The following is a 144179-nucleotide window of genomic DNA, read 5'->3' as shown; positions in this document are numbered from 1 at the left end:
GACGAATATTGGTGTTGAAGCGCACAATGCAGCTCAGATGTGTTGGTGGACTGATGGCTGTTGATTGTAAGGTTGTCTGGGACACCTGCAGGGGCAGTGGCACATACCCTCCGATACACCAAGGTCCATTGAGGCACTTGTATCAACCATGTAGCCTTCCGAGACATGGAAAGGGGCAGCTCACAGGGACATACAGCAAGGGACATACTCGGGTGCAGTGCATTTAATTTCCATGTACATTTTGATACATGCACTGCCAACTTTGTTTCGGTCATGGTGGTACGCAACTTGCTCTGAAGTCATGGCTTGCTATATGGGTCTGCCTGCTTACCCAGGGAACATTGCATGTTGTGTGAATTCTATGACAAGACTGGAGGCGAGCATTATGCTTCACTTCTTTAATTCACTACTCTTCACAGCAGTTTCAACAAACTCAAACATATAACAAAACGCTGAAAAACAGTCTGAACAGACTTTTTCTTCCTTGAACTACAATCCCCATAGTCTCTGTAGTCCAACCTACTCCAGCTCAGCTATGACCATATCCTGTCCCTGAGCTCCTCCTCTTCTTTTACTGCTCTTCAAGCAGATAAGTGGCTTTCTGTTTACCTCTAACCTAATGTGGGTTTATTTACTTTAGCGCAGGATTTAGGTTATCTAGTGGGTTGCAAAAGGCCCAGGGCAAGTTTACGCGGAGTAGCAGTGTTTAGCACAGTAATTATAAAGGCTTTTCTTTTTATTGCGAGTATAACGGAACGGCGTTTCGGATCCGGAACTCCGCTTTCGTCGCGCCTTCGCGGAGCGATCCGCATAGCTGCTTCACAGCAGCTTCGGGAGCCCCGGCGTCCACCAGCCCCGTGCCGCATTACCAGCACTCGAGGGGTATCCCGCCGGGCTCCGGGGCTCCCCGAACCTCCCTTTCACGCTGCGGGGAGCGGGCAGCGAGCCCCCTCCCTTGTAAGGGAGGAGCCGAACGCCGAACGCGGCGAGCCCTCGCAGAGGGCCAAGAGGAGTTTCTCCCCCCCCACCCTTGGGGGGGCGGAGCTCGAGAAGCGCTGAGCCGCGTCGCTCCCATTACGCGACGCGGCTGCAGCACGAAGAGTTCGAACAGTCGGAGCGATTAGAGCTCCGGGAGCCTAACTTCCCCACGCGCGCGTGAAGCGCTCAGCAAGCGGGGGCCTGCATTACCTCAGAAGAGGCAGCAGGTTCGAGCCCTTACAAAATAAAAGTTACAAAAAAAAAAAAAAAAAAAAAAGAAAAGAAGTGCTCCATACAACCTCTTTGCAAGGCTAGCAAGCCACCACAGGCATATTATTCAAGAAGAGTCCGGTGCAGCCACATATATAAAAAAAAAAAAAAAAAAAAAAAGAAAAGAAAGAAGATCTGAGATATCTGGAGACTTGGAAGAGGTCTCAGAGGAGCATCTATCAGGAAGTGGGCAGCAGAAGACAGGTACCGAGGCACGCAGCACCCCTTATCATGTCTGAATATGAATGGAGTGAGGAAGAGCAGTCCCTAGATTTGGCTGCAAGCTTCAAGGAGGTGCTGGGGAATTCCCTGATAGATGCAGTGGCTCAAGGGGTGAGACCCTTGCAGGAAAGGCTAGAGACACTAGAAGCTATGCTTCACCAGCCTAAGGAAAGCACCAAGACGACTCGTAGCCTGCCCATGGAACCCTCTCGAGCAGGGTCTAAGGGGAGTACTCAGGCCCGCAAGAGGAAAGCCTCTGCAGACCCCCAGGGCCCATCGGATGGGGCAGAAGACAAGGCCCCGGAGGTCGCCGACGCCTTCGCGAAGCTTAAGAGAGCATATTTGCAGCGTCAGGCCGTGCCGGACCTCATGACCCCCTCTCCTGGGGAAGATAATAGGGGAGATGATGACCCAGGCTCGGAAGAGGAGCCAGAGGAGGAAGAATTTTCCCCTCAAGAGCCGGAGGAACCAGTCGAGGAGCAGTGGGCAACGCCCAGCGGGGGAAAGAAAGCCCGCAAAGAGAAGCACCTCGACGAGGAGCAAGATGACATGTTCGATCCGGACGCCATCAGGAATCCGAGATCTTCCGACTGGCAGCCTTCTCCGAGAGTGGCTCAGTACATGACAGCAAGGCTCAGGAAAGCCTTGGATAAGGAAGTCCGCCAGCGACTTCGTGCGGAATGTCCCAGGCCGGACCTACCGGGGAAGGTGGCAGAAGCCCCCGAATTGGATCCAAAGATGCTCACTTTTGTTTCAAAGACCAGTAAGGACCCCCGTAAAGGGATTGATAGATCATGGAAGAGTTGCCAGAAGAAGGTCCTGGACTTGGCCGGTCCGCTCGCTAAGATCATGGACTTGGCGGAAAGAGCGAAAGACACAGGCGAGGAGGTGGACCCGGAGGCCCTAGCTGGATGGGCGCAAAGGGCGGTCTGCCTCCTAGGTAACGCGAATTGCGCTATAGCCTCCGAGAGGAGAAGAGGATTACTTCTGAAGATAGACTCAAAGCTCAGCGACCTGGCATCCTACGAGGCCGGGGAGACAGCGCAAGGCCTCTTGTTTGGAGAGACTTTCGGGAAGGAGATGGGCCGATTCGTAGGCACATACACATCACTGGAGAAGGCGCAAGCGTCAATCCGTAAGATCTTCCCGCAGAGAGTTTTTGCCGGGACCGGTCGTTACAGGGGTCGCTCGACCGGTCGCCAACAAGGAGGCAGAAGACCCCCGAATCACAGGGCCCAATACTGGGAGAACAGGCAACAAGACACGTTCTTCCCGGCCAGAGGTCGTTATAACAGAGGACGACGTGGAAGAGGCTTCGGACGAGGCCAGGGGTTCACACCAGGTAAGAACGGTAACGTACCCTCCGGTGGGAGGGAGAACAAAGATGTTCTGGGGAAGCTGGTGCGCGCTTTCCAGCGATGCCTGGATTTTGCAAACCGTCAGAGGTCTGCAGCTAGAGTTCATCCAAGACCCAGTGCAGACAAGAGCCCCCCCACGCCAGCAGCTAGCGAGAGGGGAGCAGGCGGCCCTCGATACCGAGTTGGAGCTCCTAGTGAGGAAGAGAGCCATAGAGAGATGCCACGGGTCCCAAGCTTTCTCAGCAACATGTTTCTCGTTCACAGGAAGGAGAAAGTACGCCCGGTAATAAATCTGAAGGAGCTGAACGGATGGGTAGTTTACCATCATTTCAAGATGGAAGGAATCCATCAGCTCAGAGACTCCCTGAGGGAGGGAGACTGGCTAACCAGGCTAGACCTAAAGGATGCCTACCTTACAGTCCCAGTACAGGAGCAGTTCAGGGGATTTCTAGCTTTTCGCTGGAAGGGACAATTCGGGCAATTCAGGACTATGCCATTCGGGCTTGCGTCAGCGCCTTGGGCGTTCACGAAGTTGATGAAACCAGTAGCCGCAGCCATCAGAGAAAAAGGAATCCGGCTGATCATATACATAGACGATCTATTGCTGCTAGCGGAAGATCAGAAGGCACTGGAATATCAGACGCAGTGGGTCCTGGATCTCTTGCAGTCACTGGGGTTTCTAGTGAACACAGAGAAGTCAGATACGAAGCCGGCTCAGAGGTTGGATTTCCTCGGTTTCATCCTGGACACGAGGAAAGCCACTCTAGAACTCCCAGCAAGGAAGATCCGAGATATCAAGAGAGAGATCAGAGCATGCCTAGAGAAGAGAGTTATATCTCTGAGGATCCTAGCGAGGATTGTGGGACTCCTCGCAGCCTCAATACAAGCTATCTTTCCAGGTCCTTTACACTATCGAGCTTTACAAAGATTGAAAATCAGACACCTGCAACAGGGGCTGAGATATCATCAATCGATACCGCTAGATCAGGAATCGATCACGGAACTGGAATGGTGGTTACAGAATATGGACGCCTGGAATGGGCGTGCCATATTCGGAGACCGGCGGGACCTCGTGATAGAGTCAGACGCCAGCCGTATAGGATGGGGAGCGCGATGCGGAGAGTTGCAAACTGGTGGGAGATGGAGCGCAGAGGAGCTGAACCTGCACATAAACTGTTTAGAGCTCCTAGCAGGCTCCTTCGCGATAAAGACATTCACGAGAGACAAAGTGAAGTCTTGCGTCCTACTGAAGATGGACAACATATCGGCAGTGCGTTACATAAACAACTTAGGAGGGACGAAGTCCAGGATGCTAGCCGAACTAGCGAAAGATTTCTGGCACTATTGCCTGAGGACGGGGACATCAGTGACAGCGGAGTACTTACCCGGCACACTGAATGTGATAGCAGATTGGAACTCCCGGTACCTCACAGACTCCAGCGATTGGAAGTTAGATCCATCAGTGTTTCAGATGATAGCTCAGAAATGGGGCCCGTTGCACACGGATCTATTTGCGTCCCGTCTCAACGCCCAGTTATCCAGCTACTTCAGCTGGAGACTGGACCCAGACGCAAGAGGTACGGACGCATTCCTGCAAGACTGGACAGGCGGCACTCACTACGCTTTTCCCCCGTTCATGATGCTGAGCAGAGTGCTGGCGAAGTGTCGGAGGGTGAGAGCAGAGTTAGTGCTGATAGCACCGTTGTGGAAAGCCCAAGTGTGGTTCCCGACGCTGATAGAGCGGTTGATAGACCTGCCGAGGATCCTCCCGGAAGGGGATCAATTGCTCACGGACCCAGCTGGGCAGTGTCATCCTCTGAGAATGAAGAAGACACTCCCGCTCATCGCGTGCAGGATATCAGGAGACGATGGGAACTGCCAGGCATTTCGATGCAAGCAGCAGAACTTATTGCCGAATCCTGGGCTCCATCGACTCGGAGGAGCTACGACGCGGCTTGGGCCAGGTGGACGAGTTGGTGTAGAGGGAGAGGTTTTCATCCCATTTCTGCGCCTATAGTAGCCATACTGAATTTTCTAGCACACCTGCTGCAAGATGGGAAAGCTTTCCGCACTATTGGAGTGTACAGATCAGCGATTTCCGCTGGTCATATGCCAATTGAGGGTACTCCAGCGGGTGAACACCCAGCAGTGTGTAGGCTCATTCGAGGAGCTAAATTTAAGGTGCCACCGGTTCCCAGATATACAGTGTTATGGGACGTTACAAGGGTTTTGAAATTATTAGAGAGTTGGCCAGTGAATAGATTTTTGTCGCTCAAGCAGTTATCAGGCAAATTGGCTATGCTGTTATGTCTCATATCCTGCAAGAGGGTGTCGGACGTTAGGGCTTTGGAAATCAGTAGGAGGAGGTTCGGTCCTGAAGGAGTGACCTTCGTAGTAGTACAAAGGACGAAATCTGGCACATCCGCAGTGCACTATCCCTATTTCCCCAGTAATGTCAAATGGTGCGTAGCTAGTTGCATTAAGGAATACGAGGCCAGAACGGCAGAAAATAGAGCGAGTAGTACAAGTCAGTTGCTGATAGCGCGTAGGAAGCCCTTTCAGGGAGTAAAGACAGCTACCATAGCAAGATGGGTCAGAGAAGTAATGCTAGCAGCAGGGATCGATTTGCGGCAATTCGGTGCACATTCAGTGAGGGGGGCCATGGCGTCCAAAGCATATAAGACAGGGGTTCCCTTGCAAGATATTATGGCAGCAGCAGACTGGGCAAATGATCGCACATTTAGAGAGTTTTATTTTAAACCAACAGAAAGTATGGCGAGTACAGTATTGGGACAGCTTTGAACAAGCATAATGCTCGCCTCCAGTCTTGTCATAGAATAAAGATTACCCCTGCTAACTGCGCAGGGAGTATTAATTCTATTAAAGACTAGGAGGCGAGCATTAAATTCCCACCCGAGAAATGTATTGTATATATTATTGAATGTTGCATGTGATAATATTATGAGGATAATAGCAATACATGGACACCTCCCTGATTTTCTGCTTTCTATTATTTCTAGGAGAGGAGCAGAAGAATAACTGAAGTGAGAGACTAGTAGGAGTCGTTGTCGGAGTTGAAAGAGGGCGACTTTCGTTTGGAATGGTTCGAGTCATTGCCGGTTGCAGGGCTAAGTGTGGAGTTTTCTCTGGGACTTTCAGAGCGAGTAAAAGAGAGGAGGAGCTCAGGGACAGGATATGGTCATAGCTGAGCTGGAGTAGGTTGGACTACAGAGACTATGGGGATTGTAGTTCAAGGAAGAAAAAGTCTGTTCAGACTGTTTTTCAGCGTTTGTTATATGTTTGAGTTTGTTGAAACTGCTGTGAAGAGTAGTGAATTAAAGAAGTGAAGCATAATGCTCGCCTCCTAGTCTTTAATAGAATTAATACTCCCTGCGCAGTTAGCAGGGGTAATCTTTATTGTGACACATTGGTGTTCCATTTGCCACGCACCCACCGGCGGCTGACTTACTGCATTGACTGTGTATGACCCGTCACAGGGGTAATATTATATATGGGTACGAAGCATCTACACCAGATTGCCTGTTTGTAGAGTAGTTTGTTGCTATGGGGCATGTTTGGTGGTGTGTTTTTGTGTAATTGGCACGTACAGGTTGTTGACTGTGGCTCCATTTGCAGCATTGTAGGCTCCTGTAACCGGACCTGAGAGTGCGCAGGCAGGAGGCCAGCACTCAAAACCAGAGCTAAGTGTCTTGTTGTTTTTCTTTCAAACTGCTCTGCATAGGGTTGCTGGGGGGTGCACTAATGCATGGATGTATGTGTGATTCAATTTGGTATGTTTTTTTTCCCCCTAATCACCTGGAATCCTATGCTATTTTGAACCCTGTACCCTCTACCCGGTGTTCCTGCTTCCCGTACCTATCCAAGCAACGTTCCCTAACCCTCTTTCCACGCTGGGGTTGCGGATGCCTGTGTAAGCCCCGAACTTGAAGGCGCCAAAACCCTAGAGGGGGTGGTTGGTTCGTACCACTCCTAAGCCTGGACTACAGAAGGCCATGACAATGATGTCCAAGTTTGTTTGGATTGTGTATGTGTTCATGCAGGTAGTACATTTTCGTGCATTCCCTACTTTCATGTGTCATTCCTCCTCCCCTCTCCTGCCACTCATTCCAGTTATCCAGTGTGCCAACACCTGTCCCGACTGCATATCCCTGAACCTCCTTCCCCACCAGGGTCTCAGGGGCCTGTGTGAGTTTGACCTTGCAGGCACCTGGGACACGGTGGGGGTGGTTGTTTCGTGACACTCCCGCGCCTGTACACGGGACCTGTGACAATACACATCCGTTCATGGTGCATCATCCTATGTTATGTACCACACATGGTTCACATCCTGTTGTGACATTGTTTTACTGTGCTACCTTGGTTGTTGCATCATTGTGGTAGTACTTGGCCTTTGTGAGGTACTGCTACGTCAAGTCATCTACTGGAGGGTGTTCGGGTTCGTTTTTATGCCTTGGATTTTGTGATTTTGGAAATGAGTGTGGATTCTGAGGGTGCAGGCACCTTTTTACACACAAGGTGGGAGATGGTGACGAAGGGTAAAGGTGATCCTGTGGCCGGGTGGAATTGAGGGTTGAAGGCTCCATGACCCAGGTGCAGTTTTTCAGTGGGTCATGGTCATTTGTGAGGGAGGGGGGGGTTGTTGTTGATAGTTGCCTTGCCCTGCAGTGTGATGGGAACCCTGACATTGTAATGGTGGTATCCTATGTTCATGTTGTGTTCTGCTGATCAATGCCTGTTCATGTGTTGTGTTTACCTTTCAGGTGCGAGGGGATAGTTGTGGTTTGACATGCTGGGGTGTACACATGGTGAATGTTCACATGTGGTGTGTAGAGAACACTGATGGTCACTTGAGTGCACATGCATATGTTGAGTGCATGTCCTTGCAGACCCACACACTTGCACTCTGATGCGCTACATGTACTCCCACCCTTGCATATCCACGTGTACACTGTTTGCCTTCTGGTGGCCACTCTGTCCCTGCAGCACATGTTCTGTGACCAATTATGGATCCTGTACATGCCTAATTTGCTTTTTGATGTGGTCTGTCGCTTAGATGTGATGCTCAGGGTGTGCATCACACACAATGGCTGTTCACTGTGCTGTGCGCTGAGCAGTGTGTTGCAGGAGTAGGACACAGCACACAGAAGCTGCAGTGTTGATTTTGCAATGCACAATGTGCATGTAGACAGGCATTTATTGTTATGTTATGTCTACAACTCTTGTAATGCATTTGGAAATGACTTATTTTGGGTGGGAGGTTGTTGGTCTGTCATTTCATCTGATTCCTGGTCAGGCATCATTGTCTGATGCCACTGTACATTTTGGACATGGCAATGTGTACCTTATTGTTACTGTGTTGGTGTATGGGTATTGCTTGCCATGTCATGTTGTGGTTTAGGAGGGTTTGAGTGACATGACAGTGATGGCCATGGCCTGTTTTGCAGGTGTGTGTGATGCACACCTTGCATGTCAGGGTCATCCGCTTCTCAGAGCAAGTAGCTGAGGGTAGATCTCTCTCCGGCGGCAGGGCCCTCCCTCTGGAACAGCCTTCCTGCCTCACTTGAACTTGAGGGGAACCATCTCCAGTTCGGGAAGCACGTCAAGACCTTCCTCTTTGCTTCTGCTTTCTCTCTGCCTCTCCCTTGCGGAATTCTTCACTTGAACTGCACTGGATCTGCAACTGGGCCACTCTCACCGACCTCGGTCCCTGGCCCAGCCACTCTCCACTTGCACTGGCTCCCTGGCAACCCCTGCACTGCGGTACTGTCTCTCTATCCCTACAGCCCCCCCTTCCCAGCACTTGTCTGCACTTACCTTTGCAGTTGCCACTAGCTGACCTATGTATTTGTTTTTTGGTCTACTTCCCCTGTACTGCACTCTCCCCCTCTCCTTCCCCTTGCACTTTTCCCTCCCCCCTACCCCTGCACTTGCACAATCTTAATGACACCTGGCCTAGTTGTACCGTTGTCTGTCTTCCCTTGTTCCCCCCTCCCTGCCTCATCTCACCTTGAAATACTTGTGTATAGGCCATATCATGTCAAATGTCTTATGTGTGGCTTTTGGTCACACAGGATAGCTTGTGTTTAAGTAGCTAGGGATTCAGACGATGTGGCACTTCCATGGCAACTATCTCAGGGTGGTAGGGTTGTGACAGTTGACTGTCTCTTTGTCATCATCGATTGTCACCTGGTATGTGCCAGGCCTGTGTGCACTCCGCAGGGGTGGGAGTTTAGGTGAAAAATGTGGCCACAAGCTGGGTCCGGGCTTCCTCGCCACGTGCCCTGTCCCCTCCCATGGGCAGCGCCTGTGGTTGGGGATGTGGGGGCACCACCATGTCCACCGGGACGCCCTGCCGTGTTGCAACATTGTACAGGACACATGCTGCCACAATGATCCTGCACACTACTGGTGGTGCATAGAGTAGTTGCCCGCCAGAGCGGTCAAGGGAGCGGAACCATGACTTGAGCACTCCGAATGTGCGCTCCACTATGGCCCTGGTTGCAATATGGGTGGCATTGTATCTTACCTGGGGTGGTGTGGTGGGGTTCCGGATTGGCGTCATCATGTGGTTGCTCAGAGGGCAGGCACTGTCCCCTGGGGAGGTGATAATAGTTGAGATTATTAGGGTTTGGGTATTTGTCTGTGTGTGACTTGCATGCATGTGCAAGGGCATTTGTACTCACCTACGAGCCATGTGTCGCCATGCTGCCCAGCTTCCAGGGCCCGGCTCAGGGCAGACATTCTGTATATGAAACTGTCATGGGTGGAGCCAGGGTAGTTTGCATAGACAGAGGTGATGATTCCCTTTGCATCGCATACCACCTGCACATTGATGGAAGGCCAGTGCTTGCGGTTTCTGTAGATGTGCTCAGTGTCCCTAGGTGGACGTAGGGCAACATGGGTGCAATCTATGGCACTGAGAACTTTGGGGAGGTGTGCCACCCTGAAAAAATCCAGGACAACGGTCTGCCTTTCTGCGGGTGATCTGGGCATGTATATGTGCCTACGGACTGAGGGGCGCGCTGTCATGATTGCCAGTACCTGGTGTAGGCAGCGTGACTGCGTGGCCTGTGAAACCCCCCCAATAAGGCAGTAGTCTGCTGAAATGACCCAGTGGCCAAAAAATGCAGGACATTGAGCACCTTCTCCAAGGGGCTCAATGCTTAGGAGCAAAGGGTGGGGGATGTAAGGTCATCTTCCCACTCCCTGACCAGGTCTAGGATGATGTGGGGTGGAAACCTATACCTGCCATAGACCTGGTCGTCAGGCATCCCAAAAAGGCTTGTCTGTGGTGCAAAAATGCGTGCCCTGGCTATTCTCCTCCTCCTGCGGTGTCCCACGATCAGTGCTGCGACAAATGGGGCATTCATCGTAGCTGTATATACGTGTTTGTTGTTTGCGCGCACTTTTATACTGTGCGCGGGGACGCTTCCGCCTGCCTTCGTGTGGTGGACGCGTTGACGCCTGTGTGCGTCTTTTGCCATGCGCGGGTTTCCCCTATTCGGATCCATGAATATGGGTTTTTCGTGTGCGTGTGGGCGTTCCGTGTAGTTCCCTGCAGTACTTCCCCAGTTACGCCTTCTTTTTCACGCGTTGTTCCCCGTTCCGCATGTATGCCGTGTATGCCTGAGTGCGCCATGGCTGGATTGGGCGCACGGACAGCGGGAAACACGCGCAGCATCTTCCTTGAATCGCACGCGTGCGCGTGCGCTGCATTTCTTACGCTTGCGCTCCCTTGCGCCTGCTTGCGCATGGATTTTCGGCGCACGTTTGTTCCATGAATCGCCCCCTAAATCTGTCCGTACTGTTCACTAGCAAGTTGAAACTGTTCTAAGAACACACATGGTGTCCTGAAATGTTCGTAAAGAAAGAAAATGGGTGTGTCCTGAGGACACTATGTCTGTCCGTATTGTTCGCGGGCAAGTTGAAACTGTTCTAAGAACACAGGCTATATCCTGAAATGTTCGTAAATAAACGGAATGGGGGTGTCCTGAGGACACTATACCTGCCCTTACTGTTCATAGACAGGTTGAAACTGTTCTAAGAACACATCAAGTGTCCTGGGATGTTCGTAAATAAACAAAATGGGGGTGTCCAGAGTACACTATGCCTGTCCGTATTGTTTGCAAGCAAGTTGAAACTGTTCTAAGAACACAGGCTGTGTCCTGAAATGTTCGTAAATAAACAAAATGGGGATGTCCTGAGGACACTATACCTGTCCGTACTGCTCGTAGGCAGGTTGAAACTGTTCTAAGAACACATCAAGTGTCCTGGGATGTTCGTAAATAAGCAAAATGGAGGTGTCCTGAGGACGCTATGCCTGTCCGTATTGTTCGCAGCCAAGTTGAAACTGTTATAAGAACAAATGCCTGTCTGTAACTGTTAGTTTTACTTGTGACGCACTTTTAATCACTTCAGGACCCAAACAGTGTCCGTAGAACACCAACGCGCATGCGCAATACAGTTTCAATGCATTTGGTGTCCTGTGGACACCCGCTCCCTTCGCGAACATGTTTGCGAACCTATCATGTGACCGCACCCATGATGAGCGTATGTTCTGATTGCGAACACTGTTCGTGTCCCCGAACAATTCAAAACTACATTTTCAAGTCATCTACAATATTTTTCAATAAAAACTCTCCATAGAACAAGTCCGACATAGTAATCCTGAGTTTCTACATACTTTTTGTGACTTTTTAAACCCTTTTTTTACTGTTTGAACTGTCCGCGGACAGCGCGCATGTCCGCGAACCACGCACAAGCACCCCTATAAAAGACCACGCTCTAGAGCTCATTCTCAATGTGTTTCTGGCTATCCTACAGAACACAGCGAATTTTGCTGCCAATTTGCAGATTTTCATCTCCAAGCTGATGGCTTCCATGGCTCCACTCATGCCACCTGGTGCTGCAACTGCCTCAGCACCACCCCACCACCTCCACCAACACCACCTCCCCAAGGGCCTGGTGAGGAGAACAGGAGTGAGGATGCACAGGAGGATGAAGAGGATGACGAAAATGAGGTAGTGGAAGTCCCTACTACTAGAACTCGGTGTGAGTCTTGGGTGTGGCGGTTATTTACCATTCGGGGTAATGGTCCTAAGGGGCGTGCGAACAAAGTCACCTGCAACGAGTGCAAAATGCTACTCAGTCGCGGGAGGCATGGTTCATACAGCTTTGGGACAACTACCATGAAGCGACACCTAAAGTCATTCCACACTGGGGCCATTCGCAAGGTTGTACCTTGCGAGGAGCGTAGCAAGTTGACTTCCTCTACTTCATCCTCCGTTTCCGATCCTATCACCACAAGGAACACTCCTGTGGGACAGCGTATTCCTCAAGCTGCCTCACAGGCCATACGCAAAACTGATGACCCTTACCTTTCGAGGTCACAGTTATGTGTATGTACTGCGATGCAGTACTGTGCGTGGGAGTGAGACTTCGTAGTGCTTTTGAGGCTATCGACTCAGAGCACGAGAAGATCTGCTCACTACCCAAGTAAAACCCACTCTACATCTTCCTCTCTCAGCTCGCCCTTTCTTATCCCCGTGGTTGGTGTCCCCCCTTACCCTCCTTCCCCTCCTCTCCTAGAGTGTTGTGTATAAAAAACCAAATAGACATTTTAAAAAAAAGACTCTTTTCAGAGCCGCCTTTCAAAGTTAAAAAATAGAAGTGAAAATAAATGAAGCAGGGCCCTGTGTATTTTTTAGAAGTCCGCGGACAGTCCGCGGACATCTAAAATTTTGGGGTGCTGCCCTATCATAACCATTGTAGTTTTGTCTGGGAGGAAGTAGTGGCTCTGAAAAGAGCCTTTTGGTGGTGTTTGTTTGTGTTTGAAACATTTGAAATGCTCAACACCTACTACAAAATGGATGCTGTAATTCCAAAAAAGGTCGCAATGCATTTTGTAAATTTCTCAGAAAAATCTGATTGCCAGCATAAGTAAGAAGGACTCCATCTCTGCGGAAAATGTATGTACTACGAAACATAATATTTTCATTGTGAAAAGAGGACATGACAAAAACTCTTAGAAAGGCACAAACAGCCTTACTGACATTGCGCCTTGCTTTCTCCATTTGTGGACCAAATGAAGAAGAACGAAGCCACATTTGTCTCTGCACAATCTGTGAAAAAATTACTTGAGAATTTGGAAACATTTCCATGACCTTCCCAAGTCCTTCTTTCATTGCAAATTGCAAAGAAATTCCAGACCATGTCCTAAACTGTTCCCTCCACAATGAATTACAATTATGTCTGGATGTTGCTATGTCTCATGAGCACAGAGAGGTGGCATGTCCAACCACTTCATTCCACGTACTCCATGCCAGTGCACTTCCACATGTGGGAATCCAAGATCTACAGTACTCCACAGTTTTCTGCATGCACCTTCAACCAATGTATCCACGAGTCTCCCAAAATCCAAACATCAAACAATCTGTTTTCTGAAACACACAGCCATAGCTATCTGTTCTTCTCCCAGCAAAAAGAGTATCTGAGAAACTCTCTCCTGGCACAACACACCCACTAAACTTTCCTGACCAATCCCTTTCTCTGCTTATTCTCATTTGCATGGCTCCCCAACCCAAAATCCACAGATGCAACACCCGAAGTCCACGGATAACCACCATGTCCGCAGACATATCGTAACATGGACAGTCCTTCTAGCATTTCCATTTCACTTTCTGTGCCATTCCCTCATTGGATAAGAAGTCACATGAACATCCACCAATCACACCCAAGTCCTCTACATCTAAATGCATCATCATAGATCAGCACTTCAAATGTACTGTTAATCTCTCTGAGTACAAGTGTCATGTCATTGGAAAGCACCTTCTACCAGAAATACTGTACAAGTCTCCAAGATGTCTACTTGCAGCTGCATGCATATCCATATGCATGAACACAAACTACAGGTATGCATCTTTTCTGTATAATACATGTACAATTCTTATAGATTCATATCAACAGATTAACTGACTTTTAGCTTGTATAATGTATGAAATGAATTTACTGTCATTTTTTCCATCTCCTAAAATCAAATGTCACTTCCAAACCTATCTGCTATTTAATTTCTTTTTACACACACATTTTCAAAGCATGTTGAACTAACATATTTAAAGTACAATATGAAGAGTTAACATACTCAATCAAAATTGCATGCACACAGTATGTTCAAATATCAAACAACAATACTTGTACAAAAACATAAACATTTATTTACTTATATTTATATACTGCGCAAGCAGCCCATGGCATTGAGCTGCTGTTATTTACAAGAGCTTAGTTAGAGAAATAGTGATATTCAGTGGTACATTATGAATTCCACAAGGCATACAAATGATATTTTGATTGGTACGGTTAGTCATTACAATACAGTTTATGCATTAAAAACATATGATATGTATTCAACTGGTGCAACGCATCTTATGTGAATAAGATAGTTTTCATGATTTTGAGGAAGGCGCTGAGGGTCAATGTCAATTAAAAATTCAATGTCTAAATTATAAACAGTGCTATATATAAACAAAATTACTCATTTGTTTTCTTTACAATTGCAGTGAAGACCATTCTCCTGAAAAGAAGCAGCCGAATTTGAAGTACAGAGAACAACTAAGAAGAAACCTGCTCATTGCAGAAGAAAAGTAAGTTGAATACCACCATATTATTTGTACTATTATTCAAACACATTGTAAGGTTAATTCATAATATTTCTGTTCCTAAAAATAGTGATTGTGCACCATTCTATCTACTAATACCAGTTTCTTAAACAGAGATTTATAGGCAGAATGGTGCACAATTTCATATTTTTTGACACACAAATGACCCAACTCAGCCCCTAGAATTTTGATATTAAAGAACAAACAACTGTTTTAATTGTATACCATTAGATTTACTATTTCTACTACTCCACACCGCCAGCTTACTTTCTACTGTCATCTGAACCCCAGTTTAGTAGCACGCACATTCAAGAATACCCATCCCAACTAGTTGTAGTTGCCCAATGCACAATCACACACCATTATATACATCTTTATCATCTTACTCAGACACTTATGCACACAGCACACATACATTAAGAACACCCCAACCCATACCTTCTTTATTTTTTTCAACAGACCCTAAAGAATGCCTACCAAAAATCAAGTCCGTAGAAAGCAACGGAGAAGCAGAGCAAATGAAAATAGAAGTGTCCAAAACAAGCATCTATCTCTAGTCGAATTTGTAAAAAAAAAGTTAAAACAAAACAGCTAATACAGTTATTTAGCAAAACAAAGCAAGCTTCAACTACAGAAACTTTGCATCCTCTATCAAAATGTAAAACAAACCACAAAACAATTAACAAAAAAATCAGCTAACACTACAGATATAATTGCTCCTATAAATCCTGATATAGTGCAAAGTAAGCATACCAAAAAAAGTATTTTAGCAAAAATGTTCCGTCACAGAGACCTGCAAAATCTTATAAAAACAGGAGAGAAATCAGGCTCAACACTTAAAACCTATCGTAGGAAATTAATTTTTAGAAGCGTTGATAGACAGTGCAATCCTTATCAAAAGAAATGTATTTATTTTAGTGTTAAACAAAATGAAACCACTAACAAAACTAATGACTAAATTACAAAAAAGACTTCTCAATAAACGAAATGTCAACAGAAATAACTTCTTAAGTATCTGTGGAGGTGAATGGAGTCACACTACGAGCACAGAACCATACTTTAATGAAGAAGCATACAAACAAAAGCAAACAAATAAAATTGCCATACATAGCAGTGGACGAGGTTATGAAAAACTTAATAATACCATAATGGAACAAGAAATACTGCTTACAACAATATCCCCAGAAAACCTCTCCATTCAGAACGTCTAGTATACAAATGGCCATGCACGTCAGTGTGTAACATTCCTAAAAAATCTTTCAAGTCTTTACGCCAATTCCTCAATTAATATAATATGTGAAAGGCAAAGACAAAATCAAAATTAAACTACTGCAAAATATGGATACCTGTCCAGTGCGCAAGTACACATGACTACAAGGACATTCATTGGCCTGCATTTCAGGACCTACTTGCAAAACCACCTTCCATTATATCAAAATGATATCAACACATCATTCAACTATAAGAAATCTAGTCTATAAACTGTACTATGCAAAAAGTCCTTCTTTAGCCCTAGCCAATTTAGATAACATTCTTCTACATGGTACAGCAAAAGACCTACTTGAAGAAATCGACTATATCCAGAAAAAATATTTTGGAAGTGAAAGCTACTTACAGAATGAAATAGCTTTAAAGCAAATTAGCAACAATTCTATGCATGGCAACCTTCTACTACACACACTGAGCCGTCTTCCGTCCTGAGTGTGCCTGGTGAGTAGACCCCTGCCCAGCGACCCCATTTCCGCGCAGCCGAATCGAAAATTACCAAAAACCAGCCTAGTTGCAGCCCCGTTCCCCCCGCATCCATTTCACTCCCCGCTTCCTGATTCAAAGAAATCCCGCCTCCCTGAGCCCGCCCCGCGACCCGATTGGCCCTCCTGCCCCCTGTGCTCTACTGTAGTGCGGCGCTCTCATCTCTGAGCCGTCTTCTGTCCTGAGTGTGCCTGGTGAGTAGACCCCTGCCCAGCGACCCCATTTCCACGCAGCCGAATCGAAAATTACCAAAACCAGCCTAGTTGCAGCCCCATTCCCCCTGCATCAATTTCGCTCCCCGCTTCCTGATTCAAAGAAATCCCGCCTCCCTGAGCCTGCCCCGCGACCCGATTGGCCCTTCTGCCCCCTGTGCTCTACTGTAGTGCGGTGCTCTCATCTCTGAGCCGTCTTCCGTCCTGAGTGTGCCGGGTGAGTAGAGCCCTGCCCAGCGACCCCATTTCCACGCAGCCGAATCGAAAATTACCAAAATCAGCCAAGTTGCAGCCCCGTTCACCCCGCATCCATTTCACTCCCTGCTTCCTGATTCAAAGAAATCCCGCCTCCCTGAGCCGGCCCCCGACCCGATTGGCACTTCTGCCCCCTGTGGACTACTGTAGTGCGGCGCTCTCATCTCTGAGCCGTCTTCCGTCCTGAGTGTGCCTGGTGAGTAGACCCCTGCCCAGCGACCCCATTTCCACGCAGCCGAATCGAAAATTACCAAAACCAGCCTAGTTGCAGCCCCGTTCCCCCCGCATCCATTTCACTCCCCGCTTCCTGATTCAAAGAAATCCCGCCTCCCTGAGCCCGCCCCGCGACCCGATTGGCCCTCCTGCCCCCTGTGCTCTACTGTAGTGCGGCGCTCTCATCTCTGAGCCGTCTTCCGTCCTGAGTGTGCCTGGTGAGTAGACCCCTGCCCAGCGACCCCATTTCCGCACAGCCGAATCGAAAATTACCAAAAACCAGCCTAGTTGCAGCCCTGTTCCCCCCGCATCCATATCGCTCCCCGCTTCCTGATTCAAAGAAATCCTGCCTCCCTGAGCCCGCCCGCGACCCAATTGGCTGAGACGAAAGACTCCCCTCCATTACCAGAACTCCCAGGGCAGCCCTCTGCCCGGCAGCCCATCGGCTAAGGACCAGAGGCGAAGGACGGCTCCTACAAAGACCGCTCCAGGACGTATCTGCAGGTATCCGCAGGAGAAGCAAGAAGCCATCATCAAGTAAGTGTGGAAAGGGCGGAGCCAGAAGCCATTACTTCACGCCATACTACCCTACCACCCAACTAAGGAAGCCTCACCCCTGTAAACTCGTTATTCTGCGGCATTTACATTTAGATACTCTGTTTTATACATGTGGAAAGCTGAACCTAGTAGTGCGCCCAACAGCCTCTCTGAGAAAGCTGCATTTAGAAGTGTACCCAATAGCCACTCTGAGAAAGGTTGAATTTAGAAGTTGTACCCAATTGCATCTAGAAGTGTACCCAATTGCATCTAGAAGTTGTGACCAACAACCTCTCTGAGAAAGTTGCATTTAGAAGTGTACCCAATTGCATTTAGAAGCTGCATTTAGAAGTGTACCCAATTGCATCTAGAAGTGCACCCAATTGCATCTAGAAGTTGTGACCAATAACCTCTCTGAGAAAAGTTGAATTTAGAAGTGTACCCAATTGCATCTAGAAGTTGTGACCACTAGCCACTCTGAGAAAGTTGCATTTAGTAGTGTACCCAATTGCATCTAGAAGTTGTGACCAATAGCCTCTCTAAGAAAGCTGCATTTAGAAGTGTACCCGATTGCATTAGAAGTGTACCCAATTGCATTTAGAATTGTACCCAATTGCACCTAGACGTTGTGACCATTAACCTCTCTGAGAAAGTTGCATTTAGAAGTGTACCCAATTGCATCTAGAAGTTGTGACCAATAACCTCTCTGAGAAAGTTGCATTTAGAAGTGTACCCGATTGCATTAGAAGTGTACCCAATTGCATATAGAACTGTACCCAATTGCACCTAGAAGTTGTGACCATTAACCTCTCTGAGAAAGTTGCATTTAGAAGTGTACCCAATTGCATCTAGAAGTTGTGACCAATAACCTCTCTGAGAAAGTTGCATTTAGAAGTGTACCCAATTGCATTTAGAAGCTGCATTTAGAAGTGTACCCAATTTCATCTAGAAGTTGTGACCTTAGCCTCCCTGAGAAAAGTTGAATTTAGAATTGTACCCAATTGCACTCAGAAGTTGTGACCTTAGCCTCCCTGAGAAAAGTTGAATTTAGAATTGTATCCAATTGCACTCAGAAGTTGTGACCTTAGCCTCTCTGAGAAAGCTGCATTTAGAAGTGTACCCAATAGCCACTCTGAGAAAGGTTGAATTTAGAAGTTGTACCCAATTGCATCTAGAAGTGTACCCAATTGCATCTAGAAGTTGTGACCAACAACCTCTCTGAGAAAGTTGCATTTAGAAGTGTACCCAATTGCATTTAGAAGCTGCATTTAGAAGTGTACCCAATTGCATCTAGAAGTGCACCCAATTGCATCTAGAAGTTGTGACCAATAACCTCTCTGAGAAAAGTTGAATTTAGAAGTGTACCCAATTGCATCTAGAAGTTGTGACCACTAGCCACTCTGAGAAAGTTGCATTTAGTAGTGTACCCAATTGCATCTAGAAGTTGTGACCAATAGCCTCTCTAAGAAAGCTGCATTTAGAAGTGTACCCGATTGCATTAGAAGTGTACCCAATTGCATTTAGAATTGTACCCAATTGCACCTAGACGTTGTGACCATTAACCTCTCTGAGAAAGTTGCATTTAGAAGTGTACCCAATTGCATCTAGAAGTTGTGACCAATAACCTCTCTGAGAAAGTTGCATTTAGAAGTGTACCCGATTGCATTAGAAGTGTACCCAATTGCATATAGAACTGTACCCAATTGCACCTAGAAGTTGTGACCATTAACCTCTCTGAGAAAGTTGCATTTAGAAGTGTACCCAATTGCATCTAGAAGTTGTGACCAATAACCTCTCTGAGAAAGTTGCATTTAGAAGTGTACCCAATTGCATTTAGAAGCTGCATTTAGAAGTGTACCCAATTTCATCTAGAAGTTGTGACCTTAGCCTCCCTGAGAAAAGTTGAATTTAGAATTGTACCCAATTGCACTCAGAAGTTGTGACCTTAGCCTCCCTGAGAAAAGTTGAATTTAGAATTGTATCCAATTGCACTCAGAAGTTGTGACCTTAGCCTCTCTGAGAAAGCTGCATTTAGAAGTTTACCCAATTACATTTAGAAGTTTACCCAATTACATTTAGAAGTGTACCCATTTGCATTTAGAAGTGTACCCAATTGCATCTAGAAGCTGTGACCAATAGCCACTCTGAGAAAGTTGCATTTAGAAGTGTACCCAATTGCATCTAGAAGTTGTGACCAATAGCCACTTTGAGAAAGTTGCATTTAGAATCTAGAAGTTGTGACCAATAGCCACTCTGAGAAAGTTGCATTTAGAAGTGTACCCAATTGCATCTAAAAGTTGTGACCAATATCCTCTCTAAGAAAGTTGCATTTAGAAGTGTACCCAATTGCACTCAGAAGTTGTGACCTTAGCCTCTCTGAGAAAGCTGCATTTAGAAGTGTACCCAATTGCATTTGTAGTGTACCCAATTGCATCTAGAAGTTGTGACCAATAGCCACTCTGAGAAAGTTGCATTTAGAAGTGTACCCAATTGCATCTAAAAGTTGTGACCAATATCCTCTCTGAGAAAGTTACATTTAGAAGTGTACACAATTTCACTCAGAAGTTGTGACCTTAGCCTCTCTGAGAAAGCTGCATTTAGAAGTGTACCCAATTTGCATTTGTAGTGTACCCAATTACATCTAGAAGTTGTGACCAATAGCCACTCAGAGAAAAATTGAATTTAGAAGTTGTACCCAATTGCATTTAGAAGTTGTGACCAATAACCTCTCTGGGAAAGTTCCATTTAGAAGTTGTCCCCAATTGCATCTAGAATTGTACCCAATTGCACCTAGAAGTTGTGACCAGTAGCCTCTCTGAGAAAGTTGCATTTAGAAGTGTACTCAATTGCATGTATAGTGTACCCAATTGCATCTAGAAGTTGTGCCCAATAGCCACTCTGAGAAAAGTTGAATTTAGAAGTTGTACCCAATTGCATTTAGAAGTGTACCCAATTGCATCTAGAACTTGTGACCAATAACCTCTCTGGGAAAGTTGCATTTAAAAGCTACGAAAAGTTGAATTTAGAAATGTGCCCAATTGTATTTAGAAGTATACCCAACTGCACTCAGAAGCTGTAACCAGTAGCCTTACCTCATAACTACAATCAGAAAACCCTCCCAAATCAACCCAAAAGCTCCCAAAAGCTCGCACCAATCATGAGTGCACCCACGCTACCAGAGTCTGTAAGAAACGACCACCGTGGACCTCCTCCAATCCCCGATCTGCCTGCCCTCCCGCCCCACCCCTCCCAAATCACCCCACCCTCCGCCGCACTCGCTGCCACTCCCCTATCCAAACACCAAGCCAGGGGGGCACGATGGCGAGCCGCTCACCCTAAGACCGCCCGGCCCCCCCTTAGCCCCACCCCCGACCCGCCAGCATTGCCCATACCCGCTCCCCTCACTATCACACCTGGCACACCTCACCCAGCAACCACCCTCCCCCTGCCATGCCCTCATACCCCTACCACCTTCCCCCTTCGACCGCACCCTTTCCCCTCCCTAAAAACGGCGCGCCTAGCCCTAGCACGAACCAAAGCTGCTTCCCTCTCCCCCTCTAACCCCCCTACCCTCTCTCACACTCCAGTTACAGCAAAGAAACTAAAGAGGAACCGCTCCTGGTCTCCCTCAATCACTCAGCACTCCTCGCCTCCCCTGTCTCGACCCACCACCTCCCACCCGCAATCTCCTCCTTCCCCCGTGGCCTCTCCCTTCCTGAAACCCCTCTCCATTGATTTCTCATCAACTACAACTGAAACTCCCATCCGTCCACACCCCTCCCTCAAATCCCCGACCCAAACCTGATCATCCTATCACATCCAGCCACCCAACCCCGTCCGAAACGTGCCAAATTCTCTGCCCGCCCACTATTCCCCTCTAGCATCACGCTCCTTACCCCTCCCCCTCCACTCTCTCCACCTCCGCCCCATCCCGCCCCAGCTCCGAGACCTACCTTGCCTGCCGATCTGAACTGTATCCTATTTAACGCCCGATCTGTAGCAAAAAACAGACATTGCATCTTTGACCTCCTCGCATCTGTCAAACCTGACCTAGTCTTCATCACTGAAACCTGGTTCTCTAATGACTTCGGCCCAATCGCCTATGAAGCCTTTCCCCCTGACTACTCCCTCATCCCACTGAACCGTCCGTCCAGAGGAGGGGGGGTAGCATTCGTCTTCAAATCTCTCTTCCGCGCCTCAATCATTGACAACCAACCTACCATCCCATCCTGCAAATCTCTCCTCGTTAAACTATCCCTCTCCCCGTCGCTCTCACACAGCTTCCTAATAATCTACAGGCCCCCTGGCTACGATAGACAATTCGCAAACAACCTCTGCGATTCTTTCACAACCCTCCAACTAAACCATCCCAACCTCACCCTCCTTGGAGACTTCAACATATGGCTCGACATCCCGCCAACCCTTTGACACACTCCCTGGTTGACAGCTTAGATGCAATTAATCTCCAACCTCACATAAGCGGCCCGACTCACTACAAAGGACACACTCTCGATGCCATCTTTAGCTCCAAAACCCTAATTCATTTAAGCCCGCCCACCCGCATCATCTGGTCCGATCACTTCATTCTCTCATTCGCCATCCACTCACCCGACCCCCTTCCCCTACCCGCATCCGAACCCCCGAATTTACGTAAATGCTGGAAAAAACTAATGATCACCCCGGACCTAGCTGAGGCACTCCGACAATCCCCACCACCCACCTGCCGTCCCGACTACCAACTAACCCCTGAGGCCTTTGACTCATGGCTCAACGCATCCCTACTGTGACTCACACCCCCGTGCAAACCATCAACCTGCCGTGGCCCTTTCCCCAGATGGTTCACTCCCGAATTGAAGACCACTAAACGACATTACAAATACCTAGAACGCAAATGGCAGAACGAAAAAACCCACGAGAGCAGGATCACCTTGGACCGACACCTAGATCAGTACAAGGCTGAAATCCGGAAAGCAAAAAAAGCCCACTACAACACCCGAATCCTAAACTGCAAAAACCCAAGCAAAGAACTCCACAAAATCATCGACGAATTTACCAATCCGGCTTGCAATACAACCGTCCCGACCCCCTCACAATCACTGTGTGACTCACTCTCCCTCCACTTTTACAAGACGGCTAGCGAAAGGACAAAACTCTAAACTCCAAACTGGCTCTATTACAGCCACCAGGCAATCCTCCACCCGTACCGCCCAGGCCATCAGCTGCGACCTCTACGCAACCAACGTTCGAAGCCTTTAGTCCATTATCCCCAGAACAATTTCACAAACTTCTATCTGCCCGCAAACCATCTGGCTCACCACTGGACCCTTGCCCAGCCACAACCCTTAACAAAATCTTTGCTTCCACCTGCGCAGGAGAACACGCAAGATCTATCATAAATGCCTCCCTCTCCTCCGGTGTCTTTCCCGACGCATTCAAAATAGTGCACGTCAAACCTCTAATTAAAAAACCTTCCCTCGACCCTCTCGAACCCAAAAACTACCGCCCAATTTCAAACACCAGGTTCCTTGCCAAACTCATTGACCGAACCGCCTACTCTCAACTAAATGCCTTTGTCGAAGCCAACAATCTCCTAGACCCCGCCCAATCAGGTTTCAGAACTCGTCACGGAACCGAAACCACCCTAACATCGATCTGGGACGACCTTAAAATGACAGCAGACTCCGAGGGATGCGCCGCACTAATGCTGCTCGACCTCTCGGCCGCCTTTGACACGATCAATCACTCAATCCTCCTAGACCGCCTCCACTCCCTGGGAATTCGTGGAACCGCCCTTAAATGGATAACCTCATTCCTCAAAGACAGGCACCAAATAACGACACTCTCCAACTTTACCTCACAAGCCCGACCAGTCAACACGGGAGTCCCTCATGGAGCATGTCTATCCGCCCTCCTGTTCAATCTCTACCTGACCACCCTCCCACCAATAATTCGTTCACACAACATCCTATGCTACAATTACGCCGACGACACTGAACTAATTATAAAATTCCTTAACTCGAAACCCAACGCCCAACCTGACCTGGCATCCTGCCTCCTTAACATAGAACGCTGGATGACCCAAAGCCACCTCCTGTTAAACCCCTCCAAAACAGAAATCATGGTCTGCGGCAACCCTGATCTCCTTCCGCACCCACTACACTGGCCACCCACCATGGGCAACTCACTGACACCCTCCAACACAGTAAAAAATCTTGGTTGCGCCCTGGACTCCGACCTAACACTCTCGCACCAAGTCAACAATGTCTCGAAATCCTGCCACTACCACCTTAAAACCCTTAAACGCATCTTTCCATACCTCTCATTTCCCAACAGAGTCTCTGTGGTCCAATCAATCGTCATATGAAGAGTAGAGTAAGGAAACCCCCTATACCTCGGAATTCAGGCCTACCAACTGAATAAACTCCAAAGAGCACAAAACGCGGCGGCCAAAATGCTACTTGCGCTCGGGCCAAGAGACCACGTATCCCCAGCCCTTAAGACACTTCACTGGCTTCCGGTAGCCCGTAGGGTGGCTTTCAAAACCCTATGCCTCTCCCATCGAGCACTGCATAAAACTGGACCTCAATATCTCCAAGGCAAGCTAATACCTTATCATCCCACTCGCACCCTAAGATCAAGCTGAGCTGGCCTCCTAGTAATTCCAAAGACAAACTGAGTCAGGTTAGGCGGATCATCATTCTCAGCCCTGGCCCCAACCCTGTGGAACTCGCTCTCACCCCACATCCGCCTAACTGAGGACTTAACGGCCTTCCGTAAACTACTGAAAACCTGGCTCTTCCCCTAAAATCAACCGGTTCCAAATTAGCATCATCACAATTACACCGACCCAGCAAACTACCTAGAACAAGAAATTGACAGCTAAATAAACTCAAATGTAAACTAGAAAGTCAAACAAAAACCGAGTAATGTAGATCGAAACAGTGAAGTGGATAATAGGAATAAATCATTGGGAAAATAGGAGATCTGAACCGATGAAATGCACATAATGAATGAGGAGGGAACGCAGTGAATGACATAGATGAAATAACTAGATTGGACGAAGCGTATAGAACGGGTGAATACACTAAGTCGAAAGGTGCATAAGTGGAAGAAAAGACGACTAGAAAGATGAATTGTGTATAGAGATTGAACGAAATAGATGAACATACTAAAACCAATGATTGTGCAGAATGGTCAGTGTATGTAGAGCACAATGAGTACGTGTAGAGTTGACGGGTAAGCGGAAACAGAGAAGCGAACAGAATGCAAGAGGATGTAGAACCGTCGTCTAGACTAAACGGACGAACATACAGACTGGATGAACGCCTGGCCAGACGAACGCGTAAGTGCTAACGAGTATGTAATGAAGATGAGCGTGGGGAGCTGAAGAGCATGGAGAGCGAATAAGCTGATAAGTGTGGAGAGCGGATGAATGCGGAGAACGGATGAGTGCGGAGAGCGGATGAGTGTGGAGACCGGAAGAGTGTGGAGACCGGAAGAGTGTGGAGAGCGGAAGAGTGTGAAGACTGGAAGAGTGTGGAGAGCAGATGAGTATGGAGAACGGATGAGTGTGGAGTGAGGATGAACGGACGCACGTATACACTGGACGAACGTTTGGCTAGATGAACATGCAATAACGAACGAGCATGCAGAGAGGACGAGTGAGTGGAGCGGATGAGCGTGGAGAGCGGATTAGGGTGGAGAACGGATAAGCGGATGAGTCTGGAAAGCAGATGAGTCTGGAGAACTGATGAGTCTGTAGACCTGATGAGTCTAGAGAGCACATGAATGTGGAGATCGGATGAGTGTGCAGAGCGGATGAGTGTGGAGAGCGAACGAGCATGTAGAGAGGATGAGTGTGTGGAGCGGATGAGCGTGGAGTGCGGATGAGGGTGGAGAACGGATGATCGGATGAGTCTGGAGAGCGATTGAGTTGGAGAGCAGATGAGACTGGAGAGCAGATGAGTATGGAGATCGGATGAGTGTGCAGAGCGGACGAGTGTGGAAAGCAGATGAATTTGGTGAGCGGATGATGTGGAGGACTGATGAGTGTGTAGGCCAGACGAGTGTGAAGGACAAGTGTGGATGAGTGTGGAGGATGAATGCCATGGCTGATGAGTGTGGAAGGCGGATGATTGTGGAGAGCGGATGAGTATAGAGAGCGGATGAGTATGGTGAGCGAATGAGTGTCGATGAGTGTGGAGGAGGGATGAGGGTGGGGGTCGGATGAGTGTGGAGAGCAGCTGAGTGTAGAGAGCGGTTAAGTGCAGAGAGCGGTTGAATGCAGAGGAGCATGGAGAGTGGAAGAGCGTGGAGAGCAGAGGAGCGTGGGGGGGCAGCTGAGTGTGGAGAGTGGATGAGTGTGGAGAGAGGCTGAGAGTGGAGAGCGGCTGAGAGTGGAGAGCGGCTGAGAGTGAAGAGCGGCTGAGTGTGGAGAGCGGCTGAGTGTGGAGAGCGGCTAGAGTGTGAAGAGTGGCTAGAGTGTGGAGAGCGGCTAGAGTGTGGAGAGCAGCTAGAGTGGAGGGAATTTTTACTTCATATCACACCCCATGCTTACTCTCTCCTTACACCACCACTCAACTAGAACACAGAGATATTATGACACCATTCGGTATAACTGTTCTCATATCAACATCTGCCGCTCACTCCTCATCACTCTAAGTAAACATTGCTGGCTTCACACCCCCAGCTAGGCGTTCCCCTCAGGCCTAACGCTGCCACACTCGGTCTGGATAACTCCAGCCAGAGCGAACACATACTCCTGATCTCTCAACCACCACACCTACCGCTAAGAAGCATCTACCATATGAATTCCGCACCAGCTGCACACATACCTTGTGCGCACACGCACCTTTTTTTTTTTTTTTTTAAAGATCAATGAAGAATTTATTTTATAAAGCGGAACACGTTATGTAAAACTAAATAAGAGTCTTTGGAATACAAAAGGAACGTTAAGAAATCTTTTGAAAATCACGAAAAGCAACGTTGGTTAAGAAACATCTACGTGAGCATCCTAAAAACATGTATTTCGATCTGCAGATGTGATTACCACACCTCCCAAGCTCACATATATCTCTTTATGGCAATAACACTAAAAGAGAAGTCTCACCTAGCATGTGCACAAGTCTAGTTTACACCTTTTCTACTGTTATCCACTGAGAAGATAGTTATCTTTAGAATATGGGTTTCCTTCTATGTTCTGTGTCCCAGGACCTCCTATTGTTTCCAGTGATGCACATCAAGCAATTGGCAGTTCCCACCCTACTGCTGCTTGCTGCTCCTTCGGATCCCCACCCTGCTTCCTTAATCAAATCCATCTTCCCTGCTTTTGCTTCTGCCTCATCTACTCTTTTCAATCTTTCTTTGCTATCGGGCAACTACCCCATATCCTTTAAAGTTCGTCCATTTTTCCCCTGCATAAAAAACGTTCCCTGGATCCAACAGAATCTTAAAATATTCACCCAAGTCTGTTTTCCCTTCTTTAACCAAATTCCTGGAACGCCTTGCATATTCTCAACTTATCTCTTATTTTAATACTTCTAATGTTTTCTTTTCCCATCAATCAGGCTTCTGCTGTGAGTTTTCAATCGAAACTGCTCTTCTATTCATCTCAAATTCAATTCTCCATGCCTAACATCTTAAACTTTCATCTATCTTCATCCTGCTCAACTTCAGTGGCCCTTTCAAAGCTGTCGATTATCCCACTTTTCTCTGCATCCTTTTCTGTATGGGTCTCTCTGATAATGCTCTCCTATGGCTTTCTTCCTATCTTTCTAATCGTTCCTTTGTCTTCTCATGAAAGGGTTTCTCCTCACGACCTTTCCCTCTTCCCTATAGTGTCCCTCATGGAACGGCTTTAGGTGCTCTTTTATTTACATTCTACCCGCCATCTTTGGCCTCTTTAATCTCTGACCACGGTTTTCAGGTTCATCTCTACGCTGACTATTTTTTTTTTTTTAAAGTATTTTATTGGCATTTATATGAATACAACACAACCATCAAACTGTAACACAACAAACAAACTAAAACAAATTAACTAACTACCACAGTCTTCATAGGCGAATATATTGTTCGTAATTGTGGCGGCGGGGGAGGGGCTGGTGTGCGGCACACCCAAGTTCACGGGGGCTTGATCATCAGGTTGACCATTCCTGGGGTAAGTCACAAGCAAGTCTCTAGTGAGGGTGAAAGCTCAGGGGGGTTTGTGGTCGGAGGCAAACTGGATGTCACGCACCAGGGCCTTCCATGAGTCTAAGGTGTCGTTGGAGTCATCATCGTTTGAGCGGGTTCCATCCTGCCAGGCCCTAGTTTCAGCCTCCGTCCACTTTTCCAGGTCCCTAAGCCAACGTCCGTGCCTTGGGCCCCTTGGGGATTTCCATGCCATTGCAATGGATCGTTTTGCAAGGATGCAGGCTAGGTCCATCAGTTTGACCAGGTGTTTGTATTTGCTAGGCCTGGGGTGAGCTCCCAATAAGCATTCCTTCGGGTTCCACTCATATCTTGTAAGTCCCGCTGCGGTGCAGGTACGTTCCACCATGGACCAGAAATTTGCTGTTTTGGTACAAGTCCAAAACATATGGACCATGTCCGCTTTGTCATTTCCGCACCAGGGGCAGTTCGGTGGTGCATGTTTGTTGAAAGTTGCAACTCTGAGTGGGGTCATGTATGTCCGGTACAGTACATTCAATTGAACCTGTTTAAATCTAATGTTCCTCGACACCTCCTTGGGGTATAGTAATATTCGCTCCAATTCACTGTCGGTTAGCGCAATCCCTAGTTCGGATTCCCATTTCTGTCTCAGGGACGCGCTTTTCGGGTTGGATCTATCATTTAGTTTGGTGTACAAGCGGGAGACCGGTTTCCAACCATCTGCTAGATCGTACATCTCCTGAAGGAGGGGGTCCGGTTGGGGTTCTTCTGGCCAGTCAGGCCACTGTGCCTATGCTGTCCGTTTGAGGCGGTGGTACCACAGGAACTGGGTGTTCGAGATGCCTTCATTGGCCTGTAGCGATTCGAGCTCTCTGAACTTGCCGTCTTCAAACAGATCTCCCCATGTATAAATTCCAGCTCTCTCCCACCTCCTGGTTGTCGCCAAGTCCGCCTGAGTTTTGCACACATCCACCAGGATGGGAGTATTGGGATTATAGGGGTGTTGCAGCTGTCGAAGAAAGCCAATTCTGGCCCATACCTGCCTGCCCAGGTTGACAATCATGGGGACTCCAGAAGTTTGTTTCGTCGGGTTCCAAAGCATTTCTTTAGGAAACAGTTTGGGGGACGGATGTCGCAGGAGCCCTACTTCCGCTGAGAGGTCGTCGGAGAGCCATTTGGTTGTGTGGCTGAGCTGCGCGGATAGGTAATACCTTTGCAAATCGGGTAGTTGTATCCCACCTTCTTTGTATGGAAGCGTGAGTGTGGGTAGGGAGATCTTGTGTCTAGACGACCCCCATATAAAGTCCTTGATCAAAGAGTCAAATTTTTTGAAGAAAGGAGGTCTGATGTAGAAGCATACATTCGTGAAGTGGTATAAGAGACGGGGGAGAACTATCATCTTGACTATTGCCGCTCTACCCATAACTGCCAGTGGTAACTTCGACCAGAAGTTCATAGATTTACGGAGGGCTCTTACTGCTTTTTCAGTGTTGTGATCGTGCGTGAGCGCTGGGGTATGGCGCACCTCGATTCCCAGGTATTTGAACTGCTCTGGTTGCCATTGTATCCCGACATCTGGGAGGTCGGGCGCATCCAGACTCCTGAGTCTGGCCAGTGGAAACGCACACGACTTTACTTTGCTGAATGTTATTCCAGAGTATCGAGCATAGTTGTCGAGGATGTCCAATGCGACTTGTGCATTGAGCTGGGGATTGTTCAGATATAGGAGGATGTCGTCTGCATACATGGATATTATGGCGTAATCACTGCCCAGCCCAATGCCCGCGTCGAAGTGTTGTGTCCTGAAATAAGCAGCCACTGGCTCCAGGCCCAGTATGTATAGCATTGGGGATAGGGGGCATCCCTGCCGCGTGCCCCGCTGTATCGGCCAGGCTTCGGACAATATCCTGCCAGTCTTCACTCTCGCTGTCGGTGCGTTATACAGTACCTCGACCCACTTTACAAAGCTCTCGCCAAAGCCGAATTCTTTTAACACTTCGATCAGCCACTCCCAGTAGATTGAATCGAAGGCCTTTATGGCATCCAAGGAGAGCACCGCTAGGTCCTCGTCCCGATCATAGGTCTCTGCCATGATGTGTTGGAGCCTCCTCAGGTTCGCAGTGGTGTTGCGTCCTGGCACAAAGCCGTTCTGGTCCTCATGAATCAAGGTTCCAATCACCCTCGCCAGCCTCTTGGCCAGGATTGTCGTCAGGATCTTGCAGTCGTAATTTAGCATGGCAATCGGGCGGTATGATTCGCAGTTATTAGCGGGTTTGTTGGGTTTGAGTATAGGGATGATAATCGTCTCTTTCATGGTGTTGGGTAAGTTTCTGTTTTCGTATGCCTCCATGTACACCTTGTGGAGGGTCGGGGCAAGGGTTACTTCGTAGGCTTTGTAAAATTCAGGCGGGAGCCCATCGCTTCCTGGGGTTTTGCAGGTGGTCAGCCATTTAATCGCGTCTGTCACGTCCTCTATAGTAATTTCCGCATCCAGTGACTCTCTTTGGGGTTCCGTAAGCTCAATTTCGGCCAGTGTGGCCTTTATGTCGTCCACTGGTATTTTGGTGTTGTGGGCGTACAATCTGGAGTAGAAGGCCGCAAAAGCTGAGTTGATGTCTAGCTGCGTCCGGTGAGTTATCCCCCTCTCATCGATTATTTCGGTTGGGAGATGTCTCGGGAACTCGCACCTACATAGCCAGGCCAACATTCTACCAGGCTTATCCGCTTCTTTGTGAGCTCTGGCCGTGTAGGTCGCGTAGTCAAATTTGGACAGTCTGTTCCAGGCCAAAAGGCACTCCTCCCGGGTGCTCTTTAATTCTATTTCAGCGTCCGGGTTAGTATTGATTCCGGATTCCAGGTGGGTGATCTTGTTCTCCAGTTCCTCCAGTTCCAGTCTCAGGAGCTTACGGATACCACCAGCTCCTGATATTACTTCACCCCTTGTCACAACCTTCATGGCCTCCCATAGTGTGTTCCAGCTTGACACTGAGCCTGTGTTAATGTCCAGGTATTCCTCAAGTTTGGTGCCAAGTTCCTCCCTGAATGCGTGGTCTGTGAGTGCTGCGGGTGGCATTCTCCATAGGGGGATAGGCGGTCTGGGACCTCTTGGGGTCCATTGCATGATCAGAGGAGAGTGATCGGATATGGTTCTGCCTAGGTAGAGTGTGTCATCCACCTGTTGAGCCAGCTCACGATCTATGAAGAGGTAGTCTATCCTCGTGTGGACACTGTGCAGGGCAGAGTAAAAGGAGTAGCACCTCTCGGTGCGATGTTGTTCCCTCCAAATGTCCACCAGGTCGAGCTGTTCTATTGCAGTATTTAGCGCGTTAGATGCAGGGCTGTTCGAGAGACGGGGGGGTCTGATCTGTCCACAGCGTCGTTTCTGATGGAATTGAAGTCGCCACCCCATATGAAGGCGCCCTCTCTCCGAGGAATCATTTTGGCACAGAGCATTGAGAGGCGTGAGGGTATTCCATGTTGCGGAAAGTATGAGTTCACCAGGCAGATTGGCGTGGATTCAATGGTACCCCATAATATTAGATATCTGCCCTCTTTATCTGCTTCGTAGCCCAACAGGTGGAAGGGCACAGTCGGACTCACCCACGTGAACACTCCTCTGGCGAATTTGGAGTATGGGGCTCCTTTCCCCATACCTCCCCATCTATCAGATAATTTAGCCATGGTTTCTTCTGTGAGGTGGGTTTCCTGAAGCATCGCTATTGACACCTTTTTCCTACGCAAGTAGGAGTGGATCCGGTTCCTTCTCAGATACGTGCCCATGCCCCTCACGTTCCACGTGATCACCTTAAGTTGGAGTGCCATTGGGCCTGCGTCTTGGTTTCATCTTCCCTGCCGCCCCCGTGTCCTGGTGGTGCGGCTTTCCCTCTAGGTTCTGATGTTTTCTCTTCCGCCTCTCCCAAGGGCCCCCGGCCCCATATTACTTTTCCGCTGATATTCTGAAGACTGTGGTGTGAACAAAAACAATTAACAAAACTATAACTGGTGCGCCCAGCAACAACGGGGTCTTGCTGGTGCTCAGGCGCTCTCGCGCCGTCAGGACCCATCTGGGTGTCGGGCACGAGGGGGGTCGGTCAGGCAACGGGCCTGACCTGTGCTGTTCGTGGGAGGCGGGGCCCTGTGCCCGGCGTGGGCCGAGCGAGGGCCGTATCATCATTGCTAGCTGTTGGGTGATTTTACCTTCTCTTAAGTCATTCACGTTACATCCAAGTGGGGTTTATGAGTCGGGGTATCTTCGATGTCTCAGGCTCGAAGGGTTCAACAATTTTCAGTAGGTTGAGGGTCATTATCTGCAGCTAAATTGTTGTCTTCTAGCCACATGTTTGCGGCTGCCGGGGATTCCAAGAAAATCGCCCTGCCCTTGTGGATCACTTTCAGTCTGGAGGGGTATAGTAACATATACTTGAGGTTCAGTTGCCTGAGTCGGGCCTTAATCGGGACAAATGAGTTCCTTTCCCGCTGGACTTTCGGGGTGTAGTCGGGGTAGATCGTAATCTTCGAGCTCCCACATTCGATGGGGCCCTCCTCTCTGGAGTGCCGGAGGATGGTCTCTCTGTCCTGGAAGTTGAGGACTTTGGCAATTATAGGGCGAGGGTGTGAGCCTGGCGGGGGTCTCTTCTGTAACAATCTGTGCGCCCTTTCACTCGAAAATCCTTGCGTCAGTTTTCCGGCGCCCACCTCCTGCTGTATCAAGGATTCTATGTAGGCCGTCGGGTTCGGGCCTTCAATTCCCTCCGGTACCCCCAATATTCTGATGTTGGCGCGTCTGGCTCGGCCCTCGGCCTCCTCAGCCCTGGCCTCGAGTGTGAGCACCTTCCGTTCTAAGTCCAGCACCTTGGCCTTCAGCTCCACCGTGTCTCCCGCCATCTCCTTTATGGTTGATTCGGCGGAGGTTACTCTTTCTGTCAGATTGCGGGCATCCTGGCGCATGAGTTGTAGCTCGGATTTGAACTCTCCGATTCTGGAGTCTATAAATGCGCGCATTGATGCAATTGCCTCCAGCACTTGGGCTTGATTTTCGGGAGGGTCTGCCGGATTTTTTCGGGGAAGTTCGGGAGTGGAAGCGCATGGCTGCGGAGGAGCTTTAGCTTTAGCGGACACATACGTGTCCATGGTGGTTGCCTTCTTCTTGTTCCTGGCCGCCATGATGGGCGTCACTCGGTCGTGTGGAGGCAAATGACGGCGGGCGAGGTTGGGGAGCTTATGGTTCCGAAAGCAGGGTGATCCGATTCGGGCAGAGTTAGTGATCAAGTTCTCGGAGAAATATACAATGGCACATGTTCAAATAGTTTATGCCCTCGCCCAGCACTCTCCTCACCTCCGCCTTCCTCCGCCGACGATGGCAGGGGTCCCCCGCACCGGGGGTCGGGGCGGCCCCACTCGATGCCGTAGTCCAGGGCACGGGCCCGGTCAGGAGCCCCCAGTTGGCTCCCCGCTGCAGAGGCGGAGGTTCTTCTTCCCCTCGGCCGCAGTTTACAAGTCGGTTTCGCTGCGACATCAGCCTCGGAAGATGGCCGCCATCTTAGGTCCCGCGATGGGGGGGGCCTTTATCTGGAAGAATCCGTGGGTCCGGAGGTCCCGGTCCAGGGGAGGACCACAGCAGCGTATTCGGGGTCGGTTCCCCTTCCCTTGGAATTGGTTCTTTCCGTCTCAGGTGCAATTTTAGTCAGGCAAAAGGATCAGGATACGGCGCCTCGGCCGGAGCACGGCGACTCAGCTCCCACTCGCCATGAGCTCCAGGCCACGCCCCCGTGCGTACACGCACCTTTTGACTCACTCTACTCTATCTACTGACCTGAACTTCGGTTCCCAAGGGCGTTCAAACTACCAGCGCCTTCAGACCATACCAATGCTATATAAGGCGCTATATAAATGCAAAATAACATAACATAACATAACATAACATAACATACAAAAAAGAAATACTGAAATTTAAAAGTACATCTGCTGAAATACCAAACCATGTGTGTCTATGTTGCCGTAGAACTTTTTATAAAAGTAACACAAAAACTAGACCTAACATACAAAATAGAAGACAATGAAGATTTGAAATGGTTTGAATTAGCTCTCTACCTTATATCAGAAAACAAATACGAAATAACTGACCCCTTAATACTTTGCAGTTACGGCACTACAAAACTTGACAACAACCAAACTCATGCACATGCTATCACAAATAATTTGGAATTATTTACACTACAAAACCCCTACAACAACTCAATCTATATGAGAGCATCAGAATTCAAACAGTGCACCCATTTCAAGCAATAATACGCTTTCAACCAAAAACAGCACAATTACCTCCCTCTGAATTAGTGAAAGGTATTCAGGGAAAAGTAGTGTATTTACCATTAGATATAAAAGAAAATGTGCACACTCTAGGAGTGCAACGTCCAATGGAGCAATCTTTAATTATCTTAGTAAATGGTGTACCTACAAAAGACAAAAGAAAATTGGCAACAACTGGTAGATTTACATAAAGTTAGACAAGCCTTGCAATATCTAAAAGACAATAATGAAAACTACAAAGAAATTAATATTGAAGAAAACTTGAAGGATACCACTGAAATAATTCAAGAGACACAAGAAGCTGGTGAATTTGAGCTACTAGATCCTGCAACAATATCCAATACTTTAGACCATTATACAATTCACCCATTGCACTCTAATGACACCATAGAAGATGCACTAGAAACGTACCAAATGCATCAAAAAAAAGGATCACCAATCAGAATATGGGAAAAAAGTATAGAATCACGTGCTTTTCCTCTACTCTTTCCTACTGGCATATGAGGAAGGTACGATGATAGACCTATTCAAATAAAAGCATCAGAATACCGCTCATTTTGGATGTATTCTGAAGACCCCAGATTTAGACAAAATATGGAATACATATTCCACCTACTCTTTGAACGTGAATTAGCACTAGACTTTCAAAATATGTCAGCTACACAATTATCACAAAAAGTGCAACAAAAAGATGAGGTTTTACAATCAAACATTACAAATCTATTAGCAAATATGCGTGGTACTGAAGAGTACTGGTTTCAACGTCATGGAAATGTACGTTGTATGATAAGAAACCTTGGCCCACCCACTTGGTTTTTTACATTAAGTTGTGCAGAATATGCATGGGAAGATTTACATGATTTCCTACGCATATCAAACAAAAACAAAACAAACATTGATATACTAACAACTGGGGAACTTTGTTCTCTAGATCCTGTTAATGTTTCAAGATATTTTCACCATCACTTCATTGCTATGCTACACTTTATTTGTAATAAAACTGCTCCTCCCCTCGGAGAAGTGCAACACTTCATTTGGAGAAAAGAATACCAAGCCAGAGGAGCATCACATATCCACATGCTTTTATGGATTAAAGGTTATCCTAAATTTGGTCAAGACAGTGATGCCACTGTTTTACAGTTTATTGAAAAATATGTCACTTGTGAAATTCCAGAATCAACAAATAGTGATCTTCATGCACAAAGTTTACAATTTCAAAGACACAAATGTGGCAAATATTATCGTTGCAAATACAAAAACAAAGGGATATACTACACCACAAGCCGCTTTGGTTTCCCTAGACCGGTTAGAAAAACCGGTCAAGTGATCAACTGCATGTCTTCAGTTAGACATAGTGTTAAAGGTAAATCACCTAAAAATACATATTAAATGAAAAGAACAGAAGAAGAAAAATATATCAATGATTGCAATGCAATCATTTCCCACTTATGGAATGCAAACATAGATGTGCAGTACATTGCAGACAATTCCACTGCAGTTGTATGATATGTTACAGCATACTTAACAAAAACAGAAAAAACAGAGCTCCAAGACCTCTGGAATTACATGTCATCAGACAAAACACTGTCTCTGAAATTATACAGCTTGGGCATAAAAATGCTCTCCCATAGAGAATGTGGCTCCTATGAAGCATAGGATTGTTTAATTAGTACTGCTTTGTATGGACAATCTGAAAATATAGTATGGCTAAGTCTTGGTCCTGCTAAATCTAGAAAAAGAGTTCTAAAATCATACGAAGATATAGAAACAATAGCCAAACATGATCCCAACAGCCAAGACATTTTAAAAAACAATGCACTGGACACATACTACCCAAACAGAAGTAACACTTTGGAAACCATGTGCCTATACCACATAGCCCAAAACTTCACATACAAAAATAATATAAAACCCTATGAAAAAAAGGTAAATACAGAGTGACAATTTGTGAAGGCAGCTTAGTAAAACTCACCGAACGAAATTTAATTAATCATATCAAATTGTCATTAAAGACTCCTAAACATAAAGAACTATATTATATGTCCCTGCCTCAACTCTTTAAACCATGGGAAAAAGAAGAAGAAATACTAGATAACTATGACTCATATGAGATGCTTTCAAAGCAAATGAAAGCACTATAACTGATGTAAACTTTACACAGTACAAAAGAATGTTGCACAATGAACAGCAACACAAAGAAGAACTCCAGGCCCTACTAGATAAGGACACTACTGACAGTAGTCAACCGTCTGTAACAGGAAGCCAAGAACCACAGGGAGAGCCACTAATAACAAATGAGGCAGAATTAGCTATGACAGAAGTAGAAAACACCATGTGTCAGTATGAAGATAAAGAAGACTTAACTCTACTACAATCAAAACTAAACAATGAGCAACATAGCATTTTTTAAGAAGTAACAAAAGAAATTGCACATGATGTACAACATGAAAACAAATAATGCATCTGTCAAAATTACAAACCTATACTATTGTACGTCAGTGGTGAAGCTGGTTCTGGCATAACATTCTTAATCAAAATCATCAGTAAGTTCCTTCAACAATTGACAAACAACAAACTGTCAGTTATTGTCAATGCCCCCACAGGTTTAGCTGCCTACAACATAGGCGGTGTCACTTTACACCGATTACTACTCCTGCCAGTAGAACACCAAAACAAATTAGACTATTAGAAACTTTCTACAGAAGCTGCAATGGAACTACGCAGAGTATTAAAACAAATGAAAATGCTACTAATAGATGAAATGAGCATGGTCTCCAACCTAATGTTGGCTTTGATTCACCTCAGATTACAAGAAGTACTCAAAACAAACTACGAAGAGCTTGTTGCAGGAAAACACATTATTGTTTTTGGAGATCCTCTTCAGTTGACACCCGTGAAAGGTTAGACTATTTTTAAAACCCTAGGACACAAACTCTGCCATAAAACTGTTGGCAGCATAGGAAATGTCAACCTTTGGCAACATTTCCAATACAGAGAATTAACAGAAAACATGCGGCAATCTGCAGATCTCACTTATGCTGACATCTTAAAAAGCATTAGAGTTGGTAGACTATCTCAAGAAGCACAATCAATATTGAAAACCCGGCACATTCATGTACTTTATGGTGATAATGCACGTGCTACAGATGTTATGGAACAATTAGCTCACAAAAATGTCAATTGTATGGCCTTAATGCCAATTCTTGCAAGCAGTTTCAAATTCAATGAAACAATGTTAAAAAAAGAAATGCAACCAATATTGGATATTTGCGCCACAGACAAACTAGACGTACATGGTATGACACCACCCATATGTGAACAAGCCACAACAAGACTAAATAGTTTAGAAAATTCAATCTCCAACACAGCTGGATTGGAAAAAATATTAAAATTATCCTTAAATTGCAGAGTAATGCTTAAAGGTAACCTTGACATGGACCAAGGACTAGTTAATGGAGCACTGGGTACAGTTGTTGGCTTTCAAACATACCCACGTGACAACAACATTCAGTTTGTCAATATTCTCTTTGACAAACTTTCAGAGTAAAAAGGATAGGACGCTCAACAGCTCAATTCCTTCTCTTCAAAGACATGTATGTACGCATAAAACAATTTTTTCTTACTCTTGCATACGGAGTCACCATTCATAAATCACAAGGTCTTACCCTAGACAAAGCATTAATAGACATTGGTAACACAGTCTTTAAAGAAGGCATGAGCTACGTAGCACTATCACGCTTACGTACACTCGACGGTCTTTTTTTAATCAACTTTGATGCAAGTCAAGTAAACGCTGATATTCCTTGCATTTTAGAATATAATAGACTTCGTTCATTATACACCGCAACTAAAAACATATCCTGTTCCACAAAAAGTAAAACGTAAAATAAAACTAAATCAAACAGAAATACAACAGGATATCACTGCAAATCCTGCAAAGAGAGTAAAAGAAACAAATATTTCATCAAGTACCACAAGCAAAAAAGAACCAATTGGGGAAAGTAAACAAGGTACTTATTCAAAGAAGGAAGACAAACTCAAAGAAAATCACTCAGATACAGAATTACCTGGTCCATTTAAACTCTCAAATATAATTGGTGTAAGTTGCTACGCAAATGTAGCAATGAATATTCTATTTCAATTACCACCAATTGTTGACAAACATATACTTACATAGTACAGAGCAATTGTGTTTGCAAATGTTAGTACTTCAGAGAAATGCAACAAACAATCCTAATAACACATATAGGCCCTCATTACGAGGTATGCCGGTAAGGGAAAAATGATGCCCGTATGTAAATACCGGCATCAATTAACGTTCCGTAGCATTCTGACCCACAAACCCGGTATTAACGGCACCGTTATTTACTGTGCCGCAAATAGCGGCATAGGCGCGTACACGCGCCTCTTCAGGCAGGAAATACCGGCATGCCGGTAATAGGTGCCAATTACAACCCACGCAAACATGCAAATACCGGCATTGCGAACCCGGTAATAATGGGCTGCATGATGCCGGCAAAACAGGCATTGGGGACCACCCGCAAACAGCAACCAAGATACAAGGTAGCTGCCACAGGTGCACACAATCCCCACAGGTGGAGTCAAAGGAGGCTGTGCCAGTATGAACTGAGCACACCCACACACCACAACCCCCCCACAGGTGTAGGCAATGTAGAGTGGCCCAGTACAAAAGGAGCACACCTACACACCAAATCCCTTCCTACACCAAAATGCTACCACTGGCATTTGCAATCATGGCGCAGGAGGACATGCCTATACTGCTACAACTACAGCAACAACAACAACAACTACAGCAGCAAGAACAGGCAGCACAGAGGAGACGCAGGAGGAGAAGGAGGGTGAGACAGGGCCAGCAATAACCACCAGCGCAGCCACCAACGCCTCGTAGGCAGCCACCAATCCCTAGCACCAGACCCAGCCCATTCAACCTAACCCCTGAGCAGATCCACACCCTGTACCGGTTGGACCGTGACACCATCACCACCATAGTGGACATGATACAGAACAACATTGCCAGCCACATACAAATACGCACTTCCATCCCCCCACTACTAAAGGTGGTGTCTGTGCTGCACTTCCTGGCCACAGGCACCTACCAACACACAGTGGGTCAGCTGCATGACATTTCACAACCACTATTCTCACGCATGCTGAACCAAGTGCTGGATGCCTTCCTGAAGCACGCAAGCACCCACATATCCCTACCACGGACTGCCCAGGAGATAGCCGAAACCAAAGTAGGCTTCCATGCACTGGCAGGCATGCCCAATTGTGTTGGTGCCATCGACTGCACCCATGTGGAATTGGTAGTCCCCCATGCCATAGAGGCGGTGTACCGCAATCGCAAGCAATACCACTCCATCAATGTGCAAATGGTATGTGACTCCACCAAGATCATCACCCATTGCTGCGCCCGATTTCCTGGATCCACACATGATGCCATGGTACTGCGCAACTCCACGCTACCCCGTCACATGGAGCAACATGCCGGACCACGTGCCTGGCTGTCGGTGAGTTGCACAACAGGCCCATGGCCATGCTGTGGGGTACTAATGTGTGCGATGCAGAAGGGGGGGCTACTGCACCCGGGTGGGAAAGGGAGCGTATACTTCACCAGGGTGGGAAAGGGGGGGATGCTTCACCAGAGTGGGAAAGGGGGGGTTAATAGTACACCAGGGTGGCAATAGCCAGTGAGTGGAGAATTAATGCAGAGCTAAACACTCCTCACCTGACCCAGCCAAACGGTACATGACACTTCACTGGCCACATATCACAAATAATGCATATCGATGATAACAAGTAAGAGGCACAACCAGGCGACCCTGGTGATGGCAAGCAATGCATGAAATGGATGAACCGGATGGCAAGTGTGGCAATGTGGGCAGTGTGATCATGCATAGTAAATAATGAACAGCATGAATTGGAGTCAAAACATTGTTGCACTACCACAGCATATCTGCCTCAGCATGCATGATTACACCATGCATCATCTATTGAACGCCATCCAGACTACGACACCTAATGACAGTATAGATTGCACCTAGATACAATTTTTTCATGCTTACAGGGACATGTGCATGGCCACACCAAATAGCTGCCGCCATGACTGTGCTGCCTGAATGTGCCAGTTCAGAGTGACACACACCTATTTGAATCTGCTTGCAGGTGATGGAGGATATCCCTTGAGGCCGTGGCTACTCACCCATGTGCGTAACCCACAGAACATCCATGAGGAGGAGTACAATCGTGTGCACACCCGTACCCGTGTTGTGATTGAGCAGACCTTTGGCCTGTTGAAGGGGCGGTTCTGCTGCCTCAGCAGGTCTGGTGGGGCACTCCTATATAGGCCGGAGAAGGTGGCACAGATCACCATGGCCTGTGTCATGCTGCACAATATGTGCGTCTGAAGGAATGTAACACTGCCACCTCACATTCACAGGCATGGCCTGGGTGAGGATGAAGGGGATGGAGACAGAGGCGAAGGAGTCCCCCTGCCAGTACGTGCTGCACGGGATAGACATGCTGTACGCCAATGCAAAATATATACAATCCATAGAACGCATGGACAATGTGAGTAATGTGTCTACAACACACTGAATCAGGACATGCACACCTTGATGTTCCCAATTGGCCCACTGTACACCAAACAAAATGAATGCACATGTCTGAAAAGAATGAAGTCCAAACAAGGATATGCTTGCACACTACGGTGTATTTCAATCAAACATGATGTGGCGGACATAATACCCTCAAAACACCCCTGTGAACTCCCTCTCCCACCCCACAAACCCTCAAAACACCCCTGTGAACTCCCTCTCCCACCCCACAAACCCTCAAAACACCCCTGTGAACTCCCTCTCCCACCCCACAAACCCTCAAAACACCCTTGTGAACTCCCTCTCCCACCCCACAAACCCTCAAAACACCCCTGTGAACTCCCTCTCCCACCCCACAAACCCTCAAAACACCCCTGTGAACTCCCTCCCCCACCCCACAGATGCAAAGTGTCCCCATATGTGCAACGAACAGTGCTCCCTTCCCCAATGTGGTTCTCCACAATATCATTGTCCGTGCATTCACTTCTTCAGAAGTTTTGGTTCGGCGGGTGGCATGGCCGACCGTCGTGCACTCCTCCTCATCAGACGCACTGGACTGGATTGCGACGAGGTGGTAGGGGTAGTTGGTGCGGAATTATCTATTGTCAATCCACTGTCTGTGGCAAGGTGTGGCCGCTGCATCTGAGCGTTACCTGCAAGGAGGGCCTCTGTCAGTGACCCCATGCACTCCCTGAAGGCATGCGTATGTGCCTCCACTGCAGCAGTATTGGCTGCAATAGCCGTTACAAAGGCACTCAAGGCCTCTTTCCCTGCTTCTACCTGCTAGTGCATGATTTGGAGCATGGACTCCTGCCGGGCCTCTACCCTTGTCAGGCGGGACTCCAACGAGGTGTCGTCCGCAGGTGTGCTGGTTGCTGGCCGGGTGGAGGAATGCAGAGTGGTGGCTTGCAGAGTGGTGGCTGGCAGGGTGGTGGCTGGCAGGGTGGTGGCTGGCAGGGTGGAGGAAGGCAGAGTGGTGGCTTGCAGAGTGTTGGCTGGCAAGGTGGTGGCTGGCAAGGTGGCGGCTGGCAAGGTGGCGGCTGGCAGGGTGGTTGCTGGCAGGGTGGTGGCTGGCAGGGTGGTGGAAGGCGCCTGTGCGGAGCCCTTGTCCAGGGCACTGTCCTCAAACAGCGCATAGTCTGATTCCCCGAGGTCGGAGTCATGTAGACAGGGATCATTGAGGCACTCAGACTCCGCAAGAGGTTGGGGGCTGGCAATGTGGCTTGTGGTGGGTGTGCCAGACGTCAAATCTGCATCATCTTCCACCTCTGTGGACACAACGTCCCTGGTGGCTGGCGGCACGGCTCCCGCTGTTGTGCTTCTCTGTTGTTGTACAGTGGGTGCAGGTGTCCCCTGCAGGGTTGGTGCCTTGCGTAGCACACTGGCTTTGGCAGATGTCATTTCCTTGGCCTGGTGGGTTGTGGTGGCCCTGGTCCCCTTGCGTGCACTGGACATGCTTGCACCCCTGTCCAGTGGTCCACCTTCATCATCTGTGCCTGGGGGATAGAAGAGATGCAGGTCATCAGTGATGTTGTCAAATGGAAGCTATGATGAATTGCGGTGGGATATGTTCATGCATTCAGCCATCATTTCATTTCTGGGTTGTTGCTTTAGGTATGTGTGGAATCAATGCATGGCTGGTGGGGTAGCATTAGTTTGGTTTCTGTGTGGTGGGTGCATGGGCAGGGTTGGGTCATGTGGCACCTCTGTTGGGATTGGGGTCGTCACTCAGCGTCCATGTGGTGAAGGGAGTGACAATGATTATTCTATGGATATGTTGATGCATCACCTTGCCCACTCTAACTTCCCCATCAGTTGGGCCACATCATGTGTCGTAATACGTGGTTGTGATGGTACACTCACCTTCCTCTGTGGTGTTTGCTGCGCCGGCCTCCTGATCTCCGATCCCTCAATGGATTCAGGGTCGATGAAACCACTTGCCGTCTCCTCCCATGGCATCAATTTGACTGGGGAGTGTGGGCCACCGCCTGTCGCCATTGCAGCATTCCGGTTCTCCGACAGGATCCTCCGGACACGGAGGCGGAGGTCGTCCCAGCGCTTCCGGCAGTCACGCATACTCCTTGGGGCGCTCCCCACTGCTGACACCCTCTGAGCAACCTCAAGCCAGACCTCATTTTTGCGGGTTTGGGCCGCATGCTTTAGGTCTGTGCTGCGGATTATGTCAGCATGCTCTTCCAGGGTGTTGGCGAGCATGGTGATCTCAGCGTCCGAGAAACGCTGCTTCCTCTTCCTCTGTGTGGATTTCCTGCTGGCCTTGGACATGATGATGCTATTCTGACACACGACGACACGGGAGGAGTGGTGGTTGTGGAGGATTGCAATGGATTGTGTTTTTAAAGATGGCTGCCGGCCCATTTCCCGTTCCTGCGCGATGACGTAATTTCCGGGTCCGGTTTTGCGAACACGGTGATTCTGTGCCGGAGTTACCATGCCGGTTTTTAGTGACATGCATGCTCGCGCACTCGTGATCGGCCGCTGTTAGCGGGTTCTTGAGTGCACGGACACGCACTTCCCGCCATGCCGGTAATTGAGCCGGATTTTAGTGTTTATGGAATAAGACAACAATTGGACTACTGTGCTGGAATGGTGAAATTCACTATAAACTCACATGAAGATCCACAAGAATTTCTAATGTACTTACAAGTACTGGAAAACAAAAACATACCTATAAATGAAATCTTCCAGATTTCATACATTTGGAAACATAGAGGCACTCTCTGCAACAATGTGACACAAGAACAAATCCCCAATGAACGCTTCGTAAATATCAATACCTAATTGTGAATCCATTCCATTTCAGCAACTTGTACAAAATGCAAACCATGGTAGATTATGTTCTACCTGCAATTCGGATAATCGATCCACCTTACTATTACAAACTCATGGTACATACGTAATACTAATGCTTTTACGTTACAATGCAGATGGTACCAAAAACAACTGCAAGCTGACTTGATTCACACATGGTCAAGTATCACTTGGTAAGAAAACCTTCACAACAATAGGTATAATCTACACGCAGGAGCCACAACCAATTCAGGTCACTACACTGCATATAAATTGTGGATGGTTCGAATGTAATGATAGTACCATTACTCTAAAGCAGAGATTACCAGCAAATCTTACAAATGCTTATTTAATCTTCTTAAAACCAAAATGTATTAACTAAACTATACTTAAACCTTAACTAAACTTCTATTAAAAAACTATAAACTGTTCGAATATGCCAACAGGTATCTAACTGCCCCAAGATTCTACAACAACTAAACCGATAAATGAATACTACTAAATTATATCAAAAAATAGATAGTTAGAATACGCCAACTGGTATCTAACTGTCCCAAGATTTTACAATAACCAAACAGATAAATCAATACCTCTTCATTATAAAAAAAACAAAAAACAGTTAGAATATGCCAAAAGGTATCTAACTGCCCCAAGATTATATAACAATTAAACAGATAAATGAATACCACTAAATTATATCAAAGAATAGACAGTTAGAATACACCAACTGGTATCTAACTGCCCCAAAACTTTACAATATCCAAACAGATAAATCAATGCCACTTCATTATAACAAAAAATAGACAGTTACAATATGTCAACAGGCATCTAACTGCTCCAAGAATCTGCAACAAGCCAATACTTAGAGCATTAGCCAGAAACAACAAGTGAACACTGAAAACAAACAAACAAATAGACTGTAGCATAACAAAAAAGTTTTTTTTTTAATCCAACATGGATTTTTTTTTCTCTCACAGACCCAATGATTTTAGCAACAAACACAGAAACTGAGCAAATTGCACAGTACACTGGTTTGTAATCTACTAAATATGAGGGTTAAAAAAAAATGATTATTCAATGTTATAAGTCATTACAAAATACCAATACTAACATGATCTTTTCTTTTATCAAAGAAATGAACAAGAAATACATGTACTCCAGTTACTAAACCAAACAGTAAGTATATTATAATAAGTACAACCATCGCAGCAAATCACACCCATATTGACTTATAACTTTGGTGCTTATAAATTTGGTCTTGTCCATGCACCCAAGACTATAGGCCCTACCCACAACCACCACAGCATATCACACCCATAGTGGCTAACAACTTTGTTGCTTATAAATTTGTTCTTGGATCCCAAAGTTATAAGTCACTATGGGTGAAATATGCTGCATTGGTTGTGGTCAGGGCATAGAGTCTTGCATGCATGGCAATATGGCCAGGCACCCAAGACTCTATGCCCTGGCCACAACCACTGCAGCATATCACACCCATAGAGCCAAACATTTTAACTATGCCATATGGGCACTTTTAATGTCCACGGACATGATGAGTGTTCTTAGAACAGATTCAACTTGCCAGCCAACAATACGGACAGATGTCCTCAGGACACTCCCATTTAGTTTATTTAAAAACATTTCAGAACACTGCAAGTGTTCTTAGGACAGTTTCAGTTTGATTGCAAACAATACGGACAGATGTACCGTCCTCAGAACACTCCCATTTTGTTTATTGACTAACATCCCAGGACACTTCATGTGTTCTTAGAACAGTTTCAACTTATTGCGAACATCCCAGGACACTTCATGTGTTCTTAGAACAGTTTCAACTTGATTGCGAACAGTACAAACAGTCATACCGTATTCAGGACACCCCCATTTTGTTTATTGACGAACATCCACCGTCCTCAGGACACCCCCATTTTGTTTATTGACAAACATCCCAGGCCACATGATATATACTTAGAACAGTTTCAACTTGCCTGCGAACCAAACAAACAGACATACCGTCCTCAGGACACCCCATTTTATTTATTTATGAACATCCTAGGACACATCATCTGTTATTAGAACAATTTCAACTTGCCAGCGAACCGAACAGACATACCGTCCTCAGAACACTCCCATTTTGTTTATTGATGAACAGCCCAGGACACTTCATGTGTTCTAAGAACAGCCTCAACTTGCTTGCGAACAGTACGGACAGTCATACCGTCCTCAGGACACCCCCATTTTGTTTATTAACGAACATACCGGGACACTTCATGTGTTCTTAGAACAGTTTCAACTTGCTTGCGAACAGTATGGACAGACATACCATCCTCAAGACACACCCATTTAGTTTATTTTCAAACATATCAGTACACCGTGTGTGTTCTTAGAACAGTTCAACTTGCTTACGAACCATACGTACGCACGGACGTACTGTCCTCAGAACACCCCCATTTCATTTATTTAGAACATTTCAGGACATCCGTGTTGTCTGCGGACAAATTGAACACAACAAGGAGATCTACCACCTAAATAAATACAACATTTAACCCACCTCTTACTCTCCCACCCTCCCCAAACAGTCTTACACACCAACACACTCTACTAAATAGCATTTCTCCACCAAGTTTAACCGCGCTGTCTGCGGACGTCCGCAAATCCAAGATGGCGGGCTTTCCCGAAAATCTGACGCGTTTCACACTCTTCACCAGCCAATCAACGAACAAGTTGCATGTCCGCAGACAGGACGCAAGCCGATTGGCCAATCAGGACACCGTCCGCGGACCGAACAGGGAAGTGTGTCCGTGGGCCGAACATAGATATCACTAATTTTTTAGTATCCTACTTTTTGGTCATTTAAAAAAAAAAATACTGGACAGATTTTCACAAAATATGCAAAAGAACGTTTTCTCCCAAAATGGTTTTTATTTTCTAATTTTGATCACCCATTATTGTAGTAAAGACCTGATGACAGAAATGTGTTTTATAAAGTGAAGTATACTGAACCAATGTCCTCTGAACCGCAACTTTACACAAAGGTTGTCACTGTTTAAAACGTGTAGGAATCGTTGTAGAAATGCTATCCAGTTAATCCAGCACTGACAGCTTTGTACCTTCATGAACACCAGAAGACATGCATGCTGTGACTCAGACCCAACTCCGGCCATCCTACTCCAGAGCTCTGCCAGTGCAATAAAACCTTTGCGTGTTGCTTAATTCTGCTAACCAGCAAATCACAGTCTGATTTTGTTTCTGTTTCATTATCAAGCAGAGGCAGAATCTCTCGACACTTTCTCATGACTGGGCCTCATCACGACTTCGGCGGTAACCCTTAAATCCGGCGGTAGCGCTATTACCGCCGGATTTAAGGGTCCGCCATAGCAGGACTTCGGCGGATTTCTCCCCAGCTCTGAGCTGGGGGGAAATCCGCCGAAAATGTGCGCTATTACCGCCGGCGGGAAATCCGCCGGTGGTATTAGCGCGAAATTTCCCCATTGAGCCCAATGGGCAATGGGGCATTCCCGAATGGGCTCAATGGGGAATGGGGATTGACATTACCGCCGAACTCGTGATCCGGCGCTATTAGCGCCGGGGAGTTCGGCAGTAGGGCTAATACCGCCCGCGCTAATAGCATTACCGTTACCGCCCAAGTCATGATGAGGCCCACTCTGTTGGAGGTGGTGGGGATGGAAACCATCTCAACACCTCATTCTTTTAATTTCACCTTCCTGCTTTAATTTCACAATTTCAAAAAGGAGAAGCATGCCTGCGAATACAGGAGAAAGTGTGTGTTGTGTGTGTGTGTGTGTGAGAGAGAGAGAGAGAGAGATAGAGAGAGAGAGAGAGCGAGAGAGAGAGAGAGAGAGAGAGAGAGAGAGAGAGAGAGAGAGAGAGCTATTAAAATCCCAGCGCTTGAGAAGATGAAGAAGGTGGCCTGCGGGAAGTGTCAGTCTCTCTGGTTCCTGTAAAATATTTAATACCAGAGAACTGACGTTGGTGTTTCTGAAGACAGCACTGATGGCTAATAGGTTTTTATTAAAAATGATACAGATACAATATAGTGCGATGGGAGACCTGCACGATCATATCCACAATGCATAAGCCTTAAAACACCTTCACATACTCTAATGTCCTAATTACTTTTCTGACAACTTTGTTACAATATCATTTTAAATACCATCCCTTATGTATTCTATATATACCATATAAACTAAAGATATACATTGTTAGCGCCCGTCTTGCTTCACGGGTTATCACAGTATCAGTGTTGAAGAATGGGACCATGTGCACATTTTTAAATAAGTAACTTATTATTAAGACTGCCATTAACATAGATAACCCAAATGCACTTATTAACTGAAAAAGTAATATACTATGCGCGCCTACTTATCAGCAAAGTTCCATCACACGGGGTCACTGTTTTATTCATCTTTTCATAGTTGCCACTTGTATGTAGCTTGCATTGACATGAATTAGATGGGGTTATCCCCCAATTCGAAAAGTCATGTCCTGCCGCTCCAGTGTCCTCATTCATCATGTTAAAGGCAGGTGCTACATGCTCTGCAAGACCCTGAGACTTATATTTGTCACTGGGCCGCATTACGAGTGTGCGGTCTGGTAACAATGTTGCTGGTAAGCCTACCGGCACCATTCTTACTGGTCCGGCACACTACGACTCTGCTGGCGGGTGCCATCCCACCCGCAAGGGTCCAACCTGGGCATCGGAACGGCACCCGCCCGCAGACTTTCACGGCACCGGCACCGTTTTTAACGTTGCCGGTGCTTCCATGATCCCCGACTCAAATGGGATTGGGGATTAACATTTACTGGCGTCTGATTTACCGGAACACTGGGGTCGTAATCCCCCGGTGATTCCGGCAAGTCAGGCACCGGTCAATATTGCAAGTCTGGTGGCAACCCACCGGCAGCACCAGCAGGGTTACCGCCGGACTATTATTGAGGCCCAACCTGTGTTCTTGGTTTATTTGTACAACTCCTTTGTTAGTCTAGGACTGCGTCAAACAGTGCACTGGAAAAAGGATACTTGTGGTCATTAGCTTTGGGAGGGGCTGGAATGTGACTGCAAAGAATCCACACAGACCCACTTAGCTATCCAATCCGTGACTGTTTTGAAGAAATCATAACCCGAGTCCTTTTCCATGACATTTGTTTTACATTTTTTGTGCAATCACACATAATTCATGCCATGCATAGCCACAAGTTGCATGCCTGGATGAACGAATTGTAGAAGTACAAGTGTCTATTAAACTGGATCGCTGAAGTCTGTCTTTAAGTTCAGAAAGTACAACCAAGAAGGGACTTTTCAGATACATCACATGTTCCCCTGTATGATCTGAGATGATCAACTAAGTCCTGGATTGTATGCTGTGATTATTTTTAATTCTCATATTTATAGTCCTATGTTTAAAGAGTGAATCTGTTGCAGAGGACGACAAATGGGTGGAGCAAGCCCTTCACACTGACTATTGATGTGAAGGGTTGGCTCCACCCAACTGTGTCCTACATCTCAACCAACCATTTTGATGGCTTTCTTCAGATGTTTTTCATCACATGTGCTTGATACATTTGCTCTTACCTCATGATTTCTCAATTTGCAATCAAGCAACTAGTATGTGAATTCAACCCATTATGTGAAAGTAGCTATTTGGGATATGGTTTTTGCTGCACAGATCTGAGAAGACTTAAGTGTGGACATGGTGTTGATTTATGTATGTGCAACATCATCTAAACACATTGAGGTGTAGTCCATCACCACTCATGCAAACATTTGCTCAGGAAGTAGGCTGCCGGGTGCTTCTCTGAAGTCCACTCCTACCATTTTCCACAATTTTACGGTCCGCCTGACACATTTTCTTGGATGTATCTTTATTGATAACCTCTTGTTTCTGTCTGCACATATATTATGTTTGCCCATGTGTAGCTCAACCACTCTGTCCAATGCCAGACACCAGTAGCTTTTTCTCACCCTGTGTTTGTAGAGAGTCATTCTTGTGTGTCTTCTTCAGCCAATATAATGAGTATGGTCCTTATTGGCCAAGATCATGCAAATATTCCATTATGCATACGTTTCCTGACTGCAAAATCAGTTAAACAGTCTGCATGACTTTCCAGTCATTGGTGAAATGTTGAATTCAATGGTTTGCTAACATTCCAACTTTCATTAGTGAAGTCTGTGACTTTGCATGGAATTGTCTCTTAGTCCAGTTGCAGTAGCCCTGGCTCTTGAGAAATGACTCCTTGTGTGACTTCTGTAGCATCCATTAAGCACGCTACCACACATTTGCCTTCACTGCAATCACGACGACTGGATCCCCTACGTAAATGCAAAAGGGGACATCTGAGTGCCTGCCTTTACAACCTACTTACTACACACTCAAAGTCATAGGGACATGTGTGCTGTTTTGCAGCCTGTCACGCAAAGATACACCCTTCTTTGAACCCCTGGGTTGAGGATGCAAACCAGTGAAGATGGTTCGAGGAGGTGTTTTAAACTGCAATTAATCCAGGCATGTCACATTCTCTCAAATGATGTATCCAAATATTCAACTGATCGCTGTATAACATGTTCCTTAGCCTCAATGAAGTGTATGTGATGTACGTCACTCATGTTTATTCTGTGCAAGACACATACTAGAGACATGTCATGTTGCTTCTGTGTATGGGCATAGACATGCACAGCTTCCGGAAAAACACTACACTGTGAATGTTCCTTAACAGGTGCACCTACTCTGGAAGATGTGGAATGGTTTTCTGATTAATTGTAATACCACAACCAGGGTCACAAATGCAGTGAAATGCTTGGAGTCAGGAAGTGGGCGTATCTGGTGATAGGCATTTTGTAAGTCCAACTTAGAGTAGTATTTATCTTCCCTCAATTGTAAGATGAAGTCTATATTGTTGGGAAGGAGAAAGTGGTTCACTACTTAATTTGTGCTGTGACTGCAGAGACCCTAACACAGTTGTTCCCGTTCAGTCACTTCTACTGCCTCAATCACCTCACGCTCTTTAAAGTTCATGCGGAAGGTGTGTACCGCCACTTGGGCTGTGAATGGTAGAGGCCAAATTTTGAGCGGAAATGGACACGCACTGTCACCATGTTTGTCCATACGCAGTTAGAACCCTGAAGTTGGTTGCAAAACTGTGTCATATTTGTGTAATAAATCTGTACATGAAGGCACTTGTACATCCAACACCAAGTCATCCTCCATACCTGGCCACACCACTACCTCCTGTGCCATCTGATAATGTAATATTTTATATTCGTACAGTACTCGTAGTTAGTTTAGAGCACTCAAGGTGAATATTACCTCTGTAATTCCACCATTTTCTTTTATTACACTGGTCTTTGTGCCACTGTGTTCACACCCTCAGAAATTGGCTCAACACGTATTTACGTCTTTGTGTTACTGTTTAGGCAACCTTCCTGGAAATGCCTCTGCATCTATACATGTGTTACTGTCAGTTATTTCCGATAGAAATCGATGTCTCTGTTTTTCAAATAAATCCAAATCTCTGCACAGATCGAAAGGCATGTACAGAGATATGGCCTTGCCACTGAAAGATCAATAGGGTCATTCTGCCCTCATGTGTTTTTCCTGCTGTGATAGAAGAAGAAAATCTGTATCTCAGGCCCATTAGACCCATCACAAATAACAATAAATAAATGAAATCACATTACATACATCTTAATAATAGCCATACATATAAAATGTGTACAAAGCCATGGTAAAACAACCTAACATGGTAAATTCCAATTTAAAACTGCTTACACTGTAATACATGAACTCACAGTTCCATCACACGTGTCATGAAAATATAGATTATAAGTGCACAATGTAGATCTTGAAGTGATACAATCTTATTAAAAGTGGCAGATAACTCTCTTATCCCCGAACTTCTTAGCATCAGATGGATATTTTTGCTCCTTAGATTCGGATTAACAGAGCATAAACTACGTGGAATTCTGTGCAGCGTTTGACCAAGTCAATCGTGGTTGACTGTGGAGAAAGCTAAGAGAGATGAACTGTCCGCTGTGGATGTTGGAAATAACCAGCGCACTCCACAGTAATACCACAGTTTGTATCCACCTGGGAAACGAAGGTAGTTTGTCAGATTCTATGATGCTAAACAGGGGAGTCAAGGAAGGTTGTGTGCTGGTTCCCCTGTTGTTTATCTTATATATTTCTGACCTCCTGATACATCAGGAGAGTCATGCTAAACGTCCCTCTAAAATAGGATCTACACCAGTAACCGTAATGTGTTATGCATTCGACCTAGCCATGGTAGATCTGACTTTCACAGGTAGGAAGGCTACGATAAATGAGCTTACTAGGTATGCAGTAACCAACGATTTATCTGTGAACCTGGGCAAGACTAAACCTATGCTCTCCTCTACAAGGAAGGTGAACCGGCCCGTTATATCCACTATATTATGCAAAATTGAATATACAGACTACTATAAGTATCTGGGTCTTGAACACTACGAATGGGCAAGTTGTTCCAGGATTATTGAATTTAAGACAAGAAATGCTAAACAATTAACCACACTTAGACGTAGATTTGCACATCAGCATGCCTGTTACAAAATGTAGTCCATAAATACTCTATATAAACAGTGGTTCTGTCCCGCTGTCCTATTTGGATTAGAGGGGCTGGCAATCTGCGAGTTGAGCTGGTTTAACAAGCTCGAGGGTTACAACTGACGGTGCATTCTGGGATTACCCAGTTTAATCCTAATGGAATTTTTGCAACTGGAATTAGGGCTCACCTCCTTACGTGGCATTGCCTTGAAAAGGAGAGGAGTGTTGTTTATAAAATCCATCACGACCCATAAGCGCCCCCCTTTTAGCACTATTGGGAAATTGTTTTCATAGGGAACCACTTTGAAAGGAGACGAATTATTGGAAGATTAATAAAAACCTGTTTGAAACTATAAATTGGTCACCCTATTTCAACCGCTGTGAGTCCTTTGAAGTCTTAAGGGGGCCTTCTAAAGGAGATTTGAAAGGTGGGATTGGGGTTCACTCTGTAATCCCAACCAAGCCTGTTTCTAGGGGCGGGAAAAATGGACGACAGCCCAGGCATGGCCCAGGCATGGTTGGGGGGAAGGGCACAGCAGAGGCATCCCTTTAAATATTCCACCTGGTAGAGAGGGTTACATTTTCACATAATTAGCCAGCAGCAACACTACATGGAGTGAGGCAGGAGACAAATACCTGCCCTGCCCACTTTCATCTACCTCCCTTGATGCATCCAATGGCTTAACACCCAACTCAAGTTTTCTATAGATGGACCCTGTCATCTAAATAAGCATCTCTTTGTTAAACTATTTAACATTAGACACTGTGATCATTTCTGCGTAGCACTGGTATGCCAGAATGGAGGGTTGGGGCTTTATGGTGGACTGACAGGATTTTTTGCTGGCTTAATCAAAAGGGCAGAGACTGTCTATGGACATAGACAGTTGTCAGGCAGGGGTGGGAGAACAAAGTAAATGGCCAAAGGAATCCATTCTTTCTGAGGATTCTTCCAACTTGTAGGGATCTAACGCTTATATACAAGTTGGAGGACTCCTCAGAAAGAATGTACACAAGGCTGAGAGAATAACTGTGGAATATGATTTATTTGGAAGGAGACTTATTGTTTTGCAAAAATTAAGACCGGTTTTGAGAAGGGTATTGATGGGCGACACACGCGTCAACATAGACGGGCACACGTATGAAATTGAATACAGTCCCTGAGATCCTATTTAAAAAAGGAATATTGATTCAAATTGAGCCTTGGAAATTCTTTTGAGGTGCCTGGCGCAATTTAAGAGTACACTACCTCAGAAATTGTTTAAAACATAAGGTGTGGGTGTACCTTGCCTACTCTACAGGTGCGACAATCATATTTTGTCTTTGAAGACTGAGATATCTATGTCACAGGGGGATAGTTTATATATCCATCTGCTTTTTGTGGTAAATTTAAGATTCTATCAGTTTGCTAATTTCTTGCCACTGTGCGTCAGTGTGCAGTCAGCATATTCCTGAGTGGAGCCAACTATTACAAAGTCCTGCTATATATATCATGTTGCTGATCAATGTGCCAGTCTGCTGCTGATTGAATAGAATATAGTGCTTTTCATATCAAAAAGGGTGCTATTAAAACATGGGAGAGATCTGCACTATGTGCCAGCCTCTTGGAAGAGGGTGCTTACTCACACAACGGACAGGATTCAGTGCAAATATGCTAGAATCCTTAGTGATGTACCAGCCTGTAGGGAGCTGCCCAAATAGGTAATGTTGATCAATTGGGTTGTGGTCCTTATCAAATATGCCAAGGCTGTTCAGTGTGCTCAGTGGATGCTCATTTTGGCCAGAACTGCTTAATGCAACAGGACTGCTCGGTGTGGGAGAGGCTGCCCTTTATGGCAGGGTGGTGTTCTTCCTTCTGCGGCCACTCATTTCAAGGGAAACGTCATTGCACCATGAGTTCTTTGTCATGTCAGTGGGTTCCCAGTGTGCAGGGGTGAACATTGTGGCAGGTTCTCTATTGCTGTTACTTGTGGTCTACAAATGGCCTGTGGTTCTCGAAGACCTCCTTGTTCAATTTCATGTGCATGGTTGTTACTTGTGCACACATGAACATTGTTCCATGACTGTGAGTTTGTGCTGTGTTGGTGATATACAAGTGCAGGGCTTAGGGTTATTAAATGGGTTGGAGGTGTTAATGTGCAAGGCTTGTTCTCATGTATATTGATATTGTGAGTGCACCAGAGCTGGTGGTGTGCGTTTGCCATGCTGGTGCTTAGATGCAAGATTGTTTCTTAGGTTCATGGGTGGCCTTCATGCACAGGGCTTGATATGATCATGAAGCTTGTGAGCAAGAAAGTGACACGTGTCCAGAGCCAGTGAATACATGCAGGTCTTATGTTTTTGTGTAGAGCTGGTTCCTATGTGTAGGATCCAGGCTGCCATTCACTACGGATATGGTGGGCATGGCTGATTAAATAAACATACACTTCCATTGAGTTTAGGGAATCAAAGCTGTCCCACAGTCTCCCCCATGTCTTGGGTGTTTCTTCACTGCACCATGAGAGGAAGCGGCTACAAAAGGCCCTAGGAAACGCAGTGACGGTGATGATGTCATCTCATAACGCAGTGGCATCACCACTCAGTTTATTAACTGAATGTGGCGGGAATTCTATTTTCCCGCGTTTTCAGTAAGGACATCACCCACAGAAGAGAAGGTAAGATTCCCACCAATAAATAGGGAAATATAAATCCAGATAGGCTATGAGCCCCAGATATATCTAACTAAAAGTATTGCTTTGTGGAAGATTGCAGGTCTACTAAGTAAACAAGTAATCTCATTTGGAACCTGACTTGTGACTAGGCGATTGTGCCCAGAAGTAAGTGATATATATATATATATATATATATATATATATATATACGGTTGGAATGGGAATAGATGGAAGATGTAGGACTTATCACATCTGGCTCCTCTCTGTATGTGTTTCAGCCCTAGACATTGGGAGTCACGACTAGAAGTGTTTAACCTCCATGTTGCTACTTTGATGCAACACTATCCTTCAGAATGTTCCTCTCAGTATGAGGTAAGGCTACAGACTTTTTTTTATGTTAATTAAGACAGACATAAGAGGGTCTAAAACAAAAGTTATACACTACTGTGGTGTAAGTGGGTGATGTTTCTATCCCTCTAGGTGAGGCCTCACAGGACAAGCTGATATCCATCCTGACATAGGAAAGACAGCTACAGCAACACATAGGGTTGCAGTGTGATCAGAAGTGCATATACAGCTCAGGTAGATAAATGTACATTTAACCTGATACCCCTGGTGGAGGGGTGGATGTAGGTCTAATTGTAAGACAATTCAGTTAGAATCTAGAATCTATTGTGTCTCTTACCCATAGGGAACCTCAGGATTACACAAAAATGTAGGTTTAGATACACAAAGTCTACCCCTCATGAATGTCCAGCAAATTCAATCCGTACAGGACAGAAACGTATAAGTTGGGCTAAGAGAAACATAGCGTTACTTAGGAGACGAGGTGACTGACACTATGCAGAACCAGGTCATATTGACTTACAAATCAACGGGGGAAAGTACATAGATTGTGTATCATTTTTATATGAATTGATGTTTAAAGTGCTTATATGGACTTTCAACAATGACAATTTTGTGAAGTAAGATCTGTATTATGTTTGTGTAAAAATGTTGATCTTGTTTTGTATTGAAGTGGGAGAATGGAAGAACAGGCTCCCGTCCTTCACCTCTCGCGCTTGGCCTAGAGGGTCACGGCCCAGACACCCGCCGCGAGAAGAGTTTGTCCATTTACCAGACGACCAGGTACCCTGGTACAGGAACATACGGATGTGTCCACCTGCCTGCCCAGCAGCCCGCACTGGCCATGCCGACACCTGCGGCTCGGATCAGCTAGACTAAAAACCACACGTCGTTAGAGATGCCATGACGACCTAGACAACGGGAAGCACATCTGTACAAGTATACACACTTAACATTTCCACACCAATCTACACGAAGAACATACTCAGTGCTCTGACGTAGGCGACAGGCATATTCACGGACGTGCATCTTTATTATTTTTACATAGGCTTTCAGAATGCAGAAACGCAAGATGCATCATGAACTCATCTATAACGCTTGCTCACGCTTCCCTTGAAACCCGTTACCACCATGAGAGGTATAATGGAAACACGATACTGGTCATGGAAATGTATGCTACTATAATCTAAAGCACCTATGCACCAAACAGACTACTTAAGCACCAGGCCCGAGTAGGCCTCAAACAAGAGCTCCCGTGGACATTAACAAAGCAAGAGTCAGGTTGCTGATCCTGCAGAAAGAACCCGATGGAGCAACCAGCCAAGGTCGCAATGTTGCAAGCCCACATCCAAGAACAAATCATCAAAGGCACGATGTTGCAACCTCGCACTCCGCGTACCAACGTTAAAGTCATATCTACAAATTAAACCAGACAAACAGTGGAAAAGCAATATTAATTGTGCAGAATTCTGCCTCAAACACGGTCCCGCCTCACGTGACCAAGCCGAATCTGACGAGATGCCAAAACCCAGGAGAGAAAAGGCGTCTGGGTCCCTCACTACGAGACACAGGCCGAGACACTTGAAAGGCTCAATGGACACCTGCTACAGTGGGAGCGGTCAGCCTTCCACCTATGAATAAATCCTCACATTGTCTGCACGTACCCATATTGAAACATTGTTGCAAACACAGGTACACCGAGAGCTGGGAACAACGGTGGTCCCAGGCTGGGGAGCTCACGGATGCACCAATCAGAACATGGGGCTCTTATCTCAGACGTCAGTAACATTAGCCAATCCTCAGGAGCCTTCATGTAACAATTCTTATGTATCCAATTATAGGGACAACCCAGATATACCACCTGACTACACCTTGTCCACTAATATCATTCTCTATATGTGTACTATACTAACCCTACCACTCGAGCAACCAATTAAGAGTGGCGATAGGTTTTTTGTTAACTTTCTGAAGTGACGCAAGTAGCGCGTCATAATGCAGTAAAAAGGGCCTGCGAGCCCCACGATTATGTGTGTGTCAGGACGGACGCGTACGCTCCTTGACCCATCCCTGCCGTTTTGTATAAATAAACAGCAGAGTCGCCTTGCTCCTTGTGTGTGTCTCATACTCTATCTCATCTGGGATATACGGGAGGAGTTGGGGCCTCCCTGCCCGGAGGTCTGCGGACGGCCCGGCCGACCCCGGCAGAATTTCCCCCCGACAAGTTGGAGGCACTGCTGAGATCTGTTTAAGATCAACTTTTATTTTTAGTTTTTCCAGGCACTCCCGTTGCGAGGAGGCCCGGCGGCGCGGCCCCCTCTGCCGTTGCCCCCTTCTGAGGACTACAGGACCATCGCGGAGCCGCGAGAAGACCGGACAGCGCAATCCGGATATTGGCCCTCGGGAGCCGGTTGAGAAGTATCCCGCCCGCGGTCGGCGAGTGTCCAGACGTGGTCCAGACGAGGGGAGGTGGCGAGCCGCTTGGAGGGTGCACGCAGTCGAGCGGCCCTGCATCGAGAGAACTTGGTGAGCATGACACGCACAACAAGCAATGCGAAACTGTGAGGGAGGGGGAGGAAGTAAATAAGGGAGGGGGGAGGTATTGTAGAGATGTGCGGCGAAGGTTTAACTGAGTGTTGCTAATGGAATGAATGGTAGCAAAACGAGTGCGAGAACAGTCGGCTAACGTTACGCGAAAGAGGGGGGCGGGGAACGAAAACATCACGTGCAGCCGCTCGTAACAGTCAGCTAACGTTACGCGAAAGAGGGGGGCGGGGCACGAAAACATCACGTGCAGCCGCTCGTAAGACACTGATGGTCTAAATTGCGACTAAGTGTGAGGGTGGGTGTGTGTGGTTTCCTACGACTTGACATTTATTGATCAATGAGTAGATGAGGTTCCCTATTGTTCGAGCAAGAAACTCGATAGGTAGATGACGTTTCCCTGTGGGCGGTAGCTAGTTACATAGTTGCCCAAAACGGAAGATAATTGGCTGGTTAAGCCCTCCTGTTAAGGGGCGTATCACACGCGAGGCGACGCAGCGTGCGCAGTCCGGTTATATTATTGATGAGATTACCTTGTTCCAGGAGAGACAGGAAGACAGCTGTAGGGTTAGCGGGGTAGATTGCAAGTGTATTTTGAACTTAAAAAACATAACAAGAATATACCAGTAGCTCGAAGAAATCGGTGACGTCACCAGTAGGGATTTAATAGGATATCGCGAGCACAAGGAATTTTGGGTTTGAGAGTGGTGGGGAAGAGAAGCATGATAAAGGAGCTGGTACGGAGATAAACTATAAACCAATGGATCGAAAAAAGGGGAAAGGGGCGTGGCTGCGCACGGAGAACGCCGGCCACGGCAAGTGTAAACGGGGGAGGAGAACGGAGAAACAGGACGACTGTATAAGATCATCGTAAGGGGTACGCAGCCGCAGGGGGCTGCGTGCGCTTCGGCCGCAGGGGGCCGTAGGGGAAGGAATATAATATAACATCATATTTATTATTATTGCATAATTTGTCAAAAGGATTGTCGAAAGTCCCCACACTTGCGGGGCGAGGTAAGCAATACAAGGTTGTATATCGTAAACTGCTAGTAAGGGGAAGGGTAACAAGGGGAGTGAATTTATGTCATACGGGAGAGGGTCGGGAGGGTGGGGGAACACCCTCACTACCCCACTACAGCACATATGCACCACACTGCCACCACATAGGGAGAAGTTAATTAAGTACAGCATAGAGTGGACCCAGGGGACAGATAACAAAATGTTAACACCATGGCCGCCTATTGGTAGTTTCGATCCATATGCCCAACATTCACTACTGAACCATCTGCACAATACATGCAAGGGGAAGAAGTTGGCAAACCATGTGGAGGTGTTTAACTTATGGAGGATGTTCCAGGGGTCTCGACCAGGACCAAATGGAATGTTCACTATGGGGGAAACACCGGAAGAAAAGGAGATTAAGAAAGAAGGAACGGGTGGGGAAAAGGAGTGCGAAAGCACAAAGAATACGGGGAACGAAAGACAGGGAGGAGAAAAGATTGATAAATCAGACGACATAAAAAAGGAACCGAGCAATGGGATACCCATAACACCGGGAGTGAAAACAGAGGGAGGAGGGTTGTACCCTTTAAGAGAATTAGGAGAAATAGCAGGACAGTTAAGGGCGGCTGAAGGATACTCAAACCCGGCATACAGCCCTCCACCATATGTGGCTCATGGGAAGATACCAATGGGGGACAGGAGGATTAGAGAAGAGCAGACTGTAGAGATAGGAAACGATGAGTGGGTAGCTGCACAGATATTGTTGAAATTACGAGGCTCACTAACTGGAGAAGAAAGGGAGGCGGTAAGGAGAACAAACGAGGATAGTGCCAGAGAGAGTGAAATGAGGGGAGAGGAGCTACTACGGCAGAAGGAAGAGATTTTGGAGGAAAGATTAGCAGAACTAAGGGATGAGCAGAATGAACTGATCAAACAACTTGAGCGGGAGGAAAGAGAGAGAGTGAGGAAAAGGAAAGAAGGTAAGGACGAATTGGAAAAATTAAGGGAACGAAGTGAGGAACAAAAGAGAGAAGCTGAAAGGGTAAAAGGAGCAGCAGATAGGGTATCAAGAGTAGTGCTGAGAGAGAAGAAGAAGGAAGAAGAAGAAAAGGAAAAAGAAATGGAAATATGGAGGAGGAGGATAATATCAGAGGCAACTAAGAAATATGAAGAGGGGAAGGTAATAGAGAGTATAGTAGAAAGAGAAAGGGTGAAATGGGAAAGGAAGAAAGAGGATGAAAGGATATTGGAACAGATGAGCAACGAAGTAATGGAGGAGTTGAAAAGGAAAAGGGAGGAAAATAGTAGGGAAATGGAGGAGAGGAGTGAAGGAGGAAGAGAAGAGAGGGGTTGGGAGAGTGAAAGATGGGGAGATGTATATAAAAGTAGAGAGGTAGCAACAACATCAGCACAAAGGGGGACAGTTGGTAACAACGGAAAGGGAGAAAGAGACCTAATAGACTTAAAAACAGTAACAATAAAAGGAAAAAAGGCAGAGTGGGGGGTGCCATTTATGAATGATTTTTGCAGTGAGGAGGAAGGAGGAGTGGAGAAGGATGGAAGGAAGAGTGAAAGGGAAAGCTTAGATAAACTATACCTTACTAGAACAAACATAGATTCGCCCTGGATGAGTAGAAGATGGGAGGAGCTGGAGAGAAGTAAGGAGGAAGTGAAAAGAATAGGGGAAACACAAACCAATGAAACCACGCCACCCACATCACCATCGCACCCTCCCACGTCACGCCCTACATGTTCAACTACCGCGCGCTCTCTGCACAGAATAAAGCTCGCGCCCTTCATGAATGAACTTACACCTTATGCATGTCGGCTTAGGGACCTCCCTAGTCGCAGGCAAGACAGACAAATAAACATACCCATATTGAACACAGGAAATGATGAAAAAAGGGGAAAGGAAGAAGAGGGAGGTAGGAGCAGAGGTAGTAAGGAAGAATTTGAAGTAGTAAAAGAAATGGGGGAAGAGGAGGGGTGTGAAGACTCAACATTATGGAGCGTAAAGGGTGACACAAGACAGAATTTAATGCCACTGCTGGAGAGAGGAGGGGTTAGACCACAGTATGTACCTTGGAAACATACGGATAAGGAAAATATAAAATGTAGGCTCCCATCACTAAGTGGAGGTGCAGGTAAGTGGATATATGAAATGGAAAAACACACCGCAGGACAGAAACTAGCAGTAGGAGATGTGAAGGGCCTGTTAATATCAATATTAGGGGATAGAGCGGATGACATTTGGAAAAGAGCGGGATTCCATGGGGTAACAATAACGAACACATCGCATGATGGGGCACCATTTGCAAACTGCAGACATGCGCTATGGCAGGCACTGAGAGTGCAGTACCCAGACACATCAGACATAGGAGCCATTACTTCCCGTAAGATGGGTGAAAATGAGGATCCTGTTGATTATATCCAGGATGTTCAAGAGAAGTGGCGCATGGAAACTAGAGAACAATGGGACAAAACACCAGCCATATTTTATCATATACTAGTACAAGGGCTCCCAGAAGGAGTTCAAAAACAACTAAAGAAAGTAGTGGGGATGGAAGCAAAACCATGGCCAGAAATACAACTGACTATAGTACATCACTGCAGAACATGGCAAGGAAAAATGAAACAAAAGGAAGAGGATAGGAAAACAGAAGAGGCCAAATTAGTACAGAAAAAACTTACTAAATACACAATGGAAGGGGCACTAATAACTACGCCCACACCAATGGCCCAAAGCCCAACGCAAGTAGTGGCTGCACAAGATCCCGCACAAATAACGCCTCCACAAGGTGTAATACAGCAAGTGCCGCCTCTGCAATTACACGCACCAAACATGGGAGGAGGGTACCCAATGCAAGGAACTGGGTATTATAGTTATAACAGAGGGAGAGGAGGGTTTATGAGGGGGAGAGGATATGGATATAATACCCAACAACAGGCTGGGGGACTAAGAAATAACTACCCCACAGGGCAACCCGTATACCAGGACAACACAGGGAGCTTCCCATGGCAAAACAGGGAACCACCCATGTGTTGGAGCTGCGGAGTATTAGGACACATGTCACGTACATGTAGGGTCAGGTCAGGAACACCAGCATGGAATGAACAAGCACAACCCAGGACATTACAAGAACAGCAGGGCATACAACAACAGCAGACGTCACAAAAAGGGAGTGACCCACAACAACAAACAACACAACAGCCACAAACCTATTCACTGCCACAACAACAAATAACACAGTACCTGCCACCGCCACAACAACAAGTAGCGTTAATACAACCACCACCCCAAAATGAACGAACACAATTGGGTGGGGTGACGGTGTTGGGACACAACCCTTACACAGGGAATGGCCAATCATTGTACCCCCAATAGGCCAGCCCACAGACGGCCTTGGTGTGTCCCATCCTGTCAGTAACACCTAATAGTGCGGAGGAACCACGCATAGAGGTAACGATAGGTGACAAAAAATTATCATTTCTTGTTGACACCGGGGCAACCCGGTCTTGCATAAGGGAAGGTAAATTTAAGATGTCAGGCGAAGCCATGAACACCCAAGGATTTTCTGGGGCTAAAGGGTTGGTTCCATTTACTGATAATGTTCCCTTATCTATTGGAGATTATGATCTGTCAGTTCCACTCTTGTATTATAGTGCCTCACCAGTAAATATACTGGGGAGGGACATAATGAACAGGTTGAACATGACGATCTCCTTTACAGAGGATGGCATAATTTGCTCTACTCCAGGGATTAACATGCTCGCAGCACGACAGATTTTGCAAGCATACTGTGGACAGACAGCGATTAGGGCGGAGCCAGTAGATGGCGAGATATTCCAATATGGCACTGACATGGCATTTGCATGGATGCCAGGGATAGAAGGGAAAATATGGAGGAGACCAGCAGCCTATCTATTCCGACCAGAAACACCAGTTAATGAACTAGAAGGGAAGGTGTTTGTAGTGGACATTGAGAGCATTATTGCAACAGCTGATTATGTTGCTGTGCACGCCCAAGATAAAGAAGGGAGAGCATGGAGGGCGGTGATAGCACTAGCAGAAGGATGTAGGCTGACCCAGGTGTCAGATGAAGAGCTGTTCTCAGAAGAAAAGGAAGAAAATGAAATGGTGTTCATGATGAGTGTAGAAATATGGCTAAGAGTGGCTCACAAACAAGTAGCACAGAAAATTGCAATGGCACTTGAGGCACCCGCAGGCACCCCAGTCCCATTATTTAAGGAGGATATGTCAAAGGTGCCCAAATCATTATGGACTATTAGCCCTTATGACGTGGGATGCATAAAAAGCATAGGGGGTGTAAGGATAAAATTGAAAAAAGGTGCCATACTACCAAGAGTTAAACAGTACCCATTGTCAAAAGAGGCAGATGAGGGCATATATGAAACCATAACGGCCCTTATAAACAATGGCATATTGGTCCCCTCAGAATCACCATGTAACACAGCTGTGTACCCGGTGCGCAAGGCTAAAGGGGGGTCTTGGCGCTTCATACAGGACCTCAGACCCTTGAACAACATAGTAGAAGCAGAGTATCCAGTAACAGCAAACCCGGCCACAATATTGTGTGGCATTCCAGCAGAAGCATCACGATTTACAGTGATTGACCTTAAAAATGCTTTTTTCTCAATACCATTACACCCAGACTCACAAGATTTGACAAGCTTCACTTACCGAAATACAAAGTGGAAACATACCAGATTACCACAGGGGTATTGTGAATCACCCTCAATTTTCAATAGAGTAATACAGATGGATTTGGGTAACGTTGAGGTGGAAAGCACAGTGTTACAGTATGTGGATGACATAATAATTTGCAGTACAAACGAAAGTAAATGTAGAGAGGACTCCTTAAAAATGTTGACGATACTGGCAGAAAAGGGGTACAAGGTAGACATGGAAAAGATACAATACTGTCAGGAACAGGTACTTTACATTGGTCAACTGATATCCCAACATGGAAGAAGGATTGCACCACAAAGAGCACAGGCCATCTCAAGCACTCCCGTGCCACAGACTGTGAGAGAACTGCAGCAATTTCTGGGGCTGTGCAACTACTGTAGAGCATGGGTATTTGATTACAGCTCATACATAGGACCCCTGCTTGAGGGTTTGAAGGAAGCAAATAAAGGGGAGAAAAAGTTGGGATGGACTATGGAAATGAGGGAGGCATTTGACGAATTAAAAGACGCGATATCAACTGCTCCAGTACTTGCATCCCCAGACTATGAGCGGCGCTTCTTTATATTTTCACATTGCGACTCAGCAGTGATGAAAGCAGTATTGGCCCAAAAAACTAGCATGGGCTATAAACCAGTAGCATTTTACAGCGGTCACTTAGACCCTATAATGTTAGGCCACTTCTCTTGTGAACAAGGTCTTGCTGCAGCTGCTTTTGCAGTAGAAAAAGCATCAGCAATAACTATGGGGTGTCCAACTACACTATTTGTGGAACATGCACTATTTGCGATATTGAATAAACCTAAGTCCACATTAACGACACAGAGGGCATCAGGTTATGAGATTATTTTGTCTAAAGCTGAACTGGCAATTGTTAGATGTAGCACGGTTAACCCTGCAAGGTTCCTAGCAGAAGTAATTGAAGAGGGAGATTACGCCCACGACTGCACCCAAGTAACTGAAATATACTCATGTACTAGGAAAGTTGAAGAAAACGCACTAGAGGGAGGTGAGCTTTTGTTTATTGATGGGTCATCAACTATTGATCAAGGAGATGGGATACGAAGGACTGGGGCAGCAGTAGTAAAAATGATGGAGGCGCCGGTGTGTGTGGCTATGAAGTGTGTACAATTACCACAGCACTACTCTGCTCAAGCGGCGGAACTCGTTGCACTAATATTGGCATTAAAGGAAAGTTTTAATAAAAGAGTAACTATATATTCCGACAGTGCATATGTTACATCCACTGTCCACTTAGGGCTATCAAAATGGAGAAGGAGAGGGTTTAGGAGAGCTGATGGCACTCCAGTACAACATGCCCTCTTGTTGGCTGAACTAATTGAAGTAATAAACGACCCCCAAGAACTAGCCCTAGTAAAATGCACCGCACACACCAATGGAGAAGACTACGTTTCAAAAGGAAATGCAGCAGCAGACGCACATGCGAAATATGCTGCATATTTTGGTGAGATATGGAACCCCACAGACTCACAGAGAGGGAGAGGGAGGGGAATAGCGAGGGAGATGTTAATAAGAGAAGGGTACACCCATCTCCCAGCCACACAGATTATGGAGCTACAAGCGGCTGCACCAATGGCCGAAAAAGAAGTATGGGTGAAAAGAGGATGCACAATGTCACCAACCGACGCACTATGGCGCCAGGGTGGCACTGGGAAAGTTGTAATACCGTTGGCACTGTTAAATACCGCCTTGAGCCAATTACATCACCCTGCCCATACAGGCAAGGAAATAATTGCAGCACGAATTAGAGAAGATTGGTTTTGTCCCGAGTTAACCTCCCATGTGTCAAATTTTATCAGCAATTGCCTCACATGTCAACAGTTTACGGCCGGTCATACTCTAAAAGTGATAAGAGGTACAATACCCCGGCCAGAAGGACCTTTTCGGCACCTTCACATTGACTATGTTGATATGATCAACATCTGTCAAGGCAATAGGTATATGATTGTAGTAGTATGTCCATTTTCTAGGTGGATTGAAGCAGGGCCCTGTTCACACCCTGATGCGTTTAGAGCAGCCAAATTCATAGTAAGGGAGGTCTTCCCCAGGTGGGGAGTGTGCGAGGTGTTAAGATCAGACAACGGCCCCCATTTCGCAAATGAAATGTTCCAGCATATTACATCCCTGCTGAACATTAAACACAAATTTGCATGTGCATACCACCCACAGGCTAATGGTGTATGTGAACGCCTGAATGGCCTATTGAAGGAGGCAATTGCTAAAATACAACAAACAACAAAGAAAAGTTGGTTGTATTGCCTTCCGTTAGCATTGTTTGAACTTAGAAACAGGCCAGGGTCCGACCACCACCTCACCCCTCACGAAGTGGTTACTGGACGTCAAATGCGCCTTCCCCTAACACCAACGTCAAGGGCATTCACCGATAACGAAAGTTCAGCGAATGTGTTAGGAGATGAAATGTATCAATATGTGTCTTCTTTGATTACTCGTGTCGTGTTTGTGTCTCAACAGCTCGAGCGCACACGGGGCGGGTCTACCAGCAATCAAGAAAAAGACGAAAGTACGGAATTGGGAAAGGAGAACTCGTGCAAACTTGCCAAAGGTGACCACGTACTACTTCGCAATTTCAATAGAAAGTGGAACGAGAAGAGGTTCACTGGCCCCCATCTGGTAGAGGACGTATCAACAAGAGCAGTAAAACTAAAGGATAAGCGCGCCTGGAACCACCTACATGACGTAAAGATCTACAAACTGCAGACCCGCCCCAGCGCCAACGACAGGTCCATTGGAAGAACAGCAACAACATCGCCGACAGCGGAAGAAAGTTCCACCACAGACAACGACCCAATTGTTCCCTCGGAGACAATAACTGACGAAGAAGGGGGTGACCCCCATACTGCCCACCCCATGATCACTCGCTCAAAGAGTAAAAATACTTCCGCCATCTGAGCGCAAACCCCCCCCATTGACTGCTAAGTACAGTTGTAACTAAAATTGAAGGACATTGCTTGCACCAATACACATGTAAACACGTGAATGATCTCTTTTTCTCTCGCACATACAGGAACTGCGTAATATTGTATTGTTAAGAAAAGCTAATTAACAAGTTCAGTGTGCAGGTGTAGATGGTGCTGCCAGACGATAACTACCCAGAAGAATTGTCACACCAATTTGTATACGAAATAAAGAGGCCAACATACTTAAAAAGGAGAAGGGTACGTGTATACTACACAGCCTTCCTCCTGGCCATAGAATATTACATGCCCCACCTCCGCCCATACTTGCCGGTCCTAAGAGACCCATCACTTAGAGTAGCGTGGGAGCAGCTCTTCGCCTGGGCACTGAATGACTACTTGATAGGGAGAGCTTAAAGGAAACAAAACTAACATTTAATAACGAACACTTTTGAGAATTTTTAGGCGGGCAACTGTAACGTCGCAAGAATAAGCTGCCAGGACCGCAGCAAGGTAAGAGCAAAATGCCGGTGAAATTAGCATATGTAATAAAAATAATAGGGATTTTTATGATCACCGGGTTCTTGGCTGCCTCTGTCTGGCAGTACAGCTATGTTATTGATTTTATTGCTGCACCCAAACTTAATATACCCCCGTCCCCTGCTGCAACAGGTGTTACGTCAGGTGGTAATCGTAATTTTGCACCCAAGCAAAATAGAGTTAAACGCAGCACATACTCAGACAATAAAGGTATTGATAATTATGTACAAGATTCAGCACACGTCACAAACAACATATGGTACCAACACATGACCCGCATTGGTAAGCAGACAACTGAGGATAGCTGTTACGTTTGCTCATTAATACCATACGCCATGAGCGCTTCACGAACATTTGTTGCCACAGAAATAGATGAAAAAACAGCACAGTGCATAATATATTTGGCCCTGTTCCAAACGAAAGGAAGATTTCAAGGAACAGTAGTGCACATGACATGGAAAACACGAGACTCATACCCATATGAAAACAACTTCCTCAAGACCTATCTGAGTTATCACAAGACCAGTTTACATGCTGAAGCATTCAGGTACATGACAAGTGGCCCTGCAAAAGGAGAAACAAAGAAGGTAACACTGCAGTATCTACCATGTGATTGGTACGCAACTGAAGTTCCGGGTAAACAAGGATGCTGGGAGAGGCCGCTACTGACGATAACAGGAAAGGTGTTCCTGGGCAACAGCTGGGAGATAGGAGTGATTGGCAGCAACATGGTAACAAAAGAAACTATCTCAACTATCGAGACACACAATCATCGATGTTGGACGACGTGGATCAAGTATGTACCAATGCTCACGTGGGTAGAAGAAGATGAAGACCCGATAACTATACTACCATTGACTGCGCCTAAAGTATGCTACCAGCATAAAGGAGAGGTGGACGTAGGATATAACACCAATTGTGCAAGCGTGATGGAGTTGCCTGAGGGGGGAGCGGGAACAGCAGTAATAATGGACCATTATTGGGCCTGTGGGGAAAAGGCATATCATACACTGCCTCCCCTGTGGAATGGTGTGTGCACAATGGTACACGTCAATGTACCATCACTAGTGGTACCTAAGAAGCATGTCGATGTGGCGAAATTTCCTAAAATGGATGAAGGGGATAAGAGAAGAAAGAGATCTGCACCACTTCAGAAGGAGCAAGGAAACAGGACCAACAGCAATGATACTGTCCTAAACAGGAGAAAAAGACAAGGAGAGCCATTGACAGGAAATTACCTGTGGGGAAGGTCGGAAACGGAACTAACATCAATACCGCCAGAACACAGACTATTCAGCAGAGCAGCAATGTTCTTCTCCTCAATAATACATCCGGGACTGCAGGCATACGCAAACGCAAAATGGCTCCAAATAACAAGGTGGGAACTAATGATGACCATCAATTCAACAGTAAATGGGTTCAACGCAATTAAAGAGGAGCTGCGAGCTGTAAGGATGGTAGCACTCCAGAACAGATATGTATTGGACCTTCTCACAGCAATGGAAGGAGGAGTTTGTGCAAAAATAGGACAATCTTGCTGCACGTTCATACCTGCCAACGATGCTGACAATGGTACACTGACAGAAGCAGTTTCACAATTGGCCCAGATGCACTCCAAAATGATGGACGAAAGTAACGGTGTAAACAAGGATAAGAGCTGGTTTTCACTATTATGGTCATGGATGCCATCTTGGCTGTCAGATGGACTGAAAATAATAGTGGGATGTGCTATTTTGGCTGGAGCTACCCTGATCATAATTAGATTTTGGAAGGCCCGGAAAGCACGCACGACTGACGAGTTGCTGGAAATGGTGGGAATGCACCCCTTAATGCCAGCAGATGACGGCCAGCATACAGGTGTGATAATACAAGGAAGGGAGAAGTTGCGCACCCAAATCATCACCAATCATCTAGACCCACCATCAGTGAAGATTGAGAACCCAAGGAACCCCAGGAGCTACATAGGAAGATGGGTATACTGTACTCCTGGAGGAACATGTGAATACATGTATTGGTCATTTGAAGATCATGTAAACCATTATGGACATCTCTGAGGGATAACTAAGATATGGAGGGTAAGAGGAGATAACGAGAAGGATATGTTTGTGGTCGACAGGTCGACCAGAGGGGGGACTGAAGTGGGAGAATGGAAGAACAGGCTCCCGTCCTTCACCTCTCGCGCTTGGCCTAGAGGGTCACGGCCCAGACACCCGCCGCGAGAAGAGTTTGTCCATTTACCAGACGACCAGGTACCCTGGTACAGGAACATACGGATGTGTCCACCTGCCTGCCCAGCAGCCCGCACTGGCCATGCCGACACCTGCGGCTCGGATCAGCTAGACTAAAAACCACACGTCGTTAGAGATGCCATGACGACCTAGACAACGGGAAGCACATCTGTACAAGTATACACACTTAACATTTCCACACCAATCTACACGAAGAACATACTCAATGCTCTGACGTAGGCGACAGGCATATTCACGGACGTGCATCTTTATTATTTTTACATAGGCTTTCAGAATGCAGAAACGCAAGATGCATCATGAACTCATCTATAACGCTTGCTCACGCTTCCCTTGAAACCCGTTACCACCATGAGAGGTATAATGGAAACACGATACTGGTCATGGAAATGTATGCTACTATAATCTAAAGCACCTATGCACCAAACAGACTACTTAAGCACCAGGCCCGAGTAGGCCTCAAACAAGAGCTCCCGTGGACATTAACAAAGCAAGAGTCAGGTTGCTGATCCTGCAGAAAGAACCCGATGGAGCAACCAGCCAAGGTCGCAATGTTGCAAGCCCACATCCAAGAACAAATCATCAAAGGCACGATGTTGCAACCTCGCACTCCGCGTACCAACGTTAAAGTCATATCTACAAATTAAACCAGACACACAGTGGAAAAGCAATATTAATTGTGCAGAATTCTGCCTCAAACACGGTCCCGCCTCACGTGACCAAGCCGAATCTGACGAGATGCCAAAACCCAGGAGAGAAAAGGCGTCTGGGTCCCTCACTACGAGACACAGGCCGAGACACTTGAAAGGCTCAATGGACACCTGCTACAGTGGGAGCGGTCAGCCTTCCACCTATGACTAAATCCTCACATTGTCTGCACGTACCCATATTGAAACATTGTTGCAAACACAGGTACACCGAGAGCTGGGAACAACGGTGGTCCCAGGCTGGGGAGCTCACGGATGCACCAATCAGAACATGGGGCTCTTATCTCAGACGTCAGTAACATTAGCCAATCCTCAGGAGCCTTCATGTAACAATTCTTATGTATCCAATTATAGGGACAACCCAGATATACCACCTGACTACACCTTGTCCACTAATATCATTCTCTATATGTGTACTATACTAACCCTACCACTCGAGCAACCAATTAAGAGTGGCGATAGGTTTTTTGTTAACTTTCTGAAGTGACGCAAGTAGCGCGTCATAATGCAGTAAAAAGGGCCTGTGAGCCCCACGATTATGTGTGTGTCAGGACGGACGCGTACGCTCCTTGACCCATCCCTGCCGTTTTGTATAAATAAACAGCAGAGTCGCCTTGCTCCTTGTGTGTGTCTCATACTCTATCTCATCTGGGATATACGGGAGGAGTTGGGGCCTCCCTGCCCGGAGGTCTGCGGACGGCCCGGCCGACCCCGGCAGAATTTCCCCCCGACAGTATAATAATGTTTGGTTTTGTACTTTGTAAGAAATTAGCTCCCATTTGGAAGAGTAGTTATTTGTTCCAAACTCTTCTAAGAGGGACGTGAGGCCACTAGTAGTGACAATTGCCCTAGGACCGTTTTTGCGTTATTCAAAATATATATATTCCCACATAGCAGGAAGGTCCATCACACCATAGTGGGTTCAGCCATTGTGAAAATAGGGGCATGACTAATGCTCATGTTTAGATCTGGTACACATATCCAGTGATATTGCTTATGTGCATGGCTTGTACACCCCATGTGCACTTATCTGTGTGCTCTTATCCTTGATCCGCCACAGAGAATTGAGCTACAGTGCTTCTGGTTTACCACCAAATGGAGGGTAAATGAGGATGAACGAGCAGCCCCCCAGGCAACACAAAATAACGATCCTAAGTCCCTCTACGGAGTCCCGGGTGAATAGGCAGTGTCTTTCATCTGCAGGACAGATGCAATTGTTTCCACTTCTGGGGGGGTGGGGAGCATGCCTTGAAGCCATGGCCACATGTCTTAGGGCCTCATTACACGTAGTGCGGTAAGGGTTTACCGGTGCCGATAAGGGCACCGGTACCGGTAAACCTTTACCGCCTTACTACGAGGTCCCTTTGCGGGTTGGTACTTTAACGCCTGCTTTTTAGCAGGCGTTAAAAACCAACCTGCAAAGGGACCAGGGTGCTAATTACGGTACCGCAATTTGCGGCACCGTAATTAGCGCCTTCCCCATTCCCATAGAGCCCTATGGGGAAAAATGGGAATGGGGAAGGGCAATGGGGGAAGGGCAATGGGGGAAGGGGGAATTACCGCCCCGCCGACCTTGGAATAGGGCAGTAATTTCCCTTTCCTCCAAGGGGGTGCCGGTATTTTACCGGCATGGACCAAGGTGCTAATAGCACCTTGGTCCACAGCCTACCGTGTAATGAGGCCCTTAGGCTGCTTTTGAGCTTGAAGATGGAATAGAAGACAAGATAAATGGCTCTTATAGCCACCTCAGCTCCCTCCAGAAAGAGATTGAAGCACAGTGATGGTGTGCTCAAGTCCCAACATAGTACATATACCACACATCACTCAATCTGTATTGCTACTGATTAATGCATCAATAAATATAACTGAGCAAAAAAAACACAGTTCCCTTAACCCTGACCGAGTCTTGCTCAAATTGGAAAACACGTATGCACCATTCTACTTGATCACCGAGTTCATTGCATGTGAAAAGAGCAAATAGGAACTGACAGATTGTCTGCCTCAAGAACAGATATCCCGCTACCACATTATTTATAAACTTGAACTGGGCATCTAGTACTGCCAGGATGTCAGAGAAAACCCTATGCTCGACCTACAACTATTCACAGTACAGGAATTACGTACCTCATATCCATACACTAAATGCTCTATACTGTGGAGACTAACTGACTCAATGGAATAGAACAAAATGACTGGGGGCAAAAAGTCTGAAGCCCAAAAGTCTGACACCTATTTGTTTGTATATATGTGGAGGGGTAAAGTTAATAAAAATGTATAGGGGTAAGGTGGGGAGCTGTGGGGGGTCTATATATATGCAAACAAATAGGGGGAAAAAACGGAATTTTGGGACTCAGACTTTTACATTCGGTAATTTCACGCAGATCCGTTGGTATACAATGTGAAGAGAAAGACAGTGTATGTTTTAGATGTGTGCCCTCATTCTGCACGCTCCTTGTCCGCTGATTTGTTAGAATTATTTGTATGCCAATTCATTGCATGTCGCTTTTCATATTTGTGGGTCTTGTCAATATTTTTTCAAGAATTGCCATGCGCTTTAGTTCATCTTTTCATGTGTTCATTGTGAATGGCAGGCTTTCTTAGGTGATATTTAGGATGCCATTTTCTGTAATTCGCCATTCCCCTCACTGTGAACTGACCGTTACACTATTTTCAATTGACAGTAAAGGTGTGCGTTGAACAAAACTCACTGTGACCTATTTTTGACCTATTATATAACATTTTTTTCACTTGTGTAAAAACACTGAATTGTTCGCAGGTGGAGCGGAAAGGTATTGCCCTGGAACGTTGCCAATATATAACGTATTTATAGTTTAATTAAAAAAACACACGTATTGCAGTCTAATAACAGTTACTTATATTGTGAATTTAACATGTTCAGAAAGACAATGTCACATGCTATTATTCTCTCTGAAAGGCTTGTGACAGGGTAGTGTCTTGCCAACTTTGTGCCCAGATCGAAACACTAGAATGTGCCCTCCCCCCACTGGCACTCATCAATCCAGAACTACAACTCTATGTCGTGCGTCAAAACCCCTCCTCAATATCAATAAATCATTGCTATACCATTGAAGCTGGCTTCATTACATTGCAATTCAACAACTTTACAGAACAAATCTACTGTGAAAACACAGCTGTTGCTGCCCAAGTAAATTGTTCTTCTGTCACCTGCTCGCAGGGAAGGCTTTGCCTGAATGCTGTTTCAAACTGTCCATACTGGCACACTGCGGTGGAACCAGCCTATCGTGCCTGAGGTCCCACTGACCCCAGGCCAAGTGTTGCAGGAATTATATCTGTACCACCTCACTTGTATTTCTCAAGGGGCAATATTAGGCTAACCATTTAAATAATGTTCTGATGCAAGGTTATAATTCCAAGAGGAATAGTCTGGTACACTCATGTTGTACTCTTTCAAAGCACCTCTATGAGAGTGGAAAAGGGGACAAACAGCACCAATGAGTGTCCCTGTTTGCTTTGCATTAAATCACAAGAGCGCTTCAGGAATATAACAGTGATCAGAGATCTCTAAATTTGATAAACAAGTCTGTGATAAAAGGGTTGTATGTGTGAATCTCTAAATACGTAAAATACACATGGCTTAGTATTCACATCACTGTTCACAATGCACACCCTAACATTACAATGTTTGTAACCATGAACCATACATACTCATTCTGACAGTTTACCTTTTAAAATGGCTGTAACATCAGCCACTCAAATGCAGTACAAGGGCATTTTGCTTCTTGTTTCTGTAGAATTTTAGATGAGCGGGGCTGGGTCTCAGTTTACGCATGCCCATTCACCAATACAGAAACATCCTAGTACTGGCGTGCAGATAGTGAAAATCATGGGGCCTCATTACGACTTTGGAGGTAGAAATGGCGCTATTAGCGCCATGACTGCCTCCAAAAACGTTTCCGGGTCCGGGTTCCCTGAATGAGGAATTACCGAGCCATTCCGAGTGTGGAAGGCCCGGTATTTCCTCCTTCAGGGAACCCCGGCCCGGTCCTTCCCCATTCCCATTTGAGCCCAATGGGGCTCAATGGGAATGGGGAGGGAGCTAACAACGGGCCCGTCAATTACAAAAACCAGACATCCACAGCGGGTCCCGCGAGGGGACCTCGTAATAGTGCAGAGTGGATTTAACAGCGCTGGAACCATTAACCAGTGCCGTTAAACCCATTCCGCACTACTCGTAATAAGGCCCATGGTGTAGCAGTGTAGAAAGGGTGTTCGGCCTAGTGGATGTAAAACTTGAGTCAACTTCCTTGATTGCTTTTTGTGTTTAAGTCTGGGCACAATATGGCATACTTGCCAGATCCACATACACAAAATATTCTTGTGTGCTATTGTATGGACATGGGACACATCATAGAAAAACAGGCATATGTGCTGTTAGATAGAGGAGTACCACATAGACACCATCAATCAACAGGGGGTGACTTGAGCAGCACACAAATCATTGCTGCATACATAGAACAGCATTGATTTGCCATGGACTATTGTCTTCATGGTGACATACAATGAACCCTGCTTTCCTAATCAAGGTGCCATGTCACATTGAGGTGCCATCTGGTGTGCACTAGGCAGTGGTTGGCTTGTTAAGAAAATGAAGAGCTTTGATGCTGAGCAGATGCATTTAGTCTATGTCCCAAAGAAGTCACTAGAATATCTTAAAAGTAATAAACACAAATAAAAAACGTGTTGATGTGTCAAATAAAAAGACATGAAAATGGAGAATATAGTTTAAAACTTTCTAAGAGTGACATGTTAATTCTCTTAGCAGAATGCGTAAGCTTGGTCAGCTATCGGATGCTTTGTGCTGGCCTTCAGAATAAAAATGCCCCATGTTCAGTTCTTAACAATGAAATTGTACAAAAACAATGGCTCGTTAAATGAGCCATCAGTTACAAATTACCCCCACTTTAAAGGCTCTGTCAACACAAAGGGCAAGGGGCACATGGTGTGTGTCACTAAAGCATCTCAGAGGTTGGGTTCGCAGTATGCATTCCTTTACTTGTAACAAAGAAATGCTTAACTTCATCTCCAGCGGCTCAGAGGCAGCAATCTGGGTCGGCCCCTTCCTGCATCCCTTACTGAGCTATTTAGCTGTGCTCCCCTGATAGTTGCCTGCTTCGCCCGCCCCAGGAAATGAGTCTCGCTGGTGGAGTTGGGGCAAACTGAGTCAGATGTCAGGCCGGTGACTGAAACATTTGTCAGGCTTGACTATTCTCGGTTACAAGCCAGCATCATCTCACAAAGGTTGCCGGGCATAGAGCAGAGTCTGTCACAAAGCAAACTGTAGTGATTAGATACACACAAATAGCCGTATATATATTAACAAGTTGTTTATTTCATTACACGCTAAGTGAAGGTGAACAGGCCCCACCGACTGCGGGCAGCAACTGACAAATGCAGGTTTGAACCTCGCATTCTACGTGCTAGTCACCACATTCCATTCATCCTTCTGTCACGAGGAAAGCTCACGCGGAGCCTCGTGATGAAAGGATAATGGATAATACACATCTCCCCTCCTTAGTCTCTTGTTGTTTATGTGACACAGACTGGTGTGTATACTTCTTCCGTGTCTTCTGCATCCTTAGACAAAATCCTTCATGTGATCTGGTTTGCGGATTATTCTCCCTGTTCTTGTCATACGCGAGGAATCTGGTTTAGGTTTTGGCAAGGAAATTTTCGACATCACATTCTTTTTTAACATTGGTTTCCCACACTCACCACTTCTCTCTATATTTCCATTACTGCTCCTACTCAGTTGCTCTTTGCATTCCTACACGACTTCATCACAAAGACTCTCTCCATATTCCAGACTCTACCATCTTGTACTCTCACCGCATGTCTAAAGACTTCAATCACACCCACTGGTTTGGACCATTTGCAGGGTCCATCTCTTAGTGCAGGGGGCAGTTTAATTCTCACTAGACTTCCCACTCTAGGAACCTCCTTCCCTTTCTCATTGCTTATTTGACTGTCGTGAGCTGCTTTATTCTTTAGTTGAATGTCCCTGATACTCTCCACTGCCTCTCCAAAATCCTTTCTCATAACAGTTTCTCTCTCCAACCAGGATGGGGTCAATTTGGTGTTTGCTCTGCGTCCTCTACTCAATTCAAAAGGTAATAAACCTGTTGTACTGTGTGGAGTAAAACGGTGAGCAATTATTTTCCTTTTTACTACTTCCTCCCAGCTAAGCCCATTGGCCCAAGCCCAGCGAATGGCATCTTTGAGTACCTTGTTGAATTTCTCAACTACTCCATTTGTTTGAGGGTGGTATATTGTGCTAGTTTTGTGTACAATGAAATTACCAGTACAGAACCTTTCCATTTCCTTTGACTTGAATTGAACACGATTGTCCGTTAGTATACTTCTTGAAAAACCCTCTCTGGCACATATTTCTGAAAAAAAATCTACCACTACCTTAGCATTCATATGATGTTTAATTAAGACTTCTACCCACCTGGTCAGAAGGTCAATAACCACTAAGCAAAATTGCTGCTTACCATCACAATAAATGGGCCCCAAGATATCGATACCAATCTCATCCCATACTTTTCTTGGAATGTTCCTTATTGCCATCGGGTACCTCACACTCACACATGCTCTGTCACTCTGATTACAAAGGATACATTCTCTGATGGTTCTTTCTATTTGCAGGTCACATCCCAGCCAGAAAAAATCATCACGTATTCTTTGTTTAGTCTTCACTATTCCTTGATGGCCTTCGTGACCCAAATTGATGATTCTTTGTCGTAGGCTCTCAGGTGGAATTATACGATCTCCTCTCATGATCCTGTCATTAAATATATTGAGTTCATCTGCAACTCTCCAGTATTCCACAAGACCAGATTCTTCAAATTTAACCTTCCTTAAACTTCCGTTGTTTTGTATAATTTGTTTCAATTGACTCATATTATTATCTTGTTTCTCTGCTTCTTCCCACTCATTGTTTGATATAGAGAGTGCTTCTATGCTCAAAACAACTTCCGGATCATTTTCACTTTCATAATCTGTTTCAGAATTCTTTGTGAGCCGCGACAGACAGTCCACAGCACGATTTTTCACTCCTGGTACATATCGTACCGTACAGTTGTATTCCTGCAAAAGTACAACCCATCTTTTGATCCTGTTAGATACATTGTCCAAACCTTTATTCATAATGACATGTATCAACGGCTTGTGGTCAGTACGAATCTCCACTTCCACTCCCCAAAGTAAATTTCTGAAATTTTCTTTCCCGTCGCCCATTTGATGGCCAATATTTCCTTTTCAATTGCAGCGTATGATCTTTCTGCACCTTTTAACAATCTTGATGCAAATGCAATGAGAATCTCTTTCCCATCAATTTCTTGGGTGACAACAGCCCCTAACCCCAAGTTGCTTGCGTCTGTTGTCATTATGGTCTTTTTCCCACTCTTGAAGTTCTTTAATGATGGTGCTCTGTTTAATTCTGATTTAATATTTTCAAATTCCTTTTCGCATTCCCTGTTCCACTCGAACGACTTCTTCTTCAAAAGTTCACGGAGGGGAACAGTATGTATAGCGAAATCTCTTATAAATTTAGATTAGTACTCTGCCATTCCAATGAACGTATGCACTCCTTCCTTTGTCTCCGGTCTCGGCATGTTCATTATGGCATCAGCTAGTTGCTTCTTTGGCCTTATGCCGCCAGCAGAAATCGTGTGTCCTAGATATTCAATCTCACTGCGATTGATGTTACATTTGTCTCTACTGAGAGTCATACCTGCTTCATATAAGCTTTTGTAGACATGTTGCAATCTTTCATTATGTTGTTTTTGATCAACAGCATGTACTAGTATATCATCCTGCAAACAGATGATCCCTTCCTCACCTTCAAACAACCTGTGCATGATTCTTTGAAATACTGAAGCAGCTGATACCAGCCCAAACGGTAGCCTTCTATATTGATATAATCCATCTGGCGTAATTAATGCTGTTAATTTCCTAGATTCTTTGTGGAGCTTAACTTGATGGTACGCTGATGTTAGATCCAGGGTAGAAAAATACTTTGAGGGTCCAATAGTGGACACAATCTCTTGTATATTAGGGAGTGGATGTCTGTCCGAGATCACACTCTTATTTAATTCTCTCATGTCTACACATATTCTCAGTTTCCCAGACTTTTTTCTCAGTACAACTAATGGCAAAACCCATTCACTGGCATCTATTCTTTCAATGATCTTCTGATCTTCTAACGATTTGATCTCTTTTCTCACTTCTTCTCTCATCGAGAGTGGGATGTTGCGCAACTTCTGCGCTACGGGAACGTGCCCTGGTCTCATTTTGATCTCATGAACAAACCCACGCAGACATCCAATTTCCTTCCTGAAAATGTTTCCCATCATGTCAACATCTCTGGTGGTTTCTTTAATTTCTTGAATTCTCCCAGCATTACTTTCAATAGAATACACAGACTCTTCCGATGCAGCATCCAACTTCACTTTGAGTTTGCTTTGGTGGGTCCAGCTTAATAACGGCGTTCTACCCTTTTTTTGTTATGTATATTTTCCCATTGGCTTTCCTCTCCTTGAATTTGAGTGCTCCCCAAAACCATCCAATGACATCTATTTTGACCTCGCCATACGCTCTGGGTTTTATGTCTGGCTCATGCAGATATTTGTGTTTCTTCCTATCCCAGAAAGTCTGTGGTATCAAAGTATACTTAGCTCCCGAATCAATCATCATATGCATGTCAGTTCCATCTACACACACTACTGCTTTGGGACTTTCCATTTCTTGTTCATTTTCCTCGTCAATTACAACAAACACGCATTCTTCTCCATCTTCATCACTATACTCATCATTTCCTATCCAATTAGTGGAAGCGTTCTGCATTCTTCAGCAACGGGCATAATGTCCCTTGCCTTTGCATTTCCCACATATGATTTTCAGAGCAGGACATTCCGGGTTATCTGCTCAATGATCCACGCTATCACATCTAAAACATCTCCCTGTACTCTTCTTTCTGGCGTCATCTCCTCTCCTGCGTGGACTTTTCTTCCTTCCCTCACTGTTGTTAGCTCTGAAATTAAGTTTCTTCCTTTTATCATCATTCCAAGATAATCTCCCACCTCTTTCCGACTTGTACTTCCTACTGGGATTTCATATTACTTGAGCTATGGATTCATTATCCTTGCTTGCAGTAATTGTTACATTCTTGTCTTTGGAAATTTCATGTTTGATATCAATTCTTTGACACATTTTTCAGTGTGCTCCACTTCCTTGGCCACACGTAAGACAGTGTCAAGGTTGGGGTCATCTTCAGCCCATAACCTTTCTCTTATTTTACTACTCCTACACTCCAACATGAACTGATCTCTTAATCTCTCGTCTAATTGAGCATTGAAATTACATGTTCTGGCGAGTTTCCTCAAATTGGTGATGTATTGTTCAACACTCTCGCCCTCGCCTTGAATTCTCTTTCCAAACTTATACCGTTCCAAAATAGTGCTCAATTTTTTTTCGTAATGTTTGCTCATCTTCTTCACTGATCGCTCATATTCATTTAGATCATCACCTTCGTCAGGCAGTAGATCTGGTAGGTCTTCGAATTTTTCCTGCTCAGCTGGGCCTAAACAATGCATTAAAAGGGACTTCCTCTTCGCCACACTGCAATTCTGACCACACACAACGCCAGCGCAATGTTCAAACAATTTAATCCATCGTTTCCATGGAATAGCTGGCTCGCCAACATCAGATAGAAAGAACATGGGTGGCGGTACACCGTTGAAAGACATGACAATTGAAATAGGGTAGATGTCACACAGCTGGAAAGTAGTGATTAAAAATTGCAATTGCAGATCTTTTGCTGCCCCTTTAAATTTAAATTGCACAGGATAAAAATTCCAATACAATACGATATGCTCAGTCAAATATGTGACTCGCTGCAGTACACATGAACTGTTTGTTTAATATTTTGTATACTTTCACTTCCCATGCACCTGCACTCATATATTGAGATTACGGTAGGAAACTTGGAAATTGGCAGTTGTAATCCTACCTTTTTCCATTTACATGTAGTGGATATGTGTCCCAAACATTAATATATGTTCAGTTAAGCAGATGACTGCTTCAGTACAAATGAGCTGTAGACTTGATATCTTGTATGCATACACTTCCCATTCTTTTGCACTATATGCTGAGAAATACTGCTGAAGATTTTGTTTAAACAAAAATGTTGCTTGTACATTGATTAAATGTTTGCTAGCGTTGCCGGAGATCGAGCTGACTGCAGGAGGAGCGGAGCGGCCACAGCTTTTGGAACAGCTGCACGGCCTGCTCACACTTACAGAATTTCAGCCGATCAGACGAACGGAGCGGTCACAGCTTTTGTCACAGCTGCACGGCCTGCTACGCGTTCGTAGCTCTGACGGTCACAGAGGCAGGTAAACCCGATTGTTCGGAACGAAATGGGCAGTGGGGCCTGGAGATCCTCGTCGCTACTTGTAGTGATTAGATACACACAAATAGCCGTATATATATTAACAAGTTGTTTATTTCATTGCACGCTTAGTGAAGGTGAAGAGGCCCCACCGACTGCGGGCAGCAACTGACAAATGCAGGTTTGAACCTCGCATTCTACGTGCTAGTCACCACATTCCATTCATCCTTCTGTCACGAGGAAAGCTCACGCGGAGCCTCGTGATGAAAGGATAATGGATACTACACAAACATACCTGAAAGCTTAATATGGTTGTGACTGATTGAGACACTCCTTAGAGACCTAAAATTGTTAGTGGTTCATCTTCAGAACTTCTGAACTAAAGTCAACAATTATTTGAAATACATTTCTAGCAAGTTGTACTTATTTAATTTGCCTGTATCTGAATTTCTAATGCCACTGAAAGTTGTTACTTTCAAAAACATGAAATAAAAACCACTTTGCATGTTTGCATTCTGAAGCCTTTATCGCATACTCTCAGTGTCCAAGAGGTGCATAGGAAAGTTCAGATCCATATGTTACTTGCAAAAAGGTAATTGCACGGGAAAATCGATAAAAAACAAACCACAGAGAGATAGCTGGTAGAAACTGCCTGGAGGGCAAGCCGCCTAGAGCCATATGTCAGAGTAAGTTCCATGCCAGTAAACCACATTTCTGTGCTGTGTAAGTTGGGAGGAGTTTGGAAATTCTGCATATATTCAGGAATATAATGTTAGAGCAACGCCGTAGCTGGAGACTAATCGGCATACGGTTTTGAAGTAGGCAAACAATTGCACTGTTCAGGTGTTCTTTCCCCATGCCTGCCATAAATATCTCTGAAGCAATAAATACTGAACATATTAAAGACCTAGAATTCTAATTCATCTTTATTTCGCAGCGAGAACACTCCATAAAAGTACTCATATTAAACACAGAATTTAAAACGATAAGAATCTTCCTATGCAGTGTAAAAGCTTATTAGCGCTGATATATAACTGACACTATACAATAAAGTACAGGTTTCACACAAAATCAACCTATTAGCATAAATAAATTGTTGGAATAAAAAAACAGCAATTACGATCAAGTAAAAGAGAGAGCGTCACAGTTCACGGAGTCTCATAGCATTAACTAAATAGAATTTCAGAGCAAGGTATACTGATGGTTCCTTGCACAGTATGAGAAACAATAGTGCTGGTCGAAAGCCTGGTATGCCCATGCCCTTTAAAATTGGCAAAATGGTGTTTGCCCGAATAGTCCTTTAAAGAGGCCAGAAAAACATGACATGTGCCGCAATCTCCATAGCCGTGTCATTGCACATGCACCCGCATGAGTTGTTGGCCAGTTTACTCCATTTGCTTGTTACATGTTTTAGTGAGGGCATACTGAGTATAAATGTCTTAATCACCGAACGTCCATAACTTTCTTTGACCAATAATAAGTAGGGTTTACAAGATCTATTATACATCAAAATTGCATGACATTGAACTCTTGGATTCACAAGCTACTGTTCTTCTCTCTGGGTGCTGTGGAATACAAAACATCTCTTTTGAGTGAGTTTGAATTCAATAACCTTGGGTTTTCGTACCAGCCCACCAGTCTCAGGATAGCTAGTTGTTTTTTAACATACCCAAGCCATCGGTTCCTATCTGCCACATCGCTCTTCCATGCATCCTACAACATGCTCTTTATTAGGGGAACCTGCAGGTTAGACAATACGGAAACCGATGGAAAGGGTGGTGTTAGACTCAGGTAATCTTTAAGGTGCATAACACCCAGTTCAAAATCTACAGAGAGAAATGGGGCCACCCTGGGATCCCAAGTGCTCTCTTTTAAAATTTGTTTTCGCACACTCACAGTGGGTTAAGATTTGAGTAGCCCCAGAAACCAGCCCCATGTACCACGTTATCCACAGATTTGGAGTGGATGTTCTTTTGATATGGATCCCTTATCCTTGAGATTTGGGCAAATTGATTCCAAGGTAACGTTCTCTACCCATTCCTTCTTTTCATTTTTACATCACATTCCCTCAGTCTTCGCTTTCCTCCTGCCCAACATCTTCAGTTTAGATTTGGCAGTATTCCAGTTAACTCACTTATGTCCATAAACTCCACAAGTGTGTTCACTAGACCAGTTGTGTCTTTGGGGTGTGTGGCAGCAGTGCTGTGTCATCTGCGTATAGAAATAGTGGCAGCGGGCGACCGGCAAACCTTAGCACGTGCCCTACTCCAGTCTCGTCTTAAATCATTGATGTAAAGATTCAAAAGAAGTGGAACTAAAACACAGCCTTGCCTCATTCCTGTCTCTGAGGGGAATGGAGCTTACAGCTCACCATTAGGGCCATATCTCACTTTAATCCCCAGGTCTGAGTGCCAACTCTTCAATACATTTAATAAAACCATTTATGTTCATAAATAATATCCATTGCTGTTCCCTATTCCCACAGTCAAAGGCTAATGATAGGTCCATGAAAACCAAATAGATTGGATTTTCATGTCCTCTTTTTGCCATGCTAGTAAGCAAAAGTAAGCTTAAGGCCTGCTCGCACATATTATCCCTTCCCTCAAACCATTTTGGGTGTCCATTATTGGGTAGTATGTCTTCGCCCAGTCCAATACCCGGTTGTAAATTAGCCTTCCAAATAATATGGCTGCTGCATCTAACAGAGATATTGGCCTGTAGCAGGAAGGGTCCCCTCTATTTGCCTTCTTAAAAATATGGACTAATGTTGCCTGCTTTCATGAATTGGGGACAACACTGCTCCTACCAATTGCATTATAAAGTACTGTGAGTAACGGTACCCAATACCCTGGTTCCATTTTATAGATATTGATGAGGGCCTGGGATTTTACCATTTGTGCCTTCAGGACTGCTTCACTAGCTGCCACATAGGAGAAGGTTATGTTTGGGTTGGTATTATATACTGGAATGGTAATTATTCCAAATGGAATCTCCCTCAGGTCTTTCATGTGGCTAGTTGCTCCCTATAGTGTGGAGAAATATTCTAGCCATGCGGTCTACAATATATTGCAGTGGGATGCAGATGTTTCTAAGGGATCTTTTGTATTCTCAGCAATGATGACGCAATATCTGCAGTGATTCCCCTCTATTGTTGCCTTGTTTATTGTATCCCATAATTTCTCTTTGTGTTTCTTATTCCCTGCATTTGGGCATACGTGTAGGCCTGTCCTTTGGCTGTTATTCTGAGCATGACACGGGTCTCCTTTTTCAGCTCTACTAGTAGTTCCCATTTGGGTATTCTGCATGATTTATTATACCAACGTGGTGCCCTCTGTTTCTTATTAAATTCTTAGATCTCCCTTGACAGAAAAGGTCTCAAACTGATCATCAGATATGAGAAAGAATGGGCCATCATTAAGGGATCAATTGGAAACCATGAAGTCTTCTGTGTAGCACATTCAGAAGATTTAAACAACGACCAGTTATGGCCAAAATGTGACACTGACCATTTTAACGCTTTCAATTGTCAGATGTGGAGTTTAGGTGCATTGAATCTGAAATTATCTTTGTACTTTCCAACAAATTAACATCATAGGACAGTTCAGTGGGATTGTGATTGCTTTCATGTCTCTCCACCACCCTCATAGATATTACCCTTTCTCGTCTTTGAGTCGCACCATAAAGTAATCAATAGCACTGCTTTTCTGCATAACCCCCTTATAGGTTACCCTCCCAGATACATCCAGGGCCGCCTTCTTATTCAGAGCTCTCCTCCCTTTCTCATACATGTGAGCGAGAAACCTTGCTCCTCGCCATCTCTTCTGGAATCAGACAGGGACGTATGCGGGATAGTGAACCTTCTATCCTCTTCCTCGTTAAAGGGGTCCGGATCAATATTTATGTTTAAGTCACCACCAGTGAAAAACCCCACCACATCCCTATCTTCCAAAATGGGTATTATACATTAATTTCAGACAGTCAAGTGATGTATCATCCTTTGAGCCCTTTGAGTGGTTATAGAAATTAATCCACTATAATCAGTACTCGAGAAGATACAAATGTAGTTTCTACAGCCAAAATTGAGCCAGTGTCTGCCAGTGTCATGATCGAAAGATATTTTTATGTTTCTGGAGACTCAGCTAACTAAACACCCCTTATTCCTCCCTCTTACAGATATCGTTGTGCTTGAGCAAATACAAATACAACTGCGAGTTCTATCAGAATTTCTGCTCATGTTTTTTGGAGGAGTACAATGTCGAGGGCGGTCACAAAAGGACAAGAGCTGAACATCCATCATTTTTGCTGCTAGACCAGCGATGTTCCAGCTTCCGAATCGGCAATGCTAATGAGCTGTCCTCCTTGCAGTTAGGGAATTAATTATTGGTGTTAGAGTCAATTAACCGAGACCAAATCACAAAATGTATCAAAATAATTCTTATGCAGGGATTCTATATGATGTTCATCTCAAGGATATTCTGTTTCGGCCGAGTCCATAGTCCTGTGATCACTCACGAGGTCTAGGGACCCAAATAGCCTCTCTCCGGGCTATGGACATCTCTATGGCCAACCCTAAAGCCACACCAATTCATGTAATCAGCATGTGCGATTTGGACCATTATTTGCTTCACCCTCACGTAATCTTGAACACCATCAACTGATTTGCCCATATTTTACTGATGACGTATTCCTTAATCGACTGTATAAGTACCCCAGAGGCTCTGCCTGGATTTTGTTCCTTTGTACTTGGGTAACATTCACGTCCTTTAGAATTTGTTCCGCAAATGTCCGAGAACTATATGTGCTTACTACGCATTCACCCTCTCTAGCCTTGTGTCTTCTTCAAACCCAAACCACTCTCGTTGCCATCAGAATATGATGATTTGGCTCCCATCTTGCTGCTCCTGTCATGATGTTAATATAATGGGTTGTCTTATAAATCAGGGAAGTAGTTTCCACAGTCCAGCCTTCCTTGAGGGGGGAATCCCTCTGTGTGCTACTACTAAGGGAGTGGCCTGTGGTGGAAGCTATAGCTTAGTGCCTTTCCATTTTAGCCCCCCTTTTGGGTTACGTGCTGTCAAATGTCGCAGGTGCTGTTGTTTTTACTCGTCTATTCATCAGGGTTAGGTATGTCCTAACGTCACTTGTCACAGGCTGCTTTTGCTCCACTATTGCCGGGGCTAGGTATGTCCCAGACCCGCAATGGTCCCTTTCACTGCCCTTCTCAGCTCTAACAGAGCAGGATACAATTTATTGGGTGCCTGCTATGGGCTGTAGGGTAGGACTGCCAAATTGGTTGTTAGGTCTTTTTCGAGATATTGAAGGTTGAGTAGTCCTTGTTGGAAAGGATTGTGTTGGCTTTGTCCTTCCTGGTTTGACAATTTGACCCTCTAGTTTCAGACATTTGTCCGTCAAACTGCATACTTCAGACTGCTGGGTTTGTACGTCCTCATTCACGTTATCTAATGCCAGTTTTATGACATTGATCACTGCTTTCCTCATGGAAAACTGATTGGCACATAGCCCCCGACTTTCCAGGCAATCAAATTTGCAGGAAAGTGTCGCTATCTGATGCAGATTCTCCTGGGATGGTGTAAGCAGGGAAGGAGCAATATGTTCGGCATTACCAAAGTCTCCACAATGCCTCTCGTCGCTCCCAGAGGCCAGTTCCTCGCCCCCTCGGATGCCCCGTTTTGAACCATCTCTGGCCGGCACATCCAGCTCCCAAGGGTCTATAGGTGCTTTCCTTGTGTCAATAAAGACTTGGAAGCAAATATGATGTGGAGACTAGATAGCATCGATGGTGTTGCAGCAGATCTGGAGATGATCAGACTAGATGGTTCTCTTTATCTGCGTGTCACTTACATATATGGTTAGCCTTCCCTTAATTTATATTCCTAAAGAAAAAGCTAAATAAGTAGAGTGGATGATGGCGTTTCACGTAAGGAACTAGCACATTGTGAAGAAAGTGATGGTTTGACTGCAGGTCGCAGACTCCAAGCTCGGTGAGATTACAATGGGTGGGTAACACAGCGAGATGAGAGCTATGTGACCATATCAAGTCATCGCATCACATTGTAGGAACAAGTTTTATTGTTCTTCCACTTAATGATAGAGTGTGCCAAGGAACCACCCAAGTGGCCACAGTGTGCAGTATAAGAACCTTTAACATAACATAATAACTGTAATGCCATTTAGTGAATATTAAGCAGTGTTGAACTGCTTGGGTTAGAAACTGTGGCCTTGCACCTACTACACACGTCTCTATGGTGCACTTCCTAGACTCAGAAATCTTAGCAGCTTGTAATGCTTAATGTTGCTGTCAACTTTTCTTATATATTGAGCAGCAAATATAGTTAGCCATTCATACATTAAGAGCAAAAACCACTTTGGAGCGTAGGTAGGACGTAATGTGTTATAGGATGGACAGGCATGCGCGGACTCGATGGAAATGTCTATGATTCATTTCTGAATATATGCAGTGGATGTGATGAATGCATACTATATCCATAGTGTTAAAAGAAAATAGAGAGTAGTAGATTAAGCTGAGTGGATGGAAGGGTTTCAGGCAAGGAATTGGGTGAACTATATTGGCTCCCATAAGGGTGCTTACAATGCTGAATCACATGTGCACCTGTATGCGTTTTGTTAAATGGTGTCTTGGCCCATCGATCCCACTGAGTCCCATGTACAAAATAATTCTCCTTTATTTCATTTACAGGATAGGTAAGATCAAGTTACAGGTTACAGGCCTCAAGTACATAGGGACACATCCACCGACCACCCTCTCTCTAAGCCGGCCTCTCACCAACTGTCATCAGAGAAAAAGGAGCAGAGAACGCGAACACAAAATCTACTTCCAGGCCCTCATGACATCACAGCCACACTGAGCAAAGCCCATAGGAATACGGTCAAATGCATGGCTCCTCCACTGCTAGTCCATTGAAGACCGACTTACCTGCAACCAAATCTGAGCTTAACTAATTACAAGAACATTATGCAGCATGTACATATCTATATAAAAAAAAAAGAGTTCATGTGAGTAGGAATGGCATTTGATGTCCTCCTTTCAAAAAACTTAACCCATGCGCTGATCATAAGCTCATTGATTGATGGGGCAGAGATCAGAGCTGCACATGTTGCCAACCCACTCCTTCTATCCCGGATGAACTTATTGTCACCGAAGGCAAGGGACCGACAAATGATATCAGAAGGGAAAAGCAGTACGTGCCAATGTGAGCTGCATTAACTTCTAATCAGCGTCAGTGGTAAACACATGAAACTAATTAGCAGCCCTGTGGTTTTGCATAACAAATCGTGAGGGGATAACGCTTCATGTTTACCTTGAATTAACTGATGAAGATGAAATATGCAGTTCGACATATTAAAATACCACATTGTGAAAAAGAAAGCACTTATCAGTTCCGAAACATAAACAACCACTGGCAAAACTAACAGTATTGGCTTTGGTGTAGACGCCCCAGAGGCATTTGCCAGGCAACCTCCATCATGTCACTGCCTGTGCATGAGAATGCAACAGCTGGAACATGGAGTGATTATCTGGGCACATGATAACTGTGCCAGACAAATGTCCCACTAGTACTTATACTATGCTGGTAAGATAGCTCAGTGGTTAGAGCGCTTGCTGCTGCATTCTGTATGTGATCTGCAGGTCACAGGTTAAAAACCAAACAAGGTCAACTGTCCTAGGTCGATACATCATTACCACGTTAAGTTGGGAGTGATTTTGGCGAAAGCGTGTGTAAATAACACAGCATTATCATTATAGGCAAGGCAGCTTGTTTTGTCAATGTTTGTTTTTAACATGACTTGACTGCAAGTAATGGCTCGGGATCACGAGGCTGAAGGCTCACTTGGTTAAGTCATTTTTAATACACCAGTAGAGTATTTACAGTTAAGCAATTAACTCTCAGCCAACAGCTTAACAAAGTTTGATGAACCTGGTTGATAGGTCAAAATTGGGCATGCTGTTGCAGGTAGTGGGTGTGAATGACCAATGAGATGAGCCTAGTCATGGTCAATCAATGGGTGGGAAAATAAATAAACAATACCCACATAGCTGTGTTCCCCTCCTCGCGTGTCATCTCGCTCATAGTTGTACTTCTGTGTAATACCTTTGGCTTATATATGGTGTTTAAGCAGCACCTAATAGCCATAACTGTCAAGGGCGAGCTGGGAACATACGTCTAGTGACTGTATTAAGTCACTTGACCTGTGGATAGTGATTTTTCAATCCCAAAATGTATTTCTTTATGTAACTTCCTCGATTTGTCTTCCATTAAAGAAGCTCTTTTCAGAAATGGATTTATGTTCAAATAAAGCTCTCCCAAGGAAGGGAAATAAAGAAAGACATTTGTCGAAAGGGGCTTACATATTTTCAACCACGTTAACGAAAGGCAGGGAAATGTAGAAATACCATTCTGAAATGTGTATCTTCATTTCGTTAGCACTAAAATGATTTGAACCTCTTGAAGATGAATTTAGCTCCTACAGAGCTACAATCTGTTTTCGTTGTCTTTAAGGGCTTTGTGTTGCCGCTAGTCATAGTATCTCCTCTAAGTATAATGGAACACTGGAAGTCAGTTAAAACATGTACAACGTCTTACAACCCCGTGGTGGGAGTCCATACCATCCGAGATGCTGCTATAATGTTGTAATTGCTGATTGATGTGCATTCTTAAATGTTGGTTGTGTGCACAAAACATGATTTCTATTTTTCTCAGTGCCCAACCAATATTGAAAAGTATTATTTTTCAGCACTTGTAACATTATTTTTAAGAATCTATTTGGAGATGGGTCTCACCAGTAGGCTGCAGCATCGTCTGTGTTGTTCCCCATTTGCCTTTATCCCGCCCCTGCTCAGGACTCTCCCCTCTCCCACCCACCCCTGTGATTGGTTGAGGCTTCCAGGAAGCCCATTCACACTGTGTGCGGTGCACAACAAGCTCCATTTGCATTGGAGCCCTTGTGGAAGGTAGCAGCACCCTCTAGCTGTGCCAGAATGGGTAGGACCTAATCTGAGGCCAAAATCCACTCAACCTCACCAGTAGGCCCCAGCCTCCTCCATGTTGTTCTCCATTCGCTGTTCATCCATCACCCTGCTTCCAACCCTCCCATCTCCTGCCTACCATTCTGTGATTGGTTGAGTTCTTCCTGGAAGCACACTCACACTGTGTGTGGTGCATGGCAAGGTCCTTTTTGCATCAGAAGCCTTGTGGAAGGACGCAGCATTCTCCAGCTGTGCTGGCAAGGGTAAGTCCCCATCTGAGGTCACACACCCACTCGGATTCATCAGTAGGCCCCAGCCCTCTCTGCATGGTTCCCCATTCACCTTTCATCCCTCTGCCTGCTCTCTACCCTCCCTTCTCCCACCCACCCCTTTGTGATTGTTTGAGACCTTACAGGAAGCCCTCTTGACCCAAATCCCCAGGACAGCCTTGCCCGGGCAGCGGCTAAGGGCCACTGCAAAGGGCACATTACCAGGGCCCCTCCCCTATCTGTTTGCCTGTTTAATCTGAGTACACTATGAAGCTGTCTACTGCAACAGTCAAGTAATGTGGTAAGAATTACGAACCCAGCCACCACTGTGTTCTGGAAATCCTGTCCCTACCTTATTACTACCATTTGATATTTGCCCTTGTATTGAACCCTGCTGCATAGGGGCTGCATAGGGGTATTGTATTGAATTTAGGTGCATTATGAGCATAATGATAATGATGTGTTATTTATATAGCGCCTTTATCCAAAGCGCTTTACAGAGCACATATATACATACAATATCACCCAAACGAAATTGGTACTCGTTTATCGACCTCGGAAGGATGAAAGGCTGAGTTGGCCTTGCTGGGATTCAAACCTGCGACCTGCAGATCACGCTCAGATAGCAGCAGCGAGCACTCATCCTGCTGAGCTATCTTACCACTTACAGTGTAGCCACTGAATTGAATTTAGGCACATTTAAGTATAGTCACTGTATTGAATGTAGGTGCATTTCTCAGTACAGCCAGTGTGCCAAATATGGGTGCATTTTGAGTGTAGTCACTGTACTGAATTTAGGTGCATTCCGATTATAGCTGCTGTATTGAATTTAGATGCATTTTTTAGTACAGCCACTGTACTGGATTTAGACACATTTTGAGTATAGCCACTGTATTGAATTTAGGTGCATTTTGAGAATAGCTGTCATGGTCATGAAGTCAGGGGCACAGGCATGCAGGGGTCGCATACACAGGAAACCTGGGTGGACACGGTCCTGGCGCCTTTGGCGCCGGGCTCATGAACAAAAGTACACAAGAACATCCATTTAACACCAAAAAGCTTTTATTATGGACATAGAACTTCAGATGCATTAACCTTGAACATTCCATCCATTAAGCATCCCCAAGTGCATTCTTGGGTGTGGCTGCTAATGGATTGCCTTTGCAAATGCTCACTCTCTAGGAGTGGCAGGGTGTGGCTGGTAAGCCAGCCCTAATGGGCGGCCCACAATCTCAGCTATATAAGCTGCCCTGATCCTCAAGACAGATGCTTCTCGTTATTCTGCACTTGCAAGCAGCGTAACGCTCACCGTCGCCTGAGGTCAGACTTACCTTTGAAGATCCTGCTTCCTGGACATTCTTCTTCCTGCCAGCATACTTACCAACTGGTGGAAGCTGTCCTTACCTGTACAAACAAGTGCAGGTAAGAACACTTCAGCTAACCAAGTATTAATCTTTACACTTCCGGAACACTGAAAACTTCATCTTGCCACCGCAGCACGACACGCTCCATCGTCGACAGCAGAGCCTGCAAGGGAAAATATAAGACAAGGTTAGACATCGAAAAAACAGTCAGTTCAAGGTTGCGCTTTGCCATACTTCACGCTTTTCCTTAAATCATCACTTACCTGCTGTCGAACATTGCGGTAGCATCCATCTTCCATCCGGCTGCGTTTTGCGTCTCACAGCTGCATTGAGGCAGCATTTCCATCTATGGGAAGAAAACAGAAGAGAGACATTATTGCAGGCATGAATAGGAGCAACATATAAAGACATTAAAACAGAACTAACAGCATCAGAAGAGCTCAAGAAAGACTTACCAATCATAAGGAGAAGCATAGTCACAGCTGGACTGGACTAATCCTTATCAGAGATCAATGAAGGAACATAATCCCATTTGATGCGCCCCTGCCAGAAGGAGCAGGACAGATAGATTATCTTCCATAATTAACAGGTGCGCTTTATGGGCTGGCGTATGCTCACAGAAACCGTACTTTGGGGTGAAGGGTTCGAGAGGTACAACAATCACAGATTGGCGCACTCACACACTCTTATCTCCACGCTGGAGCAGTATCACCACGTACCACCGCTCACAGCTTTTCTACTGCAATAAACCCCAGCTTTTGGGAATACAACCTCGTGTCTGGCGTATCAGTTCGTGTGTGGTGATTGTACCTTGTTTCCATACGCGAGGGTCCCCTAGGGGCCCCTTCAAGATGGCGCCCGAATAGGGACCCTCCCCCACTTGTTCCATCATGTATGTTGTAAAATAAGGAAGGCGGAGAGAACAGCGAGGATGGGACGATCGAGCCGGGATCAAGAGGTGTTCGGGGCACCCCTGTGAAAGTGATGAGAGACTTCTTTGCAGATCTGCACACAACTGATCCCTGATTGACGTGCCCAGCCAGAGAACAAGGAGGCAAGGGTCCCGAAACGAGGCAGAGTGAGCCAAGATCCGCAGACACGATGATTATTGGTTGCGTCAGTATACGGACAAATCACGTCTTGAAATACGATTTGATTGATCAGGTGAGTCATGCCCCGATTCAAAGTAACCCTGATATTGGTTGAGAGTTGATTTTGCAAAATCAAACACCCAGTGTAAGGTTGATTAGCCGAGGGTAAGGTTAAAACATGCCTGGGGTATTGTCCACCTTAGCAGGATTTTTCCGCTGCGGTAGACAATCTTTGGAAACTGGCCAGGTCGCGCCACCTGAGGGGTCACCGGCATATGAGATGTATGTGAAGTATGGTGTAGGGGCGATAATGTTTTGTGAGAGTTGGCATAGGCAAACCAGAAAAGAGGAAGATCTGCAGTGGCCGAATCACTGGAGTTTTGAGATTGTGAGGATTATTTGGAGAAGGTGTTGATGAAAAAGAGAACACGTCCTGTGGCATTTGATACCCTTAGGGACTGGAGAAGGGAAGCTATGCTTCGTTGGAAAAGTAGAGAGAAGAGCGCGCGCAGGCATATGTCGAAAGCAGAAAGAGTGAAAGAAAAGCAGGAGGCAGCGTGGGTTCATAGTTTGAGAAGATCGAATAAACGTGGTCAGTTGAGTATAGATAAAATATACCCACAACAAGAGTTGCATTCATCTGATGAATTGATAAACATAATATTAACTGATTCAAAGCGAGGCCCAAGGAGAGAGACTAAAAAGACAACGCCAGTAACTATTGCTCAGCCCCCTCCAGTTGCTCAGCCCCTCCCTATTGATCAAACCCGAGTGTAGCCACAGATCCTACAATCAGCGCCTCCCATTAGCCAGCCAGCGCTGCAACAGTCACTTCCCGTTCCCAATGTCCCATCTGCAACTCCCTCCCAAGAGATTGTTTCTGTCCCATCCGCCCCTCCAATAATTGAACTTGAACTCATGGAAAGGAGAGAGGGGACCGGGCAAAGTGAATGCGCTAGAGTGACCCGTAGTGCGATCAGCAAGGAGAGAAAATGAGAGTTGCAAGAACAGGCAGAGATGTATATAAATGGGAATGATGAAACGTCAACGCTAGCTTCGATGTATGATTTCAGGAGGAGCAATGAAAGACAGGTATTGTTGGAATGCATGGGGGAATATTTAACGGGGAGATGGAAACAGATAATTGAGAGGCTACTGGCACAACAATTGTTGTATCTGAATGCATTAGCACGTTGTAGAGAGAAAGATGAAGAAATAAGGGAGCATGTAGACAGACTTTTTGATTTTAAGAATGAACTTGATGATGAATTTGCTGAAATGTTTGCCACACCGGGAAAGAGGAATAAAGATATTAGGAAAGATAGGATGGAAGCGGCGATACCATATGTACAGCGGGGGTGTCTGCCGTCGCCAAGACAAGCGGGTGATAAACTAAAAGTATGTATACGAGAGGCGTTAAGATGGATTTCAGATCCTAGTATTCCCACAATGGAAATACATGAGATATTTGATGAGTACCCCATGCCCATGAAAAGAAAAGCACTGCAGACAATGGTTGAGTTTTGATAGATAAAGATATAGATGAGAAGAAAGCCAGCCCCCCCTGAAATGATGGCGGTATACAAGAGAGCACTAGAACGTGGAACAGGAGAAACAGCCTTATCACTTGATTTAGGAATAGTATTGCATATGAGAGAAGGGGGAGGAACAGTGAGTGTGGTATTTCCCATGAGAGAAGTCCCACCTACTTTTGTGCCTAAGGTGGAGATTCCTGCAGCAGGCGGCCAACCAGCGTGAGTAACGGAAGCACATTATACAGCACAATATGTGCATGTACCCTTCTATAGACAGGAAGTGAATAATATAAAACAGACGGTTCCTGCTACAAGAAAGAATCTGGCGGGATTCTATAAGGAAATAGAGTCCTATTTGAAATTGTCCATGTTCACTATGGATGTTATAGATCTAATATTCCCAGTAGTTCTTCCAGAAGACATATGGAAGCAAATAAGAAAAGTGGATGACGAGGCGGCCTACGGCGCCACTTGGGCGAATTTAGAAGCGGAGGATAAGAATAGAGGGGCGGTAGGAAAACCAGCGACAAATATGGCGGCGTTACCAGCACGGATAATACAAAAATTGAAAGAAATTGTTCCAGAAATAGAATTTTATGGGACAAATTGACTGCATGCATTCAGGGCAAGGATGAGGTAGCTACAGATTATTTTAATATATTTGAGGAAGTATTTACAGATTTCAGTGGACAGGGTGTAAGCACAGAAGCAGGTAAAAGACTATTTGTCAATAAGTATGTGAGAGGGTTAATACCTCCAATCCAAAACCTAATAATGACATCAGAAAGTGTAATGGAAGCAAAAAAGTTGAGCGAAGTATTGCATATGGCCCAATATTATGAGAAAAGAGTGAACACAGAGAAAGAGAAAGAGGTGAGGGATAGGGCGAATTTGAAAACAAGGGTGCTACTTCAGCAAGTGGCGGGACACAATAGAGGGAGAAGAAACGCACAAGGCAGAAGTAATTTGAACATGCATGGAGGGCCTCTGGGAATAAATCAGTTTGCGTACTGCAGAGAGGAAGGTCACTGACGAGCGCAATGTCCACATTTACAAAATAGAAATGGGTATGGCCAGAGAAGACAGCATAGGGGGCACCCAGGAACAACTGGGCAGAATAGAAGCCACATGCAGCAGCACCAAAATAGTCAAGGAAATGGTACCCAGAATCAGAGCCAAGCTCAAAATCAGACTGCTTATAGCAAGAATCAGAGCCATCTATACACGCAAAGTGGAAATAGAGGAAGGGGCGGGAGCATTTTTGATACCCAATCAAGTACCTACCATAGTAATAGTAGTGATTACACATCAGATGATGTGTTATTTCCTCAATAGGACAGCCCAAGACAGGGGTCGGAACCAGTGTCTATTCCCGTGAATCAAAAAAGACCCTACGTAGAAATGAAAGTCGGGAATAGAGAGTATAGCTTTCCCTTAGATAAAGGAGTGCAAAAGTGCTCAATAGACCATCACTTGGTTCCGGAAATACCTCTGTCAGGGCAAAGAAATATTTCAGTAGGGTTTGCAGGTACCCCAGTGATCAATCCAGTGTCCCAACCAGTAGCAGTGACATTAGGTCCATTCACTGAATATTGTCCATTTCTCTTAAGAGAAAATTGTGGGGAAAACCTTTTGGGGTTAAATCTATTGAAAAAACTGAGTGCAGTTATCGATTGCACTCCTGATGGAGTGTTCTTGACAATTTCGCCAAAGAATGTACCAGTATCTGAATTTCTGTCCAAACCTTTGCCAGGAGAATTGAGTGAAGTGCCAACTTGTATATGGGCGATGAATGACAATTATTTGGGATGTTTGAAAATAGAACCAGTAAAGATTGTTTTAAAAGAAGGAGTAACGTTACCACGTATTCCACAGTACAAAATTTCAGCAGAAGGAGAGAAAGAATTGAAAAGTATTGTTTCTGATTTGGGGGGTGATTGAAGAGATTACAGGCAATACATGTAACAGCCCCATTCTCCCAGTATATAAGAAAGGGGGTAATGAGGTACCATATTGTTTCATAATTGATCTGCGCGCATTAAACAAAGTAGTAGATCCTCAATTCCCATTGGTTCCAGACGTCAACCCAATTTTGACAATGATTCCTGCCTCGGCAGAGTACTTTAGTGTTATTGACTTGAAAAACGCCTTCTTCAGTATTCCAGTACACAAGGAAAGTAGATATCTCTTTGCCTTCACATTAGGAGGACGATCATTTACATTCACACGCATTCTACAGGGCTACACAGAGAGTCCGAGTATATACAGCACAGCATTGAAAGAACAGCTAGATATGCTACAATTACCGGCAGGTTGTGTATTGTTACAGTATATAGATGACCTACTAATCGCTGCTGATACAGAAAAGATTTGTAAAAAAGGACTGTTTTAATATTGACACATTTAGCAGCGCATGGCCACAAAGCGAGCTTAAAGAAATTCCAATATTGTCGAAAGGAGGTGGCTTATTTGGGCTACCTATTTTCGAGAGAAGGGAGAAGGCCTACCCCGGAAAGGATAGAGAGTATTTCTGGTATGCCTATTCCAAAGACACAGAAAGGAGTCAGAGTTATAATAGGGATGGCTTCATATTGCCGACAGTGGATTATGAAGTTTGCATTGATTGTGAAGCCAATGGTGGCATTGACGAAAAAGGATGCTGTGATGCCCTTGCAGTGGAATGAAGAATGTCAGAGAGCATTTGATCTGCTAAACACTGCATTGTGTTCTGCTTCAGTTTTGGGCACACCAAATTATGAGAACATTTTCAAATTGTTTGTACATGAAAGTGAGGGCTGCGCGTTGACTGTTTTGACACAGGAACAAGGTGAAAGAAATAGGCCATGTGGCTATTTTTCTTTCACGCTGGACCCTGTAGCGCTCACTACCACGTTGTTTGTGAGCTGTTGCAGCGGCTGCTGCGTCACTGAAACAAACCGAAGGAATGGTGTTGGGGCACACCTTAATTTTGATGGTGCCACATGCCATAGACGTTCTATTAAATAGAATGCAGACGCAACACTTCACCTCTGCTAGATTGACTAGATACAAAATTGTCCTCTTTGCGCCACACATCCAAATTATGAGGTGTAGCGCTTTGAATCCTGCAGAATTAATGCCACTGCCCATGGAAGAACTAGATGAGAATGAATCACCTCCCCATGATTGTTTAATGGTTACTGAGGAAGAAATGAAAGGAAGAATTGATTTGACAGATACCCCACAAAAAGAGCGAGATGAAGAACTGTTTTGTGACGGCTCCTGTTTTAATTTACCTGATGGCACATCAACTGCTGCCTATGCTATCACTACGTTGAAGAGTATTGTAGAGAGTAAAATAATCCCCTACAACTCTGCACACGCCGCAGAGATAATAGCTTTAACCAGAGCCTGTGAGATATCTGAACATTTGAGTGTGAACATATATACTGTCAACCAATATGCCTTTGGCGTGGTTCATAACTTCGGTCGACTCTGGGCTGAGAGGGGTTTCTTAACATCACATGGATCCAGAATTCAACATGGCCCTTTGATTGCACTATTACTATCTGCACTTACGTGTCCCAAGCGCCTAGCAATAGTGAAATGCGAGGCGCATAAAAAAGTAACATGTAAAGTGGGAGAGGGAAACGCATTTGAAGACAGGATTGCGAAGCAAACTGCCACTGATATGAATACCAAAATGTTGACAGTACAGTGTGAGGAAGTGCCCTACATGATAGAAGATGGAATTGCTACTGTCAAAGAGATGCAGCCAGAGGCCACTGCTGATGAAATACGAGAGTGGGCTGAGGGCTCTGCTGAATTAGATGTAGAAGGTTGCTGGATAGACAAGAAAAGTAAAAATTGGATGCTGCCCAACTCATATGTGACTGCAATGGTCACGATGGCCCACAGCCCTACTCACATTTGTGCTAAAAAGATAGTTCAGCATCTAGCCACAGTATGGGAGAACACACACATAAAGAAAAATGCTGAGAGGCTGGTACAAAATTGTATCACTTGCCTACAACACAATGTGGGGAAGGGAACGGTGACACCAACAGGCAGTTTTGGCCCTCCCTCTATGCCATTTGAGGTCATCCATTTTGATTTCATAGAGATGGAGAGGTGCCAAAACTTGAAGTACGTTTTAGTAGTTATATGTGCATTCAGTAAGTGGGTGGAAGCATATCCATTAAAAGACTGCACCGCGATGATCACTGCAAAAGTAATTTTTCCCGGTTTGGTCTGCCCCGTGTCATATGGTCAGATAATGGCCCGCATTATGTGGGCGCAGTGATACTACAGATTTGCGCAGGTCTCCAGATTGACAAGATATTGCATTGTTCTAGGCACCCTATGAGTGCCGCTCTTATTGAATGCCACAACGGCATTTTAAAGGCCAAAATAAGCAAAATGTGTGCAGGGAACAAGTTGAGCTGGGTAGACGCATTACCACTAGCGTTACTGTGCATGCACACATCTGTGCAGGCAAGAACTGGGCTCTCCCCATACGAGACAGTGATGGGGACGCCGACAAATGTTTGGTGTGCACCACAGCCAAGACGACTAAGGGAGATTGAATATCCTGTGCTCAGCATTTACTGTAATCTGTTAATTCAAAAATTGTGTTTGATTCATCAGCAGGTGCAGGAGGCTCTACCCATCAGATACACTGGTCCGAGGCATTCACTGGAACCAGGAGAATGGGTGCTGGTCAAGAATTCTGAGAGAAAAACATCACTTGCACCTAGATGGCGTGGACCCTACCAGATACTTTTAGCAACACAAACTGCCATCCGCGTGGACGGAAGGAAAGCATGGATACATACAACGCACGCTAAAAAGGTCCAATCACCGTCCGAAAAGCCGCCTGATTGAGACGACCAGAAAGAGACACCGGTCCCAGAAACGAAAGAAACTGTTGCCATCTCTTTGCCACAAAATCTGTCTGATCCTGAAACAAAGTCTGTAACGAAGCCTAGAAAGATTGCTATAAAAAAGAAAGGGCAAAGAGTGCCCCAACGTTGTCCAGCAGAACCTACATCATTGCTGGCTGACACAAAACTTATACCACTTAGGCGCCCACCATCTTTCATTGCGCCGTAGCCTGAAACGAAATCTGCATCATCAATTTGGCGCCCACCGTCATCTGTCATTGCGCCGCAAGCTGACTCGGAGATCGAGTCTGGAAGTGCGTCCGCACTATTCATTGATCACACGATACCAGGAACAAGGCGGCATAATTTACGGAACCGGAAAAAGGTGTGATCAAATCTTCCTTTCTTTTGATCTTTGTTGCCTATGTTTCCTATTGCGGATGAAGTAGGAACCGGAGGCCTAGAGGAGAGCGGCGTGAGGGTTCTGCAAATCGGCAGTCCAAGATCGAGGCTCCTCGGTTCTAAAAAAATCCATGTGCAGATAACCCCTTACGGACAAGAGGGGCTCACATGGTACGAAGGCAATTGATAACTGCTTTGGAGTTCTTTGAGCAATGTGCAGATGCACAGAGATTGTGCCCAACATATAGCAATCCAGGCTGCTAAGAACTGGCAGAACAGACTGTTGACATTTACCGAACTTATTGACATTCGAACGAGTGCAGCGATAAGAGATATTCACGACGAACATTGTTGGAGAAGAAGAAGAGCCAGAGAAAAAGACCGGAACCAGCTTTTGCCCCCTCCTGCACCACTGCTGATAGTGAGTTAACTATAGAGACTGGAAAGTTACACAAAAAATTGACGAAAATAACAATAGTCATGTGCGTAATGAACAAATTAGCCCCAATAATGACAGTACTGGTATTATGGTACTTAGAAGAAATACACCCCTTAGAAGTACTCTTGCCTGTTGGAAACATCTCCACTACTGAAAGCCTGGTTCATGTAATTACTTACACTCTGTCCCCAATAGAAGAAAGACACAGGGAAGGTTATGGGAATAACACATTACTGCTAATAATGAATATGACTCACTCAATATTGAGAAAGAATAATTGCTGGGTATGTGCCCACTTGCCACAGCATGGTGGTAAGGGAATTGGTTGGTATGTGCAGCCGTTGCCATTGAGTTCTGCATGTTATGCATCCTTGAGTGCATTATACTATGAGAAATGGAACAAAAGTGAAACTGGTCAATTAGATAGAACAAATATGAATGAATTTGAAGAAATTATAATGAAACCTGTAGGTTGTTCTATATTTCACAAAGAACGACTGGTCACACCAGTAGTAATGCCACAAGACAGATTATTTGTGCCCTATAAATCATCCGTAATCACATTTCATATTAACCCAGAAGGTAATAAAGATACAGTGCCCCCCTCCTATACAGTAAATTACAGTCCCCCTTTGCCCGAGAAAAAAGGTACCTATTCGGTGGGGATATTCACTAGATGCATGAATATAGCATTCCTTGATAAAGAGGTAGATCCAGTTTATGTAGGTGATCCCGCTTATTTTATATGTGGAGAATCAGCGTATCCCTGGTTACCTAGAAACTGGGGAGGTACTTGTTACTTGGGATTTTTGTTCCCGGGGGTATTCATTTCAAGAACAGCAGATATGAGGAAGGAGGTTTGATCGCAGAGAACATAGCAAAATCATTCATACCATTTTAGGGCCAAGCAATAAACTCCTATAATATAAGACAACTGTCCAGAATATTAGAGAAAACAATAAATGGAACAACAGATATAGTATACAATATCACATTACAGGAAAAAGGAATTAGATTAATGACACTCCAAAATAGAATGGCTCTTGATGTAATCCTGGTTGATCGTGGGGGGAGTTTGTAAAATCGTGGAATCAACGTGTTGCGTATTTGTAAGCGACTCCTCCCCTACGATTTTCAAAGTGATAAGAATGTTACACGTTTTAAGCTCTGACCTTCACCCTCCTGAAGGGAGTTGGGAATTGAACATAAGCTCCTGGTTCTGGGAGGTATTACGCTCATGGCAATGGAGAAATTATTTGCGATCCAAGTAGCAGTGCTGGAATATTCATGACATGTTGTTGTTGCATACACTGCTTACCCATAGTGTGTACTGAAATAAGCGAGGCGTGTGTACAGATGGTAGAAAAAAAGAGCACTACTAAATCAGGTACTCACGGTAATGATGAATTGAAGACAGTAAAATAATTCATGTCAATCAATATTGATGACAATGAGGAGGAAACCAGTAGTATGCAAGATTCAGAATCAGATACTTGGTCGGAAGAGGATGCAATGTAAGGATGAGGCGTTTTGCATATGGCCAAAAGGAGGGTTTGTCAGTCCAGAAAAAGTAGACAGCCCTCAATGATGGAGGCAATGTACTTTGTTGGACGAAGTGTTTAGTATTAGAAATACATAGCTATAAGCTTGACTAAAGTGCAGCCATTTTGAAGTGATTGAAATCACCATTTTGTTCACTAACGTTTCCCTCTTGCCTTCTGTTAAAACTGCTTTGCTGAAAATTGCTCCACTAGTACATTATTGTTCATGCATAGAGCAAGGCCGCAAGAGACTTGTTGAAACATGATGCAGCAACCCAGACAGAAATGCCCGGTCTCCTCCCTCACAAGTCCTTGGAAGTAAGCAGCGAGGCGTTTAATCAGTACACAGGTGCCAGCTAGTCTCGCTAATGGCTTGAATTATGCTCTTCTTTTCAGCCCCCCTTTCCTGAGCCCTGTAGAGCCCTGGAGAGCGAGTTGACCCCCAGTACACGAATAGAAACTAGGAGATAGCGAGGCCTGGAATGTGTCTCTCACCTGCAAGCAGCTTGCTTGCAGAGAACAGGAGCCGTGTGTTCTTATAACAAAGAATCATGTCTGCAGGCTCATGAAATTGCAAACTGTTGCTAAATAAATGTCTGAAGGTGTCATACTCGTCACAATTGTCAATCATCGTACCCAATTCAAAGGAAATACATTATGGGCGGTATTGAATGTGTCACCACTGATTGTAAGATACTTGCTTTGTATATATGTAACTGTTGTATGATTCTCACTCTCTTGCATCCCCCGGGGTCTGGAAACACATGTCGCAGGGTGTGGGACCCAGTTGGCCAACTGTGACTATTTGCTTTGCAATAAACCCTAGCTTTTGGGAATACAACCTCGTGCCTGGCGTATCAGTTCGTGTGTGGTGATTGTGCTTTGTTTCCATACGCGAGGGTCACCTAGGGGCCCCTTCAGCTTCAAGGGAGACATTCCACTTTAACCAGGAACCACAGAGAGCTCCATTAACCAGACAGACCCTTTGATCCACAACAGACAGGAAGATGGTTGGGACTAGTATTACATATGTCCACCCATTTACCTTTTTTCTTGCAAAGCACTCTAGTTATGACCTCACGCATACAGGATATTCTTGGTGGGGACCCAGGATAGGTTCATTAAGGTAGGCTTAGCCTACACCAATGACTTTGGCACATTTGGCTTTAAAAGAGGGCAGAGCCCCGATTTTGGGAGGCTTCACCAGAAGCAGAAGAAATAACGCATCATTGCACCCTGGCTGAAGGTCCAGTCTGTCTTACATCTTCCGCCAGTCAAGGAAAGCCAGGACATCCAAGAGGGAATCAAGATCCCTCCCCTAAACATCCAGGAAACAGAGGGAGATACCGAATCCAGAGGACCCACCTGCAGCTCCAGGACCAGTACCCACCCAAAACACAGTGTGCCCTGCTAGGCTTTGCAGAAAGCTTCCGCAGTGGGAAGTGCCAGAGACTCTCTGAACCAAACCAAGAACAAGGCAGCTGCCTGCACCACTCTCCTTAGCTTTGGGCCATCCTTCTTAAAGGATGGCACAAGCCCAGTGAAGAAGCTAGGTGGAGTGCATCAACAAGCATCTATCGACAAGTGCCTTAAAGGAAATTCACGATCCAGTCAAGCCCCGAGCTGCACCTGACCACACAGCTAAATGATGTTATGCCGCAGTGGCTGAAGCTGTCCGTGATGCATGGAACAGTGCTTCGGAACTGCCGACCAATGCTGAGACAACGATTTGTGACCCTGAGCTGCCGTACAGGCCACCCTGCTGCCATCCATCCAGCCTCACTTGCTGGACTGCCTGCTGTCTGATACCCGCAGCTGTCTCCCATCTTGAACTCTGTGTTACGTTCACCTGGTTCCCACAGGAGCGTCGATCGGACCCGGACAGCTGCAGTCTCCACCAACGTGATGCATAGTGAAGAGATGACAGTCTGGACTGGCCCGCCTAATCTTGTCTGCTGGACTCGTAGAAGTATTCTCCTGCAAGTGGAGAAAGGGATTTAGCCACCAGTGGACTTTAGTGATGACCCCCCCAACTGTTCTCGTTCTCCCCACTAATCACCTCCGATATCCCCTCTTGGTAACCTCACCTTATGTTTTTAAATGATGAGCTCTCCATCCTGCATGGCATGCAGGGGCGCGTAGATACAAGTTACTTCACTGAAGGTACTGGAGGAGGTCCGGAGGAATATTGACTCCAGTATCTATAAAGTTCAAAGAGTTCAATATGTCCGATGTTCACTCTTGTTCCATTCCCTCGTTAGGTTGCAGCTGGGTCCAAAAGAATATTGCCTGGAGGCAGCTGATGGCGTTCAGGTAAGAGTCTGTATTACCAAACACTGTCTGGTAAAAGTTGCATGAGTTTAACTTGCTGTTTTCTCTCCCTTTATAGGTGCGGCATAGAAAGAAGCAGCGAATTAAAGGATAATACCTCCGGTGGTAAAGCAGGTAAGCCTATGGTGGCAAAGAGATTGTCTTTGTTGGTTTTCTCGGCTCACCTTGTTATTCCTTTTATTTTCCCCCCAGATGTGGGTTTTGACGAAGGAAATGATGGCGGCAAGGCCGAGTTGAAAGATGCGGTGGACTGTTGAGTATAACGCGGAGCTGCTGCTGGCGAAGCGACGCGTGCTGAAATAATGTCTTTTCAAGGCTCGGAGATGTGGTGGGTCCGGAATCAGGTAAGGAATCAAATAATGTCCATGATCTAACCTCTTCTCCTTTCTTTTCCTTTTGTCTAGGAGCTCCGGATTTGAGGCAGGCGTGGTAGAAGACTGGATGCTGACTTGCAGACACAGTGAGCGTTACGCTGCTGGATGCAGAATAACACGAAGCATGAGCTGCTGTTCGGGCGTGGTTTAAATAACCTGCAAAGTAGTCCCAGGTAAGAAGTTCCCAAAAACCTAAGGCGCCAGGACTGAATCCAAACAGCCCCCAGCCGGGGCTGTTGGGGTTTTAATGAGTATCTGGATGCCTGCTCCCGGGGCTGATGGACTCGATCCGGATGCCCAGGGGTAGGCATCAGGACACTCTGTTGCAGAAGCTGCAAAGCTCCCCGAAGCTAACTCAACCCTGTCGTGCACCAAAAACTTTTGCAGCACAAGATACATTGAGGTTCTGTCCCCCTGGTCCTACTCTGAAGGTCCCTAGTGACATGTTATGGCCCATTGCTCCCTTTTTGTTGAAACCAAGTATGCTTGAACTATTGTGAGTAATTACTATACCAACTACCGGCCTGTCAGTATTCCCAGTGCATCTCTTTTTCTTCTTTGAAACTGTCTTTCCTCTGCATTCCTTGAAAGGGCGGGTTGTATTTTATAGTGTGCTAGAACAGTCTTTTGTGATGATAATAAAGCAGAGATAAACCTGCCGTTGCATCCATGTTATCAAAATTGGACAAGGAGGTCCAATAATTTGCCTTTGATTCTAATCTGTTCACATCCCTTCTGGTGTGGGGCTGATTGATGGTTTAGAAACCGATATCCATCCCTGTACCACTAGTGCCCCGAAACTTGATTCGTCACACACTCTATCAAAGCACCCTCAGAAAATCGACATGCACAGGCACCAGTTTCTCCTGGTTCTGCAGGCATCAACAGAAGAGCACAACCTCTGTCCTATCCCTCTTCCTTTCACTAACCTACCCCACCAACTTTCTTACAGATCCGCGTGATTTTCTAGAGACCATGCAAATGGTAGCGGCATACTTTATAAATCAACATAACGTAACATGGTAGACCTACGAGGGCTATAGGCATATTTTTAAGTGTCCTTATGGCCCTCTTGGAGCTTCCCAATTTTGACTGTGCTTGGACTATTATGTCAGCACCAACAAGGCTATACCTTACATATGGTAACTTACCAGGCATACAATGGCATTATTGGGGCAATTGAATCTGCAGTTTACATATTATTACATCCTTGGAGTCTACATTGTGCATATGCTGACTGTATCAAGACATATGGCTGCATTATTGAAGAGTTTGAGACTGCACTTAACATATCATACCAGGCCCTGTAAATGTGGTGTTAACACATAGGAATGTACTGGGAAAATTGTTGGGGTATTTGAGGCAGAATTTCATATATGATTTCACTGCACTTCACAGATATTGACAGCCATTGGCTTAGCCAATGCGTGTTTTACTAGTCTGAGAGTGCTAAATAAATATCACGCAGTTTGCATACCATGTACAGACAGGCACTTTTCCTCAAAGTATTAAGAGTTTAAAGATGTGCCCTTTTTCAACATCACAGTGCACCTGATGACTGAAATGTGGCCAAAACTGGGATTCAGAGATTAACTCATGTCATGCCATCAAGGGAACAGAGTGCCCCAGGCCTGGTCTTCCCTTTTACACATTGCTTTAAACCTGTGGGAGGAGTTGCTTAATGACGTGCCACCTCTGGGCTCTTCTGGGGACTAAAAAGGAATATGTTATGTTATGTTATTTTGCATTTATATAGCGCCTTATGTATCATTGGTATGATCTCAAAGCGCTGGTAGGTTGAACGCCCTCTGGAACTTAGTTTGAGTCAGTTGAGAGAGAGAGATAGAGAGTTGTAAGGTGCGTGGGTGCACCGGATATGTGTGCATCTGGAGAGGCATTTGCATGATAGCTGCTTCTTAGCAGTAGGTGAGGTGTTTGGGAGGTCAGGAATATGTGTTCATTCTGGAGGGTTAACACCCAGACCGATTTTGGCTGCGTTAGGCCTGAGGAGAAGCCTAGGCTAGCAGAGTGGTCAGCTAGCTGTGTTTAATTAAGATGTTGAGGAGTAAAAGGCAAGTGTTAGTATGAGAACAGCTATACCGAATGTGTCATAGTATCTCTGTGTTCTAGTTGAGTTGTGAAAACAGAATCAAAATATCGAGGCTGAGTACCCCAAAAGGAAATACACCGAACACGGGTTACAAAGGAACATACAAAGTACTTTATTTTATACTGAATCCAGTTACAAAAACAGAGCAAAATCATATAGCAATCGGCCCTCAGCACAACACAACAAACTCCAGCGTGGTTCAGTGTGTTCAGTGAGAGACCTTGTACATTAGAATGCATTCGCTTTTTATACACTTGGTGGGCGTGATGTCCAGCCCCACTTCGGGTTAATATTCCTTTTAATACATCACCGATCTAGGGTTTGTGCCAAGTCTCAAACAATCGCATATAACTGGTTTACCTTTAATACATGTATCAACAAACCTATGCAATAACTGTGTATTCTAAGATTGTCCATGCAGGCCTTCTTAAACATTAATACAATGTAGTTTAAACAGATGTTCTTCGTTTAGTATTTGAATACATTGTTTCAACATATGCTCGTGGATTAGTTTCTTTGCACGAGTAATCCTTCTACACATAGGTCTACAAAGGACAAGGTCTCAGTTCACGACCTCAACAAGTGGCCTGCAGTCAAGTTACACATTAGCTACGTACAGAGGTCAAGACGACTATGTTGTATTCTGGAATGACATCGTCCACCATTTTAACTCACAGGGTGACTTTTACACAACGAATCCTAAAATGGCGGTTTGACCTAAAATAGCGGATTACATTGATTTAAGGTCAGGACCTGCAACACGGATTTCTTTCGCAAGCGACTTTCGAGCAGCTTGACGCAGGCCAATATTAATATATTTATTACAATAGGAGGCACAATATACTTTCTCTTTCGACAGAGTGGTGGTGTGTAGGAGAGAGTAAGCGTGGTAGTGTGATAGGGAGGTTTTCATTGAGGTCATTCCATCCCTTCCGTCCCTTTCATCCACTCCATCTATTCTGTTTGTCCCCTGTAGTCCATCTGCTCCATGTACTCCATTTGTTCTACCTACTCTGTCAGTTCTATCCACTCCATCCACTCCATCCACTCTATCTGAAACATCATTCGACCCGATCTATTCCATCCAATCCATCCAATCCATTGAATCTGTTCAAATCCGATCCAATCCATTCCAGTCAGTTCCAACTGTTCCAATCCGTTCCAATCCGTTTTAGTCCACTGCATCCATTTTATCTGAAACATTACTCGATCTGATCCATTCGATCCAATCCATCCATTCCATCCCATCCATCCCATCCACCTCATCCATTCCATCCATTCCATCTACCCGATCCACTCCATCCACTCCATCCACTCCATCCACTCCATCCAATCCATCCAGTCCATCCAGTCATCCATTCCATCCATCCCATCCACTCCATCCATTCCATCTGTTCGATCCACTGCATCCGTTCCTTCCACTCCATCCATTCCTTCCATTCCATCCATTCCTTCCACTCCATCTGTTCCTTCCACTTCATCCGTTCCTTCGATTCCATCCGTACCATCCATTCCATCTGCTCCATCCTCTCCATCCGCTCCATCTGCTCCATCTGCTCCGTCTGCTCCATATCCTCCATCCGCTCCATCTGCTCCATCCGCTCCATCCTTTCCATCCGGTCCATCCTTTTCGTCCCTCCATCCTTTCTATCCACTCCATCCTTTCATCCGCTCCATAGTTTCCATCCACTCTATCCTTTCCATCCACTCCATCCTTTTTATCTTTTCTATCCTATCCGTCCGTTGGTTCGTCTCCATCCACTCCATCTGTTTTATCCACTTCATCCATTCCATCCACTTTGTCCTTTCCATCCACTCTGTGCTTTCCATCCACTCTGTCCTTTCTATCCACTGCATCCACTCCATCCACTCCATCGGTTCCATCCGCTCTATCCTCTCCATCTACTCTATCTGTTTCATCGGCTCCATCCACTCCATCCATTCCATCCACTCCATCCACTCCATCCATTTCATCCACTCCAACCGCTCCATCCACTCCATGCGTTTCATCCATTCCATCTGTTTCATCCACTCCATCTGTTCCATCCAATCCATTCGTTCCAACCACTCCATCCATTCCATCCACTCCATCTGTCCCATCCATTACATCTGTTCCATCCACTTAATCTGTTACATCCACTCCATTTGTCCCCTCCACTCTATTTGTTGCATCGCTTTGTTTCATCCGCTCTATTTATTTCATCTGTTCTATCCGTTCCATACATTCCGTCTGTTCTATCCATTTTACCTGATCTATCTAATCCATCTACCACATCTGTTCCATCCACTCCAGTCCGCTCCATTGGTTCCATCCGCTCCATCTGTTTCAACCACTTCATCAGTTTTATCCAGTTCTTCTGCTTCATTCAGTACTTCCACTTCATTCAGTTCTTTCGTTCCATCCACTTCATTCGTTCCATCATTTCATCAGTTCCATCGATTTCATTCATTTTGTTTCATCCTTTCCATCTGCATCTTCCGTTCCATCCACTTCATCAATTCGATCGACTTCATCCGTTCAGCACCATCCATTCCATTCGCTTCATCCATTCCATCCACTTTATCCTTTTCATTCATTTCATCCACTTCATCCATTTCATCCACTTTGTCCATTCTGTCTACCTCATCCGTTTCGTTCCTTTAATCAATTTTATTTATTAAAGTCCGTTTAATCTACTTCATCAGTTCCATCCACTGTGTCCGTTCCGTCCACTTCATCTGTTTCATTCACTTCATCCGTTTTATTTACTTCTTCCATTTCATCTATTTCATCAGTTCCATCCACTTCATCCGTACCGTCCACTTCATCCGTTCCGTCCACTTCATCCGTTCTGTCCACTTCATCTGTTTCATTCACTTCATCCATTTTATTTACTTCTTCCATTTCATCTACTTCATAAGTTCCATCTACTTCATCAGTTTCACCCACTTCATCGGTTCCATCCACTTCATCCTTTCCACCTACTTCATTGGTTTCATCTACTCCATCCGTTTCATCCACTCTATCCATTCCATGCGCTCAATCTGTTCCATCCCTCGATCCGTTCGATCCGTTTCAGTCATTTCACCCATTCCAGCCACTTCATCCCTTCCATCCTGCTTCGTTGCTTCGATCCACTTCATCCATTACACCTACTGCATCCAAATCATCCGATTCATCACTGTCATCCACTACATCCACTTCGTCCACTCTATCCTTTCCATCCACTTCATTTGTTCCATCCACTTCATCTCTATTCATTCCATCCACTCTGTCTCCCTCCATTTCATCCACTCCATCTGTTCCATCCACTCCATCCACTCCATCCGTTCGATCAACTCTGTCCGTTCCATCCACTCCACCAGTTCCATCCATTCCATCTGTTCCATCCATTCCGTCCGTTCCATCCGTTCTATCCGTTCCATCCACCTCATCTGATCTATCCACTCCATTTGTTCCATAACTTTGTTTCGTCTGCTCTATTTATTTCATCCGTTCTATCCGTTCCATCCATTCCAACTGTTCTATCCATTTCACCTATTCCAACTACACTATCTACTACATCTGTTCATCCATTCCAGTCGGCTCCATTCGTTCTTTCAGCTCCATCCATTTCATCCAGTTCTTCCATTTCATTCACTACATCTGCTCCATTCACTTCGTCTGTTTCATCCAATTCATCCGTTCCATCCACTTCATCAGTTCCATCGATTTCATCTGTTTCACTTCATCCATTCCATCCACATCATCTTTTCCATCCACTTCATCCGTTCCATTCACTTCATCCGTTCCATCCAACTTCATCCTCTTCGTCCGTTTCATCCACTTTGTCGACTTGATCAATTTCTTCCTTTTCATTCACTGCATCCGCTTCATTCACTTCATCCGTTCCATCCACTTCGTCAGTTCTATCCACTTCATCAGTTCCATCCAATTCACCCATTTCGCTTCATCCTTTCTGTCCACATCATCCATTCTGTCCACTTCATCCGTTCCGTCCACCTCATCAGTTCCGTCCACTTCATCGGTTCCTTCCACTTCATCCGTTCTGTCCACTTCATCTGTTCTGTCTACTCCATCGTTTTCATTTCATTTCATATGTTTTATTCACTTCATATGTTTTATTCACCTCATCGATTCCATCCACTTCATCAGTTCCATCTACTTCATCAGTTCCATCCAAATTCATCAGTTCCATCCACTTCATCCGTTCCATCTACTCCATTCGTTTCATCTACTCCATCCATTTCACCCACTCTATCCGTTCTGTCAAATCTATCCGTTCCATTCACTCTATCCGTTCCATCCCCTCCATCCGTTCCCTCCACTTCAACCGTTCCAGCCATTTCACCCATTCCAGCCACTTCATCCCTTCTATCCCGCTTCGTCTCTTCCATCACATTTCACCTGTCAAACATATTGCATCGGATTCATCCGCTTCAACCGTCTTGTTCTCTGCATCCATTTCATCTGTTTCATCCACTGCATCTGTTTCAACCATTGCGCCAGTTTTATTTGTTTCATCCTTTTCGTTTCTTTCATCCATTTTATTCCATTCTGATTAGTTTATCCGTTTTATTTTACACTGGCAATTTGGTTTTCTATTTTTCATGATCGGGTCTCGATGCTTTTTTGATTTGGCAACCTTGGGTTACTGTTTATAGTTGCTGTTATACTGTTTGTGTTTAAGAGTCCAATTTTTAGGGGAAGAGCCACGTTTTCAGTAATTTGCAGAAAGATATGAGGTCTTTGGTGAGTCAGATGTGGGGTTGAAGCAAGTTCCATAGAGCGGGGGCCAGGGCTGAGAATGATGATCCACCTAACCTGACTGAGTTAGTTTTTGGTATCACTAGGAGTCGGGCAGAGCTTGATCTTAGAGTGCGTGTTGGATGGTAGGGTTTTAGTTTGTCCTGAAGATATTGAGGTCCGGTTTTATGCATTGCTCGGTGAGAGATGCAGAAGGTATTGAAGGTTAACCTTCGGGCAACTGGAAGCCAGTGCAGAGTTTTGAGAGCTAGGGAGGTGTGATCTCTTGGGCCAAGTGCTACTAGCAGTTTGGCTGCGGCATTTTGTGCTCTTTGTAGTTTAGTCATGTGGTATGCATGGACTCCGAGGTAGAGGGGGTTAGCATAGTCCAGTCTTGACATTACAATTGATTGGACCTCAGAGATTCTGTTGGGAAAGGAGAGGTATGGGTCAATGCGCCTAAGAATTTTGAGGTGGTAGTGGCAGGGCTTAGAAACATTGCTGACTTGGTGCAAGAGGGTTAGGTCAGAGTTGAGAGTGCATCCAAGGTTTTTTTACTGAGGTTGAGGTTGTCGGGGAACTGCCCATGGCAGAGGGCCAGGGTAAGGGGTGTGGAAAAAGTTTGTTGTTGCCACGTACCATGATTTCAGTTTTGGAGGGGTTTAATAGGAGGTGGTTTGTGGTCATCCAGTGATCGATGACAAGGAGGCAGGCAGCGAGGTCGGGGTTGCAGTTGGGTTTTGAGTTAAGGAGTTTTGGGATTAGTTGAGTGTCGTCGGCGTAGTTGTAGCACAGGATATTGTGCGAGTGGATTATTCGTGGGAGGCTGCACATATAGAGGTTGAAGAGGAGGGCTGATAGGCACGCTCCTTGTGGAACTCCGGTATTGACTGGTCGAGTGGTAGAAGCATAGGAGGAGAGTAGTGTTATTTGGTTCCTATTGTGGAGGAAGGATGCTATCCATTTGAGAGCATTTCCATGGATTCCTAGGGAGTGCAGGCGGTCGAGGGGGTTTGAGTGGTTGATTGTGTCAAAGGCGGCCGATAGGTCGAGAAGGATTAGTGCAGCGCATCCCGCAGAATCTGCAGTGTTTTTAAAGTCATTCCAGATTGAGGTTAGGGTGGTTTCGGTTCTGTGTTGGGGTCTAAAACCTGATTAGGCGGGGTCTAGGAGATTGTTGGCTTCGACAAAGGCATTTAGTTGGGAGTAGGCGGTTCAGTCAATGAGTTTAGTAAGGAATCTGGAGTTGGAGATGGGGCAGTAGTTTTTGTGGTCGAGAGGGTCGAGGGAAGGTTTTTTAGAAGAGGCTTGATATGAGCGGTTTTGAACGTGTTGAGAACAATTCCTGAGGAGAGGGAGTCATTTATGATGGTTCTTGCATGTTCTCCTGAGCAGGTAGAGATTAATATTTATTTGAGGGGTGTGACTGGCAGGAGTCCAGCGGGGAGATGGATGGTTTGCGGGTGGAGAGAAGTTTTACAAATTGGTTGGTTGATAGTGGAGTGAAAGAGTCGAAGATTGGGTGGGTGGCGATTGCAGGCGGTGGATTGGGGGTAGCGTGGTTGGATTGTGTGGTGCGAGGAGGAGGGCCAGTTTGTTGATTAGAGAATTTGTTCTTTTGAGAGCACTGGTGTAGAAGTGGAGAGAGAGTGAGTCACAGAGTGAGTGTGAGGAGGTCTATTGGGTGGTGGTACAAGGTGGTTTGGTGAATTTGGAGATGATTTTGTGGAGTTCTTTTGCTGGGATTTTCACAGTTCATGATTCAGGAGTTGTAGTGGGCTTTTTTTGCTTTCCGGATTTCGGCTTTGTTGTGGCGACTGTGCCGGGCCAAGGTGGATCTGCTCAGGGGGGTTTTGTCTTTCTGCCATTTGCGTTTGAGGGATTTATATAGTTGTTTTGAGGTCTTCAGTTCTGGTGTAAACCATCTAGGGAAAGGGCCATTGCGAGCTGATGGTTTGCCAGAGCGGGTGAGTGGGATTAATGAGGTATTGAGCCATGAGTCAAAGGTGTGTTTATTGGGTGGGCAGGCAGGGGGAGGAGACTGAAGGAGCACGTTGGCTAGGTCGGTAAGGATCTTTAGTTTCATCCAGCATTTCCGTAGATTTGGGGGTTCTGGTTCAGGTACAGGGAGGGGTGTGGGTGAGTGAATGGTGAAAGAGACAATGATGTGATCAGACCAGATGATAGGGGTGGAGGGGGGGGAGTTTAGATGTATCTGGTCGTGGGAGCTGAAGATGGCATCAAGGGTCTGTCCTTTATAGTGAGTTGGCCCATTTATGTGGGTATGGAGGTTAATCGCGTCTAGGCAATCGACCAGAGAGTGAGTCATAGGGTAGGTGGGGATGTCAAGCCAGATATTGAAATCTCCTAGAAGGGTGAGTGTGGGATGGTTTAGTTGGATGGTGGCTATCGAGTCGCAGAGGTTGTTCAAGAATTGTCTGTCATAGCCTGGAGGTCTGTAGATGATTAGGAAGCTGTGGGAGAAGGAAGGGGGGACAGATAGTTTTACAAGAAGCGATTTGCAGGAAAGAATTGTTGGCTGGTTGTCGATGATTGAGGCAGAGAAGTGTGACTTGAAAGAGATTGCTTCTCCTTCTCCTCTAAAGGTGTCAGTTTAGTGCGATTAGGGAGTAGTTTGGTGGAAAGGCTTTGTTGGCGATAGCGGCAAAGTCGTCAGAGAACCAGGTTTCCATGATAAAGACTAGGTCTGGTTTGTCTGAGGTGAGGAGGTCAAAGATGCTGTGTCTGTTTTTTGCTACAGATCGGGCATTAAAAAGGATGCATCTTACTTTGGTACTGGAGGATGATATCAGAGGTGCAGAGATGGAAGATGGGAAGGCGGGGCCAGTGAATCGGAGCAATGGTGGGGGGGTAGGCGGAGGGGGGTGAGGGCAGAGAGTGGAAACTGGGGAGAGAGTGAGCGGTGGTGGTCGGTGGTCGATGGGAAGAGTAAGCAGGTGGTGGAGGTGGTGGGTGCGGGGGGAGGGGTCAGACGGGTGTGTGGGGTTGGATGGGTTTTGGTCAGGGGGCTTGAAGGTGAGGTCTAGGGGGTTAGGAGTTTCAGTTGTGATTGGTGAGAATTCAAGGTAGAGGGGTTTCAGGCAAGGTGAGGCAGGGGGGGAGGGTGTTGATGATCGAGATTGGGAAATTGAGGTGGTGGGTCGAGATAGGAGTGGTGAGGAGTACTGAGAGATTGAGGGAGACCAGGTATGTTTTCTCTTCAGGGTTTTTGTTGCAGTGGGTGTGTGAGAGAGGGTGGGGGGGGTCGGAGGGTGAGAGGGATGCGGCTACTGTACTGTTAGCCGAGACGTGCAGCTTTTATGGAGGGGAACGAGTGGGGTCGGGTGAGGATGTTGGTGGGAGTTGATGAGATGAAAGGCAAGTGGGCGGTTGCAGGGCTGGGTGTGTTTGGGAGGCTCGGCGGGCCTTTAGTTGGGTGGGCCGGGGGTGCGGGTATGATGATAAATGGCTGGTGGGTGGAGGGGAAGGGTGTGCTTGGGTGGCTGGGTGGGCCATTAGTTGGGGCGCTGAGGGTGCTGGTATGATGATAGTGGGCAGGTGGGTGGAGGGGATGGGAAGGGCAGGGGTCTTAGGGTGGTTGGTTCACCATCAGGCTCCTCTGGCTTGGTGTTTGGATAGGGGATAGGTTGGGGGCAAGGTGGAGGGTGGGCTGGATTGGGTGATGTAACACGCACGCAAAGGCGTAACATTGCACACCGCCGCGTGCTGCATAAATAAACGGGGCGTTCCCGGCCGCGGTAGAGCGACCGGGAAGCCCGAACTGACAAGACGTGTGTGTGTGTGTCTGTGCAGTGCGGGGGCTTATGGGACCGCATGGGGGCCCCGACAGACCCCCAACAGTGGCGACGAGTGGATGCGGATGCCCGGGCCCAGTGTTGATAAATGTCATAATTTTTCTACATGGAAACGGAACGGACAACATTTCGTTTCATGCCGTGGCTGTGGATCACACACGCGGCTGGCGGCCATTTTGTCAACAGGTACGTGGAATTTCTCCAAGCTCCGGTTTGGATGGGGAAGGTGATCCAGGTCTAATTTTTGGACACACTGCTTGCAGGCAGTCTAACCTGCATATACATGCCCAATTTTTTATTTTTACTTCACATTTGGGCCTCCTACATCGAGTGAGAGCAAGGAGAAGGGCTAAAATGGCAGGGCCTGCCTAGCCCAGATTTTTTTTTTTCTCTTTTCTTCTCTTCTTCAGCCAATTTTTGGAACTTTTACACCACTGGTGTTGCTGCAGTGGAGGGGCACTGTGCTTCTTCGTCCTCTTCATCATCAGGCAGCTGTGGCCTCTTCTTCGTCCTCTTCACCATCAGGGCGGAGTACTGCAGTGGCGAATCCTCAAGTGGGCAGTCATCTTCTTTCTAATTCTTCAAAGCCGAAGGCAAGATTCCACCATCCCCTCCCCAGGCTGGACTGTTGCTGCGCCTGTGGAAGGGGTATCCAGGTGTGTGGTGGTGGTGGGTGACTGAGTTGCAGCCCACAGGTCCTAGTGTGGGGATGCCTCTGCACTCAGGCCCATGAGTGGCGCTGGTGGGCAAGACGGTGGGCACCCTGCAGCCGCACCACTTCCCCACGGCGGCAGCCAAGCCGGAGGTCAACAACAAGCTCCTCGGGCTCCAGTGATTCCAGTTCTACAGCCAGTGGCCGCTCCACAGCTACCCCCTCAACCCCAAGTAGGCGGTCAAGCTCCTGTGCCTCAGGGGCCACCGGTCGTGCAGCCAGTTGCCCAGCCAGGACCTCCTATCATGGCCCAAGCGCGAGCCCATGCAGCCCTGCAGCCCATCCCAGAATTTGACGCATCGGGCCCGCCCTCCAGCATGGGGCCTAGGTGGAGGAGGTGGGTTGGTCGTCTCGACATGTACTTCCGGGCCGCCCAGGTGACAGACGCCGACAGCAGGGTGGCGATGATGCTGTACTCTGCTGGGCCGTCGGTCCAGGACATTTTTGAGTCACTTCCTGCGGGGGATGGCAGCTATGACACAGCCAAGGTGGCATTCCTGGCCCACTTCCTGCCCCTTGCCAGCGAGGACTATGAGAGGTTTGTCATGCTGTCGGCCAAGCTAAACGACGATGAAACATTGGACACTTTTTATGGATGCCTGTGTCACCTCTCACAGGGCTGTGCGTGGGGAGACGCAGAGGACATGATTCGCACAATGCTAATTCAGGCGTGCTCCTCAGGCAAACTCAGGAAGCAGGTCCTGAGAGAGCCGGGTATCACTCTGCCCCGCATCCTGGAACTGGGCCGCTGCCATGAGGTGGCGGAAGCTCGAGCAACCAAGATGAGGCGGGGTCCCACTCAGTAAAGTCTGAGGAGGTGTGTGCCATGTGGCGTGGTGGTAGAGGAGTGAGAAGACCTGGGGTGGGACCCCGGGACAGAGCAGGGAGAGCGGGGGAATCATGCCAGAAGTGTGGATACAACCTCCCACACCCGACGGAGTGTCCGGCAGCTGGAAAGACATGTGGTAGGTGTGGCCTGCCTGACCATTTTTCGAGAGCATGCAGGGCTGCCCTGACCGTGTTGGTACTGAGAGGACAGGCTCGAGTTTGGGTCCCGCACCAGAACTGCCCACCGAATGTGGCCCAGGTGGACCAGGGCGGGGAGGATGCCCAGGAGGAGGAGGCAGAGGAGGATGAAGAGAACATTTTCTTTGTCTCCAGTGTGCAGGTCCTAAAAGGAAAGAACAGAAGGCAGCCGAGGTGCGTGGTTGAGATCAATCATTCGCCGGTCCCGGTGCTGGTGGACACGGGAGCCTCGGTCAATGTGATGGCCAGGAGGCACTATGATACCCTTGAGTCCCCCCGAAGCTGCTCACACCGAGGGCCCGCATATTTGCATTTGGAGGACTGGCACCAATACCACTGGACGGTGCCTTCGTAGCGAAGGTGGAGCATGAGGGCTCGCAGATCAAAGCCTGGTTCTACGCGACGCCCATGAGCAACAACACTCTGCTAAGCTGTGCTGCTGCTGAGGCCCTCGGAATTGTAGCTATGCATACTCTGTGTATCTCGAAGACATCAATGACTTGCTCGATAAATATGCCGCCCTCTTCAATGGCATTGGAAGGATGACTGGTGACCCGGTGCGGTTACACATCGATGAGTCTGTGCAGCCCGTTGCCCTGAAACACTGCAGGGTACCGTTCCATCTCAGGGAGCAGGTAGATAAGGAGCTGGACAACCTGGTGAATTTGGACATTATTGAAAAGGTGGAGGGCCCCACTCCCTGGGTGGCTAGGAAGCCCAAGCAACCTGACTCTGTCCGCATCTGTGTAGATATGAGTCTCCCCAACAAGGCCATTAAGAGGGAGCGGCATCTCACCTCCACCATCGATGACATTATTGCGGAAGTGCAAGGGGCTCTGTTCTTTTCCAAATTAGATCTCTGAGCAGGATATCACCAGGTCGTTCTCCATCCGGAGTCTCGGTATATCACCACTTTCACCACTCACTGGGGGGTCTACCAATACAAGAGACTCAGCTTCGGAGTATCATCGGATGCAGAGGTTTTTCAGAACATTATTTGGGGTGCCCTCGCAGATCTGGAGGGTGTCTTAAACATCAGCGATGATATTCTGGTGTTCGCAAAGACCGAGGTGGACCATCTGAGAAAGCTGGGGAATACCTTTGAGAGACTGCAATCGCTAGGTTGCACCCTCCACAGGGACAAATGTGAGTTCCTGCGCCCTTCCATCGAATTCTTCGGATTTGTTTTTAAAGAAGGGGGTGTGTCACCAGACCCGAGGAAAGTCCAGGACATTAAGAAGGCACAGCCTCCAGAGTCGGCGTCTGACATTAGGAGTTTCCTTGGCATGGTGACATACTGTGGGTATTTCATCCAGAACCTTGCCTCAAGTTCGGAACCACTCAGGGCTCTGACGAAAAAGGAGTCAGTCTGGCACTGGGGCCCGCTTGAGAAGGCAGCCTTTGAAGACATCAAAAGCGCCCTGGCAGCGGAGGACACCATGGCGTTCTTCGATCCGGTGCTAACATCGGAGATCGTTGTGGCCGCCAGTCCATTTGGTTTAGGGGCCGTCTTAACACAGGTGGACCGGGACGGGAGCATCCGGCCAGTGGCCTATGCCAGCAAAGCGCTCTCTGAAACTGAACAAAGATACTCGCAGATTGAGCGTGAGGCTCTGGCGGTCCTCTGGGGCTGCAGACACTTTCGGCTCTACGTCTTGGGGCATCTAGTGACGGTGGTGAGGGACCACAAGCCCCTGCTGCCTATTCTGGCAGGGTCATCCTCCAAGCCACCGGCCAGAATCGAGAGGTGGATGCTCACCCTTTTCGAATATGGAATGACACTGGTGTATCTGCCAGGGGCCAACAATGCAGGGGACTATCTCTCCCGGGAGTGCGTGGGGGAGAGGAGTATGACACCTGCGAGGAGGAGGCCGACGATCACGTCCGAATGGTGGTGGAGGCGGCCACGCCAAATGCCATGCCTCTCTTAGAGCTGGAGGCGGCAGCTGCCGAGGATGAGTTCTTCAATATCCTCCAGCACTCCATGCGGCATGGCTCCTGGAAGTCTGTCCTAGAATCCCTGGCGGGGCAGACCCAGGAGGCCAGGACCAGACTCGAGCAGCTGTGGAAGGTTAAGGAAGAACTCTCATTCTCAGCATCTGGCCTGCTGCTGCGAGGTGACCGGATCGTGGTCCCCCAGTCCAAGGTAAAGGACGTGATTGGTCTAGCTAACCATGGACACCAGGGCGCCACCAAGACTAAGGCCAGGCTGCGTCTGAAGGTTTGGTTTCCTGAACTGGAGCGGAGGGTCGATGACTTTGTGGCGGCCTGCATATGGTGCCAGGCAGCGTCTCCATTACAGCGAGAGCCCGCCATTGAAGTGATGCCCCGGGGCACGCGGCCGTGGGAGGTTGTCCATGCGGACTTTGGGTCGACATCTGTGGGCACCCATTTTCTGGTAATCGTCGACGAATATTTACGATATCCGGAGGTGGAGTTTGTCGAATCGGTGGCCTTTGAGCATGTGGTCTTGGCTGTGGAGAAGATGTTCGCAGCTCATGGTTTTCCCCACACCTTGTGCTCAGATAACGGATCGCCGTTCCAGAGTGAGCGGTTTGCGGAACTCATGGAGAGCTGCAGGGTCCAGCACCGAAAGATATCCCCCTTGTGGCCAAGGGCAAACAGAGATGCTGAGAGACTGATGCGGACACTCAACAAGACTTTCAGGATCGCACAGGGACAAGGACAGCCACTCCAGCGAGCCCTGTATCAGTTTCTTAGGGTGTACCGCAACACCCCTCATGCATCTACGGGGGTCGCTCCGGCAGAGGCCCTGTTCAAGCGATGCCCCCGGGGCCTACTACCCGAGGTTGGGGAGAAGGAACCCGGGGTGATTGACAGTCAACAGGTTGAGGCAGACCAGCGGGTAAGGATTGAGCAGGAAAACCTGCGAAGAGGGCTCCGGCCCCAGCGGCTGGAACCGGGGGACGAAGTCCTCATCATAATCGAGACCCCCACAGAAAACTATCGCTCCCCTACGAGCCGGAGCCATTGGATGTGGTGGCCGTAAAGGGATCCATGGTAACGGCATCCGACGGAAGGTCTGCTGTCACCCGGAATGTCAGCTTCTTCAAGAAACTGGGTGATTCAAGTACTGAACCGCCGCTGGAACCGGACTTGGTGGAGATACCGGAGGATGGAGGAGGTCCCTCCAGGACACCTTCGTCCCCTGCCTGGGAGACGCTTGCTGAAAGACTTCACGTGCCGGAGGTGAGCGAGAGATACCCCCAGAGGGCTGGGCGAGGGAAACCCACTTACCTCAGCGATTATGTTTTGGGACAGTTGGTTAATCAACCTAAGTAAGGGGATCCGGGTGGTTGACAATAAAGGGGTTTGGGCAAGTTGTGTTGTTAAGTAAAACAGTTTATGTGTTTGTGTGGCTTGCAGTGTGTGTTAAAAGTGTTTCTGTGTTCTCCCGAAAAAGGAGGAGAGTGGCGCTGCCCCGTGATGAAACGTGCACGTGGCGGCGTGACTTTGCACGCCGCTGCATGCTGCATAAATAAACGGGGCGTTCCGGGCTGCGTTAGAGCGAACGGGAAGCCCGAACTGAAAAGACGTGTGTGTGTGTGTCTGTGCAGTGCGGGGGCTTACGGGACCGCATGGCGGCCCCGAGCGACCTCCAACACCATCCAAGTATACCATTAACAAACACATGAATCAAAACTGGGTCTACCCTTGCCTTCTATCTCCTGCTTGTGGTCATCTAAATACCCTCTCTGCATGGCCATCCAAGCATACCCTTTATTGTCTCTCCTTCTGGAGGTGCCCATATGATTGTATCATATTATTGTACTGCATTGTTGGTCAGCATTCTGTTGCATCGCAGCTACGCTTACACTATATAAATAAAACCCGTCCATCCATACATACACATTTTTACATTATTCCTGTGGATTGGTTTTAAGCAAACCCAGACTACCACTTCTAAGATTTGCAGTGAAATTCCTTCACTGTGGAATTGTGAATCGAGCATCCAGCAGTTACCTGGAAACATTATACATTTGCAATTCTGTACCTTTCTCGGCACAGAGCATCATATGATGTGCGTTGCTTGAATCTGCAGTGAAAGAGCCCAATCTGAATCCGTTTTGAAAATGATGGCGTGTTTCATAATGCTGAATAGCCACGCCACACAGACCCCTCTCACAGGGGATGCTCATAATGTCATTTTTTATGAATGTGGTTTATTTCCCCACTGCACCTTTCTCGTGACTCTTTTGTAACCTATCCTGTTCGCACCCCAATGACTCCTCTTTCTGAAATGTAATTTTGCGCATCAGGGCGAAAGTGTGGTGGACTAACTAACCTTTTTGCAGCCCACTGATATTAAGGAGGCAATGTGCTGCGATACTGTGTTATTGGACCACATTTCAAGGATATTGTGCAAGTTTTGCTGGCGTGAGCTTTTCGGCTCGCGTGGGTCCCACTGCTTCGGGGGACAGCAGATGCCTTCAAAAGGAATGGCTAATATAACACTAAGCTGTCTCCCTTTCCCCGTAATGATCGAAACCACAGTCAACAAATAAACACATCTTTCTAATATATTAGAAATTCCTTTTGAAAGCATCTGGCATCCACTGCCGAACTGCCAATGAACTTCCATCCCAATATATTTCATTAGGACTGTTTTTGCGGTCCTGCTCTCCCTGGAGATTTGTGTCTAGCTTAGATTTTTTTAATCCAAACTCCTGTTCCAGAGCAGACGTGACCGGAGTAGTTTCCCTTGATTATCATGGCCTACTTCGCAGAGAGGCGTTATGTGTGTGCTCGTGCATGCTGGAGGGTGGTGCATGCGCGCGCACACACTCAAACACACACACACTGTAACTAGACCAAAATATATTCTTCATTTGGCTACTTTTAAAGTTTTGCTCTGCGAAAGCGGAATACTTTCAAATATTAAACCTGATCGAATTGCAGTCGTTCTAATAATTGCACGCAACATTGACACAACGTTTCAGGAAAAGTGAGGTTACGATATTTTAAAATGTATTCTCCGTGTTCATCCATTTCTTCTTTTCTCTGAATAGGTTTCCACCAGGGCCATTCAATAGTTTTATTTGTGCCAATGATAATCCATGAAATCATTGCAGATATACAGATGAACACTGACACCCTCTTTCTGATGTTAGCGGACATGGACAAAATAAGTGGAAAATATATTTGCATGAGAACTGTCTACATTCACTCAAGCTAAGTGTGATGAAATGGTGACTATCCTGAAGGAGTATGGGGGTGAGTAGTGGCTAAACCACTTGCTCAGCCCTACAGTACTGCTAAACCAGCAGCGATCCCAATTATGAAGGTAAAAGAGGTGCAGCCAGCAAGGTACACCTACTTCCCCTTATGTGGTAGCGCATGCCGAGGAAAGCCTATTTTTTTCAGGAGTGTGTGCTAACAGTAGCAACCCAATAGGCTTTAGTACAATTGTTCCAATGTTAAAGAATGTCCAATCATATAAAAATATAGGACCTACAATGAAACAAACTAGCAAAACACACTAAAAAACCACACGTGTAAAAGAAACACAGAAATTCAGCACTCTGGGTTGATAATCAGGAGTGTTCATGCGAGAGACTTGGCAACAATATCAATAGCTCAAGGATATGTTCTTGTAAAAAAGGTAGACAAGGAGGGCTTTAACTTACTATGATTCCAAAATGGGCAGGTCCTCTTCAAACACCTTTTGTCTTTGTCTTTGGGGATCAACAATGTTGTATTAGGTTTTGTCCTGCCAAACAGGGAGTCTGGGGACTTCCAGCACAGGGCTGGTGTTGTGTCAGAGAGTCGCAGCGACAGGTTCCACAATGTTGTGGTGTTCAGCAAAATTGTTGATTTGTGGGTCGAAGTTGCCGCAGACAGCAGGTGATGTGCTTAAAAACTCGGCAGCAATGAGTGCAGAGAAGAGGAGACTTGCCTTTGGTGGCGAGCAAGCTTGGGTGACTCAAGGCAGAAGTGTGGCACTGCAGCAGCATGATTTTGGAGCTTGTAATACCTGGCGACCAGGCAGTGATGTTAAGGTGGGGAAACTAGAAGACGCAGTGGGTCTTAGATGCAGAGACAACAAAGGTCAAGGCAGTTGTGCATCGAGGTTAAGGATGAATCCAGAGGTACTCATGCAGCAGCTTGGATGGGGTTGAAGGTGTCGAAGGTGTCCAACCTGCGTCAAGATGGTTTAAAGATGCAGGGAGATCCTGGAATGAATTCCTTGGTTATCCGGTTCCTCAGTGTCCCAATTCAGTGGCTTCAGAGTAATGTAAATCCTTCTAGTCTGCACTCCCACTTCAGGGAGCTTGGCTGGCCCTTACAGGGGATCCCTGACATCCAGTGATCAGGGTCCTGTCTACAGTGTAGCGAAGAGTGAGGTTTTGGCGCAACAGCAGTCACACCCACTGCTCTCTCAGGGTAGGTTAGCGGGCAAAGGTTGCCTCTGCCTTGGATGCTGCCAGTATTCACCTCCATGGCAGAGTACTTCGAACTAGCTATTCCAAGGATGAATCCAATTAAATGCAAAATGCCACAGGGCACCTATCAATGCAAGCATGTGGTAAGGGGTCCAATCCCCATTGTACAAAGTATCATTTACCTTATAATATCACACCCAAAGCACATTGCCTGAAGGCAATGGAAGAGATGGGTAAAGTAAGAGAGGCTTAACAGAAACCAAGATGGTGGGACCAATCTCTCAGCCAACCTCTCCCTTCTAGAAACTCTAACTACATCCTCTTCCCACATTGATGACTTTAAAAGGACTCCAGTGGTCAGGATACTGTTGTGAGAAGGGCATTTTTATATCAGTGCTGTTTTTGGGGCACTGATTCCCAAGAGATCTCCTTCCTGAGGAGTGTTATTGTGCGCTGATGGAAGGTGTAACCCTTCATGTAGCAGAACAAAAGAGTCAGCACCAGGTCATTGTTCCACATAGCTGCAGTGTAGACATTCAAGTCAGATAGCAATGCACATCAGTGCTGTCATAGCTGACACTAATGTGATATTGAATTGCTGTTGTTTTATAATGTGTGATTCTATCATCCATCACACTTATATTTACCAATTTACATCCCTCCAGACTAACTATATTGCACACATATTATCATTTAGATCAGAGGTACAGATAGTTAAAAAAAAAAAAACACCTATGCCTGCAGGAACATTGTGTTTCAACTGCATTCAGGTATGCATTTGTGAGATTTGGAACAAGTCTGTTTGACTATAGAGCTGGTATGGAGAGTGCCAGGAGTCTCTCTCACCAAAGGCATATGGATGCATTATAATTGTGCCAGACCTCCCTTTCAGAAACATAATTTGCCTCATTATTTTATGTTATTATATATCAAAACATTCTGCCTATCATGCACTTACCAGATGGCATTCTATCACAGTAAGTTCAGAATAAAAGCTAATGCAGGGAGACTGTATGATCACACTTAGACCACCTAAAACCAAGTGCAAATTATTGGTTGTGTATTATACAAGGCAGTAAGGTATGCCAACTTTTAGTATACCACACCAGGGAAAACAGCATGATCATAAATCTGTATTTCTGTCTGAAGCCTTATTGTAGGTGGACAAGGAGAAAAAAGCAGGACATTGTCAGATTAAGTATAGGAAGTAAACACCACAACTTATCAAGTCTAGGCTGAACCACATTTACCTTTTTGATCGCCATGTGCTTATGTCCTATATGCTTGAGATAACAACCTTCCAGAACATCTTTTTTTTAAATGTGTTTTTATTAGTATTTATGGGAGAACATACACAAACACCCCTGTTCCCCCATTCCGCTCTCACCTTCCACGCCCCCGCCTCCCCAGGACAGCTGCCACCCTTCTTGCTTAGTCTTTAGATCAATTCTTGGTATTCCGGGTCTCATCTTTAAAATAAGTCTAACAATCGTTATCCTTGTGGACACCAGTTCACACAAATATCTTTCTTAAGGAAGTCCAAAACCATGTGCCAATCTTCCTTAAAGTTTTTCTGTTCTCCTTCAACAAAATAGGTTGCCCATTCCAAAGAGACGTAATGCCAAATCTTGGCCAGCCATTCCTGTTCTGTGTGCATCAGTGATTGCTTCCATCTCTGAGCTACCAGACCTAATGCTGACGCACTCAATTTCATAAATGCATTTCTCTGAGACTTTAATACTAAACCCTCCAAAACATCACCAACCCAACATCGTCTCCCCAAAACTCTTTGCATATTCTAGACCCAAAACCTTTCGTTCAATGCCACCTTAACACATTTCCAGAATGGTTTTATCATGGGACAGTCCCATTTTATCTGCCTCCATGTCCCACTTTCCTTGCAACCCCTGTAACATTTCCCGGACATTTTAGGTTAGTATTTCCATAGCTTCTCGGGCATCAGATGCCATTGTACCATAACTGTAACCCACATTTCTCGAATTTGAAATGCTCTCATAAGAGTACGTTTCCTCTGCCATACTTTTTGCCATTGCTTGTCCCTTATAGGGTTAATTAAGACGTTTCCCATTGTTTCATATACCCCCAGTGCTGCTGTATAGTCAAAGAATCTGTAAGTAATTTATAGAGTGCTCTGACCAAATGGAGGTCCCCGAGTTTGTACGTAAATATTTTTTGCAGCTTGTTTATTTCCCCTTGCCAATAGGCAATGTCTCAATTGTGAATATGTAAACTTTTCCATTTCAGGCAAGTCAGATGTCTGTTTACATTGCTGGAATGTTTTAATCTCTTGGCCCTCCACCATATCACCTATCTTATGCGACCCCACATCTTCCCAGCATCTAAAAAACACCTTGCTCTAATCTAGCTGCGAGCTGCCAGTTACGAAATAAGGGAGTAAATGGAGAGGGGCACGTTGTTATACCCACCCACTGTACTACCTCGTCCCATATGTCACCCAACAATGCCTTAATTTTTCTCTTGTACATGTTAAGGGGTCAGTCAACCTTAGGACACCAGGGGACTTCTCCTAAGGGGTTAGCAACCATTGCTTGATTCATCTGTACCCATATTTTCCCTTTATTTCCCCCAAACTTGTCATGTATTATCCGCACTTGAGCCGCTTGATACATTTTGACATCCGGGCCCCCATTATTCCTCTCGCAATGGGTGCCTTTCGCGGGACCCGGAGCGGGTACGTCCCCATTCCCATTTGAGCCCCCATAGGGCTCAACGGGAATGGGGAGGATGGTAGCAGCGGTACCATTGATAACGGTACCGTTGCTACCATCCTGTTCTGCTCGTGGGTGCCGCTCTGCACGCCTGGTCTGGTCTGAATGTGGTGGTAGAGTGATAACAGTGCTGGCATCACTGCCAGCGCCGTTATCACTGTACCGCCACTATCGTAATGAGGCCCATAGTCTCTAGCATGGTTCTTGTTCTAATTCTTCTGGTATATCTGAAGTATATAACGTAGAGTAATAGTCCATAAATCTTTACATTGTATCTTCAGTTACGGTGCTATAAGTATCAAAACCTGTTTTAATATGGAGGATGGCCCTTGTTTCCTTCTTCTTTTGCAATTGCTGTGCCAGAAATGTATCTGCCTTAGTTGCCTTTATATAATAGTGCTGCTTCAGAAATAATGAAGATTTCTCAATCTGGTTAGTTTGTAACAGATCCAATTGTCCCCTAATGTGTCAATATTCCCTCAGTAAGGTCACACCCCTATTTGATTCCATTCTGCTAATTACCCCCTTTAATTTTAATTTTAAGTCCCTTTGCATTAACTTAAGTTGTCTTTCTCGTTTAACCTTTATTGCAATTAGTTTGCCCCTCATCATTGCCTTAAAGTCATCACACGCCGCCTGTTCCTGTATTCCTGGTATTTTATTGGTTGCGAAAAACTCCCCAATTTTACCCCGCATCTCAGTGGTAATGACTGGGTTACCCAAAAAAAGATTTCGGATTTTCCAACACCAAAGGCCTGACCGGGGAAAATCCAATTGGATTTCTATTGATAATAAAGTGTGATCTGATAAATTAATTGGCCCCAACAAAGTGATTGATACCCATATATAATCTATCCGGGAAAAGGACCTGTGAATGTGGGAATAAAATGCATATCCTTTAGCCTCCTTCTGAATTTCTTTCCAAGAGTCAGCTATTCCTAGTCGGGTCATACTTGCACAGAGTTTTTTGCGATAGGCCCCTATGAGAGACATCTGCTGTTGTACTCCTATCCACCTTCGGTTTCCATGCTAAATTAAAATCTCCTGTTATTATAAATTGGCCTATTGCACATTTTTCTAATTTACTCAACACCGCCTGGAGGATTCCATCCTGTTCCACATTAGGGGTGTATCGTGTGGCTATCGTAAGTCTTAAAATCTCCAACTGAATACGAGTGAAAATATATGTACCCTCCTTGTCAACTTCTTTCACAACCATCTGGAGTCCCTTCATTTCCCTGAACGCTTGGAGAACCCCTCCCATCGTCCCTTTAATCCTTAATTTGTGCTTTCTTGGCTATATGAGTCTCCTGAAAAGCAACCATGTTAGGTTAACCTACCTTAACCATTACTTTACTTATTGAAACCGGTAAATTATACACCTAACATTCAATGACAACAGGTGAAGCACGCTTTTACCGCTCATATACATTTTGACACATAATGTTCCCACCTGGTTAATGTAAATGTTATTGTTAAAGGAAATTTGTACTGCGCACTATCACTACCGGAGTGGTCCCCTGACGCTTGTAGCAGTCCCCATCAACTAACCCCTGCTTTACCCCTGCCCCCTCCCCAACCCCTTCCATGCAACAAACCATGGGGGTTGAATCGGGTTACTCGCCGGGTAATAACTTGTGTGGATCAACTAGGTCCCATAAAACCCCTATCCTCCCCATTCCAAGTGCCAGAATCATCTCACACCAACCATGGCACCCATAGAACAATAATCTACCCCACAGGGGTATTTGCTCATCTTCGTCCAACCTGCCTCCTATAAATTCCTCCTCTCTGAAAGCCCAAGGAACCATGTATTTATTAATCTTTGCACAAAGATCATTCTGTTCATAGTCCCTCACGTCCATTTGAAGGCTTCTTTCTCGAATGTGGCCCTCAAACTCTTCTACATTCCCCGTATGTCTTTGATATCTCTTTCAGCAGGCCTTGTCGCTCACTCCCCTCCTCTTCCAATTTTAAAACCCTAAGACCTTCCTCACAGGTAGTGACAGAGTTTTGCTGTCGCTCCCACGCAAACAATAATACAAAAGGAAATGTCCATCTATATTTTACTTGAGCCTGCAATAGGACTCTGACCACTGGACCTATCAATCTCCTTTTTACCAGCGTAGCCTGCGCTAGTTAATGATGCAGCTGAATTTCCACACCATTCACTTTAACGGGGCTAGCCTTTCTAGTGTTACGCTCACCATGTCTCTGCGGAGGCGTTGGGGCATGGTTGGAGCCCTCAATGGAGTCGACTCCCTCAGACCACTTCTCTCCCCCAACAGCTGCCTCTTCATGGGCCTGGAAGGCTGGACCTGTTCCGGTGAGAGGGTGAGAGACAATGAGGCTAGCATGGTGGAGTCGTGGTCCCTTCCGCCCTTTCATGCCAGAATGTGGTGCGCAGAAGTTTACCCATGCAGGCTCATCTGATAGTATGTAAGGGCAAGCTCTCCGTCCTGCTTTCCTTCAGCAGGGGCACTGCGGATGGACCTAGTTACGTCACTGGTCCTGATTGCAGAGATCCAGACCGGCTGCGACCATTCCATCTTGAAGGTAAGTGTTCTTATGACTTTCGTATTGTCCGTGTGCTTGTAATGACACTTATTGGTCGTAAGGGTATGTTCTTTCTCCCCCTGTAGCAATGAAGATGACCCAGGAGCGCGTGATGGCACAAGGAAGCAGCTCCGGGAGTTTCCACCACTGGTAGGTAAGCTGGTGATTTCTGATACTGCACCAAGTTTGTAAATTATGCTGCTTTAACGGGTTAAAGTCCGTGCTATTGCTCACCTTGTGTCTTTTACTCTCTTTGCAGGTGCGGCAGGTTGGCGATGGCTGGAGGCCGGTATCTGGCTCCTGATGATGGTTGTAGACGTAGATTCACATGGAGGCAGCACCCGAAGAAGGTCCTAAGTCGATGGAATGCAGAACAGGTAAGGTTGTTGGGTTGTACCTGTCGAGGACTCCGGTAAGGTGAGTATGACTGTGGCCGAGTCAGGAGCTGATGGCGAGACTTCCAGTGATGAAGCGATCACAGGTAAGGCTTGCACTGTGACTGCTGAGTGAAGACAGATGGCAGTGCTTCCGTGCTTCCATGCTTCCAACGGTGGTGTGATCTCCGGTAAGGCGTGTGCATTGATTGTAGAGAGGAAGCGAGTGACAAGCCCCCCAGCGATGATGCTTTCCAGGGAAGATGGTCGAAGTGGCTGGAAGTGCGCACGTTGGGTCAGGTAGGTGGCGAAGGGTTCCGGAGACTGGGAGCGCACATGCTGGCTGGATCAGGTAGGATTCTTCTGGTTGACGGTGAGCGTTACGTTGCTGATGGCAAACTAAGCAAACTAACGCGAAGCACCAATGTTTTGGTGGGGCCGGCTTATATAGCCTGGCCCCAGCTACTCCCTGTAAGCTCTGCCTTGTGGCCCCACCTAGCTCCTCCTTCCGCATGTGCCTTCTCAGTGATAGTCGGGCCCCGCCCGGCCTTGCTGCACGTGCCCCTGATATTCTGTGTGTTGAGCACACTTTGAAATGAGCTTGGTTCTATATGCACCAAGACTGGGTCCATTGGGACCTTGTATGTGTTGGAGGATTAGGCTCTTGCCTAGTGACCATGATATCTAGCCGCCTGCAGTAGCGCCTCTTTTTTAATTTCCGTTGAATAGCTGTAACAACATTCCGAGGTCTGGCACCTGATTCCCCTCTTCTTGGACCTATTTGGTGAATTTGATTGAGGGTCACCTCTTCCCCCACCTCTAGCTTGAGCAGGTCAGAAAAAACGTGTTGTATTGTGTCCTTTAGATCGCAATTAGCTATGCTCTCGGGAAGATCTTTAATTTGTAGGTGTGGTGGACTTTTAGCTCTGCCTATTTTCCAAAATTAGACCTACCTCTAAAATTAGTAAGTGTGGCTTTTGTCCATAAAGTAAGATTATTGTACAATAGCCAGAATGGGGGCTTAGATTACATCTAAGAGCCAAACTAACCCTAGTCTCTCTGAACACACAAATAACACATATTATATATAGTTTACAACAGTTAATACACTCACTCAGATAGTGTTACAAAGTCATCTCCCCAAAAATGATTGGTTGCCCTGTACAGAGAAATCTAAAACCCTACACAGTTCATATCCTTATAACACAATCCCCTAAAAACCTATAATTACAAGGTTTACATTTTCAACACACCCCTCTCGAAAGACCTCTCCATATTTGGTGTCCGCCTTGCCTCTTAGTTACACAACAACACCATTCCTATCAATGACGCACACAGACCTACCCCAAAAATAGTGAGACAGAAAGACACGTAGATTCCATTTTGACCTATTCATGTTTGCTAATTGCATTGCCCAGACCAGTCCGGTGTCCGATTTTTATGATTTCTACATGGCTGACCTTTTCCTATTCACATGAGTTCCACCCACTCTCTGACAACAAAATCGTTCTCCTAAAATGTATTACTACTGGTCTCTGCAAGTGCCCCAGGAGAGCCACCTGGATCAAACAACCCCATTAATTCACAAGATGCCTATCTCTTACAACAATAAGCTCTCTAGTTCACCAGAGATCATATCTTCCCTTGCACTCCAGCAATCTGCAAACTGATTGCAGCTACTCCATTGATCAGCTTGAAAATCCTGTTCCCCAACTGCTGACGAAGCCTTTGCAAACCTTTGCTATGATGGTGAAACATCCGTCTGATCAATCCACAATGCAGAGACCCAAGATACACAGAGCAATCCCACCTAATATATTTCATATCTTTTACTAAATTCAAAAAACACTTCCTGTATATGTATACAATTAGGTGTGCATTTTATACCTATTATGATCTCCTATCAGGAGCACCATCATACAACTAAACTCCATGTGCCCATATTGATCACCTGCTTTAACCTGAGTATGGAGGGGACCTCCGTGTGACAATGTTTCATCGTTATGTTTCTGCGCGCATGCTTATCTACAAATGTATCACCTCCACACAAAATAAAACAAAGTAACCCAATTGTAACAATTATCCCATGTCCCAAAAATGTTGCAATATTTGTAGCAATTTGTGAAAGTGACGGAAAAGGTGATGATGACATATCCAGCCCCCAGTCAGTGGCATGGCATGCAAAGTTTGAATTTTTCCATTTTCCCAACATATTGTAATGTTAGATCTCCTCAAGCGATTTTTGAGATCTTCAGTCTGAATCTCCAAATTAACGTGGACGTCGCAAGTTGTTCAGTCAGGGTATCAATCTTGCGGGTATCTTCTACTAGTTCCTGTATGACACTTTCCCCTAATTCTGTTATTTCACCTTTCAGCTTCTGGTGAGAAATGAGCCAGTTCAGTTCTAATTAAAGCTGGGACTATATAGTCTCTGTCATTTGATCACTGAAGTCCTTAAAACATTGTTGAAACACTTTGTAGAGGAACAGCTGAATGCCTCTGCAGGAAGTTCCGCCCCTATTCTACCTATATGTTGGAAGCCAAAGGTTGCGACATGCACACCGCAAGTGATGGTGCCAATTCCATGAAAAGACATTGAGAAAAGTTATCCATTGAGAAAACCCTATTTGATGTACCCGCATAGAGATGACAATCTCTTGGAGGAAATCCCCAAAGGAATATGAAGATAGGAGAAAAGGAGGCTTGTGATGTCACAAGAAATGAGCGGGACGCACTGAGAAGAATGGCCGAAGAAGAACATGCATAGACCTTAAAGAATCTGCTGACGAAGTAGAGAATCGAATAAACGTTCAAATGCGGAATAAAGATTGAACGTGTGAAGAGCACTGCAGAAAATGCAAGCCATTTCAATAAAAATGTACTGATGCAACAATGCAAGTTGATTAAGTGATTTTAAAAGGCTAGCTATACGTAGTGAATAGACTGCAGGTGGTGCCGCCATTATATAGAATTCTGGACATCAGTGCCACATATTTAGTAAGCTCAGACCAGTGTAGAAAGAAGGATCAAAGGGCTGTCGCGCAGCAAGAAAACAGTTGAAAATTGAGGAAAGGCCTGGAATAGCTGTCTGGCCTGGTGTCAAAGGATGAAGCAGCCAAGAACCGGTTATCTATCCTTGAATAACAGTGAAGATGAGAAGCTGAATCAGCCCTTGTTAAGGTGCAAGAAAGAACACCATGAGTGCCAAGTTTATTAATTCAAGACAATTAAATGCTGAAAAACAGGCCAAAATACGGTTTCCTGTCACGCGAGTCAAGGATGCAAATGGGAGTTGGGAGTACAGACCTGGACTGTGATAAGAGTGTGCCTATACTCCCGTTTATTTTCAGGAGCAGTGATACTTTACAAGGAAAAGTTCAAAGACAATTTGAATTGCAGAAGGCATGAACGATGAGAGATGTTGGGCGAATCGAGTGGGGAGACATGGTGATAAACTGGCACTTGAGGTATGCTAGTGAGTCGAATGTTCCAGAAGGGTACAAGCGTGCCAACCAATTATAGAAGGCCCTATAATGAAGGGCCTTATAGTTTGATAGCCAGTGGTGCACCAGGTATCTAATAACTGAAGAAGATGACTTGCACTAGGGGTGGGCATAAGTTGGCCACCTGACTGTAGAGACCCAATCACAACCCTATCCCATAAAGAAAGTATACTTAGATGTTACCCTTAAGCCAATCACAATTCCCTGTAGGTTTTCTTAGTTTGCCACGTAGTATGATGTCATGTATGATAAATCATTGCTATATAAATATGTTTTTTATCCAAAATGATTGAGAGCACAATTGAACGTCTATTGGTGTCTGTTGTAACTCCCTGTTTTAGACAATTGAAAATAAAACAGTCAGAGGAGACATTTTTCCAACTTCCTGAGTCGGTCTGATTATTTGGTGTCAGAGTTATTCTGCATCCACATCCTTGTTTGACGTGTTACTGATTTACAAGGGCTCCTTGTGGGTTCAAGTGGTAGCATTATTGGATGGTTCAGACCAATTGACCTGTTGACTCCAGAGTTTCGGATGATCAGACATCCTCCAACATCTAGCTGGAAGATCGCAGGGTTTTCTGTGGAGAGTGGCTGAATAGAAAACTTGCAGGTAGAATTGAGACGGTGGGCAGGGTCCCTCTTTGACGAAATCCCTACGTGGTTTCCTCAGGCACATGTCGAAAGTGGTTGATTGGAGGAGGATATGATACGGAAGGCCTCTAGATGGATGAACAAATGGTGAATAGACTAAGGGGAATGGCAAACTGAGGGGATAGGGTTGTGATAATTTAAAAAGTAACGAGAGTAACAGGAGATTTTTTTGTGTAAAGATAGAGAGAGAAAGCCATAGAATCCTAACCCAAGTGGTTTTCGAAGAGATTGTCTCACACTCCAATCAGAGTGATTTAAGCTATGTGCAGGACAGATGGGCATAACGTGACAATCTAAACTCTGTAACTCAGGGTATTATTAGGGGCAGAAAATAAAAGTGATCACTAAGGTTTTTATGTAAAGAGTCAACTTGTATGTCTGTTTATGTATTTGCTTTAAACTAAGGTGTGGAGGAGCAACACAAATTGTTGTATGAGAACTGAGACAAGGTTAAAAAGTTATATTATTTATCTAAGGAAGTGGTTGGTGCCAACCCAGAGATAGGTAGAGAATATTGGAGAAATAAAGGTTTTGAGCAACAATTGTTGGGGGGCGCTCATGTTTGTTGTTTCTATAAAAGTATTTTGTAAACACTTGTAAGTATTGACAGTCAATTGAGACTCGTCACAATGGGAGACATCAATCCTCTGATGCATTTATGTAAGACATTGCTAAAGTAAATGCCCAAGCTCAAACAGTATAGTACGGAATGGGTGAAAGGCACGGCAGATAAGATGTGCATGCCATGGCCACTAGGGGGATCACTGTCGAACGGGGTATTGCAATAAATGACCATATATGTGCAGATTACGTACACAAAAGTTAGAAAAAAGATTAGTTATTTTAGGGCCTTGGAGGATGTACCAGGAAGTGAGGGGGGATCCGCCACCAGAAGAGTGGATGCTTAATCAGTGTAAGGAGGATTCTGTTGAGCCCTCAGCCCCCATACTTTGCCAGAAGTAAACAGCGATACTACAGAAGATGTAGGATTGTATCAGTTAAATAAAATAAAAGCTGCGACTGGGTATAGTAATCCGATATACAAACCGCCTTCTTATAGCAGTGACAATAGTCCAGAGGAGAATACGAGAAAAGAGATCTTTAAGATCTTGCAGGGAAAAGTGATGGAACCAATGTATCAACAGAGAAATTAAGAGATGAAAGGAGAAAAGAATAAAGCTGACGAGGTAACGCTCGCACAAAAAAAATGGATGGGAGGACAGATATTGCTCAAGCTAGATAGGAAAAGTATTAAGACAGTAAGGCAAAGAGAAGATCAGGACGAACAGGATAGAAAATACAGGGACCGAGAAAGGAGATTAAAGGAAGATGAGCATAAAAGAAATATCAGACAGAGGCGATAACAGTTGTATCAGGAGAATCAACAAAAGAAGAAAGAAAGGGGAGAGGAGCAAAGGTAGCATGACAGCAGGCAGAGAGCAACAGAAGAGCTGGATAGACAAGAAAGGAAAAAAGAATAGGAGGAACTGCAGAAATTAAAGGACACAAGAATACAGAGACAACAAGAAGGGGATAAAAGTGGAGCAGGAGCAAGGAGAGAGGAGACAAGACAGGAAGAGGAGCAAGCTAGACGGGAGGTGAGAAAGCAAAGAGAACTAGATGAAGAACTAGAACTTAAGAGAAGACAGCATGAGCACAATATTAATCTCATTCAAAAGAAGCTAATGGAGCCAAATCCAGCGATACAATGAGGCAGTATAGAGGAGGTCCTCCTGTTACAGGGAGCAATGTCAGGGCCATCTAGATTAGCCTTAGAAGCCAACTTTGACATAGGAAATATCAGAGACAGGATCGATAAGGCCTATCAAGAATTAAGGGAAGGTAGTAGATTAGGAAGCCAAGGGAAGGGAGATCACACCATGACGTTCAATCACAAAGCGAAACGAAGAGGAAAATCTGTTCAGCCTCGAGCATAGAGCCTTATCCTTAAGCAGACTGACCTTACATAATGGTGAAGGGTACTAGAGCCAGACTAGTTGGGGACTAGATTTGTCAGACGAAGAGAGGGAATCCTTCTCTGGGGAGGAGGGAGGAGGTGCATGTACCCCCGAGAGAAGCCTGCAAGCAGACAAGGAAGTATGATGGTCTGATCTAGAGCAACCAAAGGATAGAACACCAGACCCCATAGCATATCCAGAGTATCCCAAAGGATGATAGTAAAGTGAGAATGTAGAATCAGCACCATATGTGAGCAGGTTAAGATCATTAAGGAGAAAAGGCATGTATTGCTACCTGCCAACCCTTAGTGCACTCCAAAGGGAATACAATCCCCAAAATTCATTAGTGTCGCAGGCACGCGAGGTCTAATAAGAGTCCCACTGCTTGCTATTACAAATTTCAATGTGGTTATAATTTCTTATGTTGGGATTTGAAGTGCAGGTTACGATTATTGCCAGGGAGGAGGCAGTCAGGAACCATTTTCCCTACTATTGGTAGGCAGATGATGAGAGCTGATTGCGGGTTAGGGTTTACACAGTTTCCTTTTATGGAAAAAGGGGGAGCAAAACCACAGTACTTTCCATGGTCACAGATGGACAAGGATAATTTAAGATGCAAGCTTCTGAGTTTGACATCGGATGTGGGAAAATGGATTTATGAATAGGAAGAAATTACAGGAGCAAACACGCTAGCCATAGGATACATTAAGAGTATCTTAGTAGCTATTCTTGGGGAAAGAGCTGATGACAAATAGCAGAGAACAGGCTATTTGAGTGTGACAGCACAGAACACAGCACACAATAGAGCGCTGTTCAATAATTGCAGAGCAGATGTCTGGAGGGCTCTCAGGGTACATTACCCTGACACGTCAGAAATGGGTGCAATCATGACACGTAAAATGAAAGAAGATGAAGATACACTTGCTTACATTCAGGATATTCAAGGGCACTGGACCCTTGAAACATGGGAACGGTGAGAAAAAACTGTGGCATTATTTTACCACATTCTATGTCAAGGGTTGCCTGAGCAAGTGCAGAGGCAAATGAAAAAGCAAGTGGGACTGGAAGCAAAGTCATGGGCAGAAATACAATTGACAATAGTGCATCCCTGTCATCTGTTGCAGGACAAAAACAAGAAGAGGGAAGAGGTTAGGAAACTTGAGGAAGCCAAGATAGTTCAGAAGAAATTGTCAAAGTATGCTATAGAAGGGGCAGTATTGACAAGCGGAGAAGGACTAGGAGTATAGCAATCAGCAGGTACATCAGAGGCAAATAATCAGTGCCCGAAGGACCAAGGAGGGTATGGGTTTGTGCCACGAGGCATGGGATACAGAGGAAAGGGTGGATTCCAGAACAATCATGGTGGGTTTCAGTATGCACAGAATGAGAATCAGAATGTGTAAGGAGATTTCAACCAAGGGTGACTTGTTAGAAGAGCTCCTCCTGTATGTTGGACTGGTGGGATGACAGGACACATTGTGCACATATGCTGGAGCCAAAGGTATGTGCAGAATGTTCACTTCTCATGAGGGGCGATAGCTTATCCTCCATCATATAGCTTAGAAGCTGGGAAGGGTTTGTCCAAGATCAGACAGTGTATCAGGCACCGCAAATTCAACAGGCACAGCAATCACAGCAATTACAGCAAGCACAATTGAATCCACCACAAGGGCAGTCACAACACACCCCTATGCAGATGCAGCAAAATGCAAATACGGGACAATTATTGACACCTAGAATAGGGGGTGTCACTGTGGCAGGAGGAAATCATTTCATGGGTAAAGGGGAACGCATGTATCCACAATAGGATGGCCCACAGGAAGACTTGATGTGTTCAGTACTATCAGTGACACCAGACCCCCAAGACGAACCAAGGGTCGATGTGACTCTAGGAGGCTGCGGCTACTCATTCATGTATACGAGAGGGAAAATACCCAATGTCGGGAAATGCAATGAATGCTCAAGTGTTCTCTGGAGCTTTGAGTCAAGTTCCTTTTACTGATGACTTAACAGTCTCAATGGGAGAATGTGACAAGTCTTTCCATTGTTGTATTCACTGCAGACAACAGTTAACATTTTAGGAAGAGATTTGATGAGAAAACATAACATAATGATCTCTTTTACTAACAAAGGGATAGTGTGATCCAGTCCTGGAATACATTAAATTAATGTGGGTGAATCGATATTGGCAATCACAGGGCAAATGACTCTGAGAGGCGTTCCAATAGAGCCAGAGGATTTTCTTTAAGGGTTGAGCATTCCATTGACATGGCTACCTTGCTTAGTGGGAAGGACTATGAGAATACCTTATGAATGTTTGTTTAGACCACAGATACCCATGGATGAAGAAGGGGGACAGACCATCCCTATAGAATTAGATGCAGCCATAGTACAAAGGGAAATGGCGATGCTCGAAGGAACGGATGATGAGGGTAGACCATGGAGAACAGTGATAGCTATGGAAGAAGAGAATAGAATGACTGATGCCACTGACAATGACATGTTAAGAGATGACCCAGCAGATGATGAAGTAGTGTTCTTTATGAGCATTACATATTGGATTCGAATAGAGAAAATGGAGATCACACAGCAAATGGTGATAATGTGGCAGCGCACACCATTTTGTGATGAAGACTTGGAGAAAGTGGCACTGTAGGCTCTTATGATGTAAGCCTATTGAAGGGGGTAGGAGAAGTTAAAATAAAGCTGAAACCAGGAGCAATTTTACCTCAAGCAAGACAATACCCAATGTCTCGAGAGGTGGATGAGGGTATATTCAAGACTATCTCAGCACTGATGGAACAAGATATCCTGGTACCGTCAGAATCATCATGCAACACTGCGGTGTACCCTGTGAAGAAATTAAAGGGTGGGTCATGGAGATGTATACAAGAAATGAGACTGATTAACCAGATTGAAGATGCAGAATTTCCTTTAGTTCCTAATCAGGTGAAAATACTATGCAGTATCCCAGTAGAAGCTCGATATTTTACAGTGATCGATTTGAAAAATGCATTTTTCTCAATTCGGTTGCACAGCGACTCACAAGACTTAACTTAATTTGCGTTTCACCAGACTTGTCTGAAACATACCTGTTTGCCGCAAAGGTACTGTGAGTCCCCGTCGATCTTTAATAGAGTCCTACAGATGGACCTAGGTGTAAAGACTGGTAGGAGGTGTCTGTACTTCCGCTCTCTAAATGGTAGAGGAGAGGCACAGAGTACCCCTGCCAAGATTCTCTATTATTGCTACGTGGTTGAGCAATCAAGGCCTAGCTTCTCAGTAGGTGATGCAGGCTGGTTCTTAAGTACAGTGTAGTCCCCGAACCCCCACGAAGGAATGTCCAAACACTATATTACTGAAAATACAGTCTTTAAATAATTAATATTCAAAGGTATGTACACGATCACAATAACGCACTTTGTACTCGGAAGTCAATAATGATAAATATATACAATTCTAAAGTGGTACCACCAATGTTATCGAATCTCATTAAAGTGCTTCAACTGTACGGTTAAAATGTCACATGGATCAATAACGAGGAAACCAGCAATAGAAATAGGAAGGAACGCAAGATGGTTGAAACAGTAGGCAGAATGCTGACCCCGGTCAGGAGGCACAGTTCTGTGTGGAGATCCCCCCACCTGGGCAACCTGCAAATACAGATAAATAGCACAAGCCCAGTCCATATGTTCAATAGTCCAACTTCCTCCTGTTAAGGTTTTACCCCCTCAATGTACCTGGTGGAGTAGAGGTCTCCGACGATGCGTCGACCGATCCTTCTTGAGTGACTCCCTTTCAGGCAGGAGCCACAGATCGCTGAGAGGTGTCGAGGACCTCAGCGTTCAGTGTCGGGGAATCGATGGCCCTTCTTCAGTGCACTCCCATTAAGGCGGGAGTCACAGGTCGTCGAACGTCCGACGGTGAACAGGTTGAACTACGGCAGTGAAGTGGCAGCTGTGTTCCTTGCGGTGCTCGTCGACGACAGAGTGTTGGCGTCCTGCAAGGAAGAGGCGTGCGGGGCACCTCGGTGACAATAGTTCTGGACAGCAAAGAGATGATGAAGAACAGTGGCCGAGCAAGGGCGTCGAGTCGTCGGCGTCTCTGTGGTCTTTAGGTGGCGGGAAACCCACCAGAGGATGCTCTCCGGCGCGTCGACGGTCAGGCTTTCTCCAGCGGGAGACAATCAGATGACAATGCAGGCGAGAGCGTCCGATGATCAATTGAAGTTCTTAGGCAAACGGGAGCACGGCGGCTCCGGTCGGCGACGGCGGTCGTCGACAGTGGCGGACAACAGTCCGAGTGCTTTTCCTTGGAGTTCCACAGCAGTCCCCGTATCAGGTCGGCAGCCTGTCGAAGGTCTGTCTACCAGGGAGCTTTGGCAAAGTTCAGCTGTGCATGATGGTCCATCGTAGCTCGGGAAGAGGGCACCTTACCAGGTCCTCTCTGGGTCGTCCTTGGAGGCACAGCAGCTTTCAGATTGTGAAGGATAGCAACAGCAAATTCTTCTCGTCCAGCAGGGCTTCAAGGTCAAGCGTCAGTTACTCCAGTTACTCGTGGAAGTGGACTTCAGCTTCTGAACATGATTCCTAGCAGTGAGAGGTCCCCAGATATACTGTTGATCTCCCGTTCATTCCGCTGGGTCAAACTCAAGCATCCAATCACGACTACGGCATTCATGCAGGCAGACAGCCAATCATGCACAGGAGGTATTCAGGCCATTCACTTCTCTCCAGACACTCACAACAAATTATGTGTACCGAGCCATTCAACACTCCAAGCTGCATTCATACCAGTTTCGGGCAGGGTTGTCTCAGTCATTGTGTCAACCACCAGATACTAGACAGCCACAGCACAGAATACATATTCGTCACACACTCTATTCACCCAGGTCCCACCCACAGGAGGAACCCACAACATACAATTACCGGGAAGGCTCCAGCTAGTCTGGCCGGGCCTTCACAACAACACCATATATGGCATTTCCACCCAACAACCAGTCAGGGGGAAGGGACAGAGTCAGGGCTTCCCAGGAATTTGAGAAAACAAGGTATTGGGTAATAGAAAGCAAGAGGCCACAGGGGCCATCTTTTTTTCCATCAGGAATCAACTGATCCCAATAGCAGGGCCGGGGTATCCCAAAATGGAGGATACTCCGCACACCTGTCAATGTCAGCATGGAGCTGCCACCAGCCCATACCCTGCTCTGCGGGCCATCCACAGGTGCCCAAAAACATACACTAGGGGCACAGGGTTGTACCCCCACGCATGGGTGCCATAAGGGTATCCCACGGGTCCGTTCACCAAACCGAAAAGAGAGAGAACTGCACCGCCAGGAGTCCCACATGAACTCCTGTGTGGAAAACACAACAGAACACACAATAAAAAGCAGTAAATGACAAGGATATGGAGGCCCTGTCCCTCTGATGCATTTCCAGCATCAAATTCGCCCCCCCCAGACTGAGGTGGAGGGTGCCTAATCTCCCACGGGATAGACACCCTCATCCAGTCGGTCAACATACCTTCTGGAAAGGCCATCTGCATTATCGTGACTCTTCCCTGGTCTGTGCTATATGGGGAAGTCTATCCCTTGCAGGCTAATGGACCACCTGAGCAGTTTTGGGTTTTCACCCTTCATCTGCATAAGCCCCTTCATGGGCTTATTATCTGTTTGGACCTTGAAGGTAGACCCCGTAAGGTAGGGCCCAAAACACCTAAGGCTCCAAACTATACTAAAACATTCCTTTTCAACAGTAGCCCACCTAAGTTCTCTACGCTTGAGTTGTCTACTGATGAATATGATAGGATGTTCTCTCCCTTTGTCATCTAACTGGGACATGACAGCTCCAATTCTGGTGTCGCAGGCATCCGTCTGGACGATAAAGGGTTGGCTGTAGTCAGGCGCACACAACACGGTTGCCCGACACAGACTTTCTTTCAAGCCATCAAAGGCCCTCTGACAGTCTTCAGTCCAATTGACCTTCCTAGGCTGCTTCGGTGAAGTCAGAGCTGTCAGTGGTGCAGCTATGGTTCCATAGTCTGCCATGAAATTGCGATAATACCCGGTGAGGCCCAAAAAGGTTCTCACCTGGTTTTGAGTAGTGGGAGTCTCTCACTCCTGTACATCCTGTACCTTACTGGGGAGAGGTTGGATTTTACCCCCTCCTACCTCATGACCAAGATACGTGACTTTCCCCTGAGCTATCTGGCACTTGGTGTCCTTGATAGTGAGGTTAGCCCTTTTTAAGGCCTGCAACACTCTACCCAGATGTGTCAAGTGCTCTTCCAAAGTGGAACTGTAGTCGGCAATGTCGTCTAAATAAGCCATACAAAAGGCTTCCGGCCCACTGAGAGCATGATTGACCAATCTCTGGAAGGTGGCAGGGGCTTTCTTCAGCCCAAAAGGCATGATCCTAAACTGGTAGAGTCCCTCTGGTGTTGAGAACGCCGTCTTTTCCTTGGCATGGTCCATCAGAGCTATTTGCCAATAGACTGAGGTGAGGTCAAAGGTGCTCACAAATTTGGCAGCACCAATGGTGTCCACAAGCTCATCAGCCCTGGGCAATGGGTGCGCGTCAGTTTTGGTGATGGCATTGACTCCTCGGTAGTCCACACAGAACCTCCAATCCTTGGTACCTGCCTGGGAACTTGCCTTGGGGACAAGGACCATGGGACTGGACCAGGGACTGGTTGAGGGTTCAATAACACCCAGATCCAACATCTTGGCGACCTCAGCCTGGATGTGGTCCTTAACCGTATCTGACATTCGGTAGCTCCTGCTCTTGACAGGCACGCTGTCACCAGTGTCAATCTCGTGCTTAAACCACGGTGTAAGGCCTGGCGTCAACGAAAACAAAGAGAAATACTGCTGGAGCAACGTCCTGCAGGCCCTCTGCTGCTCGGTTGTCAAATCTGGAGAAAGATGCACTCCCTCCACTGAGCCATCCTGAGGGTTGCTATGCAGCAAATCAGGAAGGGGCTCACTCTCATCCTCTTCTTGCTCTGAAGCTAGCAAGAGACATGAAACTTCTGCTCGCCTGTGGAAAGGCTTGAGCCTATTGACATGGAATACCTGAGGGGCTACCCCTGGGACTCCCATGTCAACCAGATAGTTTACCTCGCCTATCTTGGAGATTATCCTGAAGGGTCCAGTCCATTTATCTGCCAATGCCCGAGGCTTGGAAGGCTCCATCACGGGACCTCCTGTCCCGGAGTCTAATCCACTCGCGATGCTTTAAGGTCATGCCAGTATTTGTTCAATTCCTGGCGGCCTTGAGATTCGCCGTTGCTTGACCAATCATCTGTGTCATCCTCCGTCTGAGGCCTAATACATAGTCCCCCACTTGCTTGGCGGGACCAGGACGGTTGGCTTCCAAACCTTCTCTGATCAAGGCGAGGGGCCCCCTCACTGGATGTCCAAAGAGTAACTCAAAGGGGCTGAAACCAACACCCTCTTGAGGTACCTCTCTGTAAGCAAACAGCAGGCATGGCAGGAGGAGATCCCATTTCCTCCTTAGGGGCTCTTCCAAAGCACCTAGCATGCCCTTGAGAGTTTTATTAAATCTCTCAACCAGACCATTGGTCTGGGGGTGGTAAGAGGTGGAGAACTTGTAGGTTACCCGCACACTTTTCCACATGGTTTTCTTGTAACTAGACATGGAGTTGGATCCTATGTCAGAGACAACCTCCTTGGGGAATCCAACACGGGTGAAAATGCAGAGGAGAGCCCTGGCAACCACCTTGGCAGTAACAGTCCGAAGTGGTATAACTTCAGGGTACCTGGTGGCATGATCTACCAGAACCAGGATGAACCGATGTCCACCTGACGTGGGAGGGTCAAGGGAACCGACAATGACGATGCCCACCCTCTGAAACGGTGTGCCACCACTGACAATGGCTGCAGAGGGGCAATGACACTGCCTCCAGTTTTGCCAGACAACTGACAAGTTGGGCAGGTCCTGCAGTGGGACTCCACTTCTACTCCCATCCGAGGCCAGTAGAAATGGGCAGAGAGCCTCTGCTTAGTCTTCTTGGTACCAAGATGACCAGCCAAGGGCACCTCATGCGCCAACTGCAATAAGAAGGGCCTGTAAACCTGGGGTACCACCAACCTCTTGAGGGCACCAGTTTCAGGCTTAGTGGGCTCACTAACAAGGAGCTCACCCTCCCAATAAATTCGGAATGTCCTAGGCACTTCTCCTCGTGCCTGGGACAGGGCCTGTTTCCTCAGACCCTGGAGAGAGGGACACTCTCTCTGTCCTTTACAGAAGTCTGCCCGGGAGGGTCCCCCTTCAGCTAACAAGCATTGAAGGTCGGGATGATCCTCCGGGTTGAGAACCTCTCCCACAGGAGAGTCTTCTGGCTCTTCTCCCACAGGAGTTGAGATGGGGTTTACCACTGGACCCAGCTCGTCCGGCGCATGGATCCCAATGGGCGCTGTAGGAACAGCAGGAAGAGAAGGAGCTCCCTCCACAGAGGGGGCCTTCTTGCTCTTCCTTCGTGTTGCCTTAGACCGCGCCTTCAGCTCAGGTACCTGACTCACAGCCAGATCCGGTGTCACCTGTGATCTAGTGACCGCAGCAGCAGTCATGGGAAGACCATCTGCGATCAATCCCATCTCTTCTAGATCGTTACCTAACAGAATGTTAGCAGGGACATTGTCCTGAACCAGGACAGGAAGCTTTGCTGTCTTGTCTCCAATTACGAGTGTGACTCGGGCTACAGGCGATAATTTGGGAGGCCCACCAGCTAACCTGGTGGTTCTCAGAGGAGCATCTACATAGTCCTCTGGCTTGAGCGGGGTCCTGTCCACCACTGTCATGCTTGCCCCAGTGTCTCTCAAACCAGTAGAAGGCTGGCCATTCAGGAGGACACTTCTCAAAAATCTATGGGTGTTCTGTGGGATAGTCGCCAGTACTTCTGCGTACTGGTCCCAGGCCCCAAGGGACACTAAGGAAATCTCTATGGGAGCACCAAATGTGATCCCTGTAGAGGAGGGGAGGACAGTGGCCTCCACCTCAGACATGGGGTAAGGGTAGGTCAGGCTGACAGCCTGTACTCCGAGTGCCTTACCTTTACACTTGGAGTCACCCCTTTTGTTATCCAGAGCCCCACAGTCCCAACAAGTGCCGGAAGTGCGGGGTACGGTACTGGAACCACCGGGAGCCTGCTTTGCAGCAGATGGACCACTACTCTTATTCCCACCTACAGAGGACTTCCCCCACTAGATTCTTGGGTCTTAGGAGAGGAGGGTTTAGGTGTATTCAACTGTGACTGCTTTTGGGAGTCCTCAGCTTTCTGAGAGGCCCCCTTTTCTTTGTCCTTGTCCTTCCCACTGGAGTCCTTAGGGGACACCCGGTGGGAGACCCACTTGTCAGCCAACCTAGCCAGCTTAAAGGGATCCAAAATGTTCTGGTCAGCAAAATACTGACGCAGCTCTGGTGAACAGGCTTCTGAAAAATGCTCAAAAAACAACAGGTGGGACAATTCAACAAAAGTTTTCACCTTGTAACCATCAATCCACCCCATGATATTCATGTGCGCAGCACTCACCCAGTGAACCCAAGACACATTCTCTCTTTTCTAAAAATCCCTGAACCTTTTAAGGTATTGGGTAGGCGTCTTGCCAAACCTGGCAATCAAAGCAGATTTCATACACTCATACTGTCCCCTTTCTTCCACACTCAGCTTTAGAATACAGTAATATCCAGTTTGAGGCACCCTGCTTAGCAAACACTTAGCCCAATCTCTTTTGTCAACATCATGAATTGTGCAAGCCATTTCAAACGCTTCAATCCATTGGAGGATATCAGAACTCTCCGAAAACACACCAACCAAATCCTTCATAAATTTAGTTGCCGGGGACCTGACACTCTCACTGGGTTTCGCTGAAGTGTCCAATCAAGCTTTCTCTAGCTGGATTCTCTGACATTCAGTGTCCTTGTCTTTGAGTTCAAGATCCCTATTCTTGAGTTCAAGATCCCTATTCTTGAGCTCCACTTGTTGAGCCAACTCCTCCTTCTTAAGCTCAGCTTCTATTTCCAACTTGCGATATTGAAAGGCCAATTTCATCCTTAATAACTCAAACTCCAATGTATTGCTGGGGTTCGGAACAGAGGCAGCAGGAATGGCGGCATTCCCAGAAACAGACTCAGTAGAAACCCCAGGGGCAGAGTCCTCATTGGTTGCATTCCCCCCTTCATCAAGAGTTTCACCATCGGTCTGGTAGTCCACCAGGGCAGCTATCAGCTCCGCCCTAGACTTATCTACAAAGTCTACCTCCCTGGCTTCACAAGCACTCTGGAGAGCCTCTAAGCTCTTCCGAG

This window comes from Ambystoma mexicanum, chromosome 8 (genome assembly GCF_040938575.1).
Source record: "Ambystoma mexicanum isolate Mex_15411 chromosome 8, UKY_AmexF1_1, whole genome shotgun sequence".
In the NCBI taxonomy this organism is placed as follows: Eukaryota; Metazoa; Chordata; class Amphibia; order Caudata; family Ambystomatidae; genus Ambystoma; species Ambystoma mexicanum.
The sequence above is the reverse complement of the archived record's forward strand: the minus strand, read 5'-3'. Positions refer to the sequence as shown.